At 40.5% G+C, this 101754-nt stretch overlaps 1 protein-coding gene across 2 annotated transcripts; it reads right to left on the bottom strand.

Annotated features, from left to right (window-relative positions):
• Nucleotides 1-43434: 43434 nt before the first annotated feature.
• LOC116438084 (chondroitin sulfate proteoglycan 4-like) lies at nucleotides 43435-88372 on the bottom strand. 2 transcript variants are annotated; one of them, XM_032096658.1, is made up of 11 exons: nucleotides 88202-88372; nucleotides 75091-75254; nucleotides 70889-74449; nucleotides 69569-70039; nucleotides 68601-68777; nucleotides 62536-62734; nucleotides 58439-58570; nucleotides 54195-54367; nucleotides 49554-49737; nucleotides 47448-49066; nucleotides 43435-47318 (listed from the first exon to the last, which is right to left on the bottom strand). In XM_032096658.1, the coding sequence occupies exons 1-11, from the start codon at nucleotides 88287-88289 to the stop codon at nucleotides 47016-47018; spliced, it is 7071 nt and encodes a 2356-aa protein (XP_031952549.1). In that variant the 5' UTR covers nucleotides 88290-88372; the 3' UTR covers nucleotides 43435-47015. The 2 variants fall into 2 exon arrangements, with proteins under 2 accessions (XP_031952549.1, XP_031952548.1); XM_032096657.1 differs by having other exon boundaries at nucleotides 43435-49066.
• Nucleotides 88373-101754: the final 13382 nt, after the last annotated feature.

The raw sequence follows: 101754 nt of genomic DNA, 5'->3' as shown, positions 1-101754 counted from the left end.
CCGCACCCTTTTAATGAAAGCTGCCACATATTACACGCACATAAAACCAGTTACGGTATTTCATTTATTGTGTTTATCCTGAGGTATGGTGTATTTCCAGTATACCAAGACCCAAAGAAAATTATGGCTAGAACTGTGACAGAAAACTCAAACCAAGAAAAAAAAAAGAAAGAGGAGACACCACTTACTTCTCAGAGAATATTTCTTTAAAAAGAATGGTCACATCATACTGAGTTCTTGGTCATAATCTTCAAAGAATGATATTTATACAAGCATCCTGGGAACTAAAATCCTTACCGAAAATTAAGGACTTAATAAAGACATTAGGCCCATTATGACTGCTCTGACCCTGTTCTGACCCTGCTGTACTGCCCAGGATGCAACTGCACATTTATCTACTCACTCAATCTGATTAAACACATGTAAAAGCAGTGTTGCAGAGCCTGCGTTTATTCTGTATTTACACACAGCTCAAAAGCTTTTCCTTGTGCCTCCTGGCTGTTTGAGGCTATGGGCCTGCGAGTAGCAGGACTAATGTTGCAGGTTGATGGCTGGGAAGGGCTGGTTGCACCCTCCCTGATCCTAGCCCGGGGCTCTGGGACTCCTTGGATCCTTCCATAAGTTGATTAAACCATCCAAAGGAGTTTTGTTTTTTTCTTAATTGTTGAATTTAGTTGCCTGTGGAGAAGTTGGCACAAGATAATAGGAAAGACAGTGCAGTGCTGTTTGGGCCAGTAGCTGTTGGGTTGCCTTATCCTTTCCACGGTAGGCTGCCATTGGCCTCCTGGTCAGATGAAGGATATTGTCTTTGTACATAGACTTCGGAGGAGAGATGACAGTGATCAGTGTGCTGCATAAGACACTGTCAAGATAAATGGTGATTTGAAATCCTCAGTACAAGTGCAAACTATCCAAAAGACACTCCCCAGAAAACATGTCCTTAACATAAAAATCTGGTGGTCTGCAAGAGGTCAAAGCTCATGGTCCCTTCTGTCACCTTCTGGCCTTATAAAAATGTAATAAAGCATGATAAATAAGCAAATATCTTGCAATCCATTGCTAGGATTCAGGATTTTTGTTTGGACAAAAATATAAAATGTCTCTCCTCTCTCTACCAAGTCTTTTAGACCTGAGAGCAGAGAAAAATTGGATCAGAAGTAGGGGCTTCTAGAAAAACTTTAAAAAGTCTTTATTCACTGACTTAGATGAGACAAATTGGCAAGCTACCTTAAACTATGTTTCAGTCATAAGCTGCTGTATTAGCATTGGTTTTTATTCTCCCTCCATCCTAAATATCTTACTGTAAACCTTTTACATCAACAGTGGGTAAATAGAGCAGCTCTTTGGTGCTGGCAGGGGACCAGGATGAGGTCAGATTTGTACAGTAACAAAAACTGACAGAATTTAGAAGATGATTTAACAGTGGCAACTGTATCACCACTGATGGGGACTGACTGCATGCAAAGGCAGCTGTACCATAAGAGTCAGGACATTTATTTTCTCGCTCTTTGGCGTACTCGTTCTTCGGCTCTTTATGCACCACCATTTCTACAGGAGATTATTTCAGAACAAATGCTCTGACTGGAACTAACCATGTGAATGATGTTGCTCCATTCAGGACTTAACTGAAAAATACATTCAGTAAGGGATGATGTGAAATCTGACTTCAAATGGTCCTCTACAGAGATACACACCGAATGAAGAATTCTACAGTTAAGCTTTTGTCTTTGTTTTTCTCTGGGTGGTACTACTTTGGCTACTTTCTAGGGTCCAACTCTAATTACACTATTCAGAGTTTCAGTAAAAGCTCCCACTGTAGCTCAGAGTCATTTGCATCCCCTACCTCTGCTGGCCCCACACGCAAGCACAGTGCTGACATTGCACTTTGCACTTCCTAGCAGCCTTGTGATTTCAGTTTTAGTTTTTCCTTTTTCAGGGAAAAAATAGGCGTTTTTTTCAGTTGTTTGGGATACTCCTATCCCTCCCAACCCCCAGTTTCTCTATGAGACAGGGTGGCCACACTGTCAGTGGGTACATACGAGCCTCCAGACATTTTCAACCGAAGTCCTAGCAGGGAATTGAAGCTGGCAGCAGGCAGAACAGTGTGACTCACTATGAAAGAACAGGAGCACGAGGGCAGTTTAAAATAGTTTGTTTCTCCCGAGACTGGTTTTTTCTTGAGGCCAGCTGTGGTTTCAAAGTGAAAAAGACATGTGAACAGATCTTCCTCAGTTTGAACTCTGCGTCTGCATACTGCATGTTTATTTGCTGCTTCTCTCTCTCCCAGGCTATAAGTCTTCTATCTTTTTCCTGGATCTTTTCCTCCATTCTCTGTTTCCTTTTAGGCCTATGCTGTGGCAATGAGAGTGCCTATATTCCTGGAGATGTGACCCAGCTGCATCCCAAGTCTGTACCTAGGCAAGATGCAGGTGTGTCCTCCCTCTTACCCCAGAAGGGTCTCTCAGGTGAACCCATGGGGAACCCAGCAAGGACAAGGACTGCAAGGTGTTCTGTATGGACCTAAGTCCTTGATGGGCAAAATGTTTTCTGATTGCAGAAGGAAGCAGCTTCTGTGTGAATCGCTGTGTCTATTCTGAAGTATTTTCCCATAGAGGCAATGGTTGGTGGTTCAGCTTGAGTTAAATATTATATTTTCTGTTTAATTAGTTGGACATAACTAAATAAAGAATCTGCTATAAATAAGGTTGCGAAACAGTGCCTTAGAGATTGTTACTGTATTTATAGAAGTCAGTCAAGCACACACTGGTAAAATAATAACTGTTTGCTCTGCACATAATCGCCTTATTCTGGATTACATCAGCGCTTGCCCACATACAATTAAAGTACCTGACACAACACAGCCAAAATTCTTCCAAATGCTTAACCCACCCAGGCTCAGATATGTGAGCTATACCCAGGCCTCTCCCAACTTTTGTTTACCTCGTCTTTCATGCTGATCTAACTACAAAATGTTCAAACTGCAGCACGATCAGGATAAGTGCTTCCCATACTGGCTGGAGTAAAACCAGTTTAGTGTGCAACATACTTGGCTCAAACTCAGAAAGGTCTTTAGACAATTGCACTGTGAACCATGGCATACAGATTAGCTTTCTGTGAAGAGCAGAGCTACAGGAAGGTGCAGGACTTTGGAGAAGCAGAGGATGTTAATCCACAGGGGGCTTCTCACCCCTGGAGGCAGAAGTGACTGGTAACTGGCTAAAACCTGGGCAGAGGCTCAAGGTGGAGAGAGGACACAGTGCCTGGAATTTTCAGTCATTATTACACAGTGCAGCAAGCACAAAGCATTGCAAGGCTGGTGAGGTGAAACACCTGCCTCCCTGCATTGTTCTCCTGTGGCCAAGCCTGTGAAGGCTGGACATGTTCCCCTCCCACTGAGCTACCCTGCTGCCTCAAGCATGGTCCTGTAGGCCTTCAGGGGCAGGACAGGCACCAGGGCCTTGGATACCTCAGGTTTCCTGAAAATCAAGAATGCTAGCAGGAGGAAAAGGGAACACATTTTTTCCTGTGTACCATCTGTTTCACAGCAACTGACTGACTGTAGATCAAGCAGGTGGGTTTATGACTCTCAACGATGTGTTGGTGTGTAGCAGTGCTCTGCTCATCCTTTCCTGGTATGGTCCTTATTTCTGACATCCTAATAACTCCTTGTTCCTGCTTGCCTGGGCCTCTACTGGGATTTGATTAAGTGCTTGTTGTTTAATTTGTGAACAGGAAGAGCATCTCCTGTGTAATGGAAGTTAAATGTTGTAGGGCTTGGCTGAGTCAGGGCTAGCTCCAGAGTAAGTCAGTGAGATCAGTTCTTCCAGGGCCAGTAAAAAAGAGTGAAGGGAGAGAAGAAGCAGACCCGCCCTTTTTATGGATCTTTTCCTTTTGGCTGAATCTTTTAATGCCAGAAAAATTTGGGATACTTCAAAAAAACAAAGCCACTACTGTCAACATTATTTAAGAGATAGCAGAAGCCAGGACAGGAGATCACCATTAAGCAACATCCTATCTTGAAAGACACTGTGTCAGAAGGCAGTCTACGATATTGTTCCTGGTTTTCTTTCAAAACTTCAAAAATGTTTTAAATGCTGACATTAAAAGTGCTGTTCTATGGTGTGAGGGAAAGGAGAATTAGAACTGACATTTACAGTCTAGTACTTTGAGCAAGTCATGCTGTTAATCACATAAACATCCAAATATTTATGTTTTATTTATAAATAAGCCAAGCCTTTTCCAACTCACTTCCTGGAAAAAGGCAGCATTGAAACCACAGAAATCCTTTGTGTCATGTGTAGTGCTCGTTATTCCGGGAAACTGTGAGAGATCCCATTGTATACTGAATTCTTTGTTTCAAGCTTGCAGAGGTCCTCCTGGGATGCTTCCCCACAAGGTTACTGTGGCTGTGTTTAACAAGCACTTGAAACCCACAGCATGTACTTGTAGCAAAAATGAGAATATGTAGCAGCATGTTAAGTACTATGGAAAATTGCAGCCTGCCTCAATGCTGGGGGAAGGGAATTTCTGCCATTGTCAGCAGGAAACTTCTGGAGGTCTGAAATAATAAGAGGAATAATAGAAATCTAAGTACAATTTAGGAATGTATATACTTTTCCATTCCAGTATTGAGTATCTGTAAATAGTTTCATTTCAGAGATTTTTTTTGCAAGTTCTAGAAATATTACTATATCTATTTGAGAATCGCTGGCAAATAGTAGTCAAATACTGCTTGTTTTGGTGTGATGCAAAATTCTGCCTGTTAAATTGCAAAGTTATTTTTGTGAAAGCCTGAGCAGCCAGCTTTAGAAAATGCCAGTTAACATGCCTTGTGACATTAAATTTATTCCCTTTAAGAACAAGAGGAAATACAGTGGTGTTTTCTAGAGGCTGAGTTTTATAGAGAGACCCATTGTGTGAAAAACCCACAGCAGCACAGTCCAAGAAAAATTCCTACCTTCATTTTAGCATTCATTTAGCAGTTGGCCTGGAAATCACTGAGCCCTTCCCATGTCCTTTTGTTCTGTCTTCACTCAGTATGCTCACTATAAGCAAAAGTGTCCGTATCTCTTCCATGGATGTCTAGAAATCTCACTGTACAACTTGCTGCACAGCCTCTTATCAGGTTCAGAAGCAAATATCAGTGAGTGCTTAAGATAATTGCTGCAGCCTTTTATTGACTCATTTTAACAGAAGGAATTGCATTATTTGTAATGACCAGTTACTTTTCCCTCCATTAAGAATTCTCACTAAAAGTTCAAGGATTTAGAATCCATCACTATCACAATTCCTAGAAATGCATTAACACTGTATTTATAACATGTTACACAGGGAAATTATAAGACTCTTTCTAGATTGGCAATGGAAACATTTGTCACAGAATAGCAGTGTGATTTGGGGACCAATCTGGAACATCAGCTCCAGCAAACCAACCACCTCAACATCTTGCCAACACATCCAAGTTATTTGAGCTTGATTTAATTCTGTCTTCCATTACGTCATTGCCATGACTTTTGCTTTTCCACTGAGGTTCATGCACTGTGGGGTATGCCCAGCCCCTGACCTGGAGGGATCTCTGCTAAGAGATTTCACAATCGCCCAGCAGGACTGCCTGGAAAGGCAACAACTTCTTTGGTCACGGCGAGAAAAGACAGACCCACAATCCTTTAGGAGACTCTATGCAGATCCTTTGTAACCCATTGGCCTTCACCCATCCCCTGTATCCCTATAAAAGCTAGCCCTCTGCCCCTGTGGGAGAGAGTTCTCGTCCCTGGCTTTCCCCTTCACCGGAGGGGACCAACAATAAAGCTACCTCTGTGCGGAACCAGCCACACGAACCTCTCGTCTCTCTCTCTGGTCTGGTCTGGTCTGGTCTGGAGGCTGCCCTGCAGAGCTGAGCTGAAATCACGAGCTGATATCACTAAAGAGCTGACAGCCTCTGCAAGGGCCCTCCTGCCAGCAGCTGAGGGAAGACACCGGGCCTCGGGAAGACGGTTCCTTTCGGGACCATCTCTCCAGACCGGTCACCTCTTCCTGGGTCAGAGCCTCTGAGCCCCACCTCCAGCTGTAATAATGCACTGCTTCTTCCTTTCTGCAGTACAACAGCAGATGCTCATATTTTTCTTCTCTTGACATTGTTTCTATGTGAAGCAAAAAACACTGAATGTTTTCCAACACATTTCTTTGAGATTTAATTTCCACCACTGCAGAAATTAATACAGGACACTGTTATAAAGTTTTGTGCTTTCCAAAAGCCATTCTGTAAGGATGGAGTGTTGGGTAACAAGCTGCAGTAAACTTATGTGGAGAGTGTTTAGTTTCCTCCTCAATGAACTTTACAGTTGCTGTGTATTTTGGAGCATTACTATAATGTACATAATAAAGAGGGAATGATGATACGTAATTTAATTTACTGTATTTTGCTGTACATCATTTTGCCTCTAGAGTAGAGATTTCTGTTACTCAGTAAAAAGAGATCTACCCTCACACTTCATATGACAGCATATTGAACATCTTTCTGCTAAAACTTTTTAATTTTCTGACTGAGTTTTTACACTGACACTGTGTAAGAATGAAGTGATGAGTTGTGTCAGCTATTATCAGAATGAAATCAATGGTGCAGAAATAGTGGTTACTAACCTAATGCATAGCTGATGTTTGCATCCTAAATTTCCTTTTAACGGTATCCAAAAACATGCCTTCACATTTGGATGCACTTCAGTTACAGAATTGATATTATTATTCTCTCCGAAGAACTGCAGGCCTGTCCTTTCAAGAAAATGCTTATGATCTCAGAGGAAAAGTTTTAAGATTATAATGGAGAGAAGGATTGCCTTCAAAAGGGTTATGTACAGAGGTAGGAAATAACCATTACCCCTCCTTTCTAAAATTCTGTGTATGTTTAGTGCTAACTATAAAATTGTTTTCCTGCAGTTAAAAGCTGAACAAATTCCCAATGAAATAAGTCAATAAGCACCAGAGTGTCAAATCCAAAGAAGTAAAAGTAACTATTATTTCTTCCTGTCCAGGTCAGAGCACTTTACTTTTAAGATAAGCTGCCTAGGACCTTCATTCCTATTCATAAAATTCCCCAAGGAAAACCCTTTCCAGTACACTTTCAGCTATTTAATTCAGAGGGAAACGTCATGCATAGCTTAGAGCTGATGCACATTTCCCTTGCTGATTTCCTGCAAGTCTATCGGTTCCTTCAGGGATTATTCAAGTCATAGCATATTCTATCCCTGCAACATTAATCACACAGATAATAAGGAAAAATATTCTATTTGAATATACCTATCTGAAAGTGAATCTGTCTGAAATGTGAGTATTTTATCACAAATTCCAAACACTCATTGAAGTGTTTGCTACCCAGCAAGGCACTTAAGTATACATGCAGGGAAAAGATTTTGTTAAACTGTGTTTAGCTGTTGTTAACTAAGGCCTGAAAGTTTTTCCCTGAAAGGGTTGTGGTGCCAGCGAGTTCAGGTGTCAGATCTGCCCCTAAACAGGTGCCTGTCATCATTTCTGGCTTCTGAAACAAATTCTTAGAGTGCTTCCAGTGCACTACAGTATGGTGTAGCTGGAAGGAGTCTGGCAGCAATTTAGCTTTAAGCCTAACAAAAGCAGGAAGCAGGGAACACCATCCATTGCGGGGCCTGCCGAAGCATTCTTCCAGAGACGTGCTGGTGAACAGCAGGGGAGTGTGGCCAAGTACATTGGTGAGTGACCTCTATGGGGAAAATCAGTGTTGCTCGTAACAGGAGATAACTCTCTTTCTTTTAAAATACAGACCATTACCATGAATTTAGCCAGTTACTTTTGAAGATGTGTTTCCAGGCTGCACTTGTGTTTAGCATCCCAGCACTGAATTATTCCCCCTTTGCCTTCCACATTCCTGTAAATGGAATGTGTTTCACTGCTTTTGATGCTTAGATAACAAAACAGACTGTAATGAATATTATGAAGCTAAGGGCTATTTGTCAGAGCTGGTTGAAATCTTTCCAATGAATATTTCAACAGAGTTTAATCTAAGATCCCCTTTCATAAAATATTCAAAAACAATGTTATTCTTCAAAAGGTTATATTGTGTAAGAATACTAGCAAAAAGAAATTGCTAAAGATTAAGAAAAAACGTCTAATATCTTGCGCTTTTTTCTTAATATCTTCTTTCTTGTTTCTCTTTCTCTCTTACCACTTCAATTTTCTCCCTATTCCTGCTAGAAAATGTGTTTAAAATATGCAACATCTTAACTGCTTATTACTGAAAGTAAAAAAGCACACAAAGCAGTCTCTGAATTGAAGCTGAAAAAAGAATGAAAGTTGTTCTGCCTTATAGATTACCTTCTCTTTTTACTTCTTTGTGCCTCAAAGGAAAAAACTATTTTAAATCAAAGCTCCTTTTTCTCCTGAAAAGACTGAGATACTGTAAAAAATATAATTAATTTTCTTATGAAGAATTACAATATTCACAGAATTTTAAAGAAAATAAGAAATAAGGAAATTCACACACAAAAAGATATCCCTCTGCTGTTCACTGTAACTCACAAGCTCCTGACAGCACAGAGGAAGATTTGCATGAGGGCAAATCCTACTCTTCAAAGACAGGGATCCAGTGAACACAGGGTTATAACCAAGCCTCTGCCAGGATCCTTGCCTCCATCTATTGGCTTATGTTGCATAATCAAAGAAGTCACATTTAAGTCTAAAAAAGTAAAAATGTGCTAGCTAGCCTAATGCAGGTGCAAGGCTGAAAATGTGGGGGTGTATCAGCTGAGTTTTAACAGTCTCCAAGGAGAGAAATTTCACGGCTTTTCTGGGAAAGTGTTCCAGTGCTTAATCACTCTCATCATGAGGATTTCTTGTTCCTTTAAATCCAGTTTCCATTTGGATATTTGCTTTTTGCCCATTGTGCTGTGGCTCTGCACTTCTGAGGAAGTCCTGATCTGCTTTTTCTATAACTTCACTTTTTGTGGGATTATATTAGACCTTTTTTTTTCTCTAGGGTGAGCACTGAAAAAATAATTCTCTTCAATACATACACTTTTATACACTAATATTCTTCAAACATTGAAGAATAAAATTTTGTCTGTTTCATGAGTTACCCCATTTTTAAATTCATTGAAAAATTCCTTGTATAAAGTTTTCTTGAGTCTTCTTCACAAAAAAACCCCCTACTTTCTGTGTATTGCTTTTAATTCCACTTCTTTTTCCCCCTGCCTCTTGCATTCATCTGAAACACATAGGGTAAGTTGAAATTCTCCCGTAATACTGAAGATTGCATGGTTCCAGTTAAAGTTTTTAAAACTCTTGCTTTTTCATTTTGATAGCTAGAGACAATTTTTCTGCTTTGTCATCTTGGATCATATTTTTTGCCAAGGAATGTGGGTTTTTTTCAGGGCCTGTTCTAAATTCAATCTTGAAATAGGAAAGAAGTGTTGTGGCTTAATCACTAAACACAGACTGCTGTCCACAGCCTCTCTGTACCCTTGACATCAGTCAGGAAGCCATCTGAAGGATGAGAAATCTGTCCTGGGCTGCCAGTGCAGAAGTGGAAGAGTCACCACTTCTGGAAGTGTTCCAAGTGACCCCTGGATGTGGCACTTGTGTTTTGGGTGATTATGGTGGGATAGGTGATTTTGAGGGTCTTTTCCAGCACTGATGATTCTGTGATTCTATGGAAAAAAAAAAAAAAAATGTGTATGTTAGCATAAGTTACTCCTGCTGGCAAAGTTTTAGTTTCAGAACGCCCTGACAAACTTCTTGTGTGTCATGCTGGCTGTTTCATGGAGTCTCAGTGCCTCCCTTATCCTCCACATACAAAACAAAATCTGACACACTTCCCTACCACACACTGCCAGAGCTTGGAAGCAGTCATGATGTTTCTGGGAAGCGCAGGTATTGCAGTAATGTCAGAAAGGAAGAAAACGAGAAAGGAAAGGACATGACTCTTTCCTTTATGCCAGAAACAGTAGGAGTAATTCTACTTCATTGTAAGGCAGCTGAGCTTCCGAAAACTGATTTTATCTGAAGCTATTCCTGAGCCACAAGACTTGTCTGAGCATTTTGAGCTGTACATAAATTCAGATCCAGTGTCAGTCTTTAAATGCATGGCTAAACCTGGTCTTTGAGAATAGAAAAGCCTGTGTTTCAACAATTACAAATATGCAACACAGACAAAAAAAAAAAAAGAATAAGTTAAATTATTTCTGATGATGACATGGAAGCATCTCTGTTGTATACTTTCTTGGGGATAAGGCTCATGTATGGGTGTGGAACCTAATGATGTCCTCAGACAGTGGGCTGGAGCATCTGACTTAGTTCCCTTTGAAGGAAATCTGATAAACACATAAATGTATTGGAGGAAAAAAAGAGCACGTGGTAAGAAGAGAAACAGAATCTCCTCAAAACAAATTGCTAATACAGACACTGTCTGAAAGACGTGTAAACACATTAGGTACTATTATCTTTTTCCTGATGAGTTTCATGAGCAAATGCTTTCCTTGGAAATTGCTACAGTTACATTTCTAAAAGGAAAATTCTGCAGCTGTCCATACTCCAGCCACAAATACACATTTGTCAGGAAACAAATACATAGGAGAGTGACATGCTTTAGTTAAAAACTTGCAGAAGCTTGAATGAAAGAGGTCTTGGAGCATGACAGCTCCAGTCCTGCCTTCCTTGGTCACTTCCTTGGTCACTGCGGCATTCTTGTGAACATAAAACATGGAATCAACAAACCTGTTAGTGAACAAAGCTTTGGGCAGATTTCAATAAAACCAATTTATGTCCCAAACCATTGTACCCCCTTGTAAGTGTAGAAGGAAATAAGGAGAGGTTCTCTTGTTCTCTCCTATTGCATATATTTTGGTCAATACAGAATTAACTGCAGTTGTTGAAGATAATTCCTTACACATATGAAAAATAGTAACCCTCTTTTTGTGAGTAGAAACACACAACCATCCCTTGACCAGCCAGTGTCTGTAAGGTTTTTGACATGGTCCCAAGGGACATCCTTATCTCTAAATTGCAGACAGATGGATTTGAAAGGTGGACTATTTGGTGGATAAGGAACTGGCTGGATGGAGACAGCCAGAGTTGTGGCCAATGGGTCCACGTCCGGGTGGGGGCTGGTGATGAGTGGTGTCCCTCAGGGCTCTGCCTTGGGACCAGTGCCTGTCAGTATCTTTATCAGCGACACAGACAGTGGGATCAAGTGCACCCTCAGCAGGTTTGCAGATGACACCAAGCTGACATGTGCAGCTGATGACAGAAGAACACAACATGATCCAGAAGTACCTGGGCAAGCTCAAGAAATGGCTAACAAGAACATCACAAAGTTTTGCAAAGCCAAGTGCAAAACTGGGTTGGGGCAATCCCAGACAAGAGCACAGACTGGAGAAGTTACTGAGAGCAGCCCTGCTGAGAAGGACTTGGGGGTGCTGGTGGGTGAGAGGCTGAACATGACCCAGCCGTGGGCACTCACAGCCCAGAGAGCCAAACGTGTCCTGGGCTGCATCCAGAGCACCAGCATTCATGCACTGCATCCATGTGCAGCAGGTGAAGGGAGGGCATTCTGCCCCTCTGTTCTGTCCCTGTGAGACCCCACCTGGAGTGCGGTATCCAGCTCTGGGGCCTGCAATACGAGAAGAGCATAGAGGAGGGCCACCAAGATGATCAGAGGGTTGGAGCATTTCTCCTACAAAGACAGACTGAGAGAGTTGAGGTTGTTCAGCCTGGAGGAGAGAAGGCTCTGGGAGCACCTCACTGACGTCTTTCAGTACTTAAGGGGGATTTATGAAAAGAGAGAGGAACTCTTTACACGGGCAGATAGTGATAAGACAAGGGGGAATGTTTTTAAATCAAAAGAGGTGCGATTTGGATTAGATATTAGGAAGAAATTCTTTACTTAAAGGATGGTGAGGCAATGGAATATGTTACCCAGAGAAGCTGTGGATGCCCCATCCCTGGAAATATTCAAAGCCAGGTTGGATGGGGCCCTGGGCATCCTGACCTAGTGTGTGGCATCCCTGCCTGTGGTGGGGAGACAGGAAATGGGTGATATTTGAAGTCCCTTCCAGCTGAAACCATTCTATGATTCTCTGATCTCACGCGGAAGCTTTGCAGACACATTTAGCCATGGCTGCTCCATGTATCCCCAATGTGTTAGATTTCATAAAATCTAAGATTACCCCAGCACCTTGGATACACTTTTATGAAGATGACAAGAAATCGGTACATTGAGATGCAGGTGCAAATTAACTCTAAAAGAGAGAGTGCTGCTAATTGCCAGCTGGTGAACTGCCAGGTTTCACACAGCTCATTCTTGGGAGGCATCTACGTGGTGCTGTAAACTGCTGTTAACTGTGTGAAACACTCCAATACCAACTGCATCATGAGATGAGAGCTTTCAAGAGCAGTGGATGGTATCCACTCCTCTACCTAGGTTTATCTTTGCTACTACATTGTAAATATGTTCTGGCTATGATTAGCATGAACCTCTCTTGATGTGGCTTCTTGTTATGAGCAAGATGTTTCTCTGTGGATCATCTAAAGCACAGAATATAAGCCAAGTGTTTCACAAGCATATTCATTATTTCACACTGGGAATTGCCACACTGAAATATTAAATACTGTAAGGCTGAAATAATAGCTACTCTAAGGACTCCATTGTGTTATCACTCAAACACAGATGGACCAATTAATATTGCGCAAACTCAATATATTGCCATAAAAAATTTCTAGTAGCTAGGGTCACAATAGAAAATGCCTCCCAGGAAATAAAGGATAATTAGGCTAAAAAGACTTAAAATCTCCCAAGGAAAAATTGTAAATGTCAATTTAAAAAGCAGTTTCATAGCAAGCTATACAAGATTTTTCTTTTAGTAAAAATATTTGGGACTCCTAATGAGCCTAGTAAAGACATGTATTTGATGAATTTGTTGGACATCGTAAAGACTTTGTATGATGTGCAAAAAAAAACCTGAAAGAAAGGAGGTCCAACACATTCATACAACTACACAGTTTAAAAATTATAATATAATTCAGAATTCATAAATGTTTCTCGGACCCTAATAAAATCAAGAAATCTGACCTCCATTATGATATCTTCCTTGGCTGTTATCAAATTCTGTACATGCTACCACTTAACAAAAAACATGGCATGAAAACTTCTTCCTCCAAGGCAAGTTGAATGCTGGATGCCTACAATGAATAGTTCTTCAGATGAACAAATAACACTGGGCTCCTGTATAGCACTAGTGAAGAGAAACATTTTAGACATGATTTGCCTTGGCCCCCTTAGGAAGTAAATTAAATCCAAAACTTGTTTTTTTCTACTCAGTCATTTATTGCTATCAATACAGGGTCATTAGCTCAAACCATGTGGAAATGAGGTAATTTCCATCAGCTACACTGAGATTAGCTCAGTAGGTTAGAGGATGGTGCTAACTGCCAAAGTTGTGGGTCTGATCCCTCTATTCACACTCTCAACTCATTCACTTATGAGTTGGACTTGATGATCCTTCCAGCTCAGATTGTTGTGTGATTCTATGTCACTAGAGGTTCAAAAGAATTATATCAAGCATTGAAAAGACACATCTTAAAATACAAAGCATTAAGTATTCAGTCATGGATTTACTTTCTCTATTATCTAGAAAATATTCCTTAGGTCTCTTGACCTGATTTCAGCAGGTGCTTTTTTGCTCTGCTAGATCTGATATGTAGGAATAACAGCCACTGGATCATAGAAAGATAGAATGGTTTGAGTTGTAAGCAATCATAAAGATCTTCTCATTCCAACTCCCCTACCATGGGCAGGGACACTTCCCTTCTACTAAACCAGGTTGCTCAAAGCTCCGCCCAATGGGGCCTTGAACACTTCCAGGGATGGGGCATCCACAACTTCTCTGGGCAACCTGTTCCAGGGCCTCACCACCCTCACAGTAAAGAATTTCTTCCTAAAAATAGTCTGAATCTCTCCTCTTTCAGTTTAAAGCTGTTGCCCCTTGTCCTATCAATTTCCTGTTAATCATATATCAAAAATTTCTCCATTAAACAAAAATTAGAAGTAAGCCATCTTCACGAATACAGCGTTATAATTATGAACCAGATCTGGTAATATCAGATAGAAGTCTTATCATATGCTGCAGTAACAAGAAGGAGAATCTTGCCCCAGGGTGCAAGGACTAAGGACTCACCACTGGGTCCTACTTGACACCTGCTAGTGATCCCACGCTCACTTGCACACACTCACTTGCCCCACGGACACACAAGCCCAATGACAAGGGCTCTGACTCCAGCTGCTCATGCTCAGACCCCCATTCACACACACACGCAGAGTAAATTGAAGTGGCACCATGTCCCTCTGATGATGCTAAAGCACTCACAAATAGCAGAACTTTGCATAGACTGTTCAAAACTAAAATATCTAAATGCGCTGTATTAGTAAGACACTACAAGTGAGGAACAGATGGCTGAAATTGCCTTTTTTATGTGTTGAATTACCAAGCAGATGGAGTGTTAGATGTATAAAAAGGTGAGTTACTTAAAATGAATGATTATTTGGCTATATCTAATCATAGCCTACTGAATTCAACACGGGCTATTATTATCTTTATAACTGGGTAATACTGTGGCTTCTCTACCAAATGAATAAGCTACTCAAGCCTGCCACAAGAGCTGTAAGAAATTGGGCCTTGCTATCAGTCAGCATCAGCACCTCTGGTAGGCTGACTGCCCTTTCCCTGCCTTCCCTGCAAATCCACATTCCTCTTTTGCTGCTCAGCACAACAATAAAACCAATATATCTACAAAGAGTAACAACCCCTTTTAGACATGCATGCAGAGAGGTGATAAAACTACTTGAGAAAGAATAGTAAGACAAGTTCAGCAAACTGCTTGCCTTTCTTTTTTAAATAGAGCCTGTTTCTCTAGGATGCATGGAGGAAACATAAATCTTATTCCCTATGAAAATATTTCACTAAAACAGCCCATTTGTTTTGCCTATGTTTCACCCTGCAGCACAGGAAAGGAAAAATTTACAGATGTGTAGACCTCAGTATCACAATCAAAGAGCCTCTTGCCCTTCACATCCCTCCACTGCAGCAAACATTCCATAATAACATGGCACAGCTGCTCTAAGGTGTGCTGAGCTGCTCAACCAAGTGTTCCTCTAGTAATGGTGATGAAAACAGCCAGCAATGAGTGCTACAAACACTAAACTCAGGAAGGTTGCAGCCCTAAGGTCCTGCCTATGCCAATGTACTGGGCTGAGCTGTGTCTTTCCTTTGGGAATCCACCAGTTAGATTCCACAGTCAGAAGAAGAGAGAGGTTCTAATAAAACACTAGTCTCTTTCTCAATCAGTTTTATAAACTGCCTCCTTGAAGGATTTTGAGATGTATACACCCATCTTGGCTACATGCCACAGTGGGTGGATTCCCAGCTAGACTCTTCAGGGCTATAATGATTCAAGCAATTGCAAATAACCATAATGCTGCTCTTGAATTTTCATCTATTGTCATGAAATCGCTTTTTCTTTGCCCAGGTTTGTGGAGCTCTAATACCAGGGCCAACATCCCTCTTAATGCTTTGTTCTAAGTAGGATAATCCTCTTCCATTGTCCCTTTTAATGCTTTCTTCTGGCATTAGCAATATGCAAATACTGGGCTGAAGATTACTGTGCTCTATTTTTGCTGGCTGTTTTCCTGAGAAAAGTATTCTATTTATGGCACATGTTGACACAGCTGATTCCAATTTTCCTTCCAGGGGAAGCCTGCCATACTGCTGTATGTAGAAGCAATCATGCCAGGGTTTTGTTTCAGAGCATCCTAGCCTATGGGCCCTCTCTCCTGTCTGGGGAGGCAATCCTTGTTTCATTTGCAGTTTGTCCTCAGCTTGCTCAGCAGATGTCCCCAGAACCATCACTGGGGTCATGGCCAAGGATAATACCAAGAGGGAGACAATGCTTCTCCAGCCTAAGGACTTGTTCTCCATTATTCTGGAATAGGAGTGTCCACACATGGAGTTAATCAGGGGTAAGTCCCTATCCAGACAAGCCCTTACACTAAACACACCACTCTGAAGTATGCTGAGGCTTCTAACCACATCCTGGGTAGTAGATGTTCACCACAGAATCCCTCAGCACTGTGCCATTGTGCTGCAATCTATACCTGAGCTTTCAACTGTTAGCAAAGATCAAAGAGCACATACCTGGAGTTCTGCTATTAGCTTTTCAATTAAGACTTTTTACAACGATTATAAATGTGATAGGTGTCATAATTCACCTGCACATTTAAAGGGCCTTTGAAAATAACTAATTCTTCTCCACAGTACTACGGTAGAGCAGTTTATCAAAATGTCTCACACTGCAAATTTCACACCTATTTTCAATCACTGCATGTGTATACGAGGAAAACCTGCTTTATTTTTCTCTTGCTAGCTGAGCTGACACAACACTGAGCAACTGAGCTACTTTTTTTTATTTTCTTGTAGGAAGTCATGGGGAGCAATTGGGAAAACGATTCAATGTGATGACCCTCTAAATTTCTGTGGGACTCTGTGTTGAAAGCATATTTTTTTCTACTTTCCCATTTTTGGACAAAATTAAAGGCAAAGATCCAGGTTCAATTCCCAGTTACTGCTGTGTAAAATTGGAGTAGCTCCACCAAAACCATGGGTATTAAACTAGATTTATGCTACTTTGAGAGCAGACTTTGGACGGCAGACTTTGTGGTTAGTGCTTGACTATAAAGCTTTTTGACTAGAGGCTTTTGTAATCACGTTTCCCAGAATTCTTTTCAGATGAAGTTCTTTGACAATGCTTCTTTTTTCTTTAAAAAAATCTTTATTTTGATTAGTAAGCAAATGCACATGTACTCTTACAAGTACAAAGTCGAATAAAAGTAGAGTAAGGAACCAGCAAGTCTGAGTTACTTTCATTTACTCCCTTATGTTTGCCTAAGATTGTAATTAGATGGCCCCAAAGTTTTTGGTGAGGCACAGGGTGGCACAAAAGGTTGAGTGTAAGAGGGGATATAATGTACAGGCTGGGTATTTGTCACCCACTTGACTTGACCAGAATTGAGAATACCATGTGCATCATCATTAACTGTGTTTACAGCCCTGGTACCAGCTGTAGGAAAAGCAACAATTAATGTTATTTTGGGGTAATAAATCATCCAAATGTACCAGTGTGCATTAATCACCTACCCATAGTCACAGGGACATAGATGCAATGTCTGTTTGTCTGTTCTTCTACATTTCCACCCGCGAGAGCTGTACTGGGCAGCATCCTGCCCTTCTCCCAGGAGACAATATCACGCTGCCTGAGGACAAAAGCATCCCAAGGGCTGTAGCCCAGCTGCTGATGCTCTGTGCACAGAGTCATCACAAAGTACTCCATGTATGTAGTGTTGGAGCATTGTACAACAACTGGACCAGGGGAAGGAGCTGGATGTGTTATTGTTTTATATTTTGTGGTCTTCAGATAGGACAGGACAGGAAAACTACTAATCCCATTTGGGTTTTTAAACCTCACAAGTAGGAACCCACCTGCAGCTCAATTTCTACTGCTGTGACAGTCAGCATTCTTCAAATTTTTGAACTGTAAAAAGCACTCCAGAGTTTATTTATACATTTCTCTCATTCTTGCCCCCTCTCTCACAGGCAAGCACTCCCACATCCTGTGAGACTATCTTCAAACTTGCAGGCAGTTTGGATAGTTACTGGAAATCGCCAGCTATTTTAATCTCAAGTCTAAAAAAACCCAACAAAACACTGTGAACTGAACTTCAGCATATCATAAGCTATCAAAAATCTGTGAATGTCTGTACAGTCTGGAGACCTGCAAATTTTCATAAAAGCTTGAGCTGCTTAACAAGATTTTTCTGAAAGTTTCTCTGTTACCCCAATCAGTTCCCTTTAGTATCCTGCTATGCAATAACAACCTGCCAATGGATACAACAGAAGATGAACAAATTACGGGAAAGTTTGGAGACTATCTCTAATGTGGAAAACACAATAGTTCTATTGAATATGCATCACAACATCCACACCAACTCTTGTATTTAGGAATGGAGGAAAAGGCCTATTGTGAAATATCCTTTTGTGAAACATCCCATTTTCATTCAGCAATCACATCTACTCTTGGGTAACAAACGTTATCAAAGGTGCAGAACAAACCAGATATCGAGCTGTGCAACTAGACACAGCTTGAGTCAACTTTTGCATGTTTATGTAATATAGATCAATTTGAGTAAGTCTTTTATTATTAGAAAATGTTCCATATTTTCTAGTGCAGGTACTATACTTGAGCCCTGACGTGGGCTCTTCTAACCAACATTCAAAAATTAACATGTACAGGGTGTATTTTCAGGGTGACATATGACTAAGAGATTACATTTAATTGTCTCTGCTGAAAATTTACTTTTTAAAGAGCATTGGGCATATCATCATGAGGATGATATCCACATCCAAGCTTCTTTGGAACTTTTTCTATATTAAGGATATTGTCTTAGATTCTTGCTGCACTGCCAGGCTCCATCCAGCTCACCCTTTCCCTATGGGAACAGCTACTTTCTACATGTATTTTTATCTGAGTGTTGATGTATGGCCTCATAATTTTAATTTCTTTGCTGTGAGCTCAGTTCACTTCACCATTTCTTTTTCCTCCCTGGGGAAATCTACATTCACATGCAACATCTGTCACCTATTGACTTCCTGGGAACAAAGGCTGATGTCATTAGTTTCCACCCATGTGTCAAGCTGCCAGTCTACTTGTGTCTTTCTCTTACCCACACCTCATTTTCCTTTTTATGGGAGTGATCTGTTCTGTACCTCACTGCAGGAAGTGGGGTAAATCCTTCGCTTACAACTAACACAGCTACAGCCCATGCACCTCTTTCCCAGATATGTGCTGCCAGGACAGCTCCTCAGAGAAAGCCATGGCCCCAACAAATATGAAAGAGTGTGTGCCTCCAGGCAAGGTGAGTGTGAAGCATTCTACCTTGGCTGGTTTATGCTTATTGCTGATGGCAGATTAGGAGGAAACTGGCTGAACTGTAAAGCCTGAATTTAAAAAAGTACAAATTAGAAGAAGATAGTTAAGTCCATCAGCCATTTCAGTTTTGCTTGCAAAGCAAGAAGCTCCTTCAGATCCTCATTAGGATACAGTTCTGAGAGTTCATTCTTGCTACAGAAGCAAATCTGTGTGCTGCAAGTAAGTGTTCTACTCGTGTCTGGGATTGCCCTGACACAGGTGCAGCACCTTGAACTTGTTTTTTTTAAACCTAATGAGATTCCCTTAGGCCCATTTCTTGAGCTTGCCCAGGTCCCTCTGGCTGGCATCCCATCCTTCAGGTGTGTCAACAGCACCACTTAGCTCGGGGTCATCCACAGACTTGCTTGAGGCTGCCCTTTGTCTATGTCATTGATGAAGTTATGTCCCAACACAGACCTCTGAGGGCACCATTTGTCACTGACTGAGACTCTGAGCCCATGGCCACCACCCTCTGAATGTGACTGCACAACCAATTCATTATCCAAAGAACATTCCACACACTGAATTCATCTCTTTCCAATTTAGAGAGAAGGATGTTGTGGGGGACCATGTCAAAGGCTTTACAGAAGTCCAGGACATCCACAGCCCTTCCCTTGTCTGCTCATGCTGTCAGTCCACCATGGAAGGCCACTGGGTTGGTCAGGCAGGGCTTGCCCTTGGTGAAGCTGTGCTGGTGTCTTGATTCACCTCCCTGTCTTGCATGTGCCTTAGCACAGCTTCTGGGAGGATCTGTTCCATGATCTTCCCAGGCACAGAGGTGAGGCTGACAGGTCAGCAACTTGCACTGACTCAAGAGGTGTGGGAAGAGACATTACCGTTGAAGAGTGAGACAAAACAGTTGTTGAGTACCTCAGCCTTCTCCTCATCTGTTGTTACAAGTTTCCCAGCCATGTTTATCAGGGGTGGTACCTTCTTTTACCTTCCTTTTCTGATTAACATATCCATAGAAACCCTTTTTGGTATTCTTTGCATTACTTCCCACCTTCAGCTTCAGTTTCAGCCTCATCTTGGCCTGTGTCACCCCATTGTTACACAACTGAACTTCATTTCTTTATTTGCTTCTTCCCCTGTAGTTTCTCCAGTAGGTCCCTGCTCAGTCATGCTGATCTCTTGCCTTCCTTGTCCAGGTTCCTGCACCTGGGGTTTGTTAGCTCTTGCACTCTGTGGAAGATTTCCTTAAAGAGCTGTTCCACTCCCTTGGCCCTGAGGGCAGTCTCCCAGAGGATCCTCTTGACTACCTCCTTGAAGAGCTAGAAATTTTCTTTCCTAGAGTTCAGGGGCCTGACTTTGCTTCTTACCTGTCCCATATCCCTCAGGACTGCGAACTCCACCACTGCAGGATCACTGCAGCCCAGCCTGCTTCCAATGTTGATGTCCCCAATTAACTCCCATCCAGAGTATCTATGATGGGAAAAAATTAGTTTCTTGGCACCTATGGTGATTTAAATTTTCATAGTACTGTTTGAAATCATAGGTTTGTTCTCTCTTCTTTCCTGGTCAAATTTCCAATTAGATGGCAGGCTGCCAGCTTTACTTTATGGGAAGTTTTCTACAGATTGGAATCTTTTTCCTTCATTTCTGCTTCTCCCAAACTGAGCAGTTCCAGTAATTGCTCAGTACCATCTCAGAGGTGTTCATGGAATCTGAGGATGATAGTAGCTACTTACATTGAGGTCTAACTTTCAACTTTTTATTCCTGCAGTGGTAGTATAACTTCAATACAAATCAAACCTTCTGTCATATTAACCCCTCAGGTGCCTTCATATGTCTTGTTCACCTCCTACAAAATTTTCTGCATCACTGATTATTAGAACATTTTATTGTGGTTGTTCTTGCCATATCTCATACTCAAAGGCAGGGTACACAGTTGCAAATAAAGGGAATTACAATGTTGGGCAGGTCAGTAGAGGGTGAGAGGAATAAGCGTGTGATGCTGCAAAGCCACTTGCTGAGCTGGAAGTGGCCCTGTTGAGGCAAAGTAAGATGGTCTGGGAGTAAAGAACATTTTCTCTCATGTTGCTAACCTGAGCAGCCTGGTTTCTTCAGTATCTGGGTGTTTGGATGTGAAGATTATAGAACTGATTGCACATCCTACCCCTTAACTGCCCCCCAAAAGGGCAGTTTAACATCCTTCTAGCACATCATAAATGGGTCTCACTCACTCACAGGAATGTCTCAGGGTCTCATCAGCTTGTCTTGAAGCTTATACACTTCATGACTGATTATGAAGTGATTTTATTGTTCAAATTATGTTGCAGTCTGAGAGATGCTGATCCTGTCAAAAGCTAATTATATTTCTCTGAAGTCCACAAAGGAAATAGAGTTTTTAAAAAATGATGGTATGTAGATGCTACCGGTGGAACAGTATTCATTTCCCTCCATTGTGAAAATATGGATACAAAAAAATCAGTTTAACAGACATTGACCATTACATGCTTCTACCACTATCTCCAGATTACATGGGTTTTTGTGTTTTTGCGTACAGACAAACAACACTAACCTTTTTCTATTACTTTTTTGGTACTTGCCATTTTTTCTGCTGGTATTATTCTTCCTGTTTGCTCTTAAGGCTTTAGGTTATCTACACATGACTTCATATTATTTCCTCCTTATTCACTCCATGCTTATTTTAGCTGTTTTTTCCTTCCTCTTACTTTTTCTACCAACTTCCTATGTGCATCTATGCGTTCCCTGCTTTCCTCTACACTTTAGGGAGTTGCCTCTTCAGAAACCTCAAGTATTTGGACATTGTGATGTGAATGTGATTCACTAAAACCAGTCAGCAACAAGAACAGTTTCAGCCTCACAAACAATGTTCTCATTTGATTATGATGACTGCAACATTTGCCCCTATTTCACCATATATTTTACCTAAATCAGAAAATCAGTTCCCTGACTGGGTGCAGCACATGGGAATAAGTGTGCCAAAAGGAAGGCAAAGCTGCCAGGAGGGGTGGCAGTGCCCCTCTGACCAGGTCTAAGCCAGCAGGGACATCTTAAACAGACTAAACTGATGATGAAACCAAGGTTCTGCTCAAGGTGACCTTTTTGTGCCTTGTGATTGTCAGTAGATACATGACAAAACTGAGCTCAGGCCCAGGACTCTGACTTCTCAACTAAAACCTTGAGTATTTAATATTTTGTCTCCTCTTTTGTCCCAGCCCCGGTCAAAGCTGTACCTGCCTGGAGTTAGAGAAAGGAACTTCCAAACCAAGTCAAACTTACAATGACTTTTCTATAAGTAGGCTATTAATAGAGTGTATGTATTACTCTCTCCACACCAATTGCATTATACCTTTCCACATAATCTTGCATCTATTTTCTATTTTTACCTGCTTCCTCACTATAAATATCAAAAGTGTAGGTGGAACAGAATGAAATAAACAAAAGAATGCAGAATGCACATAAAGCAAATCACAACATTAGTAACTCTTCCAGCAAGCTCTCTTGTACTCTACATTGCAAGTTAAATCACATCAACATGAAAAAGGTCCACCCGAATTTAGGAAAAATTGTTCTCTTTTCTGTAATTTGATTCCATATTTCAGAATTGCAGTGTTTTATCCCTGCTGCCCCACTTCACTGGCCCTGCAAAAAATGAGACCACATACATTAAATCCCACAGATTTGAAAAAAAAAACTATACAGGCCTACTGTTTGCCTTAGAAGTAGAGTGTGAAAAACTTTTTAATAGTGCATGGCCAACTTTTTTTTCAAAGGAAAACAGCCCATGTGAAGTATTGCAATGTGTCCACTGTTAGCTGGTTCCTGCATGCAACAGCACTATTTTTTGATATATAGCATTTAATATCTGACAAACACCCAAAACATAGCATTTTGCAATATTTTTTTAAACAGGAAAAATTATTTTTTCTCTTTTCCTACCATTCTGTAAAAAAAGAAAAATTGAAGGACTAAATGAACTATCAGATTCTACAGACTTTTTGGATCACCAGCTAGAAAGAATGTTTATAGGTTAAGATTTCTCCTTTTCACTTGAGACCTTCTGCTAGCCTATTTTGCAGTGCCCAATTATAAACCCAGGAGAATCCTCCTTCCCCTATCTGGCTGTTGTCTGATACATTTTTTGTGTTGTACTATTCTTCTTTCAACTTGAATAATTCTAATGTTTGACAACACACAAAAATTAGAAATTTTATTTACATTACTTTATAAGGGTTATTATACTCATGTTTGTTATTGGTGTCACTGGAAATGAACGACAAATACACAATAAGTAATATTAACCAAAATATTAACCAAAAAAAAGCTATGCAGGAAGTTTGTATAACATTATTACCTAAGCAAATTCAAACAGCAAAAGTCTCTGTGTCAGGAAGCTGGGACAAACAAATATTCATGATAAACGAGGAAACGTGGTGGGTTTTTTTAGCATTCCGGATGGTAAATATCTGGAGGAAATTGTCAGGAACAGTGATACAATCAAATGAAATGATGTGCCCTGACAGTTCCCTGACTTGGTTTCCTTGCAGTAAGACAGGAATACTCATTGTCTATTTTCACATCCTATAGGACCTACGAGATCTTCCCAGTTCCTGAGTGGGATGGCACACAGGCAGCCTCTGCCCTGGTGTCAGCACGCAGCCATAAGGTCAGCCAGCAATGTTTGCTTTGTAGGACAGGGCCACAAACTTTGCAAAGGATTCATCAGACCCTCCTGACCCTACAGAATTTCTCATGTGGGTAAAAGACACAGAATCAGAGGTGCAAGATGGCAAGTGATTACTGAAGGGATTACTGAAGAGGAGAACCTGGAGGGGTTCTCAAAAGCAAAAAGCACAGGCGGGCTTTAGAATTGCTCAGGTGGCTGGATTGCAGCCAGCACAGAGCCAGGCTGTGTTACACTGCGCAGGGTGTGGCACTGGACACACCACATCCCCAGGTCCACCACATCCCCAGACTCACAGCATTCCCAGGCTCACTATATCCCTGGGATTGCTTCTTCCCAATGCCAAGGAGATCAGCATGGCCTCACAAACTGGTGTTCAGCAGAGTCCTGGGTGGGAATCCCAAGTGAACTGCTTGAGAGCCGCCAGTAACTTAGGACACAGCTATAGCCCTTTCTTTTTCCAGCAGAAGGGCTTCCTGTATTATCCACTCAGTCCCAGAAATAGAGATAAATCTTTATCTTAGACATCAAAAATAGCAGATGCTGGGTTCATTGGCTCATAAATAGAGTAAAATTCAGAAAGATACACAGGTTAATGTGCCATGTGAACCATATTTCCTTTCAGATTATATCTTCTTTGCATAGTCTGGGCTTTTAAGGTCTTTTCCATCTGTGACACTGGATAATTCGATTAGAAGATTCACTTCCACTCAAGACCTCATTTGTCTTATGGAGGTAGCACAACAAATGACAGCCCTGTGAGCCACAGGACAAGACAGTGGCTCTGCCTTCCACCCTGCTCATCGATCAGACTGACAAGAGCACATCTGCCTCCGAGGTCTGGAGTTGGTCTTTGTTCCCCTGGCAGCCTGGCTCCAGGAGTGTGAGCGAGCGCTAAGCAGCAGAAGGAGAAATAACACCAAGCAGGAAACAGGTAATTTCCATGGCACTGGAAATGTATGTGCAGAGAGCAATCATGTGTAGCCTGCAATTGTGTTTGTGAATAAATATTTCAGCTATCGTTCTTAATATGAGTTTATTGCTGACAGTGGCCTACTGCTGAACAGTGGTGTCACTGGAATTCAGCTTAGTATTCAAGCTCAGCTGAAAAATGACAGCAATGCATGTTTTTCTGCCAATTTTAATATGAGCTCAGCAATTGAGCAAAGCATTCTTTACAGATACTGTGTTTGGGAAGCAGAGGGGTTGTTCAGCAGAGCAAGTCAGATAATTGAGATTAGCCAGTAAGGCATGTCTATCAGCAAACATATTTTCATTTACAGGGACTCCCCAAGGGATAAACCACTTGATTTTATGTGTTTGTGATTTGTCTTCATTGTCTAGCCATGACCAGGATTGCCTGCTTTGAGGGTGGCACACCCTCTAAATACATTCAACATACGTTTAGACAAACAGTGTGTCATAGGTTAGCAAGCATAGTCCCGGAAGGGACGTCCTTGCTAAGGGGTGCTTACAGTTTCCTCTGGGAACTGATAGAACCTATCAGCTGGCCAGTTTGAATATGGACAATTCTCTAAGCCACTTAAAGTTGTGACCACCTCTGTGATCCACATTTAAGAATAGGCAAACTCCCCCCCGAAGCTCTCTCTCGTTTCCGGCGCTGGCACAGGTGGCTGCAGGCCCCGTGTGGGGGCCAGCGGGCCCGGCCAGGCCCTGCTTGGGCCAGGCCGGGCCCGGCCACGGCCATCCTGAAGCCATGGACCTGTTCCAGCCGTGGAACCCCCCCCCAGTGCCTTGCCGTGGGCAGCCGGAGCGGCTTGGCTCTCCCCCCTCTCCACTGCGATAAGAAAAATTCAACATTCCAGCTGCAAGGCTGCGGTGAGATTAACCCTTTTATTGCTGTGAAGAGCTGAAAACCTGAGGGAAGAGAGAGAGGAGATGCTTAAAGCTGAAATTCTGTTGTGAAGCTATGATATATCAGAGTATCCTGTTGTAATTTCATGAAGATATGGGGGGTGGAGTGTTCAACTCGTGAGCAGAAGCACCTGCGCTGAGATAGGCAGATGCTGACGCAGCTGTAATTTCATGAGAAGTTTGGACAGGGAGAGATGGACCAGATGAGGACTTTTGCTCCAAACGGGAAAAGAGAAAACCTCAGTTCCTAGAGATGCTCCCAGAGATAGTCCTAACGATGAAGATGATGAAGACCCTTTGCTCCCAGGGAAGGAGAAGGGCCTCTGTTTTTGTTCCTGAACGGCTCAACCTTAAAATTGTACCCCAAAAAACTTCAAGAGTGGATCCTCGAAAGCAGTTGTGGGAAAAGCTGCAAGTCGGGGGAAAGGACTCACACACAGGCAGAGAGACTCCTCTTCCTAAATGGACTCAACAGTATTTGGAAGTGGGCGTCTGGCTCGTTGTGATAATGTTTTCATAGCATGAGCAAGAAGAGACTTCTCTTTCTAAATGGACTGAATAAGGTTATTATGGAAGTGGTAACCAGACTGAACATCTTAAGGGTTGTCTTTTCACATTGTCAGTGGGAGAAGGGAGGAAGGTGGGGGGAGGAGGAGAGTTCTGAAGGTGGTATAATTTTTTTTTTCTTTTCTCCCTTCTTTTAGGTCTGTTAATAAACTTCTTTATATTCTTTCAAGTTTGGTGCCTGCTTTGCATTTCTCCTAATTCTTATCTCACAGCAGATAAACAGTAATGAGTATTTTGGACCAAACCACTACACAGTGCTATCCTATAAATAAGATCCTGACTGGACTCAGATGGCTGAAAATACAAAAGAACCATATAGACTGGGACTGGAAAGTGGCAAATTAGAAGAGATATTAAAGACATTGATAAGCTCATGAATACTATGGAGAGATTTGGGATTACACTCTTTTTTAATATATCTAAAAAAGGTACTAGTTATTCAGTCATGCACCATAGGAACTTACGTATGCAAAAAAACTCACATCTGTTTAAGAAGCAATTAAGCAAAATTGCTGCAGAGAAAGCCACTACAGATACTAGGAGAACATGAGCAAATATTATGAATGCATCCTCTCTTGATTTACATTTTGGGTAGGTATCCGATATTGGCCACTAGTGGACACGGGATAATGGGGTAGATGGACCTTTGCACCAGTATGGCACTTGTTACATATCTACCTTCTTAAAGTGCCACTGATATTATCCCAGTCTCACAGGTTTGCAAGTCACACGTGGATTCAGTGTGCACAGGACATCTTGATAAACTGGTGATAACATGGAAGAAATGGCACTATTTTTTTGAAACTATCTGTGGGAGCTACACCTCCAAATGTCTTAAAACTCTTACCCAAGTGAGAAATATTTAAAACATGCTATGGCTCTGTCACATACAACATTTTTTCTAGAAACTAATCTGTTTACTCAGAAGGAAACACCAAGAAAGGCCTTGTGAATCTTAGAAATAACCTGACATCAGGGGAATACTAATGTTCAAATGGTACCTTCTGCTTTGTCAATTTGTGTAATGGCTGTAAATCGATACGCCACTTTGTCTTGATAAAGGTTAAGTGCAGGTAATGGATTAATTGGATTATTGGGTGTAATGAAAATAGTCCCAGGAGAGCACAGATGTAAAGAGACACGAGCAAGATTGTGGACTACCAGCAACAGCTACAAATACTTTTATTTCAGACGTGCAGATTATGACCTGAGTTTTAATAGTGGTGATCCAGCATATGGTTTACAGTGGGGTCTTGGAGGAATAATCACCACTATTAATTAGTTATTTTCTGGAATGTCAAGGAAGATACATAACTCTCCCAGTATCAGGCAGCGTATGAATATTTCAGTCTTCCTGGATTAGCACCGTAGCTTTACTGGTGACAAGTATGATACAGTAAGCACTCTTTTCCTCATTTTAAGTAACTCAGACATTATATCCTACTGATGAAATGACAGAAGTAATTTAAAAGCATTTTACAATGCTCCCTCCTGGTTTACCATTTTTAATTTATGATCTGTGGACTATTACTATGAAGTTTAGCAAGAGAAAGGCATGCCAATAGTGAGCAGGCTTAAATTCCCTCTAAATGAACTGTATTTTTCCATGCAGTGGAAAAAACTGGTGACATCTGCGCATGAAAAAATAAAATAGAATCAATTTGTGCCATTTTAGATGGAACTTTTTAAACACCTAATTTTCGCCAAAAGCAGCCCCAGTTTTACAAAAGGGACCAAGGAACTGATTTATCAGTTAATTCAATACTACCATACTTCTCTGCAGCGAAGCAGAAAAGAGTGCACAGTGCTTTTGTTAAACATTGCTCAATATAGGCAACTGCACACGGAAATTGATGCCTTCCCTATGTTTTAACTGTTAATGCATAAACCAGCACAAACTCTCATGACCTAACGTCTGCACGAGGAACTTTAATGGTCTCTCACTTCTTTCTTTCACTTGGAACTCACGGAGGTTTTTTTGTTCATGCTACCTTAAAGTATCTAACAAAAAGAAGAAGGAAGAAAAAATCAATTTAGGCAGTCAATCTGATATAAAAGATCTTTTTTTCACAGCCTTTGAAATGCTTAATATATGTAGGGCCAAATACTAAGCCTTTTCAAAAGTGAAGGCAGGATGAATAATAATAATGATAATAATTTTAAAAAATTATTTATTATTTATATGCAGAGAAATTTCCATATTGGTCAGATTAGTTACTCATAATTAATAATTGGTCCAGCTCCATTAAATAACTTTAAATCACTGAAGCCTCTACACCAGGCTGTCCAGATACCTCCCCTAGGATCCCAATCACACTAAAAGGATATGATCATCTGCAATACTAGTTCTGAATATTTAAAACATACTTTTAAAATTCTGCCCCCATTTAAGGACAGATTAGCTAGTATGGAATCAGGATATGAATATATGTAAATCAGGTTCCTTCCACTGAGGTGAAATGATCTGAATTCCCCGGGAAGTGAAGGCTGTCTTAGGTTCTTCATTTTTAAATGTGGGTCCTCATTCGTATGACCAGGACTGCTAGATCATAGTACATATATACTCAGTCATTCAGTTCAGTTACATGCAACTAAAAGATCAACCTTTCCTTGTTTCTTCCAGGAGTCACCGTTTGTCTTCTCTTCTACCTGAGCAAAATTACTCTAGAAAACCTAGTTTTAATACTCTGTTTGGCGGGTTAAAGTGCACCTTGCTGAGAAACTGAATTTAGGGTAGGCAGCCTCAGCAACACTTGGGATGTGTGCTGATTGTAGGATCAGACCTTTCTTTCAGGAGACAAACCCCAAGAATTTTGACACTTCTTTTAAAAATACATCAGAGCTAAGCCAGTAAATTAGTTGACAGTTCCTGTCTGCTGTCAAAGAAGTCTTTTCAAACTTACTCAGCACTTTGTGTCAGATGCTGAATGTCTGCGGTCATAATCTTAAATTCCTGTTTGTTTTCAGTCAACTGTTTTTTCTTTTTTCCAAAAAAACAATTAGTTTCACAGCACTCAGTTTCCTCAGACATCATACTTTTCACAAACAGGGTGTAAGTCACTTCTTGTCTTCCTCAATGCTGAGGTTATGAAAATCACTACGATTACTCGTTTCTCTCCTGTTTCCTTCACACTCAATGTCCTCTAGAGCATACCTGCCTATTAATGGCTTGTTTCATAAACATAACAAGTACAAAAGCCATTCCCTTCATGTCCTGCAGAATAATTCAGTGCAACATGAATCATGAAGCCAAGCAATATATGTGAACGCACGTATTTTTGAAAGATTGGCTAACACAACTCATTGATGAAATGAGTCGTGTAGCCATATTCTGGATTCTGGATTCTGTGTTCTCTTATTATCCACTATCAGTTTAAGTATTTTGTCACTGTATTCTGCTGGTGTGAAGAGTCTTTACTCTTTTTTGACAATTAATTGTGTCCCAGATTGATTTTATATGTGGAAATCTCCCTGGGGACTTTGCAGTCCCACAGAAGGTGGGGCTATTTTTCATATGACAGTGTGAGAGCAGTGGAATATACCAGCTGCAAGCCACAGGACACCAGTGTACCTGTGCTGTCATCTTCTCCATTGGAGTCTTCCAGTGCTCAGAGGAAAAACCCCTCTTTCAAAGAGGCTTAAGATTTTGGAGCTTATGTACTTCTTTCAACATAAAGTCCAGGAACTGAAACATTGCCCAGAAAAGGGATGTAACGTGGTGTTTCCACAAGAGCACCACTGTGAGGGTTAGCACTGCACTGAAGCACAGGGAATATAGTCGTGCTAGGTAAGGCAGTGCTGAGGAATTGAACAGTGCTGTGGGATGTGCCTAGGCAGTCACACCCGATGGTGTTAGATCATTAGAAACACCTTCAGTAAAGTTTTGGTCCAACAAGACAAATAGACTCCCAAAACTTCCTAGACATGGTAATTTCCAGTTGTGGCCATTATGTTTGGAAATGTAAGTGGGGTTAAGAAGCTGTGAGCTCAGAATTCTAAGAGGGTTGGCCTCTGTGCCATTAAAAATCCATTATGCTTGATTTACAAGCATAGATTAATCAAAAAATGGAACTCTTACTTCAATGATTCACTAATTGTGATCTTTGTATTTTATTATTACAGTAGCTGTTATCTAAAAATCTAAATCTGCCCCAGAGCATGCACAGCACAGCAGGGTAGAACCTGTAACAGTAATGCCTCATTGTCTGCAAGTCTCCCAACTTAACCTTGGGTTAAATAAAACTTTTCTATCTTCTCTTCTGAGCTGACACAAATGATGTGAGACCTTGTCTCTCCACGACCAGCTTCCAGTGGAATTGATAACTGCACAGGTGGGAGCTGGTAGACCCAGTACACATCTTTCTGGATAGCTAACACAGGAAAATGGAACTTGTCTTTGGAAAAAAGAAAAAGAAGCACTGACAAGTTCTTGGGCTTTTGGAATGAAATTTAAAAATAATTTTTCCTGGATGAGAAGAGAGAACAAACACTGGCAATAGCAACTCAGTCCAAAGAAGCCAATAGACGTTTTATTGTTGGTATTTTTATGAACAGACCGCATATATGAAAATAACCACTTGTAAAAATTGGCTGCTTTTTTCTCAGTTTTGCTCTTCACTTATAATTGCAGCAACAACTCTGCCACTGTCCTGTTATCAACTTGCTATGTCAGAATAAAGCAAAAGAGTCCAAGTTTCAGAAAAAGTGAATATCATGCAGACGATCATCTTTAGTCAGTGCATCATCCACCAAAAACAGCAAGAGTCCTATAGAAATAAATAACTTAGAAATAATAATAGATATGGACTACCTTATTTTTTGTGCATTTTGAGGCTGCCTCGTTATCTAAGCACTGGGACAATTGCTTTTCCCACTATCATTTTTCCCCCCTGTGTTTCTCTTTCATTTTTTGTTTCTTCATCAGACCACTGAAAAATAAAATTGGAAAGCACAGGTGTCCATGAAACAAAGGGAAAAAAACCCACTATGGGAGTGGAGAACAGAGGGAATCTGCAATAGTGGACTTAGTGTAGCTAAGTGTAGCATCATCTTTCCAGACTGCCCAGCAGAGAGGCCAATTGCACAACTTGTCATGTTCCAATGAAAGAGAAACCCAAGACTATTGCAACCAGGAAATGTTGACATAATGGAGTTACTGAAGAAAACCTGAATCTTAGTCATTCTCCATCTTAGACACATTGCAAGCAAAGTCACACAAGTTTTATGCATATTAGTACCACCACTTTTTTTGTTTTGCCTTGAAAGGGCTTATTATAATCAGGCAAAATGCTTTTGTTTTGTCAGCACATGAAATAGTGTTTTCCACAAGCACGTGAAAAATAATGTGTTGAGCCTGTAGCATGACTGTATCCTGTGAACAGATTCATTGCAAGGAAGGGGAACTACAGAGAACTAGTACGATAGATTCAGACATGTGGGTCTCTCCGCCTCCAGTTGCTATCATTACTGCACTTTTAATGCCCTTGAGGAGACATGAGTCCTGTATTCAAGAATTCTCTCAGTATCAAAAATTCTGGACAATGAGCTGCCTATGAGACTACACCAATACTCCACCACACTTTGAAGAAGTCACTAATGGAAGTAGCAGCAGCTGGATATACAGAAGACTGAGCCAGTTAAATTCAGCTTAAGGGAGTTAATATTGTAGGCAAGGGCTCTGTGGCATAAAGCAAGGAGGAGAAAGGCAGAGTTAGTTGTGTGATTGGAGCACAAGTGGATGACCAAGGCAAGTAGGGGCATGGAAAAAGACTTGAGCAGGTGTGGGACCTCAAGCCCTTGTGGTATTACAGGTGGGTTATTCCCACGATGGTGAGAAAGGAGGGGGTGGATGCCACTGCAGGGCACAGACCATCTGCCTGCTGCTGCCCACTGGGGTGATTTGCATGAGAGGAAGTGAGAACATAGGTTGCAATGGCACTACAGCTGAGCCTGTGCCCCTGTCTTGGCACCCCAGCCTGCTGCTAAGTCCCTTGCAGGGACCTTTGGTTTCAGATCACTTTCAGATCTCCCACTCCTATGTTGTCCTATTAGCAGCAGTTCACTTTCCATGCTCTCCCCTTTTTCTGAGACTGTAATATGGCTGAATGCCATTGATTCAATCAAAATAAACATCAAAAACCCTTTTAAAAACATTAATATGTAAATCTTTGTGTGAAGTCAGTGAAGATGATGATTATCACTCAGAGTCAAGAAATATTTTTTGGGACAAAAAAAGATAAGGTGTAGGTGTTTATTTAGCCACTGTTTTTTGATGATCTTAATTTTTAAGCCCTGAAGATGTGTGCAAATGGTCTCCATATTAAAGAGCATCAGCTAAAGACATTGACTAAATCAGTGCGAGTTAGGATTAGAAGCCAGGATTCCTAAAATCTTGATAGGCATATTTAGCTACATCTTATTATCTTCTTCATCCTGTTCAGAGCAAGTGATCACAGATAAATCACAGATCTACGCATTTTGCACATGATGTAAAAATTGTGAAAATAATTGAACTGAAATACGAGAAGCGTATAGACAAAATTTTAATTGCTTGTCTTAATGTTCATGCCTGCTGCTAAGTTTGAATCCTTGAATCCTCTGCTCTTCTAATCACTACAGGAATACAAAATGTGCCTTTTGTTTAAGAAGTCACTAGTATATCAACTTCAACTGAGGTAAGCAGAAATTAAACAAAAACTTATGTTTTCCTCCAAAAGCGAGTGACCAGCAGTAAATTCTGGGTAATGAAAGGGGTTTGTTTCATGACAGAGATATCTCAGGCAGAACTAACCACAAGTATGTGTCATTCTTTATTTATTATGAAGTTGAGAGGGGAAAGCTAAGTCTGCCTTTAACATTTGAAAGCTAAAGGTCACACTCAACGTATTTTCAAGTTATTAGTAAAATTAAGGTTCTTATACCTGCTATAATTCCCCAAATATATAAATACTCTGCTTTGAATAAGTACGTCAAATATATAGTTCTTGCCATCACAAGTGTAACCCAAATAACTTGGTACATTATAAAGCAACACATTAGTAGTTTTTTTCTAATTGACTGGCAAACAGGTTTCTGCTGGGATGGTATTATCATTTAATGGCTCTAAAAAGCACAAAACTACTGAATTATTTAACCTAATTTAAATTCCACGCAGAGGTAGAAAACCCACAACAAATCTGTTCTTGCTCAAAATAATTTTTTCTTGTTAATTTGTGATTTAAATGTTAAAGAATTTTCTCAAACCTGATTTTATTTATTTTGCTGACATATCATGCTTCTAAGATTTTGCATATTTTTATACTGGGAACGGCTCATGTCAATTACTTTTTGAGCTGCAATTAATAGTATCCTTGTTATTTCCCTTATTGCAATAATTTTCTTTGTTTTCACCCTGACAGTTTAACTATTATAATTCAAAATAGCAGTGTTGAAAGACAAATAAGACAAATTAGCTATTTAAAAATAAATCATCTTGGGTTTATTAGTATTTTCCCTCATTTAATTTGACACGAACATTTATTTCCTGATTAAGAAGCTCAGGATTGGCATACACCACCCACCATGTGGGACTCTGAGCAACGGGGTCTAGTGAAAGGTGTCCCAGCCCATAGCAGGGGCATTGGAACTAGGCAATCTTTAAGGCCCCTTCCAGCCCAAGCCATTCTATGATTAGAAATACAGCAATACCAAAACTTGGCATCAGGGTGTTTCACAACATTTTTGTCTGAGAAAAAACAAAACCAAAAAACCACAACACCAACCAAAAACCTTACACAGTTTAACAGTCTAAAAAAGTGCATTTTGGAAAGGTAACTTACCCTGCATATCCCCAGAGATTCTGGCCTTTTTTTCAATTACTTTGGTTATTTCCACTGATATGGATACCTGTTCTTTGGATACAACATGTTCAGAATACCATCCTTATTTCACTGAGGACACTAAAAGGCAGCTAGGTGTTATATAATAAAAATGCCTTTTATGCATTTAAAAACAGAGTGAGAAACATCTTTTCTGCATTTCTCCAAGAATGTGAGCTGTATACATAGTGTGGAAATGCAGGACAAAACATGTAGAATATTTTTCTTCAATGTTGCAGACACTTCTTTGCCTTGCTCATTGAGGTAGAGAGGTTCATTTAGGAACACATGCTGATGTCATTTCCTTTTGAAAAGGCATAGTGACTTCTTCAGTTTAAACATGGGGGAGGAGATAAATGTCTCTCTGCATTGGTCATTAGGAGGGCTGCTGTGCTCAGGAAGCACAGCACTGTGAAGCAAAGCTAGGCTTTGCACCGGCACCCAGATGCAGCCAGATGGTTATTTGACTCTTAAAAAAAAAGTATTAGTTAACAAAAGCCTAAGGAAGTACAAGGCAACCCTTCCAGCTTTGCTCTTTCCCTCCAAGCCTTTGACTTCCCTCCCAACCCAAAACTTCACTAGTCTTTGAGAAAAACATCTGCTATGATGGAGACTGAGTACACTGGGGCCAACATTTAAATTTAAGGTGGCTTTGATTAGACTCCAAAATACTTAGAAGAATACTTACACCATAGATTGATTCAAAAAGGTCAAGAGCATACTATTGCTCTGTTATTTTAGGAGACCCTTCAACACCAGCCTATTTTTCAGAGCAAAGTGTGAAATAGCCATGACCCGAATGATCATCCCACCACTGCAGAAGTCCATGTGTTCAGGCAGGCATTACCCACCCCCACTGGACCTAGAAACTGGAGATTGTTGGGATGGGAGAAAGTTGAGATGAAAAGATGAGAGGCCAGCAAGGGGAGAATTCATATCCTGTGCCCATGAGGATGTACTCGGGCATCAGGATAGGCCAGCCATTCATTCCCCCCTTCCTCAAAGAGCTGAGGTGAGTAGATGTCTTTCCTTGGCTGCTGGCATTCCTTCTTACTTCATTCTTTCAGCAGGGCACTTCAGCTTGACAAGACTTTACTCTGTCCTTGAGTTCATAATTTTTCAGACTTTAAGTCTTGTTAAGACTACGAATGTCTTCAGGTCTTCATATTTAAGAAAGGCTTGATCTGAAGGCCTAATTCAAAGATTTACAAATAAACAGAAGTACAATGATGTTCCCATGCCTATTTTTGCAATACTTAAGCTGTGCACCAGAAATGTTTCCTATTAACTCTGCCTTTTTTTTGTTACCTCTGTTACTTGTTAACCTCCCACAAGCCATCAACAAGACAGATCTTGGTCATTTTTTTGTAAAGAAAAACATTTGTGGCTTACTAGTCTTCTCACAAGAGGGATAAATTTGATTTCCTCAAATATCCCTCCTCACTATAACACTTCGGTTTAGGTTCCTTTCCTACTTCAACTACCTTTTCAAACATGGACATCAGCACTGAAAAATCTGTTTCATTTTGCTTCCATCAATGCTGCATGGAGATAATACTTCCTTCTTAAGCTACTAGACCCAAGGATTATCCTCTTTGAGCTAAAACACTGGGCTGCAGATCAGGTTAAACTGATCAGGTTTTCTACTGTCATCTGTATTCATGTGCAGTTTCTGTTCAGTGTCACTGATTTCTAGGACAAGGAAAAACTCCATTTTGTCTTTTTTTGCCTTTTTCCTCAGATATGGTTATGTGTGAATGGAGTTGGAGGTTTTTCCAAAGTCTACTCTCCTCTTGCAACTGAAGCACAGAAAAGAAAAAATGGAGTCAGAAGGGGGGGGAATAACCATTTTTCCCCACCCTTCCTTCTTCCTTGTGGTAACTAAGAGTACCACAGGAAGAAGGAATGGAGGGGAAACTGTAGCAGTGTGTTAATAAGATGTATCTTTGACAACGACAGAACATGTTTTAAAACAAATTCCTCATTCTTCAATTATCTACAAAAATATCACGTTGCCACATTCCTTCTGTGTAGCTGTTTTATATTTCAGTTTTTCAATATATGAAACACCATAAAACTCATTGAACTCTGAATTGTATTTCTTCCTTTCTGGCTTGTTTTTCCATAGGAACCACCCCTGTACAAACATGCCATCTGCCTGTCTACCTCCCAGTTCCAACTTTAGTGCAACATCCAACTTGAGGCAAGTTTGAGAAAGGTGCAACATTCTCAAAGATGCTAAGTTCTTACAAGTTCATTGGAAAATTAGCAGCCTAAAAGAGGAAAGAAGCCCAATTTAGTATCTCATGGTCATTCAAAGACCCAACTCAATGTCTCTATTTGAAGAGGCAGCAGCCATCTGGCCAGTGCATAGGCACATTTTGGCTGGTTTGTCAAGACACCCAATAACAGAATCACAAAATCACAGAATTATTAAGGCTGGTAAAGATCTCCAAGAGCACCTTTTACTGATCACACCTTGGCAACTAGATGGTGGTACTAAGTGCCATGTCCAGTCATTTATTGGACACCACCAGGGACAGTGATTCAGCCACCTTCCTGGGCAGCCCATTCCAATGCTCAACACTTTCCATGAAGAAATTTTTCTAGCTCCATTGCCCTTCTCTGGACTCCCTCCAGCACCTCAATGTCTTTCTTGCAATGAGGGGCCCAGAACTGGACACAGCACTCGAGGTGTGGCCTCACCAGTGCCCAGTACGGGGGGACAATCCCTGCCCTGGTCCTGCTGGCCACACTATTGCTGATCCAGGCCAGGATGCCCTTGGCCTTCTTGGCCACCTGGGCACACCCTGGCTCATGTTGAGCTGCTGTCACCAGCACCCCCAGGTCCTCTCCAGCCCCTCTGTCCCAGCCTGTGCCGCTGCCTGTGGTTGTTGTGACCCAAGGGCAGGACCCAGCACTTGGCCTTGTTGAACCTCACACCACTGGCCTCAGCCCATGGATCCACCCTGTCCAGATCCCCCTGCAGAGCCTACACATGTAGCTCTGAATCAGCAACAGGAAACACTGGATGTTTTCTGTGTAAGATTAGGGGGAAAGAGCTGAACATGAACCTAAGGAAGGGCAGAACCAGGGCCTATAAAACATGCAACCACAGGAAGCTAGACTTCATTCATCTTGCAACAGCTCCATCTTCCACCAATTAATTTTAAAGAAATTGCCTTGTTAATGAGAACAAGGAAAGGAGAATCACTGATAAATTTTGGGCTCAGTACCAGATCATCAGTGGCTTTATTTAGTTATTTCACTATAATAAGGAGTACCAGCACAGACAAGACACTGGGAAATTCCATGAAATCCAGAAAACTCAATGGAGAGATGATAGCATTATACAAACAAATCTGTTATGCCAGCTTTTCCCAATGCATAGTCATCACCTCATACCATCCTTACTATATGTAAAAGTTCATTGGGCACACTGAAATATTTGAGCTGATAAAATTTTCTATCAGCTTCCAATAAAAAATCATTTTTATTTACACTTGATGAGGGGCCTTTTTTTGTGCCAACATTGCCCCTACTCTATTTGTAGCTTAGGCATGTGGAGCCCTTTATATTGCTTTCGGGTAAATACATAATCAGGTTTTGAAATGCACTGACCTGAGAAACCTAACAGGATGTCACAAGGGATTCTGAAGTTAAACTCCACATCCTTATGTTATTCCCACACTCTAAAAGCAGCTTTTGATAAAAGTTCATTCTGCAGCAAGTTTGGGCAGTGTTCTGTGAAGGCTGTCTCCTGCATTTTTAAAAGCAAGTCAAAATAACTTCTTGCAAAGTGATTCCAAAACAGCATGGGTCTATGAGTGTGATTTTGTGTTATACTCTCCTGAGAAAGAGACACACCTGCTGCCAGCTGGTTCCATTTTTGGATGTTAGAGAAAACAGTAGAAGATGGAGCAGCAATTGGAAAACAATCTGTCAAGACAAAGAAGACATAGTTGAATACAACCCATCAAAACCTGAAAAGAAAGTAAGCATTGTTGCAAAAGCAACGGCAAAATGTGTCTGTTGGGTAATTGCTGTGTAGCAGTAAAATATCAGAAAATCTGCTTTGCCTGAGGCTGCAGGAAAGTGTGATGATATGATTTCTGTGGGATTGTTTATGTGAGAACTGAAAATAACAGCAAAAAAGAAGTGGTAAAACAATAGGAGAAGAAAAACTTTGGTATTAACATCAGCAGGTGGTTGACTGGAGAAGAAAACGTATGCAATGCCTTTGTTGCAGAATACCTGAATACTTAGACAACAACATGCTGGGAGTCAGCGGCTTTATATTAAAAAAAAATTACAAGTAAAGGAGCAAGGTAGCAAGACACATGGACTCAACACACACAGCTCAAAGGAGCATTAGATATATGGAAAAAAATGTCATAGTAGCTGGTAGATATGGGCCTGGGGCTGTCTGTGCCAAAAAAAAGGAACAAGGTCTGTATCATGAAAGAGAGGTTGGCTCCCAACTGTGGGCTGCAGGACAGGGCCAGTCTCCACTCACCATGGACTGTCAGCACTCCCCAGGTAACAGCTAAGCCAGCTCAGCAGTTCTGCCCAGAAGGCCTTGGAGGTTCCTCCAGAGGAAAATATATTTTTCCTTGCTTTTTGCACATAGTAATGGAAAGAGGAGAACACTCACCTGGCTTACTGAAGTCTTGACCCTAATTCTCTGGACAGCACTCTACATGATGGTTTAGTATCCTCTTGCTCCTTCAGTATTTTTGCTAAGAGCCTGTACGGCTCACGGGTTTGGGATCTCTTCTGGGAGTGGAAGGGAAGATTTTCTCAGTCAGAGGCAGAAGGTTTAAATCTGAATTTCCCCAATACTATATTAATGCCCTAATCACCACCCTTACCTAACCAAACCAAGACTTTCCCAGAGTATATGGGATTTGCAAACCTAGTGGCAAGATGTAGGCTAGAGCCAGATCGTGTGATACCCTGAACTGTCAGCCTGGGCACTTTACTCCATCACTCAGCAGAGTGTAAATCCAAGGCAAGCCCAAAGAAAGGCCATTCTGATTTCAGCACCTTCCAGTGAAACCAGGCACTGTCAGGGCTCCTACTGGCATGTTGAAGGTTTGGTGAATGCTGGTGTATGTCATCAACTGTGCAGGTATGGTGATTACCAGTCCTTGTTGTGCTTTAACCTCAGAGTGAAAGAGCTCACTAGATATTCTTCCTTTTTATCAGTGGCAATAGCCAACCCACGAGATTTCACAGGCTGAGAAACACCCTAGTGCCAACTTCGCTTTCTCCCATTACACCTCTGTGAAAGATCACTCTGAGTCAGGTTTGAAGGAGCAAATTGACAGAGAGGAGTCACTTCCAACCAGAGAGGCTACAGATTTGTTGTGGAACTATCCACGTTTCCAGCACCCATTTTATTTTCAAAGAATGTAGGAGTTCTGTTTGTCTCTGCCCTAAAAGCAAGAGAGGTTATGCCATTTCCTGTGCCTACAGAATCTTCAAAGGCAGTTTGCAGAGACTTTGAGTCAGGCATCTCCCTCTTTCCAAATCACATGCTTGTGAGGAGGCTATTAGGCACTTGTGTCATCTATTCTAGCATGGGACAAAAAGTTGAGCTCAGTGAAATACTTTGTAAATATAAGTATCTCCTAATAGGAAAACAACAACTTCCACTCCTCTATGGAAACTATAAACAAGAGAATAAAATACCTTATTGAGATACTTGCTGGATCCACCTTTGGTATTTCTTAAGCACATGCTGTCAGTATAACCAGTTGGATGATTTACCCACACAGCATCCAAAACACATTTCCAGCTACAGCTGCTCTGCACTTGCTAAAGAAAGGCACTCAGTCTCAGTGGACTCTGCACTGGCTGCACAAACAACTGGCCTCATCATTTTTGCTTTATTTTGTTTATTATATCAATAGCTAGGAGAGAGATAGATCCATGTCTTGCATCCCAGAAGAGTGTGAAGACAAAACACATTTTGCTATTTATTTCAAGCTGTTCCACAGTTACCCGTGTGCAGCAGGACTGGTGTGTTTTTTTCCAAAGCAGTGAAAGTTGGGCAAATTACCAAGAGCAGCCATGCTATTCCCTGAAATACAGTTATCAGCTCCAACAGGTCTGGAGTTACGAAGACTTTCAAACATTTCAAGTACTAGAAACTTTCTGTTTCATAATCTATGCACAGGAACATCTTCTCATTGAACTTTCCCATAAAATAAACACGTGTTGGTGACCTATGGCCAATGACCAATTAAATCACGCAACAGTTCCTTAACAGAGACAACTGAATTCCTAGACAGAGTTGTTAAAGAAAATGACAGCACCCACAATGGAGAATGACTTAAATGGTCACTGAGGTAAAGGGCAAAACTGCATTCAGTATGTACATCCATCCTACACAGATTGTAACACTAGTGCCTAGGAGGAGATGCACTGTTTACAACTATTACAGTATCTGATAGAGGGTCTGATTTATATAGTCCTCTGTGCTTATATAGTCTTCTTCTGTGTTTGTGTTTCTTTAAAAAGGTTGGAGATTTTTTAAAGGAAGTTATAACTCTGAAGCAGACTATGTACATATGGGTTTCTTAGTAAAGTACTGCCCTCTGCTCACAACTGCCAGCCGGAGAATTCCCCAGCAGGGTGGCAGCAGGGAATCTGTGAAACTAGATCAGGGTTCCACTGCCTGACAGCCCCTGAGAGCAACTCCTTCTGCAGCTGCACTGAAGATGCAGAAGAGGACCTCTCTCTGACAGCGGGAGAAGTGCAGAGAGGCCAGGCAGTGAAGGCTCTCGTCCTCTGTCTGTGCAGCAGCCCAGTGTGACATGAAATAGGCTGCTAAATGTCCAAGGTCTGCCAAGCACAGCACAAGCTGAGCTTGGTGTCAAGGAAACAAGCTGCTGCTTCCTGAGCTGTGGAGTCACTGAGGGGCACCATGAACCCACCATTTTACAACCTTTCAGGCTTTCTGGGGAACCAGTGAAATGGAAATGGGTTTTAAGTGTCTTTAAATTGTGGGTTCAGATGTAGGCCATTACAGAGATCAGTGGTGACCAACCACTACCTCCCTCCTTGCTCTTGAATTGCACACACAGAAGTACTGGTCTTCTGAGGGCAGATCCCATGCTCAGAACCAAGGAGATGTCTATCTTTGTCTGTGTAGTTTGGTCAGTGCTCAAAACCAAGGCCTCTATTTATAAATACCTTTGAGTATCTGCAGATTGCTAGATTTACCATTAATCATTAATTGCAATTACAATCAGTCAAAAACCAAAGTTCATCCTGTTCCTTTCTGCACTTTGACCAAGACACTAGGAACACTGCTACTCTATTTTTAAGGTAACATTCATGCCAACAGACTTAATATCTGAGTTCCACCCTAGGCAACTTAGCCAGTCTGGGTGGTGGTTATACAAAGAAGGATTTTAGTGATCTGATGAACTCCACAACTTAACTTCTTGAAAGAAACTTCTTAAGTCAACATTCAAAATGTTCATGCCATAGAAAATTTATTTCTAATAGAGCTCTTGCCAGCTGCAGAGGGAAACAAAAGAAAAGGCAAACTGATCTTTTAGATCTTAACAACCCTTTGTAAGCAGGACTCTCCCTTCTAGTGGGAACAAAACTCATCTTGACACTTTCCCTTCCCAAGCAGTGTGGTAGATTATAGCCTGCTTGCCTAAGGCACATCAGCCCAGCACATCACCTCTGCCTTTCAAACAAACCCATGGATCTGCTTCCAAACGACCCTCCCCTGTTTTTAGAAACTCCTTCTAATTCCAGAAGGCTTATCTTTGTAATCATCCTACTTCCCCCTGCCTCTCTAACCAACCCCTTCCTCAGCACTCACTGCCAGCAGAGCAGCTTTCCTGGGGGCTTTGCATGTCTCAAAACAACTTCCTACATGCCTCTCCCTTACAGATTCAACTTCATTGATATGTACTTGAATGTCTGTACTCATACGTGAAATGCAAGCTCTTGATTACTTATTTTTTATTCTCTCAAGAAGTTCCTCACCAATATGCTTTCATGTGTCACATACAAAATACCTATGCAAGATAAAATGAATGAGCTGGAACAAATCACTGTGATCAGTCACATGTTTTACATTACACAAATTTATTCTGATCTATTGCCCATGTTCTTCCAAGTTCTGAAACTCCCATCCCCTATCAATGCTCAATCTTCTCCTCCTTTGTTTTTCCCCAACAAATTTATGTAAACTAATGCCCCTCTCACTGTGAAGCCATGCAAATGTTTTGCAGCTAAAACCTGAGTCTGCAAATAATTTCATGTCTAGCAGTGCCTACCGGCATGTGTAAAGCATTCCCACAGAAATTACAAAGCAGCAAGACTGGAAATAGGGAAATGATCACGTAAAGCAAGCATTTCACCACACAGAATCTCCCTACCAACAGATGTGGAAATATAGATTTCACCAGTTGCAGTGAAAGAACATTTTGTTCTGGGACTGCATTTGGGATATACAAGCTCTGGCAGGAATTATTTAGCTTGAAATGAGTGAAGATAAATTAATGCAGTTTCCATTCAAAATGCCAGAGCAATTATTTTCAGCCCGTTTAAAAATATTCACAAAATGTACTTCAACACAGATCACAAGGACAGGCCTGAAAAAAGTGGTGCCAAGCAGTATGGAGGCCACGATTCTCTGCTGAATTTGGCATTGTAGAAGGTAGCAAAGGCTACTGCAGCAAAAGTTGTAGCTGGCCCTTCCAGTAGATACTGGAATAATAAAAGGAAAATGTAAAGGGCTTATGACAATTTCTGTCCTGTTTTCTCTTCTTCCCAAACCAGTATTTTCTGAGGTGTAGGAGGGGGACACAACTCTCTACTGCTGACAGATTTCTGTGCTCAGGGCACTGATTCATGGTGTAGGGGAAGCTGCTCCCCAGGGCCACCAGCATTTCTGATATCTCAAAAGGAAGTTCCTTACCTCAAGTTACAGGAACAACTACAGACCAGCTAAGTTCTGATAAACAAAAAATCAGGTTGACCAGTACATTTGGTGTGAGGCTGGAGTGAGGGGGTACTTTAGATCAAGATGAAAATCAAAGAAGAAACAGCACTAATGTATTAACATCAATGTATTTATTTAAGAATTTGGTATTTTAAAATTAGGTGCAGTTAAACAGAAAATCTTCCTGAAATAAACCCAGCGTAGTCCTATTTGAGCAAGTTCAAATCAATGCATTTATTTTGATGTTACATTACTGCAAGTGCTGGGCCAGGTTAGATGCACAATGAGATGTCTCTCCTTTTCCAGCCACACACACTGAGTTGTACTCAGCACAGTACAGCAGCCATCCCAGCACATGTGCAATTTAAAAAATACAACTTTAGAAAACCCAGAAGAATGTTGTTACTGGCAAGGGGATTCTCTTGTGTCTCTGCACTTCACAGGTCTTTAAAGAAAGCACAGAAACATTAAGCACATGGATTATAAACAAAATTGTTTATTGATTTAATATATGTTTTCAAGGCACTTCCATGTTGCAGTTTAGAACTCCATTTGGTAAAAAGGGGAATCCTTCACAAACCCCACCTTCAGTAAATACAATACACAGCTTCAAGGCCAAGTGAAACAACCAAAATATTCAAGCCAGATTCCAACCATAAAATATGTGTTCCTAGAACTGCAAAAGAATTCATAAGCATGAAATGGGCAAATCTTTCATTTTCTAGATCCATAGTAATTTAGGAAACCCAGTACGAGATTCACCCTAGCTAGTTTTTATCATCTCAGACCTGGACTTCTAGCGAAGCCAGAGCAGACGTCTCTCATCTATAGTAAATATCTATGTATGAACAAGATAAACCATCCTCTGCCAAAGACTATTCTGCACTGTCCACAGGGAAAGTTTAACATAATCAGATTTTTAATTTTTTTTTTTTTAAACAAGGGATTCAGGGTGGGATTTTAAAGCTAAATTCATATGTAGTTACCAGTTACAATATTACCTCTGCATTTTGCATTAACCCAAGTAATCACTGATTAACAATAAAACTTATATCCATATAAAGTTTTCATCCATGCATTACATAATATGGCAGGCACAGTTGTCTCACTGCAGCAAAAACTGAGTAAGAGAACGCTGGCACACTTCACTGATTAATCAGTGAAGTTTAGGCTGATTTTAACTAAAAAAAACAAAACCAAAACTGAAAAAACCCCCTCAATGCTTGAGCCAGATGCTCAAGATACAACCCCATAAAGGCTAATCTACTTGAAAATCTGTTGTAAACCAAAACCATTTCGAAACAGAGCAAGATTTCAGCTCCTTATGCTAAAGCCAAAAGCCAGCACAAATTCTACCACCTTTTTTGATGTTTTCATGGAGTATTTTTGTCCTAGCATGGAAATGCTCAAGCTCAAGAATGCCCATTCAATTGTGGAGTTGTAATTGCACTGCGGTTTTTTTTACTATTATGTCATGGTCTCATTTTTTTCATCAGCAGCACTACATCAGCCCTACGTTCCATCTCCACTGCACACTGAGCACCACAAATTTAGGCACACCCGTCTTGACACCAATACACCTAGCAAAATCTCATGAAGAACACATTTCATTTCTGTATTTTTGTTCAGCCTTTCACAAGCTGACTATGGATTTTGTCACCAGACTCCAGGAGTTTTCAGCAGTGCATTATTTTGGTACTGAATTGTAGGCACACTGCTTGGTAGGTATTGGAGCAGGAAGTCTCTTTTGCTGTTGACAGCAAAATGCGAGGCAGGCTTCTTCACGTGTCAGGAAAGTGTTGGGATTAAAATTCTTTACTTCTCCTTGGAGTGTGGCCTGGAGAAGGTGTCAAGGGATCAGGTTGCTGCTACTGTCTAGAAGGCATCAGAGGCAGGCCGCATCTGACAGCTGGGACCTGGAGGAAGCTGGTGTCTGCTTGATGTTAGCAGAAGGGGTTCCAGGAAATGGCAAGAGACATATGGCTGTACCTCCACAGAAGGTGCAGGGGTGTCCCTGTGGTGGCTGGCAACACCACCTCTCTGGCTGAGAGCTGCTCAGAACAGTCCCAGAGATGAACTTTGGGAAAGCAGAAAAGGTCCACCACGCAGATCTACAGTGATCCACCTAAGACACCTGAACATCCAGAGCCCTTTACACTGATCACACACTTGAACTCACACACTCACTTCAGGGAAGATATGGTAATGACAGATGTAAAAACTGTATGACCAGTTTGCTAATACATTTTAGTTTGAGCATTTGAAGGGTTCATATCTTTAGTCTCTAGTGCTCTAATAACTTGATCTGCTTAAGATGTGGCTTGTATATTTTCCAGTGACATGGACTACTCTTCTTGAAGTGGGCTCTGAAAAATGCACCACAATCATGTCTGCCCATGGCAGAGGTTGCAAAGATGAGGACTACCCCCACTGCTACTGTGTTCAGCTTTCAGAACACAGCAGCAAGCAGAGTTTAAATCTGGCCCTCCCTGTGGGTGAAAATTGCCCATAATTGCCATCGATAAATGACAGAAACACACTTAATCATCAACAATTCATCCAAAAAAATTCATCCAAAACAAAGTAGTGTGAAATGAATAGCACCAAGGATCTTGAGGCCCATAAATACGTTCTATAAAAGCGAAAATGGCAGCACCTAGGTCTAAATAAAAATGGTATTCCAGTTTTTACTGAGTGAGTGCAGTGCTGAGACTGCTGAGAACAGTCTTTACAAAGAGGCTGGCTGGAAGCTGTAACAATTTAAAGGCAAAAAACAGATGGGAAGTTTAGTATTACTATGAGACTGGTTATGATCACAGCACCACTCCCTTGAAGTCAGTTCATTCTTCATAGTCAATAGGAATTTTATTATTTGCTCTCAGTGGAAATAAAACTGGACCTTTACTGGAGACTGCACATCACTACTGAGCTTGGATTTCCAAAAATACAAAAATATTCCCTTTGCACAGAAATTATTGCACATTTTATCGCCAGAGCAAAGCTGGAGTAAGTAGCACTTGGTAGTAGTGTATAAGGCACATTTGTTCAGTGTTCCAGAAGATGAAGGGTAAACTGAAACTTCAGAAGAGGATACATACTACATTGCAGGATTGCTTCTGTCAGTAGCTCCAGGACATACGACAGTATGCAGCCCACGACTTGATTCTACTGCCATCTGCTTGAGTACACAGACTCTGAAGAAAGTTGTGCTTGCCTCACTGAAAGCAGAATCTAGCCCTTTCTCAGAAGCAGAAAATTCTATGCACATCCAGACTAATTTTATGCACATCTAAACCTAAAGGTAATTAAGCAGACAGGCTGACTGACACTCAGTTTTTGCCATGTGGAGTAGAGGTAAAGGATGTATCTTACCAGTTTTCAGACACTAAAGGCTAGAGTTCAGTATCAAATAAGGAAAAAAGAAACCAAAAGAACAAACAACATCTCACAGTATTCCACCAGAACCCTTATTCACTGCTGTATTATTGTTGCTGAATTTGAATTCTGGATATCCAGTTCAGTGACCCATCAAAATAGTCAGAGTTTTATTTCTTTAGTATTGGCCTCTAAACAGCCTTCAGGTCAAAATTACATTACTGAAATTAGCACCATGGAAATTACTTACTGAAACAATTTGAAATTCTTCAAAGAGAAGTAGCGATTCAGAAGGAATAAAAGACCTTTATAGCAAAACTAGTTTTAAGAAAAACAAACCAACAATTCTATTAAAAATATATAATCCATGACAGAACATGGGAACAATGGGAAATAAAAAATACTGCATATGTAGGGTGAGGCTGAATCCATGAGGCCGAATTCCCCACTGAATTAAGTGAGAATTTTGCTGGCATACCAACTGCAAATCTTCTGTTATGGCCATGGTAATCAGTAGGATTATTATTATTATTATTATTATTTCACAGGTATTTAGATTTCATCTAACACACAGTGTATCATGTGACCTATAATAAATGAGTGTAATAAAATACAAATTATATCAACAATATATATTCACTGTTCCATACTACATCAATTACCATGACCAAAACTGGTGTAACTACACCCAGTACTGATTGCGCTTCAAAGTTGGGTTTGTTTTTCGACAATACTGGATCATTTCAGGATCAAGACTTAAAAAACTGTTTTTCAGATGCCCTTCTGTAGCTGGAGAAATCACTGTAGGAAGCAGCTGCTCATGTCTTACTGCCAGAGATGTTGAGGCTGTACTTCTCTCAGCCCCCTTCATGAGAGGAGTCACTGTGACAGCGGGCACAGTCAAGCTCCGTTCCAGACATTGATCTGCACTGCTGAGGATTCCATCTGTTTGACTTCTGACTGGAGGTTTTGTCTTCTCTTTTTTCTGACACATTAACAAAATGCACACAGAAGTAACAGCAACAATGAGCAGCACAGACACAAGGACCAGGGGGATAATGATGTACCAAAGGTTGCTTTCGCCTCCCTGCTCTCTGGGACTCTTGGCACTAACCTGGTTTGTAGTCTTCAACTCCACAGATACACTTGTTCCCACTGCCAGGTTTAGCAATGGACCTTCCTCATGTAGGTTTCCCCAGTGATTCTGCCCTGGCCACATCGTTGGTTCAGTCTTCTGTGGCGCTATTGCAGGCTCTTCATTCTGTGAGGAGGCTGGGGCCTCATCCTTTGAGGTAGAGTGAGCCTTGAAAGTGGTCATGCTAGTTACAAAAGGCACTTCTGTTGTAAAACCCTGCACAAGTGCAGGACTGTGTGGCACAATGGAATACTGAAAACAGCCAACAGCAGGCTGCACAGCATCTGCCCTAAGGATAAATGTAAATGAGTCATTCAACAGATCAATGCCTGTCATATTTGTGTCTATGTCTAGAAGCAAAACACCACTATCAATGTCAGCCTGGGTGAACGTCTGAATATCTTCCAACACTGCATCATTCACAAACCTTTTCTTTACAATCCTTCCATGAGAGGGGGGCATTATCACTTCAAATCTAGGATTACTGTTTGTCAAATTGGCTAGCTCAGAAGCATCCAGGTCACCACTTCCAAATTTGTAAGTTGCTTGATTTGAAATCTGCAGGTCAGATACAATTTGTACTAAAGGCTTTGCTGTGATGTTCAGCACTTGTCCTGTTAGATTGCCTTCTGCAGTGAAAAGCATAAACTCCAGTACTTCACTGGAAGCAGTGAGATTTTTCAGGTGGTAAGAGAGCCTTCCTGAGGACAAATCTGCCTGCTCAAATCTAGTAACCTGCTCATTTCCGATCATGAGGTGCCCATATTTGAGCGGCTGAGTTATTTCATACATAATATTAGTGCTTTTTCCATTTGTGACAGCTGCAAGCTGAACATCAGTAATAGTGACAGATGTCTGGCCCTGTGGCAGTGCAACATTGGTAAGGTTGACTAGGACAAGAGCAATTGGTACGACTTCCAGACTGAACAGTTTGTATAAAGGCCGATGTTTACCATCAGTCACACTGAAATAAAACACCCCAGAAGATGAACTTCCGTCCTGTACAAACCAAACTTTACCACTGTCAACATCAGCTTGTGTGAAATCTTTTATAGAGACACTGAGATTGCTTTTCATTGCTAAGTAACCATTATTTGGGTTGCTAACAATGGTGTATTTCAGCTCAGCTGGGGCATTATCTAAGTCTTCAACTTTCAGATTCTCTGCCCCCAGCATTAACACATCTCCCTGCAGGACTTTCAAGTGCAGTCTTTTAGTCTTCAGCTCTGGAGATTGATCATTCACTGGGAAAACAGTGATATTAAACATCTCCTCTAAAACTTCACTACGGGGCTTTGTAGCAGGCTTGCTCTTTAGGTTTAACCAAACGGCAAAAGTGAAATTGTCATTTAGAGATTCAGAATTATCATGTATGTACATAATTCCAAATTTGTTCAGTATGTATTGGGAGAAGTTAGGTTTTTCTTTGGTAACGTTTCGTTCTCCAACAACAATCATGCCATGTTGGGGTAAAGACACAACCTGATACCAGACTTCATACATGGAGCGCTGTACATCAGGTAGCTTAATCAATAGGTTTGAAGCATCTAAATTTGTTTTGTTGATTAATACTCTACCTCCTTCCTGGACTATGGCACCTGGCAGAAATGAAAAGAGAATCTTAGAAACTGAACATTTTATAGTTACACTATTTCAGAAATTATATATCAAACACTGATGATGCTCAGAAAATCTCTTCATAGTATCCTTGATTTCCACGTCATGGCTAAAAATATATTACCACTACTTTAAAAATACAATTACATACAAGAAACAAGATTTATGACTGATGCATACACTAAGATTAAAGAAATATTGGTATCTCAAAACTTCTGATAGTGTTTTCACCTACCATTATAGAAAACAAAATATCTTCTACAGCAGTAGGAAGCATCAAACATATGTAGCTAATCTCATTTCTAAGGATGCAGTGAATGCAGCTTTCCCACTACCTACAGCACTCTCTGTCTCAGAAGTAGGTCACTGCTTACTGAAGAGCAAGACACTTTTGTTTTTAGTCTGTTCTTCAATGCACCTCTGACAGATCCAAAATAATTTAGAGTCCAAACCGTGAAGCATTTTTACCTGTATTTGCTAGAAGACGACTATTCTGATCATGCCTGGCAATTTCATATGAAATGACAACATGGAACACCTGGATATCCAGAGCTGATGGTGGAGAGGAGACAGTAAATGCAAAGAAATCTTCTGCACTCCAGCCAGCCAACTCAGCATGTAAGTGTTCATACATGATCACACCTTCATCAACCTGTTCCAGGAAAAGAAAAGACATATGTGAAAGAGGAAAAAAAAAAAAGAGAAAAATATCTTGAGAACACTGTTCAAAGAGACCCTTGTACCTTAGTCCATGCACAGTGTATACAGAATCACAGAATTGTTTAAGTTTCAAAAGACCTTTAAGATCAAATCCAACTGTTAACCTGGAGCTGCCAAGGCCACCACTAAACCATGTCCCAAGTGTCACATCTACATATCTTTTAAAATATTCAGGTTGGTGATTCAACCACTTTTCTGGGCATTCTGGTTCAATACTCAGCCATGCTTCAATGAAGAAAGGTGTCCTAGTATTCCATTTAAACCTCCCCTGGCACAACTTGTGGCCATGTCCGCTCATCCTACCACTTGTTACTTGGGCAAAGAGGCCAACACCGACCTGACCACAAACTCCTTTCAGGCAGGTAGGGAGTGATAAGGTCACCCTTGAGCCTCCTTTTCTCCAGGCTAAACACCCCCAGCTCCCTCAGCTGCTCCTCACAGCACTTGTGCTCCAGACTCTTCCCCAGCTCCATTGCCCTTCTCTGGACTCCCTCCAGCACCTCAATGTCTTTCTTGCAGTGAGGGGCCCAGAACTGGACACAGCACTCGAGGTGTGGCCTCACCAGTGCCCAGTACAGGGGGACAATCCCTGCCCTGGTCCTGCTGGCCACATTATTGCTGATCCAGGCCAGGATGCCATTGGCCTTCTTGGCCACCTGGGCACACCCTGGCTCATGTTGAGCTGCTGTCACCAGCACCCCCAGGCCCTTTTCCACTGGGCAGTTCCCAGTCCCTCTGTCCCAGACTGTGGCGCTGCCTGTGGTTGTTGTGACCCAAGGGCAGGGCCCAGCACTTGGCCTTGTTGCACCTCACACCACTGGCCTCAGCCCATGGATCCAGCCTGTATGTACACTGAGATTATCCTGAATTTCTCTTTCTCATAAGATGGACTCTGTGTTGCCAGATAAACACCTAAAAGTCAGTGAAATATTACTGGGCATGAATGCTTAGTAAAAGCCGTACATGAAGAGCAGAGAGATATATAATACTGAGAAACTATCTCAAACTAGCAATGGTAATGGTGATCACGAGCTCAGCTGGACTGTATTTTTAGTAAATCAGGGTATCATATGTCTAGGGTTTTGACACTAGCAGGGCTTGATTACTTGTCCTGAAAAAGCAAATGAAAGGCTGAAGGCTGGAAAAGGACTTCGATGAAGTTATTTCCTGTAAATAGCAAAAGGTATTTGCTAAGATACTAAGAAAACCAGAAGGAAGTGTAATGACCACTGATATTTACTCTCACTTATAAGCAAAGAGTTGATGGAACTACGTAATGGAAAACTTCTATATCACAGCAAGAAGGGGATTCCTAAAAGACAGGAAGGGATCTGGTTTGTCCTATCCCTGCCTGCACTGACCTTGCAGATTATCATACTCAAGAGAATGTAATCAGTCTGCTGTGAGTAATCAAGCTTACAAGTATTGCAAGATACAGCAGTAAATCTCCAGAGAAACAAATGCACATACAAGATAAAACCATTTATCTCTTTAGACCCCAAAGCAAAAGGCAGTATTTTCAGATTATTTCTCATCAGCTGAAACTATACCCGAATTTTAAGATCAATACTATAATACATTGGAACTGTAGTAGAATTCCTAATGACAGCAACACTAGAACACTTACTGAATCTTATCCAGTAGATTCAGCATCTGGTCTGCTTGATAATTCATTCACTGGCTTGGAGAGATGACAGTCATATCTATTAAATCCTTGGCAAGTTCCCAGGCAACCACTGACCTGACCTGCACATGTTAGTTTGTAATTGCCAGAGAGATCGCTGTCTGAGATGGTGTCGATTCTAAATTTACTATTTTAACACTCCTCACATCCTGCAAACACCTTGAAGAGACTCATTAGTACACGTTTGTATCACATATGCTTGAAAGATGTGAAAAAAGAAAACAAAACCCCCCTGCTGTTATCAGAGATGAAGCATTTTAGCAGTATTAAATCTGAGGTGTGAATGCAGAGAGATTGAATCCTGAAATTACTGCAACAGCCCCCACTGAGATCACTAGGCACACTGGGCTTTCAAGGTCTGTTTTCTCAGCAGCTCTGAAACCATCCCATTTTTTTCTCTAAAAAATTCAGACTGATGTGACAAAACCCTATAGACACATCTCCAGGTCTCTGCTTTCCCTATACTAATTTAATTCTTAATGGCTATTATAGGACAAACAAACAAAAAATAAATTAATAGCAAAAGGATATGTTAGTTCACGGTAATTTTCCAAAACCTCTAGAAATTCAAGCTGAGCACAGCATATTTTTGTAACAAATACAGGCACAATATACATCCTTTAAATTCAATGGTGTTTAGTATCAACCTTAATTGGTTGGTTGGGTTGGTTTTTTTTTTTATTATTATTACAAATCCATTCTAATGTCTGGGCTAAGAACAGAATGGAATTGGTGAGGATTTCTGTGTTTACCTCTGCAATGACTCTATATAATGAAAAAGCTACGGCTTGCTGCAAGATGAAAATACTTCAAAGGTATCACAGAAAGTACTGCAGAGAAAAACAAAAAGCAAACATCATGTTGAAAAACTTCTGTGTTACTCAAGAGTGTTTAATGTGCAAATAATTTTCTTATATTAGCTGAACAACATCTGTTCAAGAAAAAATATCTTGGAATACAATAATAATTTCTGTTTCTTTTGGGGTTTTTTTGCTTTGGCAACAAAGCAAAAAACCACAGGGCATAGGGAAGAGTTCAGCACCCCAGGAAAAGCAGTAACTACTTTTATGAGCTAGCAGCATAGTACTTCTCCAAAGTGAAATTTCAAGTTCCTCAACACAGAATTAAGTCAAAGAAATCCCAAAGACCTACACTAATGCAAATTTTTTTTCAATTCAAATCAGATTTACAAGCTTACTACCAAACAGAAACTAAATGCTTTAGTCTCTGTTACATGGAAAATGTACAATGTTTGTAACATAGATGCAATTTTCTCACTCATATTTAACTCTCTGAGATTATAACACACTGTACTGAAAGTTTATTTAGGATCCCTTTTCTCTCCCTTATGTCTTATTCTCTACCAGAATAAATAGCACGCTGGTTTGGATGCCCTAATTCCACCTGCAAGAAGTCATTTCACTCTACTTGTTTGAAACTAAAATGGCCAACAGAAATATCTCCCAACAGACAAGAAAACCATACATATTATTACAGCCCAAATCCTTACACAATTTACAAAGTTAAAAGGAAAGTTTAGTAAAAATGAAAGCTATGGAGAATAAGTGGCATGTTCTGACATGGTACTACCTGATATACACACATAATGGTCATATCCATAGGCAAAAGGAGTGACATTTCAAAACCTTAGCTGAAAGATTTTCCATCTAACATGCTTAACTATTTCATCTAACACTCATAAAAATCACACACTTTGGGATCAAAAGGGAACAGTGTCATTATACAACTCATCTCTTTCATAAAATAAGACATAACTCAGCAACTTTTGAAACAAGACCAATGACATAATGGGATTAGAACATGTTTTTTATGAGAACCATTCTGTGTTCATCTTGAGTTATAAAGTCCAAGTGGAGATTCATTCCACAGCTGTTGTTGGTCAGGTTGTTTCAAAGTCTGATGACAACTAATAAAAATGTCAATCTTTTTTCCAGGTTTTACTGGCCACGTTTCAAATTCTGGCCAATAGATTTTCTTATTCCTTCATACACTAAATCAAATAGCTACATTTGAAACCTGTAAACATATATTTTCCCATGAGCGAAGTCAGAAGATTGACCTCCTTTTATCTTCCTCACTTCAATTTTCTGAGAATAGCTTAATGCATGCTGAAGATAAAGTTATATTCAGATTCTGCACACAGACAAGTAATTCCTTTTGCAAAAGCATTTTTCCATCAAGTTACATAAGCTGCCACATTTCAGTCATTCAGTATGAGAACCCCTATCACAGTAAAGATACTTCGAACACTTAGTACCACAGCCAATACAGTCAATAAAAGTCATCTTGGGGACACCCATGAGGACTGTGTACTGAAATGAATCTGATACTTGGACTTTTCATAGAGAAAAAGGCTGCTTCTTCTGCCAAAAATGAGAAGCTTCCAACCTCTGGGTGCTGGTTAATGGCACCAGAACAGCTCTTCTTGACAAATAGTGTTACAAGCAAAACAGTGGGAATTGCCAAGACCCTGCTAGTATCCAAGCAGAGGGGAACAAAGGCTCCTCTTGTGTTCGTTACCAGATACTTAATGACATAGCAAAATCTGGGTGATTGCACTGATGGGTCACATATGCCAGGTTACTTAACAGATATAAATGGATCACACAAAGAATAAGCAACTAAGACGCCCTTTGAAGTAACAATCTACCCCTCAACTGGGTTGTTACAAAGTAAATGCTTACCATAGACTGAGTAAAACTGAAGATTTCCTGAGTGGTATCATCAGAATCTACTCTGATCAGCTTTCCAAGTTTTGGGGAAGTTACAATTACAAAAGTTATAGTTCTGTTTCCTGCATTGGTCACATCATTGGTTACAGCTTTCAGATCACGTTGTGAAATAGGTTTCCTGGAACCTAAAAAATGTCAATTATAGGAAGAAGATTTACAACAGCATTTTTTTCCAAAAGTCTAAGTTTTCTATGCACAACTCACACTCTCACCCAGGAATTCTACTTAGCTTTTTAATAACATTTTATAAGATCATCAGGGTTACACTTTTTTTGGTTACAACCCTTTCACAGCTTTTTCAGTTAAAACCCCATTAGTAGGATGTACCCTTGTTTTCAAAATGAAAAAAATGCAGTTCTCTTCAGCACGTGTAATTGCTAAATACTGGCTTCTGCAAAACAATCCGAAGTATAGAATAGAGCAAGTATAAGAAGTTCTGTTTCCACATCAAATGTCTAGAACTGAATTCAAACTCCAGCATTTTTGGTATTCCCAGTTGCTACCCACAAGACATAGGTGATTCGACTGAGAGAAGCCTCAACACAGCAAAGTTTCTAGTGAACATGTAAATTAAAATCAATCTTTAACAGAAATACACTTCATCAATATGAAATAGAATTTTCATTAAATAAAATTAAAACATAAGTACAGAATTAAACAAATTAGGAAGAACACCATATAACAGAAATAACAGTCTAAGGTGAAATAATGTCTTATTTATTAAGATAGATAGAGACTGAGTGGTAACAAAATCATTTTAATACAAAGCACCACACTAACCTAACTAAGGTTACTACCTTCTGGCTTAAAGATTATAAAGAGCTTTCTGGCATTAGTCAAACCAAGACAATTTTTGACACAGCTGTGTCAGTAATTTCCTAAAAGCAAAAAAAAGCTTTATCTGGCATCTTTTTGAGGCCATTTCAAGGTACACAACCAGCAAACTAAAATTCATGTTCAATGATAATTTTGGAGAAGCAACAGATTCCCATCACCCGATTCCTCCTGTATCTCCACTTCTGCCTCAGTTTTCACACTTCCTTTTCTCCTTGAGCAACAAGTTTTTATAGCTTTTAGTATATAATTTCAGAGACTATATAGTAGTACATATCCTTGAAGTCTGAGTTATCAATGCATCTTCAATAAAGCATACTGTTCATACGAGAATAACACAAAATAACACATACATATGCTATATGGTTAAGGACACTGAAGAATAGGGATACTTTGCAAGCCATTATTAGTACGAGGAGTCTGCTTGTTCACATCTGCTTATGCTCTGGTTCAAATAACAACTACTTTGAAACAGAGTTGTTATAAGAAGATCTTCTGCCTCTGCCTGTTTTCCCACTTTACCGTCACATGTCTCTCTGTGTCCATATTGTTTTCAAAGGTGAAGGAGTCTCTCAGGTTGAAAAAAGTTGTCCTACACAATATCTAATTCAAGAAGTCTCCCTCCTCTTCCTCTCCCTTCTTTTCCCTTTATTGTGTGACAGGCAGGGAGGGAAGCATGACCTTGTGTGTACAGTAGATATGGTCAAGAATGTACAACTGAGCACAACAGTTAATCAGACCACATAAATCTGCAAATGCAGTTATTATGCAAATCAGGCCGTATTGCCCTGACAGAGTAGGACAGAGTAACTCTAAAACATGGTCACACTCTAATGGAAGTTACTGCTCCAATTCTTCATAACCATACTAGGGTATCACACCACTGCCATGACAGAGCAGGGCCATGGGGAGCAAGCATGTCTGCCACAAAACCCCCTCGATTCCTAACAGACCTGACCTCACTGCACTGCACACCACAGGCTGAAATACAGTCTAGAGACACAGATAACACAGTCTATCACGCTCTCCTGTAAAATGGCATCCTCTCCCAGACATAATCTTCTCCTTCACCCACTTCTGACCTGAGAGTTGAGAACCTTCTCTGGCACCCACAGCAGTTCTCCTCTGGTCTGACATCTCAACAGGGAGAGGAAGGTTATTTGCCAGCCAGCAGACTGGGTGAAGGAACATGAAGAGAGAACACTGCTTGTGTGTTCCCAATCACAGAAGGAGAGGTCACAAAAACAACCCCACCCCAACACAGGGGACAGGAACAGAGAGAGGAGGAAGACACACAACAAGAACAGGAGATGCTGAGTAGGGCCAAGATAATCGATTCAAGTAGAGTACAACAGCATAGTGTTGGTTATTTTATTTATAATTTATTTATAATTTTGTTACACATTTTTACTGCCTACATTTAAGATTTGGAAAATGCTTTGGCATGAGCATTCTCCCAATCACTGCTAAACACTTATAAATCATCTCATCTACAGACTGATTAGACAGCTCTGCTTCAAATTAACTAAAATTCAGGCTTCCTCTCCTCAGAGAAACTCAGCTCTCATTCCTTGTTTGAGCAATTGCCTTCCTGAAGAAGCAAATCCTCCAATTGCACATACCTAGCATACACTAGAAAAAGCTGATATATCTAGCAGTCAATTTTCTGAGTATGATGAAAAGAATAAGCTTCTGTTAAACAGAAAAAAAAATCTATAAATTATATAAACAGATCTGGTATACCCAACATAAAAGAAGACAGCAGTACACGCTCTTATAAAATAGGCTTTAGAGGATAGTTTATACTCAGTCATGAAGACATGGTAAATTCTTCACAATAAATTCAATTTTTACTACCCCAGTGAGAAGATTTCTCAAGCTGGCTCAAAATTAACTTTTTTTTGTACTGCTATAAAATGTAACAGGACACTGGCTGTTGTTTTCATATATATTAGCCATTTGGCACCATCATTGTTGTAATAGTCATTTCATTATGGCAAAGTACAGCTGAAAACCATACAGCTCCAGAATGTCTCTAAAAAATACCATAAAGAGAACATGTAAAAAAGCTAGTAACACTTTTTAACATCTAAAAGGAATTTTTCTATCCCAAAGTAAGTGAGAATACAGGAAAAAACACTGCAATCTTGGATGAATACAATTTGGAGTGCTGAAAGAAATACTGTATTTTGTAAACTAAAGAACTGATTGACAGCCTAGAGACTTTGCCTTCTATGGAAGTATTAGGGCATACTTTTTTTACAATTATCATTGGCTTAAGAAAGAATTCCATCAAATCCCTGTGCCCAAGGCAACCTTAAACACCAAAATTGCAGGTTAATAAGCTTTGTAAGTGGATTTACGTGAATCCCATTTATATTGACTGAATTAGAAGATCATGCTGCTACAATCTCATTTTTTGTTGCCTGTGTTTAAGTGGCTTTTGTTGCAAACCTTTGTTTATGCAACTTATATTCAGAAGTTTAAGAAGATAAAGTGCTCCTCTTCCATATCCAATTAAAAAATCAAGGTACAGATCACTACCTCTAGAATGCTGCTAACTCTTAGTATCTCTCTGGTTCTGCAGATCATATTCAGAGAAAAAAAAAAAAGGAAGGCAGCACAAACAAAGGTGTGATGCAAGATATTGCTGAGAGAAAACTAATCTTTATTTCTTCTTTAATCTTGCAGTAAATGTTAGATTCCTAACTCAATGAGGGATTACTCTTACCAGTGCAAAGGAGTAAATGGCTCTGGTGAGACCTCTTAGCAGATCAGCTCCTCCAGTGGTACAACTTCATTAAAAAAACACTCAAGTGCTGAACCAACTAGCTACAAATGCACAAACATGAATCACAGTTTTCAGACTTTCTGATTCATCAGTGAGTCTGTGCTGCTCTCCATAACTCATTTTAAACAAAAGAAGTGTGAACTAGCAATCTGGAAAACTTACATGTGCTATTCAGAATCTCATGGACACAAGCTTCACTCTTCTATCGCTCTTACCAGGCAAGATCACAAGAACCTAAGAGATCTCTAAATATTTGAATAAACTACAGAGATTTTAAACAAACTTGAATGGGAAATCTCCAGATCTTAGGCAGTGTTATTATCACATTGTACTTGAATATTTCTCTGCCAATTTCTATGACTCCAAGCATGCACACATCAAAAAGTTAAAGACTACAAAGCAAAAAAGCAGTATGCAGTTTGAGAAAACATCAACCTGTTTTTTAAAAACACACATAAATTTTCCCAGCTACAGTTTTCCATAGTGTAGTCAGTTAAGTATCTGACAAATAATTCTATATGAGGCAATATTTTCAAGTGGACAAAACCGAAATAATCTCAAAAAACCACACCTGGAAAGACTCCGAGCCCTTTGTTCACTTCAAGGCTAATGACCAGCGTCCGAGCTGTGATGGTAAAAATCTGTTGGGGTGCAAAGTTCAAACCATCTGTCACCTGAAAGTTGAAGCCTCCAGACATTGCTCCTGTAGAAATCAAAATAATAAATTTATTCTTGTATTACTCTGTCACACAAAACACAAACATACACCGGAGACTTTGCACTCTTGGCTACAGTGAATTATTGTTGAGGAACACATTCAGTGCAGGTAGCTCTGGGTGCAGCTGCAGTGGAGCTGCAGGTTGAGCTCTGTGTGGCAGGAACCTGAAGCAAGAGGCCCTGAACTGCTGACCCTTTGCTTAGCAAAGGCCCCTGGGACCTGCATCCAGGGGACCGACACTCAAGAGACACAGCAGGAGCTGAAGGCTCCAGACTTTTGTGGCTTAGACTGGGTCAGGGTCTCACCTCAGGGGCTTCCAGCCAGAACCGTTATTCGGCCGTTGACCCATGATTAAATTATTTAGGGATACAGGCACCTGAGATTCTGCTAAGGGAAACATGAGGTCAAGTCAGTGAGGAAACCTTATCTGACTGTGTGAGTGTGGGGTGTGTAGAGAGTCAAGTAGGGCTCACTGAAGCCACTAGATGTGAAGGGGGTTCCATCTCAAGAATGAAAGCCTGAGGTAATGTCAGTGTCATTGCCAGAGCAACTCCTGGATGGGCAGACAGGAAAGGTTCCTTAGCAATATATCCAAAATCATCCTGAAAGCAACTTTTGATCAGAACCCTTGTATCTTAATTAGAATTAAATAAATTCATAATGCAATTAATACCTTCCCCAAGAAGAACTGCTGGCTGTTGTTTTCAGTGAAGGCCGGACATCCCTTAGACAGAAATCAGCCCCCTTCTTCTCCTTCTTCACTGACTCAGTGGAGCTGAAACCAAATTAAACTTGGGGAGACAATGGCTCCCAGATTTCCAGCTCCATTTATGTCTTATGAGGGTCCAAAGCACTTAAGCAGTCATATTTTGGCAAAGAAGGAATTTGGGGAGAGAAGTAACTAGACTGTTCTTTCATTTTGTTTTATATTCAACGGTCTGAATCAACACTCTGGTTGTTTCCTTAGCTTCTTTGCTGCATTTCAGCTGTGCTGAAGCAAGTATGTTGTCACAGCTTAAACTATTTCAGAAGTTATATGCACTCATAATAAATGCACATTTTTCCCTTTAATCTTAAGACCTGTATGTACTTTGGCACAAGAAATAGCAAAATACCTCCAGGAGTCTAAGTGGATTCCTGTAAAAATACATCTCTCAGAACTGACAGGCTGCTTTTAAGCAGAGGCTCCCCAGGTTGTTCAATTACGTACGAAGAACTAAAAAGTGAAACATTAACTGTTGCAAAGAATTACCATGCTCCTCTATTTGCTTTGCCCAATTTAGCCACAAGATATTGCTACAAGAATATAGATACTGAAAGCCAGAGGGTTCTTTCATGTTAAGATCAGCATACCTTGCCTAACTATAAATTAATATATCAGAAAACTCAAATGTGGGTTCTGAGATTATAGTTAACAATACCCCTAAGAAATGCTCTTATATTCAGCCAGGCAGCTGAAGCAGTTCTGGAAGATCTGGCCATATTGTTTTTATTTCAAAAGTTTTTATTTTCTGATGTATTCTCCTGATAAAAATGAACCAGTTGCTTATTCAAAAAAGCATCTGGGAGTCTACTATTTGCACTAAATTGAAAAAAACTTGAAGCAAACCTGCTTATGCACCCTCACTTGCTTTTTGGTGAAGGCAGGTCAACTGTTTGATTGACACAAACATTTTGTCACCGGCAGTCAGGAACAGAACTGTATCTCAGAGTTCTGCTTGGGTGGAGCATTTATTATTTCATCACAATTAATTTTTTAAGCTGTATCTGATCAGAGGTGATTAAAAGGACACCAGAAAGAGGCTCTGTAAAAGCTGCATTGACAATATACTAAGACTTCAGAACCAACAAGAGTTCAATTCACTACTGCCCTAAGAAAAAAACTGTCAGAGTTTAAGGAGAGGGCCCACCCATACTGCAAAAGCTAGAGGGGAGCACCCTGGACTGAAGCAAGAGTGAAAAGGGGAAGGAATTCTCATACTGAAAGAAGGGTACCAAAAAGGAAAGGTGTGTTCTAGTTCTGCACTTACACCGGTGATAAAACAATCAGGGATTATGGAGGAAACAAACAAAATTTCAAGGGGACCTCAAAAACATGAGAGCAGAAAGGAAGATTTGCAACTCACAGCACAGAATATGCAGCATAATGTAATTCATAAGGCTGAACAATGTGAAGGGAAAATTCTGAGGTCTAATTTAGAGGGATAAAAGCAAAGTATGGTAGTACTTTCACTGTATGGCAGTACAAAAGACACTGAGGATGGAGAATCATTGCCACATACAGGTGTAAAAAATGTGGAGTGCCACGAGGAGTAGCCAGAGGATGGAAGAGCTGTGTCAACCAAGAAGATGCTCCTCTTCCCTTTGGAAAGGGCTTGAGTGAGTAGGAATAGTAAATGGGGGTACTTCCAAGAGGAGACAAAGAAGCCAACACACACTGTAAGACTGATGACAAGGAACAGAGGAAATGTAGAGAAAAGGGATAAAAAGCTGAATGACAGCAACAACATAAGGAAAGGCCCCAGGATAAGGCTGGGGGCAATAAGAAGGGAGTAACAGTTACATTTCAAGCAACAAGTCAAGATGAAGGAGGGAAGACAATCACTGACCAAGAAACAGAAAGAAGCAAAATGACCAGAGTACTTTGTAAAGCACTGTTTGAACAGATGGCAGAACCAGAGCAGCTGCAAGACCTGACACACAACCTGGGCAATTTTATGTTACAAATTTACTGTACACTTCCACTCACTGGAAAAAATGAAATTTTCTGTTCTTTTCACTTTTATTGATCAAGATTCACTCCCTCAGACTACAGATATGCATTTGCCCTTTCTGGAACACAAAGCAGATTAATTTCCTCACATTGAGACCTACCACTGTCCTACCATCACAGGGGTTTTTACATGTCAAAGTCTCCCTTGGAACAATTTAAACAGCTTGGCTCACTTTTGTCATGCTCTTGACCTTTCATTTCCTGACCAAATCATTTGAGCAGAATACTTGTGGCTCACCAGCAGCTGCTTGTAAAGCAATTTCAGCAACACATATGCACTCCGCAAGACAATGCATTGTAAGGCAGAATACTTTAACCTCATGAAGACACAGCGCAAATCTGGAGTGACTGCTGCACTCAAGGCAGCACTTGAATTCCAGCCTGCCTCAAGGCTGGCAGGAGAGCAGTGTACTTCTTCTATCTCCATCCCAAAACAACGATTTATTCCTTCTGTAGCAACTGCTTTCTTCTTTCAACTGAGGTAACAAAGTAATAGAGCTGGAGCAGGAAACACGTAGCTATCCCCCTGTGAAAGCCCTACCTCTTCTGGCTGGAACCCCACTCGGAAGTTCATTCCTGTGGCTTCCCAGCACTGCCACTCAAGGATGCACGAAGCTGTCCTGACTTCTTTTATTCCCCACACATTCTCTCAAGTGCACAAAAAACCCAGTCTCTAGTTCCAGACACTGGGAGAAAGAGTCAAAGTTTAAAGCTTAATTCTTTCACAGCCTGAAAGGGACACTGACATCACACAGATGAACCATAACTTCATCATCTATCACTACAGTGTGGCAGGTATCTATGAGTCTGTTGGTCCATGAACAGCTCTGCACTGTAGCAAGACAGAAAGGCTTCAGGAAATTTTCAATCACAGTAGTCAAAAAAATGGATTTCATATCTCTGAAAGGTGCATGAAAACGTTCCCCTACTGCAAAACTGCTTTCAGAAAGAAGGCTGCTATCTAATGAACCACAAGAACACCAAGGTTTTCCAGTGAGCACACATTTAAACAGATGTCAGACCTTTTCTTGTTTAGTTTTTGAGATAATTTATCGCATAACCAGTGCTCCGAGATCTTTGTGACATTACAATGGAATCTCTAATGGATTATGAACACAAATATACTGAATAGGAGCGGTATTTTGGTAGCTGATGTGGTATTTTTGAAATCACATACCATTGTGTACAAATACCAGCTGTCCTTTAATTATATGAGCCTGGGTAAAAGTAAGGATGCTCTTGTTTGGAGACGACTTCAGAGCCAAGTGCCCATTGCTAGGTGGAGTAATGGAATACACAAGTTCTAATGGTGAGGAGTCCTTGTCTTCTGCACAGAGGTCACCAACAGTTATTTCTGTGACTGAACCCACCCAGACCTAGAAAAGCAAAAAAAATTTTAAAAAATAAAGAAAGAAAATGCATAGGAAAGAAAATTGGGACAACAGGAAATGGGAGATGGGGATAGATGACACATGACTCCAAGAAAAAGAAATAATAAATATTTGTGCTGTGCAACACTAGCAGCTATGACAGGTTTCCTTACGGTCCATCCAAATCTCTGATCACAGACTGGCATAGCTCATCCTGGCAAATCGTTTTCAAAATACAAGACCTTGAAATAATTCAAGCAAATAAACCCTACAACAATTAAGAGCTTCAGACAGTTGGAGTACAACTGCTCTATTTGTCAAGAATTACACAAACTCTTAGAAACATAACAAAAATTGTATTATGATAACTGAGTCAAGGAGGTGCTTTCCAACACATACACATGAATATTAGAGTCATGTATTTCACAGCAGGCAAGGCATTCAATATGTTCTACTTTCACCAGCAGGAAAGATAAAAGAAAAACAGCCTGGGGACAGCATAAACTCTAATAGAAATGGGACACTTCTTGTAGCTGCCTTATTTTCTTCTAACAAAATGCACTAAAGGCCCTTTTCTAGTGCACTAAAAAACCCAGAGGTGTTCAGTACAGTGGGAGATGAAACAACTGGTGCCTCCAACAGCTGCCTACCATTTTGCAAGGTCACAATCTCAGACAAAACAGTTAACTAGTTTTTAGAAAGACGGTGTAAAAACCATTACTTACTTCTAGTAAATCTAAATCTGGAGCACATCCTAAGTCTAATTCCAGAGGAGGTCCATGAGGTTGATAAGAGGACTGGAGCACCTCTTCTATGAAATCAGGCTGAGAAAGTTGGGGCTGTTCAGCCTGGAGAAGAGAAGGTTGTGTGGGGACCTCACAGACACATTCCAGTATCTGAAGGGGCCTACAGGAAAGCTGGAGAGGGACTGTCTGACAGGAACTGGAGTGGCAGGGTAAGGAGGAATGGGTACATACTGAAAGAGGGGGAATTTAGCTAGATATTAGGAAGAAATTATTTACTGTGAGGGTGGTGAGATACTGGAACAGGTTGCCCAGAGAGGCTGTGGATTCCCCAGTCCTGGCAGTGTTCAAAGCCAGGTTGGATAAGGCTTTGAGCAGCCTGGTCTTCAGGAGGTGTCCCTGCCCATGGCAGGGGGAGCAGGAACTAGATGATCTTTAAAGTCCCTTCTTTCAAGCAGAAAGGACTGCTCTATGAATTTCATCCCTATCTAATTGAGTAATTCCTTGTTAGGGAAGGATAAGCAATGGCCCATTTTGTTCTTCATCTCTGTTGCATATATTTGGAATTACGGATGAAAGTGCTAACAAACAACAATACATATTCATCTCAACATGAAATTAAATTCTTAAAATATTCACTACATCAATATAAATTATTTCCATGTATAATTTATATCATAGCGTAAAATCTTAAAAGCCTAAACCTTTAAATACCTCAGCTTCAGCTTCCAAACACACACTGCATCATTCCTTTCCATCTTCCTAGTGTCTTAGTACACTTAATAAATATCTGGTAATAACATCACACCAAATGGTTGAAGAGGAAAAATTAACAAAGGGCATTTTACCTCTGCCAAAGCCAAAAATTGCAATTCACTACATATTAATTCTACTTTTTAACATGAACCATGAAAGAAAACCATTTAAAACATTTTAAACCACTGAAATTTTTGCCACCACACTTCAACAGAGGAAAGATTACATTCTACATCATGTCACAAAATATGTGTCATGGAAACAAGAGATACTAAAATTAAGTTAGATTTTTCCTAATCAGAAAAATTTGAAAAGTAAGGTTATAATAGAAAATACTAGCAAATAGTTATTTTCTCCCCTGAAATATATATTTTGCTGTAATGTAATTATTAATATTAAATTTTGATAAAGGATGACACTTATGACACAGAACAACAACTAATGGTACAGGGTGACTTAGTGAGTGGCACCAAATAAGCACATCAGTGTCACATGTTTTGTACTGAGAACTTTCAATTCATCTCAGTAGCACTTGTGTAGATTATTCTGTGAAGAAAATAAAAGGTCCCACACAGAATATGCAAAAATATAAGAAATTACAATGGACACGTTATTACAATTGACTCACTAAGTTTCAAATTACTTTCCTTACTAAAGGAAAAAAGACTTAAAATTTCTAATTATAGAAAAAAAGTGGTTTTTTCTGTAATGTCAGTATTTAATTCTGTTGTCCCAGCACACTACCGCTCAATGCTTTTTAAGTACTATACATGGCCTACAACATGATCCTTGAGGAATGAAAGGAGATCACAGAGCTGAAAAGAACTGCAGGGAAGCAAACACCGAGAACACAGCAAGAATTGTACAAGCATCTTATTTTTCATATCTGGGATCAAAATCTCTTTGAAGAGCACCATGAAAACTGTATCTGAACTTCCAGGACATAGCATGACACTGATTTTTCATGTGTCTAACACATTCCATAGGCATAGTCCAAAAAAAGGTTCATGACCCTGCTGATGTGAAATAATTTATTTTGCTCTACTTACAGGATTCAGCTCATCAGTATCTCCTTGCATGCTACATATCCTACCAGACACTCTGTATTCACATTTTAACACTCAAGTGAGCAACTTAGAGAAAACAACAAAAATAATCCATTTAAATTTGTAGGTTTTTTGAAAAACCTAATTCTAGGAAAATATAGCCCTCTTGTGGCAACAGGAGGATACAGTCATTTTACAGCATTGGTACCCATATATTTAAACACATATAAATGCAGGATGTAATGCAAGGATAGTGATTTTCTTCAAAACATCCTATTTCCTTTACCCATTCCCATTCTAGAAAAAAAAAAGCCCATAAAACCTGTGGAAATTTTAAGAAATTATATCTAAAATGCTGGTAATTTAAGTTTCTAAATAAAAACATATCTCATTGATTTGTTGCAATGGAAAGGATTTAAATTGCATGCATTACAGAAGTTCTCAGGACAGCAAAACTTTCTGTATTTTATGTTATGTCACAAATTCTGAGCCAGGGGGAAAAAAAGGGGGGGAAAAAAAGAAAAAAACAAAAAACCAAACCACTTTAAACCCTTATTTACTTCCACCTCCTACAGACAAACCAGAGAAAAACACCCAAAATGGTTGGATGTCTGTCACCCTGAAACTTCTCCCATGGTGCTCATAACCTTTATAACAACAGACAAGGCTGTTTGAAGAAGGAATGTTATGGATGTCTCTGAAGTGAGGAAGCTAGAGTTAGACTCATTCAGCATGTGTGCACATGCTCGATAGCTTCTTGCATTTGGACAGAAGCCCATGACAAAGGCCAAAATTAACTTCCATATGCCCACACCAACATCACTGGCCACATAATGCACCTCTTCACATAAGCTACTTCTCAACAGCAGATACCATATCCTAGCCTATTTTTTAATCATTCAGCAGTTCTTTCTGACTCTTTATACTGTGACCTGCAAAATTTCCAAGGTCCTAAACTTCAGTCAACTCAAATAGTTCTACTGGACTTCAGTTTCCACAGTACTGGTCTGTCATTGTATACTTTTGCATATTTCCAATCTTACAAAATATATTGAAGAGCTACTGGGTTTTTAAAAGCAATAGACATAGTCTATTATTCAGCATCTACCACTAGCAATGCCCTTGAGGAGCACAGACTGTTCTGCTAGAACATGGGGTCAGACACCACTACCCTACACAGAAATGCCCGTCTCATCTCAATATTTAGCAGGACTAAGAAAAACCCATTTTCTTTCACCTCACTGAGGATGTGGAAGTTTGATTTTGGGAAGAATCATCTCAGTGTATTCCTCCTAGCAGATAAGTTGACTGCTGGATTTTAGACTGCACATGAATCCACCATATGTGTACATATTGGTACGCACTCACAACAAAAACCAATTTGATTTCTCAACAATAGCTTGTGCATGACTAGCAAAACCACAGGCACAAAGGCAGCATTCTGGTTCTGGTACACAGACTGCCTCCCCAGTAGAGAAGACCAACCCTAGGTAGGTGAAGCTTTGTTATCCTTGCTCTTGGGAAGCCTAGATTCACAGACACTTTTAGAAAAATCTATAAGCTGCATTGCAGTACACTGTACAGCTTTAGTTCTGTTAATAGACTGCAATTCCAGCAGTTCAATGCCAGCATTTTAATGCCAGCAGCGCACCAGAACAGAGACCCCGAAAAATTTGACTGAACATAGTGCCCTCTTCCCTGTGACTAGACAAAGATTACTGAGTGCTGTGCTGATGTCTGTGGAGTACCACTGTAATTATTTCAACCAGGGCAGGTTTTGCTCTGTGCCACCCAAATGTTTGTGAAGGCAGTCTGCCCTTCTGTCAGCAGTCTCTGCACAGGGCAGGATGACTTCTGTCGTAGGCATCTGCAGATTATCTCCTGTCACTGTGAAGCTGCACAACACTACCATTATGGCTAGTTTAAAAATTATGTGTTTTCTCATGCAAAATGGCTAAATACACAACACAAGGTTACATCTTTACAGCAATACACTCTCCCTCTCCAAGACATAACTAACTACATAAAATTAAATGCATGTTTTGGTACCACCAATTTACAAACTGCATGGCAGAGCAGGAATGATGGCAGCCTCAAAATATCCTGCTTAGCTTCTTTCAAACCAATTCCTAAACATCTTCTCTGCCTAAATACCTTCTCTGCCAGTCTTGCAGCTGGTTTACAAGTTCATTAGCTGACCCACGCTGATTTGATTCTGCTTTTTGGAGGCACTTAACTTGTTTTTACCCATCAGACCTCAGATTGGAAGTCTTTACATGTGGGGGTTTTTTGGGCACAGCGTCTTTACTAAATTGGTTTTGGGTACTTAGTGCTACCATAACACAAACAAATATGATACAAATATGTCCTGGGTTAAATACTATAAATAAACTAATTAATTACTTAATCAATCTGAAAATGCACTGAAACTGAAGTGACAGTAGTCACTTCTGTAGTGGTAGATAACTTTTCAAAGATCAATAGATTAAAAAGTCAGCTATGGTTATTAAGAGCTAAAGGTAGCATCAGGCAACAACTTTAAAATTTTCTTCAGGATTTTTTTGGGGGAAGGCAGTTAGAAAAAAGTTAACGTATCTTCTTCTTACCTCACACTATCACATAGTAATAGCTTCACTGATTGCACTAATATATTGATGACCCTAGATTTTCACAGATTGCATTGTATTATTTGCAGTTTTGAAGAAGGAAACACTCCTGTTTTGTGTAAGCAATACCCAACACATAATCAATTTGCTCTTGTCCCATCCCACTGGCACATCTGGACAGGAGCAGGCAGCAGAATGTACCTTAGCAGGTCCAACCCTTTATAACACTTCAGGGCAAGAGGCATAGGGTTGGAAGGCTGTGCAAATACAATCATGAAAAGCTGGCATTCTCATCATCACTATTCTCGGTACTTTTCTAAGTTACATGTTCATTACATGTTACATAACAGCCCTCAAGACACCACAGCAAACAACACTAAAACATAACAACCACCCAGGTGCAAGCCATCCACCCTCACAAACCACACATCAGTTCAAGAGACTTCACATAACTTTAAGATTAAAAGAATGCTTGTTCAGCCTTCTAGATAAATTTTACAACAGCCAAAAGTGTTCTCCATAATGTCAAAAATCTTCCTAAATACAAACCTAGGTACTGCCTCCTTTCATTAGCATTAATTTTCCTAAATCCAAGGACTAATAGGTATTATATTGACTAACCTACCAGATATAAACCCAATAGTCTGTTAATGAAGGGGCATTAAATGGCATCAGAATTAATGGAATTAATTTAAACACTTTAAAATGTTGACAAACAAACCTGAAGAATTCTGTTTACTTTTACAACAGGAGCTTCATCATTTACTGCAGTAACAGTTACAAACACAGATTGGGGCAAACTTTGTTTCCACAACTCCGTGTTATTTACTACCACAGTAAAATTGTCCATCGGTTCTTCACTGCCATCATGAACATAGTGGATTAATTCTTGTTCCACCTGAAAAATATAACAAGCTGAAAAACTAAAGAGGCTAGAAGAAAATAAATGTCACATTGAAAAATATCCTAGTCACGGCTCTCTCTCTTAATTGCACGAACATTTTATGACTTCCAAAACTTTATTTATGCTGAATATCAGATTGTACCTCTATCTTTGCTCTGTTCACAACAGTAAATTTTACTGCTCATCTGTCCATTGCTCTAGCCAGAATATCTTGCCAGTCTTAGCATTCTCCCTTCTTTCTGAAGGAAAAATGGAAATCCAATCCCACTATATTTAACAATGTTTTCTGGAATCTATAATCTGAACATAGTGTTAGTAGATGGTGACTTATGATACCATTTTGCTTCTTGGAGCTAAATGACTGAAAATTAGTGGTTATAGTGGCTGCCTGTGAGCAAAGAAATTACCTTAAAAATTACTTTTTTTCCACTGTTCTCCTTGTTCAATCTACATACCATTTCCTTTGGTCTTTTCAAAATGCACCCACAGTCTCACATTTCCAGAGTATCTACAACACTGCCTGAACGTGAGCGGCACATCAGTCTACTGTGATTATAGCACACTGGTCTGTGTCAATACTGCCATCAAGGAAGTGATGTGGTTCCCCACAACAAGGCAGCCTCCTTCCCCACTCGAAATGACCAGCTTGAAACAGCAGAAAGATCTTCAAATCAAGGCCAGAATAAAGCTCAAACTCATGTCTCTCACCACCTCCCACAAAATCCCACAGCTTTCAGCAAAACAAAGAATTCTTCAAGACTACATCTAAAATCTAAAGGCATTACCTGTTTTCTAGTAAACGTGGTTAACTTTATTCCAGGAACACGAGAGTTTTCAACATACCCATGTTTTGGCTGCTCAGTTAAAATGAATTCACAGCTGAGTCCTGCAAAGTGTTTACTAGGTATTTTTAGATTATCTTCCACCAGGGCTTTTGAGCCCCCTTCAATTACTGTGAAGTTCTGTACTTCCAGTGGAATCATTCTGGGGATGATGTCTACAGAGATCTCTATTCCATTCACTGTTCTGACACCATTGGTCACATCCAGAACAAAATGGTCATCTAGTTGGTCAGAAACTGTCTGCACATACTGAACTTTGCCCTCGTCGACATCTTGCTGCGTGAAGCTCAAAGCTGCCCTCTGGTCAGAACTGAGATAACTTTCTTCTGAGGAAAACTTCCGAATGTATCCGTGTACTGGAAACTGTCTTACTGTGAACACAATCTCAGATGGAGAACTATTTTCATGAACAACCTTAAATTTAAGAACATATCCCAAAATTATTCAAATGGAATATGAAATGAAAATGAAATTCTATAATTCTCTTCTGAGTTTTTCGCTTTTAATCCTGGGATTGTCTACCTAACTAAACTGGCACTTCTTATACAGGTTACACAGCTCCCAAAACTTCAAGCAGACACATGGTAAATAAGGTGGCATGGGAGCCATTTTGTAACCCCAAATATGTTTTGTAAGTTTTGAAAGGGAACATACTCCATAATTAACTAATGGTGTCACAGCTATAGATTCCTGCCTGAAACAAGGATTTCAGGATTTCAGCAATGTGCAGCCGGAGCCCTCTCGCGGTGGTTACTGGAAGGCTACACACGAACATCAGACAGGGAAGAATTAATCTAGCATAAGTGGCCTCAGGTTTGTGACTTGACTTGTTTTTTAAAATTTTGGACTTAAACCTCAAACATTTTAACTGGGCTAGCTCCAAACTAAATCAAACAAAACCCTTTCTTCCTTGGCACTTTCCACCAGCTCAATTAAGAACATTACATGGAGTACAAATAATTGTTACAACTAAAACAAATATATACATGCAGCATCTCCAAATCATAATTTTCTTAAGCACCAATATGTAATAGAGTCAAAGACTATGGGCAGTCTTTTTCTTTAACAGAATCAGTTTTCCTTCCTAAAAATGGAAGATTGCTAGTGTCAGTGTCTCCTGAACTAAGCACCCAGAATGCAGTCATATTAGTGGAAATCAAAAGGAGTTAAAGAAGACACAAACTGAAGACACTGCAATGGCTGAAAAAACAGTGACAAAAACTTGCTACAAGATTGGAGGAATGGAGAACATGGTTAACCTACCTGCAGTTTTCCTTTACTGATTTTAACTGGTTTTCCTTCTTCAACCAAGAGATTGTTTTTGTTCACAATCCTTGGTGGCTGCTGATGACTTTCCAAATACATGCGAACCTGTAGTCCAGCATCCAGATGGACATCTCCAGCACGGACTGTGAAGTCAAATGTGTCAAAAAGGTTGTTGCTGTCATCATGTCTGTAGGTCACATGCCCCTTTATCAGATCAAGCTGAGTAAAGGAATCCATTAATAGATTATTCACATATATTCTTCCATATTTTGGAAAAGAGAGTATCTCATATGTAAGCTCATGATCATTTCTTATGTCTTGGTTTGTAGTAGCACTTAGGTTAGCTGTTGAAACAGTTTCTTCCTTACCTTTTTGAACCAATAATCCTGTATTATTTGCCAAGCTAACATAAGGATCAGTGGCATTAACTTCCAGAAGCAAAGAAGTATAGTGCTTGCCATCTGTCACAAAAAGCACAAAACGCCCAAAATCTGCACCATGGTGCATAAACAGGACTTGCTTTTGCTCCATGTCCACTTGTTTGAATTGGTAGAGTCTATGCAAAGTATCATTTGTTAGCACCAAGTCCCCATTGGAAATACCACGTCTAGTATATAGCAACTGTCCATCATCAAAATCAGAATCAGGATCATGATAGCAAAGATCTGCCAAAGTTAACAATCGCTGCCCGTTTCTCACTACATTAAATATCTTATCAATTATGCGAACTGGTTTCTCATCATTCTTCAGCTGGACAGAAATGTAGAATCTAATTTCTACTGACAAAGGTTCCACTTCTGGATCAAAGTTTGTCCCCTTTCCCAACTCTTTGCTGGAAGCTTTGACAAGAAATTCGTCAAACACAGTCTCAGAATCGTCATGCACATACATAAGGCACTTATCAGTTATATCTTTATTAGTGAAAGTTGTAAGACTGCCATTATTCTCAAATGAACCAGAAAAATTAGTAAGTTTTAATTTCCCATGCTTAGGAAACTGTATAACTTCATATTGGAAAGTTTTATTATCTGGTGTTTGCACAAACAATTTCGTGCTTGTTATTAATTCTCCTTCCCCTTCAGTAACATTAAGGCCATTGTTAGTCAAAATAATGTTTCTGAAATCTGATTTGATGTAGACTTCAAAGTCATAGAAATTTGACTCCAGATACTTTGTAGAAATGAGAAATCTAAATGAATCATAGTCTTCATGGTACCCGCTGATTAATTCATATGCCACTTTTCGATCAGTAATATCTTTCTGGGTAAAGACTGAATCTCTTTGCAAAGGCTGATCATTAAGCAGTATCTGTCCATTCTTCGGTAGGGACAGAAGTTTAAAATGAAGCTCATCTTCAGGTACTTCTAGATCTGCAATCACAGCAAAAAGACTATCAGAATTCAAGTACTTCTTTTTTGATTTTTCAATTTCTAGAGGAGCATGTTTCAATAGACTGTACCTTAACCATTTCACTTTGATTGGAAATGTGTGCTCTTCACTGATTCTGTTTCCTATGCTAACTTTGAATTTAAATTGGTCAGTAACATTTTCCAGCTGAATGTCTTTAAAAGTGCTACAGTATCTCACACGGCTGCGCTGAAGAGAGCGTTGAGAAAAAGAGTTGACTTGCTTCCATTCCCCCCTCGAATGCTGCCTTTGGACCTCACCAAAGTGAGGTGGTTCTGTGATCTCGTACCGTATCTCCAGTTCCTGGAGGACAGCATTTGTTTCCACTGCCAGATGCCTAGGTCTTATAAGAGCTGTAACACCTTGGACAAGATTTATTCCTGAGTTGTTGACAACTCTGTAATCCAAAGGAACTGCCATGACACGTAACACGACAGTGTTGCTCACCTTCTCACCATCACTTGCCCTGAGAACAATCCTTGAGTTCTTGACACCTGTGTGGACAAAGAAAACAGTGCCTTCACTTAAGTCCTCATTAGAAAAAGTAGTGATAGCTTTTCCAGGATGCTTTGAATTTTCTAAAAATCCTGCATCTGCATTCAGATTTCCAAGCACTGAAAGACTGAGACCCACAGAATCTGTATCTTTGTCTAGAACTTTTATCAGGTCACTAGTCAGACATTTCTTTGAGTTCTCTAAGAGAAGAAGCAAGTTTCCCTCTGGAAGTATGATCTCAGGTGCATCATTTATTGGAGTGACAGTAATTTTAAACATATGCTGCTCGTTTCCTTGCAAATATGGAGACACAATCTTCTCACTGCTGGTAGAAATGGAGAAATTAAAATTATCGTAAGTGTCCTCAGAGCCATCATGGACATACAGAATCTTCCCTTGCCACACATCCTGCATAGTAAATGTATTCACCTCCCGCACTGGTTCAACATTCAGCTTCAAGTGTCCATGAGAGGGTGGTTCCTTTATATCAAAAAGAATTTGTGACTGATGAATTCCTAATTTCTGAAAGTCTAAGTTAAATTTAATATGCTTAGATTCAAGTGAAGCTTGTCCACCCTCTAGCACAATCAAGTTACTAAGAACTAAAAGGTGGCTTTTGTCTTCCTTGCCCAGAGAAATTGAGCTTTCATGGGAAATGGCAAATACAGGAGCTGCTTTCACAGGAGGGTTCTTTACAGCTGTCTCTAAAGAAAGATTTGTATTGAAAGCACTCTGTATTTCACATCCAGCTGAAATGTCCTTAGTTACTAGAACATTCTTCAGCGATTTCTTTTCTGAGTTGGCTTTCAGGTTCCTTAAGCAGCCTTTGAAGGATCCTCCTCTGGCGTACTTCCCAGATACCGAGATTAACTTAATCACTTCTGATCGTATGTTGTCATCTGCACCACCTACAAAGAGGGATCCCTTCAGAACTGGCAAATTACTGTGGGGAGGTAATGATTTTTTCACAGTTTCTTCATCCAGTGTTAGTTGCAAATACTGTGCAGTAAATTTCAGTTTGATGTAGTGCCAACGACCATCATTGACTGACCTACGAGAGGAAAGATGGGTTCTACTGTTATGTTTTCCAACATAAGCTTTAATTAAACCATCTTCCATTTCCATAGCAATGAAATCTCCCGTTTGCCCAGGGTGGTAAAGCAGCAAGCCACGTGCAGCTGAGGTTTGTAAGGTATACTCGAAGATTCCCTCATCGTCCACATTCCATGATGGGAAAGAAATATAGGACCTGGAACTGAAGAAACTAATGGGTTCTTCTTCACCTGCAAAGAATTCGTCACTGCACCCCACTGAAACTTCATGGATGTTTTTGAAGCCAGGAGAAGGTCTCAGAGGCATCAGAATGTCTAACTGATTGAATAGCACATCATCAATACATCCTCGGAAACTGGGTAGTGCTCCAACAAGGTAGGGAACATCAAGTTTACCAGTACCACCTATGTAGAATCCATAATCAATATTTAATTCATAAAGAATTCCAGGCATTTTTGTACTAGCTCTATCATGTTTATCAATTACCAATGTGACATTATCTTGTTCATGATGTAGTTCAACCAGGTGCCAGGCTAAATCATTCAGCTGAGATCTTTGCTGAGAATGAAGTACTCGCTCCCCCACACCAAAGTTAATTCTCAGCTGCAAGAGATAGAATTTTAACTATCAAAATCCAAAGTGGTATTTTTCACAATCATACGTTAATACATAGTTAATACATTAATTTTCATATATTTTCATACTAAGGATATAATTTACAAAATATAATTGAAAAAATAAAATCCCACTAAAATTCTGTGTAGGTTTACTTGCCATCACAGACATAACTTCTGCATAACTGCAGAAGCTGGAATGGACTCGTTTGCAGTTCTGCTAGGAACAACAGCTCCTGAGAACCCTACTGAAAGTGATCTTTCAAGAACCTACCTTGCAGAAAAACAATTACTCAGATTCAAGCACTTTCTGTAAAGCTAACATCATCAAATCTGAAATGTTGCCTTTATTGAAGCTCATGCTTTGAACACAATTATCTTCATTTTAAGATCTAGAGATCGCAAAGGCTCTCAAAGGATCTCAGTTATAGAGATATAACTATAATTGTAAGAAATAAAAGACATACTTTTAAATTATCGATTATATTACGTATAAATTTTTCCATTTCTTTGAAGAGAAACTTGTTTATATATCTTGTTATAGAAAAACAAGATTAATTATATTGTTAAGAAAAACTCTGAGCAATACAGGCTACACATACATTTCTTAGCTACAGATATAAAGCATACTTGTACATATCCTGAGCGTAGCTCCATTAAACAATAATCTGTCTTCCCAGCTGCAAGAAGAAGCAGTCCCTGTGGCTTGCTTGTTCGAAACTGCAACTGTAAGGATGTCTGAGGGGATGCTTTTGCCATGTTCAGCTCCACAAAGCTATCACCATAAAACGATACTGAAAGAAATAAAGGATAATAAACACGAAATTTAATCACACAAAAAAACCTCTTTTTCTTATCCATACCTAAATATATGTAAAAAATATATATTATTTTCTATATACTTATTAATGTACAAATGAAAATAAATCTCACATATCAAATTCACCAGTCCAAGCCATTTAGTAACAGCCCAATGGCCATACCAGAATGGACAAAGGATGAATACAGTCCAGTACTCTTATCTCCAAGGGTGATAACTGGGAATTTTAAGAACCGTGCAATTACACTGAATAATTTCTTTGTAATACTCCTTCTTTTTTGTTTGCTTTAGGTGTTTTCCTGAGCTTGTCACACCCAGTCTATTTTGTAGTTGCCAAAGAATTTCTCTCTGAGGTATTCCTCTATTTTCTCTTTGGAAACATTTTCATCTACAACGTGCTCTTACATCTCCATCAGAGACATCCTACGCCATCTCTGCAGAGAAGACTCAGAAGTCTCCTGCCACCTGAATCATTTTCAGATGTTTTCATCCCTCTATTCCAGGCAAAACTGCCCTCTTGTCTCCTGTATGCAACCTCCAGCTACCCCTGCCATCCTGTTGGCCAGTCACTCAAATCTGTACAAGCCTCCTTTACTGTCTCCTCCCCTCTATTCTGCCCTGAGGAACAGTAACATCAGTAAGATTTTTCATTTGACTACTCACTGCCTTTACCATCCCCATTATTACTATTCTGAACAGCACAGATCCTAAGACCAAATCCTCAAAACTCTGCTGGTAACTTTCCTCTGACATATGAAAAAAATGTATCAATTATTTACCACCCCCCCTATTTAATCAATTACTTAATATACAAAGCCCTGCACTCCAATGAATGCTAAAAAGCCTTTGGCAGCAAACTTTATCAGAAGTCTTTTGAAACTCTAAATCTTAGACACCTTACCCACCCCCATCAAGAAAACTCCAGGGGGTTTGTAAAGAACTCTTCAAAGAAATCTTACAGACTCCCCAAAGTTGATCCTTCTCACTTGTGCATCTTTTATCCTTGTTACCGTACCTATAAATTTGAGTTACAGATGTCAGACTTACAGTCTCCTGCTAATTCTTCTTTTAAATAGTGGCATAAAATCTGCCACCATGCAGGCTTCAGGTACCAGAGCGTAAGATCAGATATTACTTAGCAAGCAAGTAATTTCACTCCCAAGTGTTTTAGGTCAACCCTGCTCCTCCCCTGCCTCCACCCCAAAAAAAGAATTTCATTTTGGGAATCTTCCCAGTCAGCAGTAAACACCATTTAGTTTGGCTTCTCTGCAGTAGCCGTGCCCTTTCTTAGTGCTTCTTTTATACTGGTAACTTAATCAACTGGCTGCACAGACTCTCTGCAGGGTTTTTGTTCTTGATATACTTAAGGAGGATTTAGTAAAAGCTTTGATTCCTTCAATATGATCCTTGACCTTTTTTTTTTTTCCCACACCTGTCTATTTTCAAATTTCATCTGCCAAAGTTTATGATGCTTTCAGCAGTGTTTGGATACAGCTTGTAAGAACACCACCAGTTAAATATTTATTTTGCAGTTTTTAGCTTCATTGTGAAATAATTTTCTCATTTTATAATCAAGCATAACTGCAGAGGACTTTTGAGGTTTAATTTTTCCAGTTCCTACATTAGCTGTCCCCTTGCTCAATCTAATACACTCTGATGACTCTGATGACTGATAGTGTGGTGTGGGAGTGTATTTCCGTTTGGTTTGGTCTGGGTCTCCCCTTTGGATTTGTATTATTGTGATAACCCAGCTTGCACCCTCCCAGTTTCATGTTAATTGCCTTACTCTCCCTCCTTGTCTCCTCCCGGGCCCCTGCCAATCGCGTTGGCACTCCTCCCAGGCTTCTAGAAAGCTCTGGCCGGAGCGTCGAGTGATTGGCCATGGGGAAAGGGTCCCTCCCTTCCTTTCCCCTGATTGGTCTCTTGGTGCGCCCTTCATCCCATAGACCGCACCCTCCCCTTCCATGATTGGATACCCTTGTGATCCCTCCCTTGTCGCCACCCCCTCCATAAAACCTGCTGCACGAGCCTTCCAGGCTCACTCTGAGCTGCGTTTTCCTGGGAGATGTGGTGTTGTGCTCGAGGGCACAATAAACTTCCCGGATTTCACCCAGATTGGAGTCTGCCTCCTTCTTCCACCACCTGCCTCTATTGCCACGGTCCTGTGGAAGGACCCACGAGCCAGACCTCTGGTTTCCCTGATTCCGGAGGCTGGCCCCCGCAGCCTCCTGCGTCCGGAGCTGACCGGGCTGAGTGGGAACTGCTCCGAAAGGACGCAGAGGCAGTGTGGCTTTAACTCTGACTCTGAACTGGATTGTGCACAGAGTACCAAATCATAAATCTCATTTAGTAGCTAACTCATGAAATAATCAATGATAGTATCTAAAAATTTGCTGTGGGATATATAAAAATTCTAGGCAGCTTTCCCAAGAACAAGATTTCAGCAAACCCAACAGAAAACAACTATGTAATATCGAGTTATATTAAGTACCCAAAGAAACACAGGAAAGATCTTTACGTTACTGAAAGATACATATTTCTTCCAAAGGAAGAGTCACCACTGTGGACAGAAAAATTGATTCCAAGTGGAACAAAAAGGAATTGTTCCCCAGCAGTTTGCTTCTAGTTCGAAAGAAGCTTTCATCAAATAGCTCAAGTACACCTTACAGACTTTATATTAAATTTATATACTGAGAGGACCTATGCCATTTGTTGTACATAGAAATGTTATTCTGTGGGGTAAATAAAGACCTCCTCTTTAAAGCAAGTATTGGAATAACATAACTAGAGACAAATCCCCAGTACAAGCAAGGCCTAACTAATAAGCCAGGAAATAGGTTAAATAATTATAATTTTTTATATTATGCTAAATTCATACTATAGCAGTGTAACTGTGCTATCTATCTAACACACAGATGGACTACAGGAGATTGTCCCTACCCTCTAGAGGTTTAGATCCAGTAACACAGGTAAGAGAGAGGAGTCCTTTGATTTCTATCTCAGCAAATGGCTCACTGAGATACTGTCTTCCTGTCCTGGTTTTGGCTGGGATAGTTAATTTTTTCCTAGGAGTTGGTACAGTGCTGTGTTTTGCATTTTTTAAGAGAATAATGTTGGTGACACATTGATGTTTTAGTTGTTGCTCAACAGTGCTCGCCCTAAATCCAGGACATTTCAGTGTCCCGTGCTCTGCAGCAATCAGGTGCCCAAAGAGGCTGGGGGAGCATGGCCAGGAGACCTGACCTGAACTGGCCAAAGGGATATTCCAACATGCCCAGGGTATGAACTGGGGGAACAGCTATCAGTCAGCAGGTGGCAAGGAACTGTACTGTACATCACTTGTTGGTTTGGGGTTTTATTTCTCTCTCTCTTTTTGTTGTCTCCTTTTCCATTACTATTATATTTTACTTTGTTTCAATTATTGAACTGTTCTTATCTCAATCCATGTTTTACCTTTTTTTCACCTTATTATCCTCCCCATCCCACCATGGAGTGGGGGACTGAGCAAGAGACTACGTGGTACTTGGTTATCAGTTGGGGTTAAGCCATGACACTTCCTAAAGACCCCAGGAAGCATAACCTAGCTGTCTGAAATAACCTATCTTAATCAAAAAAACCTCCATTTCCTCCAGCACTGCACATCAGGATAATGTTATGGGTACAAGAAGGTTTCACCCTGAGTAGACCCTTGTCCTCACCCTACTGAGACTCCAAGAAGCAGTCACATTAATTTTGCTACATTATATCCTGGCACCCCTATAGAACTGGGAATTAAAAGATTTCATTGTATTTTATCAGTAGAGTTAGAAATTAATAAGCAAAATCAAAATCTTTCACAGATGTCAATGTCCTGAAAGTTTTATTATGATCACTGTAGTACAACCCCTAAAATCAGTTGTATTTCTGAGTCAAAAGTAATGGCTGCTGGTGGAAATTACTTTTCAATAGACTTGAGTATGTGGGGAAAAAACAATGGATTTTTGGGGAAGCAATTAAGCAGAGACATTATCTATCTATGGATTACTGAGTGCAATTTAGAGTAACTAGAATGAAACTGTAAAGTCAGTATTTTGCAGTGCACCACTGTGATGGGGTTTTAGGAGCTCTTCCAGGTTTTATTTTTTGGTTTTTTCCTGTTAAAGGAATTTTCCCCCATACATGTTGCTAGGGGAGCAAATAACTGGGTACTTCAGAAAAACAAAAGACCTGGCTGCTCTTTTTGTTTCACCTGGGTGTGTGGGCAGTTGGTCTCTGCGTTCGGGAGAGAGGGGGTCTGCTTTCTTCGGCTGCTTTTCCTCTTTACTGGAGAAGCCCCAGGATCCCAAGCCCGCCTTTCCCCACTGTTGCTTCGAGCCTTCGCTACGTTGTAGTCCTGTTCACTCTGCCTGCCCGGACCCCCGGGGGGGTTCCCCGTTTGGATACATCTCGTCTGCCATCCGGATTTGTGCTCCTCCCTGCCGTTCCAGCCTGCCGTTCCAGCCTGCTGTTCCCGAGGGTCCGGCCGGACACCGGGATCGGCTGCCCAGGGGTTTGTGAAGCCTTTGTCCCATCCCTTCCCGGGATCCCAGGCCGCCGGTGCCGCGTGCTCCCCGAGCTCGCTCCGGAGCGCCCCCTGCAGCCGCGGGGGAACCATCGCACCTGCCCTGCTCACCGGGAGCCGCCAGCGCCCCTGCCGGCTGCGAGCGGAACTGCACCCGAGGGGAAAGGGCCCGACAGCCGAGAAGGCTGGGACTGGGTTTGTGATTGTTTGCTGTTACTGCCAGAGTTATTGCTGTTTGTTTGACTGGTTATATATATATTAGTGAAGAACTGTTATTCCTATTTCCCACATCTTTGCCTAAAAGCCCTTGATTTCAAAATTATAATAACTTGGAGGGAAGGGGGTTGCATCTGCCATTCCAAGGGAGACTTCTGCCTTCCTTAGCAGACACCTGTCTTTCAAACCAAGACACACTGGGCAACAGTTTGATATTTATACTATGTATTAACTTCCTGGAAAGAAAAAAAGAAACCTAAGTTAAAGCTTCTGCCTTCCATAAAGCTCTTCAGAGTCAGAATCCATCACTGAAGGTGGGGCAGGTAGGCACGGATCCAGCAGCAAACATGATTTTGAACCACCTACAGTGCCTTGGCATGATTTCTGCTTCATTATCCGCCAAACTAAAAAGCATGTCATTACACTACAGTAATCAAGTTCCTCTAGAGCAGACACTTCTAGAATGATTTCTGGTTGAAACTGAGTTATGACTGACCTCAAAATTGATCTGGTGCTTTTGAAAGAAGGACATATTGTCATGGACTATCTGATGTTAATGGCACCATTACAGAAAATAAGTGGAATTCAGCCAGCAATACCAGCCTAGAAAGTCCTTTGCTACTGGAACAGGTGAATTCAACATATCATACAGGGAATGATTTCTTTGGAATCCCTGTATGTCTGTCTGGGCAGACAACCTATTCTGTAACATCTCTGTGCCTCAAATGGAAAAGGCAAGTGAAAGCAGCTGAGAATAATAATCAGATCTATTAATGCCCATTTATGTACACGGAAATAGACACACAAAGGCTCACAAAAATAGAGGCATAATCACTTGGGATGCAAATTTAAAGATCTGTTCAACCTGACTTACTGGCTAATTTGTGATCCCACTCTTTCTTCCTTCTCCCTTACAGCCAACCCTCAAGTCTGGGGCTGGGGCTACAAATTCTTCCCTGTGTTTCCATCATAACAGGCAATGTTTATACGGGAAGTGTAAGTTTTGAAAATTTTATTTCAAGTAATTTTACTGAAGATTCTTGATCAGCTCTGTCCACAACATCCCTCTTTGAAGCAACCATGAGAAACCAGGCATAGCAAAAGCTTTCACAGTAACAGAGCAAAAGATTTCTCACTCATCACCCAGTGGTGATATTAGGTTGGCCTGTTATCATTTTGTTTGGCTTTCATTCTCTTGTGCTAGAACTACAAACAGCTACCCTTTGAGTAGTCTTTCTCTTCTTCCTGTACACAGAGCTGTCCTGGGTTGTGGCGTATTCTATTACCATCCTCATGAGCTGTTGAAATCAGGTGGGGCAGTGTTTCCTTGCCTCCTCCCCCCAGACTATCTTGCTGTTAATGGCCCATCATTGTCCTGCCACATGACTCAGAGATAACTCCCTCCGGACTGTCTTCTGTTAATGAGCCTAATCAACACTTGGCCTCATGACTCGTTACCCCATTGTGAGATGCTCCACCCAGAGGGAGGAACCAAGCATTCCATCCTGGATATAATTTGAGATTCTGAACACCAGAGAGAACCTTCCCACTGGATTTCCAGAGGACAGGAGCTGCACAGCCACCACTGGACCTTCTGAGGAAGAGCAGACCCTTTTTCTACAGGATCACCACTTCAGGAGGACTGCAGCTACCATTCTACCAGACTGCTACCACCACCCTGACTAACAGGGTGCCAGGTTGTATCCTGACTCTGTCAGTTTAACCCAGTGTTATCCGCCTTTATTTTTTTTCCCCCTCCTTTTATTGCCCTATTAAATTGTTATTCTGACTTGGTGTCTCCCACTAGTTTGTTTTCAAACTAGTACAAAAGCACAAAGAAATAAAAGCCTCATCTCTTCTCCACTGCCAAAATTAGTAACCCCACAAATCTATCTACAAGAAACCAAGCTCAAACTCACCACACTGTTAACACAAGCAATGCACCATCATCCAACAACACAATCAAAACTAGAGAGCTAACTGAAAGAATGGATTTTTTTTCTCTTTGTTTCTGTCAGTATCTTTTTTTCAGCTGAGATCAAGTATCTTCTCAGCAATGCCATAAGAACAATGATCTTGGAATCACAGTTTCACACTCATTTCTTAACTGGAAGTAATTCAATGGAGACTTCATGTCTGCTCAACTCCTTTTGGTCTCCATTGTGGATAGAAAACAGCCAGATCTACAGATATGTCAATCCTTTACTTCTTTGGATCCCTTTTACACCTTACTCCCAAAGAAAGTCATGTAGAAAGGCTTTCCCTACAGTGCCTGAACCAATAATCCAGAAATTTTTATACATATGTAATTCAAAGAGGGTTTTACACTCATGCCAGATGAAAAAGAGGGAAATTTTACCAGGTCCCTTTCTTGCTCCTAGTATCCACCACCCCTTAATATGAAACAAATTGAAATACATAATTTGATCTTTGAGCAGAAAAGAAAAATATTGTAGTTTCATGAAGAGAGATTTTGGACAACGTTTTTGTCTTCAAAATGTTCACGAGGTTATCAGTGCCAGAGTACTTAAAGCTTTCACCAGAAAACTACAGTGTAAGAAAAAATAATGTAGATAACACCTAAGATACATTCAGACATCCCAAATCCTTCTCACAGGGACAAAAATACTACTTTATTTTAAGTACCCAATATATTCATCTTCTGTTCTCAACACTGCAATAAATGCTATGATAAGGCTGCAGAATTACTGCTGCTCAGACAAACTGTGCCCATGCAGCCCACTGATTTGCTGTGAAAACAACTATATATATTTTGTTTTACCAGAAGTCATAGAATCTATACTTCTTAGTAATTAAAGACAAAATCATAAAAGTAAATTATTATGTCTAACATAACCCATGTATTTTCAGTCAGGATCCTCTCTAAATTCCAGAACTGCTGAGCCAGAGGCAGTGTTTTGATGGCTTGTTTGCTGCCTACTGCAGAGTCAAGTCACTCCTGTGCCATGGCAATTCCTCAGCTGAGATCACAGTTCCTGCAGTGGCCTCATCAATAATCTGCAGTATTGGTGAGCTCTACAGGCTGGCTGTATAAAAAGGAATTAACAAGAAGAAGGGGGCAGGGGACACAGGAGGATGAAGGGGCAGGAATGAATTTACCGTTTTTTTTCACTCTACTATCTCACCATCTGCTGTTATTCTGTGCTGCACTGGCATCTAGGAGCCACAAACATAGAGAAGGTCCTTATCCACTACATTTTGATGCACACCCTCCCAAGTTACTCCAACTGTACAATGTCCCTTCAGGAAAATAAAGGTACTTAACTTTCTATATGAAAAACACCAAGTCAGATTAAAGGTTAATTCATCCATCCTAAGAGCACACTCTGGTACAAAGTGTAACAAGCACATCCATCAGCTGTGACTGGTGAGGTACTGGTTTCATCAGCCCTTGTGTATCTACAGGCAACACCTGCTTTAGTAATTTGACTGAATAAGCTTCCCATTGTCCAGCTGAGATCCGCACCTTGAAGCTTGTCCCCTGCAGCTCATTCACAAAGATGTAACAGTAACAGAAAGCAACTCACGCAGGTAACTCAGATAAATATTAATCTTTCAGATGACAGTGGTCTTCTATCTCTCTGTTGACAAATTTGGGTATGTTTTTGACTCTACTATTTGGAATGTTCAAGTAGAAGCCCTTCCTAAGAGCACAGCCCATTTCCCTTGTGGTTAGTGAAAAACTGGTGTAACCACTCTTTCTGCACAGCATATTTTTCACACCAATACCAGATTACTAAATACATTCTGCAAGAACTCATTTCAAGGCTGTAGAGAAACTAAAGTGGTATAAGTTTTTTCCCCCTCCCTGCCTTTGTCCTTCCATTCTTAAAAGAGAGCAGTTGTTTCTCCTATTTACACATTTCTCCTATTTACACATTTCGTCTGTACTAACAATTTATTTATGGTGCTTCACTGAGAGGTAGAAGGGTTGTACAATCTAGAAGTAAAGTGAAAGCAGGCTTCCAAATAGTAAAAATACTTTCAGCTATATAAAAGTGCAGCTTGAAGCCTCATTTAAGAGTCCACATGCACTGAATGACAGGCAAACTATGACACCCACTTTGAGTCCCAGTAGTTTCTGCTGTAATTAAGATAAAATATGCAGGTCCCAACAGATGAAGAGGCAGATCTGGCCTCTGTTTCCCTAAACCACAGGAAAAACAACCACCAGCATAAATAAAGCAGGAAGACTCTCCCTTAGGATAGGATTTGAGTGATGGAAACATGTATTCAAAGCCTATTAATAGCAAACATAAATAAGCTTTTATGATATTAATAACTTTTAAAAGCCTTGTTTACTCTGATTGTACAGCGCAAGTGCAGACAGATTTAAAAGGGAGAAAACATTAGTGAAAGAGCACCAAATTCCAGGTATCCAATGTAACAAGTTTTTAAGAAAAAAGGCAGAATGAGAAATTAAAGAATGCATTTGCAATTACTGCATGGACTCACAATTTACACTTATAAACATGCCTAGAGCTTCCCCACAGAACCAAATCATTCCTCTAGCTCCTTCTCACTACCACATCTTAGCACCCAGGTCCAAGATTTCAGTCACTGCACCAACTGAAGAGCTGCCAGTCCTCTCCAAAGACAATTCCCTGGTATACAGACACTCCTACAAACGTTTGTAGCTTTACAATGTTTCATTTCTGCACTGAGTAGCTCACCTGGAACAGAACTGACCCAAACTGATTTTTCTCACATGCTTCAAGTATCTGTTCCAGAATTTTTTTCTTCTTGAATCTGACACTAACATGTTTGAAACCACTATGACCATAAAAGAATCCCAGCTTCAAATTTTAAAGAAATACCTACTGAATTCTAGCACTTACACACAGTTACTTTGAAAGTAATTACTATATGCTAAAGTTTCTGAAAAAAAACTTGTCTAAGTGGCATGACAAAGATGCTACGAAGATAGAAGAAAAAGAAAAATTCTTTAACTGAAAAATCTTTCAAGAAGAGTATCTTACATGGCTGACATTTTGCTGGAACTTTGGAAAGGTCTGCATAACTGCCCTGGGTTTGACTGGGATAAAGTTAACTTTCTTCTTAGTAGCTGGTACAGTGCTGTGGTTTGGATTTACAGCACAACAGTGAAAAAATAACTATTTTTTAAAATGTAGTGCAAATAGCAAAAGAAATTGCCAGAGATTTCATGGCATTGTCAGGAGTGGCATATTCTGGAAATGAATATAATCAGTTCTGCTGATTCAAAGCTCAAGAAACTAGCAGTTAAAAAATAAAATTTGACCACAATCACTTTCTTAATTTCATAATTGCTTTTTTTGCTTTTGAACAACAGTGAAGAATCAAGTTGGTAGCTAACTTTTTCTGACTGAAACATGACCCCATGTTAGAAACCCTTACAGTTAGTGTGACTGCCCATTAAAACACAAGTGAATGACTTTTAAAGTCCTAATCAGAACTTCATGAGTGCGATGAAATTAAAAATGTCCTTACACTGATGTAATCCTATACTGATGATAGTCCAGTCTCTTACAGTGGATCTCAACACTTCTTACTTTTGCAGGAGGAAAAAGTGAACCTCCTTTCAGTCTGATTCGTTACTATTAATCAACTGTGGGAAAAAAAATTCCAGGAAATACATGCTTAGAAAAAAAAATGCACTCATGGCTTCTTTTTCTTTTACAGCTAGATGGAACCATATTTTTAATATTCTTTTTTTAACGCAGTACTTGCTTCATCACAGATAAAATCAAATTCAACTGTTGAGACTGAAAAACACCACCACTACCACGAATACATAATATGGTTTGCTTACAATTCTTACACTCTCCAAAACATGGTGCTGATATTTCAAAAACAGGAGTTTGGTTAATGAAGCTTTGCTACAAGTACAAATAGCAAAAGTAACGCAGCAGAATAAGAGGGGGAAAAAACCACCAAAGAATCAAAACAGGACACTTCATAATGAAAAAAATATTCCTCCATTTTTGTCAGCTTATCTAAGCTGGGAGCAGATGGTATCAACAGCACATAAGAGACACAAGAAAAATGGAAGTGGAAAAGGAAGCTGCCAGATTCATTGGGAGTGCCTTTTAAGGCTAAATGTAATCATTTTTCAAAAGGGAATTCTCAGGGTTGACTTACACTTTCTGAGCACAAAATTCAGTGAGATTTTGTGGGTCAATCAAACCAGATTGACCAGAGTGTGTAAGCGTCTTACACTCATCTAAAATGTACACAATGAAGAATATCCCTGTGTTGCATCTAAAAATGCTTTACACACCAGACATGATGATGTTTAAAGGTCCCTTCCAAACCAAAATATTCTAAGATTTCCAGATAAAAGACAGTCCTGTAGTTAAAGCACTGAACATGAAATGAACAGAGCTGATGTTATTTTCTGGTTCCATCACAGAAACTCATTGAAAACTGAAGAGTTTAGAAAGCAACTTAATACCTAATTTCAGTTCATTGCCTATAAGAAACTAGCACTTTTTTTTTCTTTCCAGCCTTCAACTGTCTTCTTCCCTTTCACTAGATTATGTCTGGGTAAGGTTATAGCTACGACAGCACTCAGAGTAAGAAGAGAGCTGGAATTTAACAAGGTTTCCTCGTGGTAATGTCAGCCCACATGGCCCAGCAAAGTTCAGCTTGAAGGCAGCTCAACCAGAACATCACAGGTTGGTGCACCTAGAAGTAGCAGGCTTGAGTCCCTACCAGGTGGTTGGGAAATGTATCCTCTGGCTTCACCTTGCGCTGCCAGCAGCACCAGGGACAGAGGACACTAGTGCAACAGAAAGCCATGAAGCACTGGTTGGCCTAGCATTGCTCCCAGTAATATCTACAAAACCCTTTGTCATGTCATTTAAGACAATGCTACTATACTAGGGATTGCCATCTCAGTGGCACTCATCCCTGACACCCCTGATATGTCTGAGACATCTCTATGAGGAATAAAGAAATTCCTTCATCCACTCTGGCTGCAGGGCCTTCACTCACAAAACTGATGAGAACATGACTTAGAGCTCCACACACTGAAACTCTCTCATGGAAAGACAGGATTGGTGTATTTCATTTATAGTATCTGAACTTAATCCCTTCATTAACTTCTGAAGTAAAAACTTTTTTTTTTTTTTTAATTTCAATTAAATATTAGTTCATTTCTAACTAGTCTTCTCAGCGAGTGAAACAGATGCCACACAACCACAGAAAACGACCACTCAACATTTCTAAGGAAAGTTATGGTGATTGGTTTGTCTCACATGGGATTGTCAACGAGGGATAGAAGGTGGATGAAGGTGGATGAAAAAGCACACTGCTTCAACTGCGTGCTGATCCATTACTTTAAAAAAAATATTTAAACAATAAATTTTATTACCAGTCTTTGATGCTCAAATTGCAATGTACTTCAAGTTGCATCTCAAGAAAAAAAACCCAAAACTTGCAGCTCAAGTTTTTGGCTGTTTCAATGGTTTTGATGACTGCCCAAGACCTGCACCTTAACATGCATCACTACCGGTAAAGTGACTGGCATGTCTTGGCACATTTGAAAAGCCAGGCACAAGGCAGCTGAAGTTGTATGCTAAAACCCACATACCTGCAGTTTCTGACTGATACTTATCATCGGGACTACTAGTTCACATGCATGCCAGAGCAGGGGAAGGAATTGCAGGGAATATTCGTTCGTACCTCAGCACTTTTCCCCATGGCGTACTACAGTTCTGGTAAGGAGTGGGTGGAAAAATTTACATCCACGTTGCTTGCAAAACATCCACATTTTTATTAGGAAACTGTGTCAAGTTCTCAGTGTCTCTGCAGTAGGAGGGAAAGCGGTCACAAGGCGGGCTCACACCTGAACGGACAGCTCGGCCTTCACTTTAAGGCAAGAGGACACCACGCCTTCACAAAATGCCCTCTGTCCCACCACCTGTGCGGCCGCCTGCGCCGCCCGCCCGGCCCCACTCCCGGCCAAGGGGCTGCGGCGGCTGCCGCCGGCCCGAGCACGGGACCCTCGCCGGGCAGGGGCACTCCCCGTCGGGCTGCTGCTTTCGCAGACAAGTCGCTCCAGCGCTCCGAGCAACCCCCGCGCCGGGGCCGCGGTCGGGCCGCGCCGGGCCGCCCCTTCCCCCGCGGGCGCAGGTGCCTTCCGGCCCCCGCCACGGCCCTACCTGCGAGAGCGGGCCGGCCGGCAAACAGCACCAGCAGCAGCAGCAGCAGCAGCGCCGGCCGCAGCAGCGCAGCGGGCGCCCCGGCCATGCCGGAGGCGCGGCCCGGCCGGGTTCCCCCAGCACGGGCGGCGCTGGGGCAGCGGCGCAGCCCTGGGGAGGGGGAGCTGCGGAGAGCGTCACCGCCCCGACCCGCGCTCCCCGCCCGCTGTCCCGGGATAGCCTCCTCCCTCCTTCCCGCCCTCCTCACAGCGCAGTCCCTGCGCCTCCCCGCCCCAGCTCCAGGAGCACTGCCCTGGGACGGAAGACGGGGCAGTGCCTTCCCACAGCCCGGGCTGCACTTCACGGTTGTACATTAGCCTGTGCTTGCGGTGGGGCCTGCCCAGTTGGGGGTTACAGCTGTTGTCAGTCGTTCACCTGCTGCACACCCTCCCTCTCCATGGCCTGCCTGTGGCAGGGGGAGGCCGCTCTGAGGTACCCCCAAACCTTCCGTCTCCTGCCTGGAGCATCTTCATCCCTCAGAGTGTTTGCATGCTGTCCATAAAGAAACACATCACACTGCTTTATGGAAGAAACGTGTTACAGGTATACCGAACAATAGTTTCAGAAACTGAGATGATTACAGAATCACAGAATCAATTAGGTTGAAAAAGAGCTCTGGAACTGAGTCCAACCTATGACCGAACACCACCATTTCAACTCTACCATGCCAGTGAGTGCCACAACCAGCTTTCCTTAAAACACCTCCAGAGACAGTGTCTCCACCATCCACCTGGCCAGCCCGTTCCAATGTTTAATCACCCTTTCTGTGAAGAAATTCCTCCTAATGTCCATCCTGAACCTCCCCTGGCACAGCTTAAGACCATGTCCTCTCGTTTACTGGGAGAAGAGGCTGATCCCCACCTGGCTACAACCTTCTCCAAGCTAGTTATAGAGAGTGATAAGGTCTCATTATAAAAAGTACAGATCCTAAATTAGAAAAAATACGCATTTCACGCTTCATCACTGGTGTCCTGTGCTTAAAAGGACAAAGTTTCAGCTTAGAAAATGTTTTTAAAGAGGACATTGGAGCTAGTCATTTACAAGCCTTTACTGTACTTAATTCAAATATGCAGACATGCCTTGCGTTACATAAATCATCTGTGCCAGGAACAGCCTTGCAGTCACAAAATTTTCTGTGATTTTATCAGCTGGCAAGAGTGTGTTACAATGTGTCTCAACAAGTTGGTTATTTTTTTAACTTTGTTACTCCCTTAGACATAGGGCTGGAATTTGTGACCTGAAATCTGACACTAAGCAAGCAGAGTAAGTAACTGAGAAACCAAAATTGAAAAAAAGGAGTAAAATGGCGATGGCATTAATATCTTTCTGGGTCAGCTGTCTGGTTCTTCTCTTCCTTTGAGGTTTGCAATCATCATTTAGTCTAGATTTTCCTTAGAAATTTTTGGCAGGCTTTGCTATGTTTGCATTTTTAGAATAATGTTTGTGACAGCAGGGGGTATCTGTGCCCAGAGGGAAATCGGGGGGGATCTTCCCCTAAATATCACTTTAAAACTTTATTAAAGACCTCAAAGGCAGAGGCCTAATAAACTTCATTCACTTCAGACTGGCACTCAAAGAAGATTTGTGAAAACCCTAAGAAGATACTGCAAAAAGGCATCTATTTAAGATGTGAGCAAGAGGGTCAAAAACAGGATTTAATGTGGGATAACTATTTATTGCATGTCTGATGCTAGAAAAGCAGATCTCCAGGTGTGCATCAACAAACCTCTGTGCTGCAGGAGGGAAGCCTGGGGAAAAGTTTTGCCTTTGCATCATTCATGAGTTACACAGGTCTGACTTAACATATCCTTACCCTGTGCGGAAAAGTTTGCAGGGAGAGTCCTTGGATTATACCTCAGACAGCACAGCATCAATTGCACTGTAGGCCTTGAGAAGAAGTAGTTAAAGCCATACCAGGAAAAAAATACTGCAGTAAGGTGCTTGAGTGAGGAGCACAAGGTAGGTAAGTATCCCATACACAAGAGGGGTTTTGGGGCTAAACGCAAAGATGGCGAGATAGGGAGCACGAGGGCCCTGGTATCACATGCACACCTGGTGAGGCACGTGCAGGACACTGTGCAAGCAGGGGGTATTTCTGTGTTGGACCAGATCACTGCTGGAGACCTGAGTTCAGAGAAGGGAAAAGAAATAAGCAATGTGGCTGCAGGTGTCACACTGGATGCTGAGCCACCAAAACTTTGTGAAAAAGAACGAGCCATATTTTTTAAAATACTTCATGATTCATAGTATAGGATGAAATTTAGCAATACAATGCAGTTATTTTAGGTAATTTATTTCACATTATAGCTACACCAATACCATCACAAAACTGTAATCAATCTCTAGAGAGTAATGGCAGGAATCACTGAACTAATATTTTCCTTAAATAATTTTTTTTTTTAAGCTCATTTCAAAATTGCCTTTTTTCCAAAGAAAGGCAATTGACTCTGAGGCCAGAGAAGGGACTGACAGACTTGGGATTGTTCAGCTCAGAGAAGAGTTGGTTTGGGGGAATCTAATCAATGCCTATGAACAGGTGATGGGAGCAGGTGGAAAAGAGGGAGTAGGACTTGTTACAGGTGTCCAGTGAAAGGACAAGCACAATTAAGCCCAAACTGAAATACAGGAAATTGCATTCAAATACATAAAATATTCCTCACTCTTGGGGTCAATCACTAGAACAGGTTGCTCAGTCAGGGTCTCCATCTTTGTTCTTACTCAAAACTTCAGAGGGTGGAGACCTGAGCAAACAGCTGGCAATGGCCTTACTTTGAACAGAGGGGTTGGTCTGGACAGGCTCCAGAGGTACCTTCCCACCTCAACTGTTCTGTGGTGCTGTGACTCAGAAGTCTTCATGGACATTTAAAACAAACATTGAGACTTCTGAGAAGAGAAAGGCCACATCCTGAGAAAAGCTTACATGGCTATAGATTTAAGCCACATTTTCTTAAGTCATTCAGGATTTTCCAGCCATGGGTCCTACTTGCTTTTAGTGGAACATAGGTTTCTAAAGAAATGTAGATTTGAGCTCTTCTTTATTTCTGCATTTCCCATATTTCTGTGATTTGAGGGTTTTTTTAAAGGTTTTTTTTCTTTTTGTAATCTTTGGGTTATATTATTCAAGGATTTATTATGTCTTGAAAGCACAGCAGGATTTGTTGCCTACAAAAAATTCCAGTCATGAAGTCAGGAAGACAGAAATGTAGCACATAAAATGTCCACGTTTGTGTTCTTTCTTCCTCCTCTGTAGGATGGTTCCTGTATGCCAGCTGCACATCCACTAGTTGATCACTGTGCTGAATAGTTTTGTGCAATTGTGAGAAATCATGCAACTTGTTGACAGATTCTTTCATAATAATGATGGAGATCTGCTTGTTTGCATCTGACGGCCTATCAGTATAACAGTTTCCTTTTATTTGATTGGAAGAAGTTTCACTGAGAAGATGGGATTTTTGTGTGGTACTAGAAACCACTTTAAAGATTAGTTCCTATTTAATTTTCAACCAACAATACTCTTTGCAAATTGCTGCTGCAGATAAAATTTCCTTACAGTTCCTGTAGGTTTTCAACTAGGGGAAAAAAAACCAAAACCAAAAACAAACAAACCCCCACCAAAGGTCTCAACATGTTTTGAAACAACTTTTATCCTATTTCTTTGAATTTGGTTGAATTATGCTGAAATTGCAGCTATGGGTAAGTAACAATGCTTAGAAGACATTCCTCGTAAATCTAATGGGAAAGATTGTACACCGGTTACACTGTGTCAGATGGCAAATACTCAAGCTGGGTTTCCTGAATAGAGGTGCAGAGTAGTGGACCAAAGCTTCTTAATAGCTCAGATACAAAGAAGTTGTGGATGTATGCTCTGTTGTCTCATCAAACACAAACTTTCAGTGGTCTGTACAGATCCCCAAAGATTCTGGCTGGAATGACACTAGAGGGAGTCCTGATGCTGCAAGAAAATATTTTTCCTGTAAAAATTTCTTAAGTAAATAGTACTTTATAAACGAAAATGTTGAAACAGAGCTTCTGGGAAAAATGAAGGAGCCATTAATTTAGATAGGATCAAATAGTATTTGAATTCTAAATTCTAAGCTTGCAATGATTCATTAATACAAGTGAATTTTAAAAAGGGCATTTTTAATAAGAGCTTTGTTTTTTTCAGTAAAGAGTGTATTTAAAGTCAGCATTCAAAATTAATCTCTCATTAATCTCTAATTTTAATCAAAATTAATATTATTGTTCTGATAGCTTAAATTACAAGGAGCCTTTTGTAGAAAAGCTATGCTTGTCTTGTGGTACATAACTAAAGACTTAAGATGGATAGGCTCTAAGTTTTCAAGTTAGATTAAAGAATTTTACTGAAGTCAATGTCACTTGTCAGCTCTCAGCACCACATTAGCAATAAACAGGTTTCCCCAAAGTACCTTGATGCATCCCACAACTTACTGTGGTAGACTGGTCCATGCATGTTCCTAAACTGCATCAACAATTTTGAAAACTGTAGGTATCTGAAAGAGAAATTCGCATTCATGCAGGACTGGAAGTCCTCAGTAGCTCAGAATCATAGTTTATCCTGTGCCACTAAGATTGGGAATATTTATTGTGCTGTGCGAGATCCTAAATTGTAAGTCTAAAGCAAGGCAAAGCTCTATGCTCTGAATAAAGCAGGAGGAAGACATAGGCATTCACTAGGGATCAAAATGCTTACTTTCTTCCCCAGGCCTTGAACCAAGGCCTCTAAGCCTGCTTCAGGTATTCACCATATTCCCATCCCTTCCGGGATCTCACAGAATGAGTGCTCACCTCTTGCTCCTCTCCTGATGTTGAGTGAGCAGTATTGGGGAGCTCTGAGATTGCACTCAGGAACAGGTCATCCAGGAATCTAAAATCCTGGTTTTCAGCTACAATGTCATAGTCTAAGAAACTCAACACAGGAGTCAGTGCAGGAGGCTGCAGCTGTTACTGCAAGGAAGAGGTGTGGAGAACCCAGAGAAGAAACTGGTGGAATGACTCTGGTGGATAGTGGTGCTCTTTACCTGCGCAGTAGTGTGCCTTTGAGATCAAGCTCTTACGTGGCCAGCCAAATCAAGATCGCCAGTGTAGTAATATTACCACGGCAAGAGAAAAATCACAGCCATATAAGCAGGCCATATAGCAGACTTTTCTCCCTTAAGCTATTCATGGGGTAAAGGTTTGCTCATCCTCCTTTTTCCATCTGTGGGTTGTAAGGCTCAATTACATCAGTTTGCAGCTGTGCACATCTTCAGGCCGTGCCGTGGAGGATCTGCTGTCCTCACTTGCTGTCCTCATATTCATGCCTGAATTGTCATGGCTGCTCAATTGCGCTAGTAAAGGCTGCTCTTTCTGCTAAAGCAATAGAGTTTTAGAAAAGACATGCCACAAAGAAGCATGAGTATATATCATGATGCTGCCATGGCATAGAGTCTGCCTTATCCCCTGTAGGGTAAGTGCTGGTAAACATAGGACACACACCCTGTGGTCTCTCCTAGTCACAGATCAAACTGTCATTATTTCCTAGCAACACAATTCCTTAATTTAAAGAATACAACGTCTAGCATATTAGCTTGCATATTAAGTATTACTGAAATCAATCTATTATTTTTAAAACAGATTAGGGAAGTGCAGAAAACAATGCAGAAGCCTTAGCTTGTATTATTTTTGCTTGCTTGTTCTGCTTCACTATGTGGAAATGTGGTTCTTTATCCTAGGTGTTTACTGATTTACATATATGAAGGAGTCTGAATTTTCACACTGGCCTTAAAAGGACTCTTCCTTTGCTACAAGTTCAGTGTTAAGTGTTGCAGTTTAGTCTCCTCTCTTCTGAAAATCTGTACAAAAGTCAGGTGATTTCTTTCTTGAGCATCTATTTAAAACATCCAACTCCAAAAGCTTCCTCAGAGCTAATCTTTCAGAACTGGGAGTCTTGAAACAGATCACTCCTATCTGCCAAAGCAAAGCAACTGTCAGTCAGCCAAAAGTCCAGCAAAGAAAAAACAGAAACACAACTATAGCAAAACTATGCAAGTTATCTTTGCACAGGGAGGAGACTAGAATTCAGCTTTTGTACAGGTCAAAGGAGGCAGAGGAACTCAAAGGGATGCTGCTAAAGAAAATGCTTTCATGCCCCTGGCTTCAGCACACTGAAAGAGATAAAGCAACTCCCTGGTGAGGGCTTCACTTCCAGGGCAGTTTTGTATGGTCTTTCTCAAGATATTTGAAGAATTTAAGTTCTTAAGTTTTAGTGAAAAATATAATCTCATTCCATAAAATGACTGAGTTAGAGGCTGTATAGGGATCAGAGAGTAAAGCAGGCTATTTACAAGCAGTATGTCAGAATGCTGAATAAAAGTAGTTAAATAGAAAAAAAACCCACTTTCTTACAGTTTTGAGTTTGGGGGCTTTTTTTGCTGCACTGATTTGTGCAGTTTCACTAATACTTTTTGGCTTTAGCAAATTTTTATGCCACTCCTGCTGATCAGAACCTTCATGAGTGTTGTTTGTAATTCAGTCCCTTGTGGTTAGACCCTTTTTCTTTAGAAAAACTTCTTATATTCCTCAACACAAATCTGTTTTTCTCAATCGCCTGTGCAAATGGTTTGGATTCTTCCAATAAAAGTAATTCATCCTGAATCAGTGAGAACTGTCCTCAGTGTCACTGTTATTTTTCTGGTGGAGGATCTTGTGTTTTTTCATATGCTGTCTTTAACATCGCTAGAAGTGAGTTAGCCCTCCTGCTCCAATACTCACATGGCTCTCATTCCTGCTGCCTGTATTAAAAGGTGCATTTGCAAATGTATTTTGTATGACTTTGCTTTTTGGATTACTTATCAAATTGCAGCTGTAGTATCATACCACCACTATGTAGGTTCATACCACCACGATGCAGAAAGCTGTCTCTTTGTCTAAATCAATATCCTCTGTTGAGATCTGGATGAGATTCCTGTCTCACATCAGTCTTACAGAGATGCTGCTGCGCTGGCTAAATTACCTCTGGCTCATGGTAGCTGTTTTCACAGCCTTCACGATTTTGAGTGTTTTGCTCTTACTTGCATTAGGAGTAATGTGATCCTGCCTTTTATTTTTCTGTTAGCCATGGTTACAGAAGAATGTTGGCTGTGGGTGCATAATAACATATGATGGAAAGAACCACCTGTATCATTAAAATACAGCTTCCAGCTACTGCAAACATTACCTCATATAATAATCACTGTTATTTATTTGTTGAAGTCTGTCTTAAAAGCATTCTGGTGGCTTGGACTCATCCCTGTCCTGTACCTAATTCCCTTTTTGCAAAACTGCCCCTGAGCATGATTGGAAACTACTGGTTTTCTGCTGAAGTTCTTTATGGGCAGCTGATATCTCACTTGTGCCAACATTACTTTTTAATCTGAATACTTAGCAAACTCTTGGTGCTCAGTGTATTTGTAGCTGGCACTCTTTTTCCCATCAGCCCTGGCTGAACAAGCCTGGCTTGTCTATCTAGCCTCCTGTCACAAATTAGGTTCTCAATACCTTCACTGTTGTTTTCAGCCTTCTCATCCTCCTTTGCTGGTTTGAAACCACCTTTCAGAAACAGAGGTGAACAGAATAATACACAGCCACTCAGACTTGGTCACAGAAAGGCTTTGTCTCACACTTTCCTCTCATTGCTTCAGATGACCTGTCTCTGCCTTAGACCGTGGACCAGATTGTGAAATCCAGGAGAGACCCATTCACCTCAAATCTGGCAAAGGAGGTGACAACTACAACATCTGGCACAGGATGGCTATCACCATGCTGCTCTCCAGAGGCTCCAGATTTCTCTGGTTTTGCTGTCTGATAGCAACCTCTCAGTGATAGATCAGACCAATGGAAACACTGGATTAATACCTATGCTCCCCAAGACACATGTGTGGAGCACATCTGGGATTGGCATTGGCCTTGTGTCACAACAGGATTTACCACACTTATCCCAACCTGGAGCCTGTGTACACAATGTATTAGATTCACTACTGTGCCTCATCAACCCCTATAATTTGAATGTTATTAATTTCATGCACCTTTTAGAAGTTGTGTTCTTTTGTTTTTCTCATATCTAAACAAGTTGCCTCATTGCAACTTTTCTTGAGAACTCTCTGCCAGTTCTCTTTTGCTCCATCATTGTCGTTTATTTCTCTGGGGTACAGAAGTGCATGGACAGTTTAAAAACAGTCAGCCCAATTGTTTAGGAAGCAGGTCTGATAAATGAGGAAAGAGTGAAATGGTGGACCTAGATGTGACGTACTGAGCTGGGCTGCAAAGGCAGCCTGTAAGTTTTCAATTATTTGTTATAAATGTTTTGGTAATGGTTAATATTACCTAATATTTTATATATTGTGTAAGTTTTGCCACAGAGTTTGGAAGAGCCAGATTTGAAGGCTGGGCTGTTGGCTTGGTGCTCTGCTGCTTGGGAGCATCAGGTGCTTGGGGTGCATCAGATAAGAGTATCTGAAAAAGTAAAGGAGAGATTTTGAGTGAAGAGGATATCAAAAAGACCATCAAAGCTAGTGTCCTCGACGAAGCGATGACACAAATTCAGTGATGTATGGCCTTGGATGGAAAACCAAACAATATTACTGACCTAAAGGCCTGCTAGCACTATCAAAAACATTTGCATTGAGCTTCACAGGGATTTAATCAAAAATTTTTAATTTAGTACACATAGAGACATGGAGACATGGCAGGTCTTGAGGTGACTTGGTCACCAGCAAAAGTGGATTCCTAATGGCTATAATTTTTGCAGGCGGTAGGAACAAGTGTTTACATATCTTCATTTTTTGTTGTTCTGTGATTAACTTGTCATCCAGCCAGTTTTCCTAGTGTCTCCCAGTCAGGACAGTTTCTTATACAATGAAAAGGAAAATTGTTTTAATTTTTAATCCATTAATTTCCTTAAGGAAGACTGTGTGGATTTGAAAAGCAACATCTTAACACTTTGGGCATGTTTGACTCATCTTGTCTGACTGATCTCTCAGCGCCATAACAAGCCTAGTGTGAACACTTTGTTCTTGTGTGTGGTATTTCAATTCTGAGATAACATTTTGGAAGCAGTCCGATATCCCACTCCATTGTCCAGACCAACTGAACTGGAGCCAGTTCACTCTGGGTTGTTACTACCGAGGAATGTTTCAGGGCTTTGGGTGGCCCTGTGGCAGCTGGGAGAGTGAAGGATGTGCTCTGAAACCAGCACGAACTACAGACTTCCCCAGCTGTAAATGGTGTCCATGGTACCTACTCCATTTTATCAAGTATTTTCACTACTCCAGGTCATATGCCTGTAGACTACTATAAAGGAGGTACTGGACTTCTACCCCCTTCCCTATCTTGTGTATAGTAAGTCCATAAAACTGACCATTGGCCATCCACTGGCACTGCACATAGTCCTACATTTCACTGCACATCTACTCAGACACCCTTTCAGACAGGGGCTCCAGTATCAGTAACCCAGTCACCCTGTGGGTTTTTTCCAGCTGTCAGACCATGCACTAATCCTGTATACCTTTTTTATACTGATCACTGATGAAAGTTTGTTTTCTTGCTGTTATTTATGTAGGAGAACTCAGTACAAAAGACACAGATGCAACAATCATCTAAAGATCTTGATGGCTTGTGTTCACCAAGGACTGGTTGTAGAACAAGAAATATGCATTTAGGCCCTAAGGAATGACAGGTGACAGCAGGATTCATCTGCAATGTCTTTCAATGCAAAATTTTAAGGAAATGTTTTGAGAGCTAGTTTCTCCTTCCAGAGAAGATTTACTGGTCATCTCAGATCTGTGTAGTGCTGTTGTTCTTTACCTGGTGCTTCAGGGTGGAACAGGAATTACTTTTCTCTTCAGCAGTTTAAAAATGGCAGATCTCATCTGGGCAGGCTAGCTCCATGCTTTCCCACTGTCCCTGGGGTACTATCAGCACTAGAAAAATTTGTGCTCTCGGTGAAGACAGGTCCAATAATACAGTGGTTGAAAGTAGTAGCTGGGCTTGGAGACTCACCTTCACTGAACCATGGCATCATATAAGTGTGTCTCTGAGTTAGCTCTGAGAGCAAAAATAGGGCCAGATATGTGGAATGCCAGTATTACTTTCCGAATTATATCCAGGCTGCCCCAGGCTTCTTTAAAGGTATGTCCACTCCCCAGGGAGTTTTAAAGCAGAAATTCTTCACTGCAACATTGCTGGAATCAAAATGAAACAGAGATGAGTTGCCTCAAAACAGAGGCAGCCTGGATTCTGGTGGTCAGTCCAACTTCTATCTGGGAGACCTAGAAAGGGCTGTGGGAGGTGGATAAAGAAGAGAGAGGAAGGAATGTTGGCAGAAAAGGAAAAAAAAAATGTGCAAAGTAAAGAGAAGGGAAAGAGTGTCTTCCTTGCTGTCTGCTCTGCAGGTGGTAGGTATGTGACTGGGATAAAGATTCTAGAAAGAAGAGAATTCTAATGAATTATGGAATTCTAATGAATTATGGAAGAGGTTTCATTGACCATTTATTTTTACAGCCTGTCAGTGTTTTCCCTAAAGCTAGGATAATCCAGAGACCTTATAATTACTTCATAGGCACACCCCCAAGCTTCTGATTGCAGTCCTGTTCCCCTTTAAAAAAGATTTTCTCCCCTCTTTTTTATGCTCACAATGAAGTGTGATTTTCCAAGGCTCTCCATTTGTATTCCTTGCACAGAACAATACTTTTAGTGTTATATACTCTGGCCGTGCTTCTTCTGCAAACATTTTAGCTTCTAAACACAGCATGTCTGGTTTATTTTGGCATCCCTTCTCTTTTCACCCGACAAAAACAGACATTCATTTCCATTTCACTCTGTATTCACAGCACACAGATCTGTGCCATTTTGCACCTTCTACCTGTGTTGATCTCGTGCAGTTATTGAGAACCCTTTAGACAGACATTGACCAAAATGCTCTAAAAGTACAGAAAGCTTTGTTTTCCCAGTATTGTCCCAGTTTTCTCATTAAGAGTGGCAGAGCCAAATTTAATACAATTCTTGCAACGAGATCTCAGGCCTAAGCACTTACATCGTTGTATTTTGAGGAGCAACCTGCCTGCAGAGACTCCTACTCCATCCTCAGTCCTACTGATGTGGCACCACTGAATCCAGTTGAACTCCAGTGTTTGAAAACTGCTAACAATGAGAGCAGCATCAGCCCCACCTAACTGTGTTTTACATGTCTCTGTAATTTTTTCCATCCCACTCCTGACTGTTTTCAGGTCTATAACACTGATGCTCATAAAGTGTAATGCTTGATAGGTCAAGATAGATTTTTTTTGTTATTGTAGAAGTATTGTACATTATTAAAGAATGTAGAGTTTTGGAAGAAAGCAGTCAGTTGCCTTCCTTTGTGTGAATGTAGTTTTTCATATGGAAAAACAGGATTAGTCATTTGATAGCTGACATTTGAGTCATGTTATGTTGCGGTCTTTTTCCCTTAAATACAATGCTACACAAATACCTGTTGCTCTGACAATCAAAATCCATCTATTGTGAAAATGTCCTTAACATTTGGGTTTGCTTGAAGAGGTAACTTTAATCCTATGCCTGACAGTCAAACAGGAACTTTTCTGGTATGGATAGCCTAGGAACTATATTTTGCAGCTGCTCAGCATTCTTTGAATGCAGCATGACTTCAGAGATAGACCCATTGAGAGCACTACTTTCCCTGATATTTAATCTTCTTTATAGGATATTCTCCCATCTGTGTAGCAGTCATCAAAAGGGAAGTAATAACAAAGGGAGAAATTTACTTCTGTTATTCTCCTCCTTTGACAAAATCACAATGCCGGGAGTGCAAGGCTGAGCTTTCCATCCTCCAGCAGAAAGAATTTTCTTTGTGCTTCCAGTCCTCTTACCTGAAAGCATTGAGCATTCAGCACCTCCTTCCAGTTCCAAGAAAAACTTCTTCATGGCCAGTTGTCTTCAAAAAGCTGGCGTCTTGTTCACCTGTCTAGAAAATGGAGTTAGGAGTTATACACATCTTAACCAAGGAGCTTAACATCTTGTCCCTGTCTCAAAACTTAATACTCCCCAGTTGCTGCTGTTTTGGCTGATCAAACTAAATGTTTAACGCTTCCTTCATTATGTTCATTTTCAGTGGAAAGACTTGCAATTAAGTGTCAGTGTTGCCAAAGAAACCACAAAGTCACCAGTTATTTCTATCTGTGAAATCACAGAGTAACTGTAGAGTCTTGCCTATGCTGGCTAGTGAGGATAGGGATGTGCCAGCACCGATGTGACAGACACCACAGCAGTAAAGGCAGAGAAAATTTCTGAATTGTGAAAAGAGATGGCTTAGACACCATTGAGACTTAGGAATAGATGTCCATTAATTATTCACTGGAATTTGAACATGCCAGTAATTTGCTTTTCCACAGAGAACTTGTGAAAACTTATAACAGACTAACCAGATCCCAAGTCCAGCTGAGATAGAAATTGCCTCAGTTCTGCTTCAGTGATTGTAGCAATGATGATTTATACCATCTGAGCATTTGAGTTCATGTTGCTGTTTGTAACCATGGTGAGAAAGGTATATTCCAGTGAGCTGAGTAACATAGCAGGCTGGAGTTTAATTGTTTTTCTGTTTCTAGTTCCTCACCTTCTCTTTGTCTTATTAATGTTATAAACAACAGCAAAAGTAATATGAAAAATGTACAAAAATTCAGATACGACATTTTTTATTAGTTCCTTTTATGAACGTCACTTGCTGAAATGGGGACACAATAAGTTGGTATGTTTATTTGTCTGCAAGTATTTTGTTACATTTGGAAATATTACCCACTCTTGTCAAGAGATAAAAATCTTAAATTCATTTTCCAGTGTGAATGTGATTAATTCCTGATGTTTCTGATGACACATCGCCTGTTCTTATCTTGTATTCTTCAAACGTAAATTGGAAAATATATGAAGCCTCTGTCTAGTTCTCAGACCTGTTTTGGTACCTAGGTAAAATTCACTATGTGTTTTGAGAAATTCTTAGGAAGCGTGCATGGCAGTCACATTGTTCTTGCAACAATGGAGAATAGTTATGGATTAAAGTTATGGCATCTTTCTTTGTTATCAATTTTCTGGACACACTGAGAACAGTCAAACAAGCAGTTAACTCTGAAGTATCTGAGTCTTAGTTATGTTCTTGTAGAATGGTGAAAATAACTTTATCTTTCAATTCAGGAGTTAATTCATGCAGAATGTTTCAGATGTACTTTGGGGAAGAAAATTGCTGAAAATGTAGTGAAATTAAATATTTTGTTAGCTGCATTGACATAAAGTTTATTTCATTTTCAGCAGTGCTGGAAGCAAACCCAGTGAAACAGAGTTTGCTTGCATATAGGCATGTGCAAATGAGTTTGCCAGTTTTATCACAACAGAACTGATTTCTTCTTTATCAAGGGATAGCAAGGAAAAGAAACATCCTTACAACTCTTCTACTTGCACTTAGCTGAGCTTCATTTTAAGCATGTCTTTTAACC

The sequence above is a fragment of the Corvus moneduloides genome, chromosome Z, assembly GCF_009650955.1.
Source record: "Corvus moneduloides isolate bCorMon1 chromosome Z, bCorMon1.pri, whole genome shotgun sequence".
Taxonomy (NCBI): Eukaryota; Metazoa; Chordata; class Aves; order Passeriformes; family Corvidae; genus Corvus; species Corvus moneduloides.
Note: the sequence above shows the minus strand (reverse complement) of the source record. Positions and strands in the feature narration are given on the sequence as shown.

Excerpts from the sequence above, each read along its gene's own strand:
- LOC116438084 (XM_032096657.1), bottom strand. The coding sequence starts at position 88,289 with ATGGCCGGGGCGCCCGCTGCGCTGCTGCGGCCGGCGCTGCTGCTGCTG. Across the intron at positions 54,368-58,438 it reads AGGGCTCGGAGTCTTTCCAG|GTTCCAGGAAACCTATTTCA; the intron begins GTGTGGTTTTTT and ends GACATTTTTTAG. Across the intron at positions 49,738-54,194 it reads TCAGTTTTACTCAGTCTATG|GTTGATGAAGGTGTGATCAT; the intron begins GTAAGCATTTAC and ends TTCCTGGAACAG.